Genomic DNA, 144179 nt, shown 5'->3' on the forward strand with positions numbered 1-144179 from the left:
AGAAAAGCTTGATATTTATCTCTAACTTTGAAAGAAAGCTTAGCGAAACTCCTGAAGCAATGGAAACTGGTAGGGTAATCATGCAATAAGCAGGATAGGGGTGGGGACTAGCATATCTATCCAATACTTTACAATATAAATTTTATGAGAAAGAAAACTTAACATAAAGCTGTGCAGAATGCTGGATTCAAACACTTGACAAATTTACTCAACATTCTCTAGACTTGAGCATTATCTGGGAATACCACAGAGGTGATAATCCAGTTAGTAGAAATCCTACAGTTGAAGGGACCATGGCAAATGTTTAAAGCAAAAGAAAATGTATGCATCAGACTTCATAACAATGATTATAAATGAAACATGCCATATTGTGTACATTTAACCCTGGTTCCTATAATTCATTAATAATGACTGAATCCTCATAGTGCTATTAGTTTTGCTTTCTGATACACAGTGGGGCTAAGCATAGTAGTGTGAGGAGCACCGTGCAAATGTGGCTGAAGACAAATGTTCATTAGCTTTTGCTAGAGGGCACAGCACTGCAGTTACTGTTACTGAAGCATGAGTGCTAGGGCCGCTTGATGTCAAACATCATGCAAGTGCTGATGACAGAAAAATAGATTTTTTTAAAGGGCCATTTCTGGCTATGTGTGTGGTATGCAAATCTATGGTTTGAGCAGATTAAAGCTGTGAAATGGGTTAATAGGTCAGTGGTGAAAATAAGGAGCAGGCAGAGGAAACTTGGAGAGTAAGTAAGGAATGTGCAGGATGGTGGGGGCAGCACCATACCTATATACTTACCCATAATCTAACATTGTACTTCTACAAAGTTAATAAAATTGGATATTCACATCATAATGTATCTGTAACAATAACATAATGGTAGTGTGTGATCAATTGATCAAGTGTGTTGTGCACATACATGTGCAAAGTGGTGAGCTACATATGTGGCAACCCTTTTTTGTGAGACAAGTACCCTTTTCTTTTTTTGTTAAAAAGAGAGAGAGGAATATTGGGGAAGGTATTTTTGAGTAAGAGGGATAGTTTTGTGTGGCAGGTTAGGTAATAGGTATAGACATACATTATGTCAATCATATGTTGCAAAGTTATAAGACAAGGGTATTGTAGTTAAAGTGTAATGGGGTGGTCAGAGTTTTAACCAGGTCCAGAGCAAGGGCAGAGCCTATGGCTGGTTGGGTGCTTCTTCAGGAGGTTTTTGAAGTGAGTGAGATAAGTTGTACAAATAAAAGTTGTGGGATGCTATTACCAATTTTGGAGATATAGTTGGAACATAGAAAGTCTCCAGTTTTATTATTAGAACTGGAGATTTGTAGTAAGGATTTATTTGTGATGCAAAGAAAACAAGAGTTGGTATAAAAAAAGAGAGAGAGTTAGTGTAAAGTTGGATCAGATGTTGGAGAGCTGGAGGGTTCTAGGTGATGTATCAGTTTGTGTGCAATGTTGAGTTGAGTGAAAGTTATATAATGGAATAATTCTAACCAGTTAAGTTGCTTTAAGGCTAGCAATGGTGGATCCTCTGACGGGAGTTGGTAGCAAATTTAGCAATTGTATTGTAGCAGGTTTCAACTCTTACTAGATCTGTTTTGTTTAAGTTGTTGAAAATTGGGGAAATTTACAGAAGGGTAGAAATCAGAAGAGTTCAAGCAATAGCCTATCTTGTATTGTCAGTTAGAAATGGTTTAATTCTGTAAAGTGAGCCTAACTTCATATGCATCTTTTTGATTATCTGAGTTAAGTGTATGTCAAATTTCATTTTGTCTGTGATGACTCCTAGTAATTTTGCTTGAGATACTGTAGCTCTTGTGGTGTTGTTGGAAGAATATACTTGGAACAAAGATGAGGAATTGAGGGGTTTAACCAGGGGAAAAGAACATATTTTTTGTTTTACTTTGTTAAGTATTAGTTTAGAGTCTCTTAACCAAGACTTGACATCAGTGAAGGAGTGTTGTGTGGCTAATTTGAGTTCTTATAGTATGGGAGTTGAGCAGATGAGTGTGGAGTTGTCAGCTTACTGAAAAATGGAGGCAAGATGTGTAGCATTGTGAAGTTTATTTGTAAAAATAGTGTAGAGTAAAGGTCCAAGAATTTAACATTGGGGTACCCCCATGGTGACAGGAAGGAGGGGTGACAGATCTTGTTGCCATATAACAGCCTGCTGATGACTGGTTAGATAGCTGTGAAACCAGGCAAGTGATGAGTGACTGAGTTTCTATGCTGCTAGCTCTGAGAGGAATTTGTGATTGGACATGGTATCGAAGGCTTTTGACAGGTCTAAGAAGATGGGTGAGGCAAGTTTCCCTTCCTTTCTGAATTGCTTTATTGTGTTCATAAAGCTTATGGAGCTGCTGTGGTACTGTGATTTTGGCAAAGCCATGTTGTGCGTTAGACAGAAGATTATGTGAAAGAAGGTAGTCCATTAGCTGGATGTGTTTACATTTTTCTTGGACTTTGAAGAGTGGTGACAAGATAGCTATGGGTTGTAGTTGGAGAGCTCTGTAGATTTCCCTCTTATAGGAAATAACTCACATCATCCCACTGCATAGAGTGTTCCTGTGAAGTTTCAATTATTGTACAATTCATGAGGATGGATATAGGGTAGGTGATGGCATCGGTGGCTAGTTTAAGGAATTTGGTAGGTATTTTATCAGCAGCTAGGGTTGTTGTTTTAAGTTTACTAAGTCATTTCTTAACGGTATTGATTTGGATGGGTTTGCTGGAGAATAAGTTCTCAGTTTTGTTGCATGGGAGTGGGATGGATGGAGGGGTGTTAGTATGGTTTTTAGATAGTGAGAGTTTAGATTTTCTGAAGAAGGTATTAAATTGTGAGACAATGCTATCATTGTTGTTGGAGACAGATGGGATTGGTGCTGTTTGTTGGCCAGGCTGAAGGAGTTTTTTAATGGATGAACAAAATTATTGTGGGTTGTTTTTTTTTGTGTGTGTTTTTGTTTTTGTCTAATTTGATATGTGTTTTTGCTTTGTTTCTAAGCTGTTGGTATTTGACTAGGTTATCTTGGGTTTTGCTAGTGTGCTAGTGTGACCAGACTTTGTCTCAATTTAAGCATGTGTCTCGTGTTTTTTGTTAGCCATAGGGAATAGTTAGATTTCACTCTTATGCTTTGTAAAGGGGATAATTTATTAACAATGTCAATGAAAGTAGAATTAAAAATAGTTTGCATCTCTTTCTAAGGGTAATGTTTTAAGTGGGCTCCAGTTACAGTTTTGAAGGACAGTGTGAAAGGATTGAATGTTAAAGTGTTTCTTGTTGCAGATTTGCCAGTAGTCTATGTTTCTTAGAGAGTGCAAATGTCTATAGAGATACATGGGGTGGTGGTCACTAAGGCTATAAGGGAGACAGCCTCACTGGATGGATGGTGAGATTTTGTTAATTAAGATCCAATCAAGGATAGATTAATTTTTGAAGGTTTTGTCAACTCTGGTTGCTGATTGAATGACCTGGGTAAAGTCGTACTTGTTAATGAACTTAGTGGGGCTGTCAGAGTTACATGTAGACCAATTGGTGTTACAATTTCCCAATACTGTTGTTTCTTGTGGAAAGGTTAAGGATGGGTAGTAGAGAATGTCTTTAATTAGAGTAAGGTTATTACCAGGAGAGATGTATATACTTATAATGGTAATGAATTTTTGGGAGTTTAGTTTGTGTTTGGTGATTAATATTTTAGCTTTGTGGAAATGTAGGCTTTTAGGTTCTGTAAATACTAATTTTAGATTATTTTTGTAGATTGTGGCTACTTCTCCTCAACATCTACTTTTGTCTGTTGTGTCTGTGCATCTTATATCCAGGTGGAGGTATTTCATTACTGTTTACTTGTGGCTTGAGCCAGGTTTCTGTTACATTTATGATGTCAGAGGATTATTGTAAAAGTGTGTCATGTAGTTTGTATGTCTTATTGACTATACTTCTTACATCCATGTTAAGGATCAGTAAGTTGGCATTTGTGGGGGGTTATGTTTGCTGCTCTGATGGCTAGAGAGGTTGGGGAGTTTGTGATGTATTACTGGCTAGTGTTGGTGCCAAGGTTTGGGTGCATGTCTTTAATAAGTTTGATACAAAATTTGTGAGTGAGTTTAGGAATTTAGGAGTCATTGTGTTGTATTTGAGAGAGATGTGAGTTGTGGAGTATGTAATAGAATACCTGTATGTGAATAGTTGTATGTAGGTAGTATTAAATATGTCTGGTGCTATCATAATATCAGTGGGTGTTGTTTTAGTGCTAGAGGGGAAGGAATGTTATGTGGAGAGTAGCTGCTGGATAGCTGACTGTGATAAGATGTTAGGTGATAAGCTAGCGAGAGGAGTGTGAGTGTGTTTAAAAGAATCATTTTTAGATCCATAGAATATTGGGTATGTACTGTTAAATATTAGATTTTGCGTGGGAAGAATGAGGTGTGGAGGAATATGGAATGGTAGTAGCTAATGTAGTAGATAACTATAGGAAGCTGCATGTAGTATTAGTAGACAAATCAGAAATAGGGAGGATGGAGGTGCGGAGAATTAGTGGAGAATGGATGAATAAGTATGGATGTAGTTAGGGCATGTAATATGTTGGAGTAGTTTAGATTGGATGATTTGGACTATTGGGAGTGGCTTGTTTGGGGTAAATCTAAATTAAATGGGGGTGGATGGGAATTTGTGGTAGGGTGGGGGACTGGAGTGAACCTGAGCATAGCGAAGGCAAACAGACCTGGATGGACGCAGATCATGATAGGCTTCAGAAAAATAAACTATCTGTGAGGACATAGGTAAAGCCTTGTTAGTGCTGCGGCTGCAGCAGGGTACAGAAGTAAAGGTTACTTTTTATTAGAAATTAAGAAGACAGAGTGGGACAGAAAGTTGTAAGAAATACAGGCTTTGTGGTATAAGAGTAGAAGACAAGTTGGACAGAAGTAAGATTAAATTAAAATGTTTTGATCTTGGGCTGCTTGGGTGAGAATTTTCATGCTGACTATACTATATGTAGAATTAAGATTTCTCTTATTTTTACAAAGGTGGATGTGTAGATTAATCAACCTTGTATTAAGCTATAAACAAGTGTTTTGGTAAAGTACATAGGCTTGATAAATACAAAATGACGAAAACCATGAAAAAATGTTGAGTTCATTGAATCTGGAAGGAAAATAACTTGCTTTTTCTATTAGCAAATATTTTCAGTGGGAGTCAAGAAGTCTTCAGCTTAAAGCAATTGCAAATTCTGTTGTTAGGAAAACTTACAAAGATTACTTCATGCATCTATAGAGATGTAAATGTTTGTTTTCTTTCATTTCTAACAACTTTTACATGGAGATTTGCAGATGTGGGCAGTTTATCTTGAGAGTTCTGAGCATTCTTTGCTGAGGGATATTGCAAAATTTAAAGGTACAATGGCAAGAAATGCAGTGAAAAATAAAGTTAGGAATGGTAAGAAGTAAATAAGAGCTATCAGCCTCCCTAGCAGCATGACTACTTTGATGCATTTAATAGAACACTGTAAAATTTAGTTTATTTTAAAAAGAACCAGGGTTTTTCTTTTTTTCTTAGAGCTAAATGCTAATGTTTTATGAAAGCAAACAAGCTGTTTTTCACATCTGAGAGGGGAATATTCATAAGAAAATAAGAAATACCAATCTGTGTAACTGGGTAACATACACTTTATCATGGCCAACATTATTTTAGGTTATGCAATGACTGTGTGTGCAATTGTTAATTTGGGGCAATTGTTCCTATCTGGAGCGTTACATTTTTTAAGGATGTGCATAGTTTGTTTGTCGACTATAAGTTAACAGGAGATGAGGTTGTTCTGAAAAATGTATTTAGTTTCTTTGTTACAATGTTTTCATTAAAACAAAAAGTCTTAAAAATGCACATAGTTACAAATGTAAATGAAAAGAAACAACTGCATGAAAAGCCTGAAAAACATCAGTGTGGCCATTTAAGACAAACAATGGAAATACACATTCAAAAACGTATGCATGTTAGATGAAAACAGCAACTTTTTCATAATAGCAATGCTATCCATATTATCTTGAAACATAAATGTCCTTACAAGCATACATAGAAAGGAAAGAGTATTGAGTTATAATAAGAAATGCAGACTGCAAATAGCAATACTGCCGGAAAAAAGTGAGCATGATAATTTGACAAAGAAAGGATTTCAGAATGGATATTAAATAGAATATTAAGGAAAAAGGAAAAAAGGTGCAATAATACTGATTGCTAGAAGTGTTTCCATAGTAACAGAAGAAGAAGGCAATGATAATAATGGTAGATTTGTGGTAATAAAGGCCTACTGGCAAGGAGGGAAGGATAATGCTGTCATATGTTGATACGCTACCTAAAACTGCTATTACAGAGCTTAATAAACTTTTGGGAGAAATAAAAAACTTTTAACAGGGAATATTACTTATAGGTGAGGACTGAAACTTGACTTACAATAGGGAGGATGTATCAGGGGACCCAGAAGGGCAAATATAACAAAATAGGGTAAATGTATAAAGACATGTATGAACATATTTGGTACAGAAGATAGGAATCCAGTAGTAAGAACTCAGAGAGAATTTACAAATTGTTTTCCAAGTACAATAACTAGGCTAGACTGGATAGAAATTACATTTCACATGTGCATGCGCATCTGACTGAATGCTTCAACACCCATTCAATAACTGTTTCCGATCATGCACTTATAAAAACTAAGATACAAATGTAGGGTAATGAAGTAAAAATGAGACACTGGTATTTTCCCATCAACTTGTTAAAAAGGGAGGGATTTAAATAATGGGTATTAAAAATTATTCATGAGTTATTAAAGAAGTTAAAAGACAGAACCTAATTCAGAAGTGATAGCTAGTGAGTGGGATAAATAAAAAAGAGTTTAAAATAGGGTTGAAATAAAACAAAAGATATGGTTAAAAGGTAATATGAATTATTTAGAGGAGCTTACAAAGGTGACAGTGTTGCTGAATAAGGAAGCTCACATAAATTGAAGAGGTGTAACTGCAGCATGCTAAAGAGAACACAAGATTAGTATTTGGATAATATGCAAGAGTGTAAAAAGATTGCTATTAAGCATGTGTTTTTGATAAGAACTTCAGAGCACAAAAACTTTCAGCACAATGACTTAGGAAATGGAAAGTGGAAAGGGTCATTCCAAAATTTAAGGAGCCTATAAAAAGAAAAATAACCAGAGATCCATTAGAGATATTTCAGAAATTTTATGAAAATGTGTATAAAGCAGAACAATATGAAAATCAAGAAAGAGCACAAATGGAAATATTTATGGAATACTTAATTATGCCATGGTTAGATCTAGATGAGTCTCAACAACTAATATTTAAGGAAGGAGATAATGAGATAAAATTGTGACATAAAATCAATCTCCAGTAAAGTATTCAGGAACAGATGATATTCCTATGGAAGTTTGGAAATTAGAAGGGAAAAAAAGTGAAAAAGATCTGGAATATTTTGTTTAACAATGTTTTTAAAAGGAGGGGAAGCACCAACACCTTGGAAAACAGCTCTGTTGGCTGTATTATCCATAGATATTAAAGACCTATCTGACCCTGCTTTATATTTCAATTATAAACCATGATTATAAAGTGTTTATATCTATACTAGGTAAATGAATAGCAGAGATGTTGCCAAAACTGATAGATATGGATCAATGTGGTTTTGTGGAGGGGAGTGCAAATATTAGACAACATTAATTGAGCAATGATGATCTAGAGGGAAGCAAAATGTAAGAAAATACCATTGATACTGGTGAGTCTTGATGCAGGAAAAGCATTCAACAGAGTAAGCTGGGATTTTATGAGAGGAGCAAGGAAGCATTTGCACTCTCTGATACAACAATTAGGTTAACCAGGAGCATATATGAAAGCTTGGAGGCAAGAATTTAAGTGAGATGGTTCCATTCTGATGTGTTGTGTTAGAAAAAAGCAACAGATAGGGTTGTCCTCTTTCCACATTTGTAATTTGCTTTATATTTAGAGCCTTTGTCAAAGAAAACAAGGGACTCAGAAATTCAAGGATATATTTGGTATGGTAATCAAGAAAAGTTTGCTTTATTTGAAGATGATGATATGTCGTACCTGATAATTCTAGAAAAGGACATTTCAGTGTTGTGGGACATTTTAGACAGTATCAAGCCTTTTCAGGATATAAAATTAAGCAATAGCTGTAGCTGTAAATTATAGACAAACTGGTTCAGCAATACTCATATTTATGGGGACATGGTAAGGTGAAATATTTATGACTATGGATTAAAAAGGCTTCTGTTATGGCAGCTAAGGATATGCTTGAAGAAACTACACAGAAACTATTACAAAAACTGAGAAACTGGAAGAGATTGTTTGTGGATATGGATAGTAAGATGCAAGCAATGAAAATGTTTTTAGTCCCTTTATTTTTATATGCAGGTCAGGCATATTTTTATCAACCAGAGAAGATGTTGTGGGCAATAATTAAAAACAAAGAGTTGAAGAAAATTTTCTGGGAGGGGAATGAGGGCAAGAGTTATGTGTGATAAGCTGATCCTTCCAATAGAACAATGTGGTTTAGGATTATCTGATTTGAAGGGATATTTTAGAGCTACATAGTTAAGGTTCGTATATATAACACGTTCAAAAGGCTATAGCTCAAAGGGGAAAGAGATGATGGTAATGAAACAGGTGGAAGTTCAAGAAATAAGGAAAGAGTGTGATTCTAGATGCAGATATTTAAGGAGAATAGTAACAACCATATAGGATATTATATTCCTAAAGTAACTAAATGTATTCTATGAGCTAAGCCAGCAAATAATACAGAAAGGAGTTTTTTTTTTCAATAGGGATGACTGCAAGTAGAAGTACTTGAAAATAAGCAAAAAGGCAATGAGATTTACTGGAACAAAGTGGCAAAAAATCAAGGCATTAGGAGCAAATAACTAGAGAATGAAAGGCAATAAAGTTGGATGGGACCAGGAGGACATTTTAACTACAAGCTAGAGAATGTTCCCCTTCACGAGGGACTGCTAGCAGAGTATAGGCAGAGAGAAAGGGATAGGGGAATCCTAACTGAAAGACCTGACCTGGTAGAGTTTTTATTTTAATCTAGAACAGAAGCTGATGTTAAAAAAGGATAAGGAGTAGGGCATATATAGAATTGAAGGATAACTATAAGAATCAGTCAGAGATTGTTGTGAAGAGAGACTGGAAAATCAGTTTTGAAGGATACAACAGAAAGGCATGTGCATTGCTCTCAAGTATACAACAAAGTCCAGAAGATATAGTTTTTTTTTTGCTTTGGAAGTGTTTGCATTGGCATATTTATACCCAATGCAGACTTTAAGATGTTTTCCTCAGGTAGATAGCAAATGTTGGAGGTGCGATAGGTAAAAAGTGATAACTGCGAACAAAGATTTTGTGAGTGTAATGAGTTGACAGATTTAAAAAATTCCCAACAGAACACTCTGTCAGAAGTATTGGATAAGCAAATGGCTGTAATTAAGAAAATTATTCTTCTGAGCTGGGACACAGGATCTGAATTTCTTAAACATGGTAAGGTCTTGTGAAGTGTAACTTTGATGGCTGCCAAAAAGCAATTACTGTAAAAGGGAAATTAAGGTCTAAACCAACTGTATTTGAAGTATTGAATGTTGTAAAAGAGATAAAAGAACTGGAAGCGGGATCCTTAGAATAAAGCAAGGAGCAAATTAAGCATAAATAAAGGTAAATTGTGAGGACAATACATGCAGAACAGTGTTCAGGAGGAGGAGGAGTGACATTAAAGGAAAAGTATGAATTCAGCAAATTATGTAATGTTGGACTGATGATAGTAATAAAGAAAGAAAAGATGTGTGAAGTATAAAGTATGTAAAAGGAAAATGTTAATATGGTCTGTTTTCTTTTCTTTTAATGTATGTTTGCCTATGTCAGATAACTTAATAAAGTTGTTAAAAAAGGAAAAACAAAAGTTACAAGCTTTAGTGATAAGATTAGTAAAATAAGAAGGCTTTGCCCAACAAAGACTTTTCTGTTCACTTTGGTAGAAAAAACTGTCAAGTAATTTGTCACTCCAATTGACTTTTATAGGGAACACTGCAAGTGTTCCTGGCAATTAGAATGCATGGAATGTGTGCTAAGCTTTGAGAAGGTGGCTGGTATGGGATTAATACCAAAATAACCTAGGTTACTGCAAGGGCGATCCATATATGGACATCTTCCTTGACACTTATGATAATTTGTAAATAAAGCTAGCACGATAACAGTTTTCACAGCATAATTCATCATGGTAATTACATAACAGATATTACCTCACAATGTCAAAGAACCAGTAGTAAATGTTTTTGCTACAATGAAAGACAGAAAAGGAAAGAATGGAAAATATATTTAATAGTAAAATTTATTCTCAATTAAGAAAGACAGAAAAGGAAAAAAAGGGAAATGTATGTCTAGTATGAAGTCATCTCTTAAGGTGTGTACATAAGAGTATGAAATTGACCTTTGTTTTACAGTAATTGCTATCATGTAGCTTTAAATCAGTCTCATATACATTATTTTATCAGGTAGGATTTTAACCTTTTTCTGGAGACATAAAGTTTACTCAGACTTTTCATATCTGCTGGCAAGTAATTACAGGTGGCTGGTGTCAGTTTGCAGAATGCTTTTTCAGTGTAGGGGACATATAGCATTGAAAACAGGTACAAAGATGAAAAACCACTGCTTGATCGTAAAAACGGCTCAATTTAATAAATCCATGGACAACAATTATAAAATCAAAGACTAAGCACGTTCACCTCCTTAAACAAGAGGCATAATCAGAGTCAAATGAATCTTAAAGCTGTAGCATTTAAATAGTAAAATGGGAAGTCCATAACATACATAATTTCCTGCCATCCAATCAATGAATGTACCTAATAAAAATTAATTAATAAAACATGCTACTAAAAGAAAAACCACCATGAATTAATTAAACAGATATTAAAATGTAATAATCAACTGTTCATTTATACAATACAAAACAACGTTTAAATAAAACAAACATACTTATTACTAATAATGCCTCAAATTTGTTTTGCCCTTCTTTTTAAAACACTAACAATTGAAATGTTATCATTAGTCCCTGGTTTCTCTTTTGCATTAAGCCTCAAGTGCCATTATGTTTCTTTATTAAGCAAAAACAGTTCATAGTCACCCCCTCTCATCCCAACAGTTATTTTATCTATAACAAAAAATATGAACTTTTTAAAAACTGTACATTTTCTAGTATGCATATATAATGCACTACTTAGCTTGCCCTTTCTTATATCCCTGTTGTGTTCCAGAATTCTGTCATGTAAATGTCTTACAGTCTTACCAACATAAAATGCTGGACAAGAAACATATGTGGGACTATAAACACCATCTTTTGTATTGCAGTTGCAGTGGCCTGGGCATTGTAACAGCCTGTTATGTGCTTCAGTCTCTACATAGGGGGCCATCATTGATAAATCTGCAACTGCTGCATGTCCCACATTTACTCACCACCGGGATGTAAGTTTTACCAAATCTTTCCTTGTCTCTCTCCACTATTTTTTGAATGTTTCTGCCCCTGCTATATACAATTTTGGGTTTTGCCCCTAATTTACTCTTTAAATCATTATCAAGAACATTGTCCCATATTCCACATATCCTCCTTGCCAAATGTGGGGCTTCAGGATTGCATTGTAAGACCATAACTTTGTTTTTTAAACTATTTGGCTGGCTCTGCATTGTAGCTGACCAATGCTGATATTGATAGCAACATATTTTTCCAAGTCACTGAATATCTTGTTACAATTCCCAATCTCCTCCTAGAACAACAAATCATTGGTCCTACTATAATTTAATACTTTAATGTCCTGCTGTAATTTTGTAAGTTTGCATTCATTGTCCCACTTTAATATATGCATAATCTCTAGCCCAGTTCTATCAAACAAATTTAGTTCTTTGTACATATTGAAATCTTTTATTGTACCCACCAGGAATGTCCAGAGGCAGAGTCCTTTTGGGACTTGCTTTAAACTTATATTATAGTTTTTTGGATAACATTCTTATTTTGTGGACAGGTAGTTCTGATGAGGTGATTGAGTTCATTAATTTTTTGAATGGCACCACCCAGTTTCTAAAATTCACATATAAAATCCATAGCAATGAAATTGATTTTTTGGATATTCTTTTGATTAAGGATGCAGACACAGGTGAACTTTCTTCCAGTATATTTAGGAAGAAGACATATACTAACATGCTTCTCCATTTTAATAGTAGCCACCCTTACCATCAACGATGGAGTGTTATAAAAGGTCAGATGATTAGACTGTCCAGGCTGGTCAGCAATGATGAAAAATTCTTGGAAGAAATGTATGTACTCATTGAAATGATTAAGGATAGGGGTTATCCTATTCAACTTTTATTGTCAGTAAAAAAAAGTGATCAAAAAATCATACAACTAGTTTAACCCTATATTGAGAGGGGTTACTATTGCTACAATGCAGATCCAACCAGACAGTTTCAAAAATGAAGTTATGGTCTTATAATACAATCATGAAAATTCACAGTTGGCAAGGAAAATAAGTAGAATATGGGACAATGTCCTTGATAATGATTTAAAGCGTAAATTAAGGGCAAAACTCAAAATTGTATATAGCAGGGGCAGAAACATTGAAGCACATAACAGGGTGTTACAATGCACAGGCCCCTGCAACTGCAATACAAAAGGTGTTGTTTATATTGCCACATGAATTTCTTATATGGCATTTGATGCCAGTAAGACTGTGAGACTTTTACATGACAGAATTCTGGAACGCAACAGGGATATAAGAAAGGGCAAACTAAGTAGTGCATTATATATGTATATTAGAGAATGTACAGTTTTTAAAAAGTTCATATTTTTTGTTATAGACAAAATAACTGTTGGGATGAGAGGGGGTGACTATGAACTGGTTTTGCTTAATAAAGAAACAGAATGGCAATTGAGGCTTAATGCAAAAGAGAATCTAGGGATTAATGATAACATTTCAATTGTTTTTTGTTTTAAAAAGAAGGGCAAAACAAATCTGAGGCATTAGTAATGAGTATTTTTTTGTGTTTTTTTATTTAAGTTTTGTATTGTATAAATGAACAGTTGATTATTATATTTTTAATTTCTGTTTAATTCATGGTGGTTTCTATTTTAGTAATTAATTTTTATTAGGTACAAACATTGATTGGATGGCAGGAAATTACATATGTTATGGACTTCCCATTTTACTATTTAAATGCTACAGCTTTAAGATTCATTTAACTCTGATTATGCCTCTTGTTTAAGGATGAGAAAGTGCTTAGTCTTTGATTTTATAATTATTGTCCATGGATTTATTAAATTGAGCAGTAAAAACCAGGCTCTCTCACCACGAAACAGTTGGAAGCAGCTGGAGTATTCAACAAACAGCCCAATGTCACCAAGATAAAATTGAGTAGATCAGCATCAATTTTCAATATAAACTTGACCGTAGACCAGGATAGATTCAGCAAAAAAGAACATTTATTTAGATGTGAGCGCTTTCGCGTAGCAACTACTACGCTTCATCAGACAATACATTAACATTTAAAACTTCAGTTTATATAATAAAGAATAGTAAAAAGGCACCAAAATTAAAATAAGTAATTAGTTAATTAGAACAATTAATCAATTAGACAGAATAACATGATCAGACATTTCCAGAAGACCTTAGATTTAAGCAGTATCGTTCAAAGTCAGACAGTACTGTGTCATTTGTTATTTCCTTAATAATATGGACGTATATAAACGCAATTAAGACAAAATGCTTATCAAAAAAATAGATAAATAAAGAAATAAATAAATAAGGCATTATATGTTCTGTGCGAAGATGTATGATATTTATTAATAAAATTCTGTGATTTATAAAATTTTAGGTAAAAATGCAGATGTTTTATAATAATAAATGTAGATGCATGTATATATGTATAAATATGTATAAATGTAAATATGAATATAAATGTAAATAAATAAATAAATGAATGAATAAATAAACACATATATAAATAGGAAGGTATATAAATAGGTATATATATAAATATGTGAATAGATACTGGTCGATTCATATGTTGTTTACAATTATACATGCTTTATAATATCAAACTAATATGATATGAGATATATGGTATATGAATGTCTCTATCTAACTATAAAAATACATCATATGAAGGCATTTGAAATATAAACTAGTTAAGTACGTGACCAGGAGCACAAGAATAAAATGTAATCTAAACTAATTAAATAGAAAAAATAATAATAAAATATATGTTTATAAAATGTATTTGAGATGTATTTAAGAATACATTTAAAATTGCATTTAAAATTATAGACTCACCATAAAAAATGCATGTGTGAGCTTATACCATATGAAATGGAATGTTAGAAATAAATTAGTTATAAATAAATAAAAATGAATATTAATGATGCAAAAATGTACAGTTGTTTAACTTTAAACATATGTGTTAATTGTGTTTATATATAGAACACACTTAAATAATAAAAGAATACTAGATTAAGGAAATGGAATAATATTTAAACCGTATCTAGCTTCCAAAGCAGGCTTGATAGAAATATGGCTGTTGATACCAGGGGGTATATGAGCAGCCAATCTCAGAATCCATTTCAGTTCTTTATTATTTAGAAGCAGCATGTTATCACCACCTCTTTTATTATTTACAATTATTTCTAAGACTCTAAAGTCAAAATGGTGTGAAGGATGTTCTAGTATATGTTTCACCAAGGCATTCAATTCATTTTTCTCTGTATATCATATAAGTGGCCATATATCCTATCCTTCAAACATCTTTTAGTAAGTCCGACATAGAAGGCTTGGCATTTCTTGCATGTCGCAAGATAAATAAGGTTCTTTGTGCAGCAATTGGCCAAAACCTTGGTCGAAAGATGTAATTCATAGTAGGGTGGTGAAATTCAGGCATATTAGAAATGAACTTGCACCTATTGCAGTTGTGGCAAGGAAAAGTACCAGTCTTATGACTAATAAATAATGCTACTGGGTGGATATAGCAATTGTCATTGCACAATAGCCGTTTAAGATTCAGGCTATTTCTGAACATGAAATGGGGTTTTACCCCCATGATTTGCCTGACAAATGGATCCATAATTAGGACCTTCCAATTATTGTAAAAATCTTTTAATATCATTTGTAATACTTGTATAGTTTAGGGTTACAGCTACAAATTTTGTCTGTCTATTTATATCTACCCTTTTCTGGTGCTAACAGGTTTGTTTTCTAACTGTGTATTACCTATAATGCTGTTTTTAATATTACTAACCAGACTTGGATCATATCCTCTTTCTTTAAAAAGTAGTTCTAAGCGATCTGCTTCAGAATGTAGTTTAGGAATGTCCTTACAAAGCCTGGTCAATCTAATAAATTTACTTTTGATGATACCAGAAAAAATGTATCTAGGATGCATGCTATCAAAGGTGAGAAGGGTATTCCTCCAAGTTGGTTTCCTATAGAGTGTTGATGTGATAAGGCCATGTTCTGTAATGCTTAATGTTACGTCTAAAAAATTAATTAAATCATGAGAACATTCCATGGTGAACTGAAGGAAGGTAGATGTGGTTTCTAAATATGCTAAAAAGTCCTTGAAATCATTCTCAGTGCCTTCCCAAACGATAAAAATGTCATCCACAAAGCGTTTATAAACCTTTATCTTAGAAAACAAGGGGTGGGTAAACAGGCATCTCCGCTCCCAATCTAAAACAACCAAGTTAGAATAGGTGTTGGCGCAAGGGGTCCCCATTGCCACCCCCCATTTCTGTAGATAATAATTATTCAAAAACATAAATGCATTATTATTCAGAACTAAATCCAGTAATTGGCCTATTAGCAACTGTCTATCATTTGTAAATGATGTTTCTTCTAATAATATTTGTCTCACCGCTTCAATACCTAAATCATTGGGGATAGATGTAAAAAGGTTTTTCACATCTAAGGTAATTAAAAGGTATTCATGTTCATGTGGAGCTAGGTGCATCTCGATAAATAATCAAGTAATTGGTATGTATCCTTTAAAATAGTAGTAAAAGAATCTACTACAGGTCTGAGTAGAAATTCTATGAAAGAAGAAATGTTAGCAGTGACCCAATTGTCCCCCGAAACAATGGGTCTAAGTGGAATGGGATATTGGTTCTTGTGGATTTTCGGTAATCCCTTAATGATAGGTACAGTGGGATTACCTATGACCAAGTAATTATACATTTCTTCACTGATTTGTCTACAAATGAGCAGATCATATAATACATCATGTACATTTTTAATTATCCTGTTGACATCATATAACTTCATTCTAGCATATGTTGTGTCATCATTAAGCATTAAATGCATATTCATATTATAGTCAATGGTGTTTAAAATGACTACCCCACCCCCTTTGTCAGCGGGTTTGATAGTAATTTCATTGCAATTGCTTAAATATTTTAAAGAAGTGAATTCTTCTAAAGTAAGATGATAAAAACTAGGTTTCACCTTAGTAGAAAATAATTTATAAAAATCATGTTCACACAGATTTAAAAAACATTCAATATTATAAGAAAGTGGAGGCATAAAAGTACTTTTGCGTTTAGAAACAGTATTCACATTGACACTAGTAGAGTCAGCTTTGTCTTTAAAAAACACCTTCAAAGCTACCAGTCTGCAAAATAATCTAAGGTCAATTAGCACCTGACTCAAAGAGTCAGGGCAAGCTGGAATAAAATTAAGTCCCCGATTCAATAGAGAAATGTCCGCATCAGAAAAAGAAATGTCAGAATAATTATATAATAGTTCAGTCACATTCTTGTTCTTCTTATTGGCTGGTAATTTTCTTTTGAAGGTTTCCTTTTTCTTGGGCCCTGGCTCATAGAGCGTCCCCTGTGATAAAGTTGTTGTTTCACGGGGTAAGGTAAAAAAGTGGAAGGAGAAGGGCCTGAGGTATTAACAGAATGTGAGTCCTTCGGTCTAGCTCCTAAATTACTAGATGGATGTTGCAATGCTAGTTGATTAGGAGGGGGCGTGTCAGACACAGCGGAGAGAGTAGTGTTACCTCCCTCCAAAGATGTAGCAGGTAAAAGTTCATTAGTAAATTGAAAATCATTCACGTTGCTAATGGAACTAACTGTATTAGTTGGAGGTAATAAATGATTCATGTTCTCATTTGTGCTACTTACATTCTGAGCAGCATTATTGCCTTTCGGCCATACAAATATTTGCCGAGATCTGAAATCTTGAAAATCTCTTTGTAGCTTGCGTAATTTCGTTGCCTTTAGCCTTTCACTAAAGGTATTCACCTGAAGGCAAATGTTACGCATTCTCCTAATACAATACTCCGTTTTAAAACGGTTACTTAAATCTTTAAAGCCAAGGTCAACTTTGTTACGTAATTCAGTCTCTATTGGACTAAAGTATTCAAGCAAAAGCTTAATGTACCTGTATCCGAGATCGATATTAAGGTCCTGCCATTTTTTAAGAAGTACCGGATGTGCCTCTCCATACGATGGCATACAGAGGACTCGCATCCCCCTTGGCACAACAGAGTAGTGTAGACATGCTTCCAGGTGCTGCCTTTGCCAGGCGTATCTCTGTAGCCTGTACATGTCATCCTCGAGCTCCTTGGATGCTGTGTTAAAATCGGTGATGTTAAAGCCCTCTTCATTGACTGGAACAACATTGTCAGTATGTGATAGATCCAGAGCCAATAAAGGGTTTGCCTGTTGGTGTAAAAGATCCACCAAAATCGCTGACGTCCCTGGAGAATAGTCCAATTCGATGTTAACATTTTCCATCGTGTGCAGCCGGTGAAAATAATCAAGAAAGAAATTGTATAATAAAAAACTTTTCACCTGTAGCTGAAGAGAGTGCCTGTAATAACAAGGCAGGTAAAGCAGTAAAACCAGGCTCTCTCACCACGAAACAGTTGGAAGCAGCTGGAGTATTCAACAAACAGCCCAATGTCACCAAGATAAAATTGAGTAGATCAGCATCAATTTTCAATATAAACTTGACCGTAGACCAGGACAGATTCAGCAAAAAAGAACATTTATTTAGATGTGAGCGCTTTCGCGTAGCAACTACAACGCTTCATCAGACAATACATTAACATTTAAAACTTCAGTTTATATAATAAAGAATAGTAAAAAGGTGCCAAAATTAAAATAAGTAATTAGTTCATTAGAACAATTAATCAATTAGACAGAATAACATGATCAGACATTTCCAGAAGACCTTAGATTTAAGCAGTATCGTTCAAAGTCAGACAGTACTGTGTCATTTGTTATTTCCTTAATAATATGGACGTATATAAACGCAATTAAGACAAAATGCTTATCAAATAAATAGATAAATAAAGAAATAAATAAATAAGGCATTATATGTTCTGTGCGAAGATGTATGATATTTATTAATAAAATTCTGTGATTTATAAAATTTTAGGTAAAAATGCAGATGTTTTATAATAATAAACGCGTAGATGCGCATGTATATATGTATAAATATGTATAAATGTAAATATGAATATAAATGTAAATAAATAAATAAATGAATGAATAAATAAACACATATATAAATAGGAAGGTATATAAATAGGTATATATATAAATATGTGAATAGATACTGGTCGATTCATATGTTGTTTACAATTATACATGCTTTATAATATCAAACTAATATGATATGAGATATATGGTATATGAATGTCTCTATCTAACTATAAAACAACATCATATGAAGGCATTTGAAATATAAACTAGTTAAGTACGTGACCAGGAGCACAAGAATAAAATGTAATCTAAACTAATTAAATAGAAAAAATAATAATAAAATATATGTTTATAAAATGTATTTGAGATGTATTTAAGAATACATTTAAAATTGCATTTAAAATTATAGACTCACCATAAAAAATGCATGTGTGAGCTTATACCATATGAAATGGAATGTTAGAAATAAATTAGTTATAAATAAATAAAAATGAATATTAATGATGCAAAAATGTACAGTTGTTTAACTTTAAACATATGTGTTAATTGTGTTTATATATAGAACACACTTAAATAATAAAAGAATACTAGATTAAGGAAATGGAATAATATTTAAACCGTATCTAGCTTCCAAAGCAGGCTTGATAGAAATATGGCTGTTGATACCAGGGGGTATATGAGCAGCCAATCTCAGAATCCATTTCAGTTCTTTATTATTTAGAAGCAGCATGTTATCACCACCTCTTTTATTATTTACAATTATTTCTAAGACTCTAAAGTCAAAATGGTGTGAAGGATGTTCTAGTATATGTTTCACCAAGGCATTCAATTCATTTTTTCTCTGTATATCATATAAGTGGCCATATATCCTATCCTTCAAACATCTTTTAGTAAGTCCGACATAGAAGGCTTGGCATTTCTTGCATGTCGCAAGATAAATAAGGTTCTTTGTGCAGCAATTGGCCAAAAACCTTGGTCGAAAGATGTAATTCATAGTAGGGTGGTGAAATTCAGGCATATTAGAAATGAACTTGCACCTATTGCAGTTGTGGCAAGGAAAAGTACCAGTCTTATGACTAATAAATAATGCTACTGGGTGGATATAGCAATTGTCATTGCACAATAGCCGTTTAAGATTCAGGCTATTTCTGAACATGAAATGGGGTTTTACCCCCATGATTTGCCTGACAAATGGATCCATAATTAGGACCTTCCAATTATTGTAAAAAATCTTTTTAATATCATTAGTAATACTTGTATAGTTTAGGGTTACAGCTACAAATTTTGTCTGTCTATTTATATCTACCCTTTTTCTGGTGCTAACAGGTTTGTTTTCTAACTGTGTATTACCTATAATGCTGTTTTTAATATTACTAACCAGACTTGGATCATATCCTCTTTCTTTAAAAAGTAGTTCTAAGCGATCTGCTTCAGAATGTAGTTTAGGAATGTCCTTACAAAGCCTGGTCAATCTAATAAATTTACTTTTGATGATACCAGAAAAAATGTATCTAGGATGCATGCTATCAAAGGTGAGAAGGGTATTCCTCCAAGTTGGTTTCCTATAGAGTGTTGATGTGATAAGGCCATGTTCTGTAATGCTTAATGTTACGTCTAAAAAATTAATTAAATCATGAGAACATTCCATGGTGAACTGAAGGAAGGTAGATGTGGTTTCTAAATATGCTAAAAAGTCCTTGAAATCATTCTCAGTGCCTTCCCAAACGATAAAAATGTCATCCACAAAGCGTTTATAAACCTTTATCTTAGAAAACAAGGGGTGGGTAAACAGGCATCTCCGCTCCCAATCTAAAACAACCAAGTTAGAATAGGTGTTGGCGCAAGGGGTCCCCATTGCCACCCCCCATTTCTGTAGATAATAATTATTCAAAAACATAAATGCATTATTATTCAGAACTAAATCCAGTAATTGGCCTATTAGCAACTGTCTATCATTTGTAAATGATGTTTCTTCTAATAATATTTGTCTCACCGCTTCAATACCTAAATCATTGGGGATAGATGTAAAAAGGTTTTTCACATCTAAGGTAATTAAAAGGTATTCATGTTCATGTGGAGCTAGGTGCATCTCGATAAATAATCAAGTAATTGGTATGTATCCTTTAAAATAGTAGTAAAAGAATCTACTACAGGTCTGAGTAGAAATTCTATGAAAGAAGAAATGTTAGCAGTGACCCAATTGTCCCCCGAAACAATGGGTCTAAGTGGAATGGGATATTGGTTCTTGTGGATTTTCGGTAATCCCTTAATGATAGGTACAGTGGGATTACCTATGACCAAGTAATTATACATTTCTTCACTGATTTGTCTACAAATGAGCAGATCATATAATACATCATGTACATTTTTAATTATCCTGTTGACATCATATAACTTCATTCTAGCATATGTTGTGTCATCATTAAGCATTAAATGCATATTCATATTATAGTCAATGGTGTTTAAAATGACTACCCCACCCCCTTTGTCAGCGGGTTTGATAGTAATTTCATTGCAATTGCTTAAATATTTTAAAGAAGTGAATTCTTCTAAAGTAAGATGATAAAAACTAGGTTTCACCTTAGTAGAAAATAATTTATAAAAATCATGTTCACACAGATTTAAAAAACATTCAATATTATAAGAAAGTGGAGGCATAAAAGTACTTTTGCGTTTAGAAACAGTATTCACATTGACACTAGTAGAGTCAGCTTTGTCTTTAAAAAACACCTTCAAAGCTACCAGTCTGCAAAATAATCTAAGGTCAATTAGCACCTGACTCAAAGAGTCAGGGCAAGCTGGAATAAAATTAAGTCCCCGATTCAATAGAGAAATGTCCGCATCAGAAAAAGAAATGTCAGAATAATTATATAATAGTTCAGTCACATTCTTGTTCTTCTTATTGGCTGGTAATTTTCTTTTGAAGGTTTCCTTTTTCTTGGGCCCTGGCTCATAGAGCGTCCCCTGTGATAAAGTTGTTGTTTCACGGGGTAAGGTAAAAAAGTGGAAGGAGAAGGGCCTGAGGTATTAACAGAATGTGAGTCCTTCGGTCTAGCTCCTAAATTACTAGATGGATGTTGCAATGCTAGTTGATTAGGAGGGGGCGTGTCAGACACAGCGGAGAGAGTAGTGTTACCTCCCTCCAAAGATGTAGCAGGTAAAAGTTCATTAGTAAATTGAAAATCATTCACGTTGCTAATGGAACTAACTGTATTAGTTGGAGGTAATAAATGATTCATGTTCTCATTTGTGCTACTTACATTCTGAGCAGCATTATTGCCTTTCGGCCATACAAATATTTGCCGAGATCTGAAATCTTGAAAATCTCTTTGTAGCTTGCGTAATTTCGTTGCCTTTAGCCTTTCACTAAAGGTATTCACCTGAAGGCAAATGTTACGCATTCTCCTAATACAATACTCCGTTTTAAAATGGTTACTTAAATCTTTAAAGCCAAGGTCAACTTTGTTACGTAATTCAGTCTCTATTGGACTAAAGTATTCAAGCAAAAGCTTAATGTACCTGTATCCGAGATCGATATTAAGGTCCTGCCATTTTTTAAGAAGTACCGGATGTGCCTCTCCATACGATGGCATACAGAGGACTCGCATCCCCCTTGGCACAACAGAGTAGTGTAGACATGCTTCCAGGTGCTGCCTTTGCCAGGCGTATCTCTGTAGCCTGTACATGTCATCCTCGAGCTCCTTGGATGCTGTGTTAAAATCGGTGATGTTAAAGCCCTCTTCATTGACTGGAACAACATTGTCAGTATGTGATAGATCCAGAGCCAATAAAGGGTTTGCCTGTTGGTGTAAAAGATCCACCAAAATCGCTGACGCGTCCCTGGAGAATAGTCCAATTCGATGTTAACATTTTCCATCGTGTGCAGCCGGTGAAAATAATCAAGAAAGAAATTGTATAATAAAAAACTTTTCACCTGTAGCTGAAGAGAGTGCCTGTAATAACAAGGCAGGTAAAGCAGTAAAAACCAGGCTCTCTCACCACGAAACAGTTGGAAGCAGCTGGAGTATTCAACAAACAGCCCAATGTCACCAAGATAAAATTGAGTAGATCAGCATCAATTTTCAATATAAACTTGACCGTAGACCAGGACAGATTCAGCAAAAAAGAACATTTATTTAGATGTGAGCGCTTTCGCGTAGCAACTACAACGCTTCATCAGACAATACATTAACATTTAAAACTTCAGTTTATATAATAAAGAATAGTAAAAAGGTGCCAAAATTAAAATAAGTAATTAGTTCATTAGAACAATTAATCAATTAGACAGAATAACATGATCAGACATTTCCAGAAGACCTTAGATTTAAGCAGTATCGTTCAAAGTCAGACAGTACTGTGTCATTTGTTATTTCCTTAATAATATGGACGTATATAAACGCAATTAAGACAAAATGCTTATCAAATAAATAGATAAATAAAGAAATAAATAAATAAGGCATTATATGTTCTGTGCGAAGATGTATGATATTTATTAATAAAATTCTGTGATTTATAAAATTTTAGGTAAAAATGCAGATGTTTTATAATAATAAACGCCAGATGCATGTATATATGTATAAATATGTATAAATGTAAATATGAATATAAATGTAAATAAATAAATAAATGAATGAATAAATGAACACATATATAAATAGGAAGGTATATAAATAGGTATATATATAAATATGTGAATAGATACTGGTCGATTCATATGTTGTTTACAATTATACATGCTTTATAATATCAAACTAATATGATATGAGATATATGGTATATGAATGTCTCTATCTAACTATAAAACAACATCATATGAAGGCATTTGAAATATAAACTAGTTAAGTACGTGACCAGGAGCACAAGAATAAAATGTAATCTAAACTAATTAAATAGAAAAAATAATAATAAAATATATGTTTATAAAATGTATTTGAGATGTATTTAAGAATACATTTAAAATTGCATTTAAAATTATAGACTCACCATAAAAAATGCATGTGTGAGCATGTGTGTATTTTATTATACAATTTATTAAATTGAGCTGTTTTTTTTTTTTTTTTTTTTACGATCGAGCGGTGGTTTTTCATCTTTGTACCAGTTTTCTTTTGGGTTGGTGTGTTGGAGTTGTTTTTGTTCTAATATACAGCATTGCTTGTTCAGTTGCATTGTATCATTACTTCTGAAATTGTACCTAGTTTTTTTTTTTTCATCATAATGAGAATTTTTTTGGGGGGGGGGGTGGCAGCTGATTTGGATCAATAATTTGTAAGTAAGTGAATTTCAAAGAAGGCTTGATCTAGCCATGATTGAAAGACAGTTGGCAGTGACGTTCATTATGATTGCCAAGATTGAAGAACCAAAAAATGATATTCTTAATGGCTTGAAATATGGAAGTATGTGAGTTGAAATAAACACAGTGATAGATAATCCATATTATAGAATATAGATTAGCTGATTTACAGCAATAGCATTTTTAGAATCAGTGGCATTGAGATGGATTGCATCATAGGGGACCTGAACCTGGTTTTGAACTTCATTTGAATAGAGTTCAGTGTATTAACAGAAGGTTAAATTTTGATCTAAGGTGAAATATGTCTGTGAAGTGGTGTATAGAATTTTGTCATCAGTAGGGTCTTTAATAGTTAAAGGAAGTGCATTAAAACAATAAAAAAGAGATGGGACCAAAGCAAAAAATAGGTTAAGTGGTTTTGTTCTATTTAATTAAGAACTTCCTCAGAACAAACAACAACATACATTTGCCCCATTTTTATATACTCCCACTATGATATCATTTCTGGTTTGAAACATCAATTACAGTGTTAATTAAAATAAAAAATGTCACAATCACTTCAGAATATAAAACACTTCTTTTACAACAACTATATATATATATATATATATATATATATATATATATATATATATATAAAACATGTACCACAAATAAATATCAATAGTAAAAAATATACTGTTTAAAAGTTAACATACTTTAAATAACTTCAGATAAAAATGTTATCATTCAGACGTGGAATAAAATCTGCCCTCAGAAATATTTGTCATTTCAGCTCTAAAAAATCCAAATAATTGTAAATGGACCCTACAAATCTAGCCTTATTTACTACTTCAACTACAAAAAAGAAAAACATCCTAAGATCCCTACATTGTGACACATGCTTGACTAATGCATTGGAACAATCCTTTTTTTTAATGGCCAAGAGATGCTCTCTTACCCTTTCTGTTAACCTTCAAATAGTTTTCCAAATATTAAAATGGTCACAATTATAACAAATAGCTAAATATGTAAGTCCATAATTTTGGTAGTTATACCTGCCTTTAGAGAATAATAAAAAAATCTAAATGTTTAAAATAATAGCTGTGTGTTGCCATCAAAAACCTATACTGTAAACAATTTTGACAGTGGAATGTACCCAAGTTCTTATTTTCACTTTTGTTGTAAGTCATAGCTACTTTAAAATCCTAGACGTTTTGTAGATAAAGTTGGGTTTAACACCCAAAATGTCACTTAAATCTTGATTCCTCATAAGAATTTTCCAATTATTGTCTATAACTTTCTTAATCTGTAGCCTACGTGTACTCATAGGGAGGGGAAAAGAATACTTTAACATTTCTGTTTGATCCCACCCTTTACTTTGTTCTTGTTTATTAGAGGAAAAGACAGCCTTAATGATAGGTGGAAACTTACTATCTTTCTGTGTTCTCACATAATCTAAAATATTGGTTAAGACTTCTAACGGGTACTCACATTCTTAAAAAAAGTTGTTTCAAAATATTAACCTCTTTGAAAAAGTTATTATCATCACTGGTCATTCTACTTATTCTTATAATGTGCCCCTTGAAAATATTTAGCTTCATAAACTATCATAATGTAATTATTTGTAAAAAATATTTTCTATGAATAGTACTAATGAATCTTTTTCCTTCAACATCCATTTGGATTTCAACATTCAAGAAATATGCCTTAAATCCTTTACTGACTTCTCTAAATTTAAGCCAGGGCACAGTATTATTAATTTGGGAAAAAATCATATAAACTTGATCTCTATTACCAGCCCAAATAAATAACAAATAATCAATATATATTTTATATAATCTTATATATTTAAAATAAGACATTTTCAGAATTTTTTGTGCCCAGCAACACATCACTAAATTGGCAAAATCTGGCGCTACATGAGCTCCCATTGCTACTTCTCCAATTTGCTGGTAAATTCCCTCACCAAACGTAAAAAGAAATATTACTTAATGCTAATTTCATTAATTGACAAACAACAAAAATAACTTGCCTTAACAAATATCCAAACTTACGTAAATATAATCTCATATACTCAAGCCATTCAGCTTGTTTGATAGACGTGTATAATGACCAAACATCAAAAGTACACACTAATGTCTCATCTCCTTGAAAGCTATACTTTTTAAGTTCATCAACGAATATTCAGGTGTCTTTTAAGTACCAAGTACTTGCCTAGACTATTGGATTCAAAATTTCTTCTAAATACATGGAAATCTTAGTTGTTTTATTGAAACTGGCCAACACTATAGGTCTAAATGGAGAGTGAGCAGAATTCTTATATATTTTAGGAATTCCAAATAAAATTCCTAACTGAGGCTGCTCAACCATTAAAAACTCAAATAAATCTATTGGAATGTACTGCAACAAATCAAATAATACTAAAGCCACGTCCTGAAAGCTATTCCTAACAAAATCCTTAGAAACTGTGTTATACTAAGATGAATCAGCTAGCATTAAAGTGATTGTCTCATTATAATCAGAAGTTTCCATAATTACTATCCCATGTCCTTTATCAGCCTGCATATATCTGAAATGGGAATAACTTTTTAGTTCTCTCAACACATTAGCTTGTGTCTGAATAAGGTTGTGAAATCTCTTATTGGTATTAAAATTATTATTCCTGTCCTTATATTTATAATTATATCTCATTTCTTTTTCTAACTCTCTAAACAAGTCATAAAGTTCACTTTCACAAACTGAAGAAAAAAAGTTAAGTGTATTAGTCAAGGGGGGATTAACAATACTATTTTTTTTCTAAAAACTTTCTTCCCTTTGTCAGGTATACCATGAAAGATATATTTTAATTTCAATTTCCTAACAAATAATTTGAAGTCTAAAATAGTATTGGTGACATTAGCTTTAAAATCTGGCAGAAAAGTGAAACCTTTCTTTAAAATGTCTAACTCTGCAGCTCTAAAAACTTTGTTACTTAAATTAAATACAATTGGTTTGGCTATTAATGACCCTTGTTCTTGGCCTTCTTTTTCATTACTACTGCAAACCTTTCCTGATTGGGTGGGGAACTGCTTAGCCCTATGGCTTGCAAAGAAAAAGGGGAGGCTTCTTCACTACAATTGCTAGACTCACTGCATAAAATATTTCTAACACTAAAGCCACTAGCAGTATCAAAAACTCCCATACCACTTGCTTCAGGGAAAGAGTCCAACCTGTTAAGATGGTTTTCTCCATTATTGTGGTCTTTAAAATTCTTATTATTATTGGAACCATTTACAAAAGGTTTTCCCTTATTAATTACAAAGGCTTGTCCCTGTTGGTAAGATGAAATATCCCTAATTAACTTTTTCTTTTTCTCAATCACAATACTTTCAACATGACTTTGAACTTTATTGTCTAAATTACAAAACAGGTGTTGAACCAAATGCAATGAAGAATGTCCATTAATTCAAGTTTCTTAATATCCTCTTTAAATACTATGATTTTTTCATTGTTCCAGTTAATAAGCAATTTCAGCTCTTCCAAACCAGTCTTATTATATAGGTCTCTTATTTTAACAAACAAACAAATCATCATTGTATTTAATGCCATTTGGGAACGCATAAACCTTTAAACCTAAGGGCACAATTTCCAATTCAAAGCATCTGCTCAAATAATGATTTTTGAGTATTAAATACTTATATTTCAGCACGTTTTTCTCCCAAGCAAAAAAAGACATTTTGAAGTCAGGTATGCCTCTATTGTTGGTAGACACATACCTAGTAAGTTGAGTGGTACTGTTCACTTCTGAAAATGGATTATTGTTGTCAGCTTCCAAAAAAATCCATGATTTGAAAGGAAGTGCATCACCTGTTCTTTTCTTTATTCCCAGAAGCATAACTGTAGACATTTGTAAGCTGGTGTCCATTTTTTTTGCAGGTAGCCAGTTCAATAATGAAGCAAAGACATCCCACAACTTGGTATTTAACCTTTTAGAAGTATATGCCTTAGTTATTACAGTGTCATTTGTGTGCATGATACATGAGACATTTAGCAGATTTTGAAGCAGCCAATTCAGAAGTGAAGCTGGTTCAATGAACACCCTGTGTTGGTACCAAGAACCAGGGACTCATCCCCTCAATTCTTAAATAAAGAGCAAAAAAAATCATTCCACTGTATTAAGCCAATCACTACATTGCAGTGATTGGTTTATTTCAGATCTATACCTCCCCGTTCTCCCAGTAAAGAAAATGGTTTGTTCCTTCAACTGATACAACAACTAGGTGGCCAGCTGTACAACACCCATCACTCTTTCTCCTCCTTAGCCATTCACATGCTGTTTCTGTGCCCTGAACCAGACCGTCCTCCATTTTATTAAAAACAATTAATAATTTATTCTTCTTATAAACTGTAGTAAACTGCTTGTGACAAATATAGCAAACAGTTGTGACAATTTATATCTTGCCTGCACAGAGCTCTTGAGTCCTCATGTTTTACTTTAAAAAAAATGTCTTCTAGTAAACTGTAGCAACTGTTTGCTATAAATGTAGCAAACAGTAGTTGCAGTTTATACACTGCCTGCACAGAGTGCTAAGTGCTCATGTTTTACATAAAAATAAAAAAAAAATCAAATCTTCTTATAAACTGTAGAAAACTGTTTGCTATAAATGTAACAGTTGTTACAATTTATATCCTGCCTGCACAGAGTGCTATAGCACTCATATTTTTGATTACTTTTAAACTGAAGCAAACTGCTTTCTACCATGTAGCAAGCAGTTCCTATAGTTTAGACTACACACAGACAGGTACATCACAAAGGTTTGACCACAAATGAAATACAGGTTTTTAAAAACCAGCATTACATTAGTAATCTGGATCATCAGAACCCACTTCTCAGCACTTTGCAACCAGGGCAGCTGCACCTCACTCCACTCTAGCTAAGCTACTACCATTGATAAACAGTGGACGTAATGGCCATCCTAAAAAAGAACGGCCATCCTAGAAAAGAACCTTGGAACACTGATTTGTATATAGTGTTTGCATTTGCAAGTCAACTGTGTGGCATGATGAATAAGGGGTTTATCTCACAAGCACAAAGCACGGGGTTTTATCCTCCCCTTTTCTAGAAGGCTATTAAGGACCTTAGCAGTCATTAGCCTAATAACATAGGTTGCTAGTAAGTACAAGGTCAATGGCCCTTGTCAGGCATTTTAAGCCTAGCAAGTTCTCTTTTTGTGCTTGAAATAACCTGTCCCATTTGGTTACAGATTGGCCTTATCCATCCTATGGTTAATAATTATATATTACCCATAATGAAAATAAATTGGATCATACCACAAATAATATGAGGGGATCCATGCATGTGATAATGCATTTGTGAGCTGCCTCTGTCGATTAGTAGTACAGGAGGCAGTCCTGGGATAAATTTTCTTTTCCCATCCATAGATCTAAGTTGTACTTGAAAATGGACAGGGGTAAACTTTGTTTTCTGTGGATAGAGAGTCTGTTCCACAGCAGCAGTATCCTCTGTGAGATATAGCCGTCCCTCCAAACCATTCCACTGATGTTGCAGAAGAGGTTTTAGATAGCTAGGCTGAGTATTTTTGATGGCGTTTGACTTGGTAATGCACAGTGAATCCATCAGTAATGGGTTGAAGATTGCCTTGTATGACAGACAAAGGTCACCTCTTAGAAGTCTGTAGGATACCAAGCATTGTGACAGGGCTTTGAGTTGATCCATGTAGAACATGTTGTTTAGGCCTTGTATCCTTTTAGTAACACATCTCTGTGGGTATTCCAGTTGTTACGTGTCTGGACAGATACATGCTAAAGGGGGAATTATATTTAAAGAGTGGCCTAATGAGTGCTGAGTAAAGGGGGGAAATGGCATCCCTAGATCAAGACACAATCACTTTGTTTATAAGCAATACAATGTAGAAGGAATTTCTTACATTAATAGACAAATGCTGGCCAAAAGTTAGATCACTGTCTACGTAATTTCCCAAATACCAAACAACGGGGTCATGTCCTAATGGTGTATTATCAAAGTGGTAGCTCCTTGGGATAGATGACTTCCCAAAGGATACAATAATGCATTTATTGGCATTTAGTTTCAGTCCATGATTTTGGCACTGGTTATTTATTTGATACAAACCTTCCTATAGGATGGCTAAGTCATTTGGTGATTCAGTGACTGCTCCTAGCTTGCAATCATTTGCAAACGTAATCAGCCAGAGCCCTTCAATGTTTGCTTTTACTTCAGAAAAGTAGTTGTCAGTCAAGAGAGGTCCCAGCACAGAACCTGGGGGACTCCACTGTTGACTAGTGTCTTTGTGGAAGTAACCTCCCCTAATTTGATTATCTACATCCTATTTGTGAGCCACCTGGCAATACAGTGGGTGACATAGGGGGTTATCCCCAGTTTATTTAACTGTTTTACTATGCTTGAGTGGAGAAATGTGTCAGGATCTTTGGCCATGTTGAGGTATGCGGTGTGGACCAGTTTGCCTTCAGCCATTGCTTCGGTGACTTTTTCAAAAAAATCCACCACATTGAGTAAGGATGACCTGCCCTTGATAAATCCAAACTGAGATGGGCCCAGTGTTAGGATATTCTCTATGTCCTGATTGATTAATTTCTTGATAAGTCTTTTGATGGCTTTGCATATGAGGCTGGTCACACTTATTTGTCTGCAATTGCCAAGGTCTGCATAAGGTCCTACATTATACAGGGGAATGACAGTAGCTGTTCTTCATTCATTTAGTACAAAACCTCTACAGAGGCTGAGATTGAAAAGTCTTGCTGGTTTTGACTAAATTGTGCTTAGTGCTATTTAAGATGCATCCAGAGAAATTTTAAGGACATTTCAATGCAACATTTTAACTTTTGATAGCACTTTTAGGACTTTGTCTTGTTTGATATCTGGAATTGAGTCAGTTTCAGATATATCTTGATGGACAAACTTAAGATAGAAAAGGGTAAAGGAACCGCTAATTATTTTGGCCAGTAGGTTTGCTATAATTTGAGCCTCACTGTAGGTAACATATGTTACAATCAACTCAGTGCATTGCTGCTTTGTGCTTTTGAGATTAGAAACATAGCTAAAAAATGCCTTGTGATTCTCTTTGGCTTGGAAATCTATTTTAGACTTAAACTTGGCTTTGGTGGATTTTATTAAGCTCCTGATTTGTGTGTTTATTTCAGTGAAAAGGGCTCCAACATTATGGGAATAACTCTTCTTACTTTTGGTCAAAATTATCTTCCTTTTATTATAAAACATGTCGATATTATGTTTCTAGCATGTAGGTTTGTTTCTGGGTTTGCCCTTCACTTGTTCCTATGGAGTACAGCCACATCTATGCAGCTGTTTGCATACTGGTATAATGTGGTGGTGTACATTAATGTGTATTCAGAGGAGTTAAATGGGTTTGGTTGGGATATGAAGCTTGCCAGTGTATGACTTAGGAGTAGATAAATTGTCGTAAAGAAATTCCTAAACACACCCTGAGTGGAAGGGATGTCTGGTTTCAGTTTTATTTTGAAAGAGACTGCTTTTAAAAAGTGATGAAGATATGCAAAGGATGCTGCAAGATGCTCTCATATTACTAAGGACAAAATCAAAGATGCTATTACCCCTAACGAGCACTCTGACTAATTGTTCCAGGACATGTATATTGATAAATCCCAGGAGTGTCTGTGCTTGTACACTGGTGGTTGTGTATATTTCTGAGACTATAGCTGGATAGTTTAGATAACCTAGCAAAATTACATTGGGTTTAATACTGAGTGATTCTAGATGCTGTAGATAGGTGTTGTGGATTTCTTTTTTCATAGAGGGAGTTCTATAACTAGCTAATATATAGTACATGATGTTCTGATAGTTATTTGGACATGAAGAAGCTCTAGTGCATCACGCTGCTTTACCAGCCTTGATGTTATTCTCTTCTGGATGTAGATTGAGACACCTCCACCTTTTTGTCCTTCTGCGCGGTAGCTAGTCTAAATATGTGGAAGGCATTACAACCCTGTACAGCCAGAGCACTTTCTGCTATTTTAAACCATGTCGCAGTCACTACACTGAACTTAATGTCTTCTTTGGTGAGAAGGGCTTGTAAGGACTGGAGTTTCATGTTCAGGCTGCTAGCATCAATCAGTAACATCCTCATATTTTCCTTTGCTTGTTTTCTTATATCAGTAGGTTTATCTGGTTGGCATTCTCTAAAAAAGGAACTATGAGGGTGGACAATGTTTATGTCAATAATTTAAATCTAGAGGGAAAGAGGCAGGCCATCTTTAGTGAAGCAGAGTAGTCTGTCAATCAGATAGGCTGACAAATATCGGACCCCCTTTGAATGACACTGAAAACTAAGCCAATTATTGAGTTCCATTATTGTTTGCTCGCATTGCTGCTCAGTACTAGGCTCATACCTACCTTGGACACATAGTCTGAGAGCTCTATCATGTGTCCCTTTATATAATCCAGGGAGGTGCACCTCAGGTCATTGACATTGGCATGGACTACAACAGAGTCATACTGCTACTTGTTCAAGGACTTCTGAGCATGTGTGATCTGATGGATCCTGGTACCAGAAAGCAGCTACCTGTCTCTCTTTAAACTATGAACAATCTATGAACCTAAGATCATGAAAGTTCTGTCTAGTAAGTATTTGCTGAATGTGGATATTACCTTTTCAGAGAGTCTGCATTGTGAAAGATTTTGAGGCAGCAGAGGGTGGTCAACCATTTTAAATATGCACTTTAGAATCAGAAAAAAACAACACCAGTATACACATTCTTGTCCATATGGATGAATACTTGGTTGATTAAGAAGAGTGCAGCTGTAGTAATGTTTAATTTGGGACTGAATCCACAATTTTTGTCAGTTAAGATATTCCCAGGGATTCAATAAGCTCTGTGTAGGCTTAGCACAAAGCCTACATGGAGTTCATATGTTTGCATGATGAGCAGCAGTGCTAATTGCATGTGCATGCCACACATCATGCTTACATGGATACAACTGGGGTTTTATGCTGGCCAGGAATCCATGTAAAGCAGCACAAACACATTCAGACATGAAGACATGTTTACCTACTGGCAAACTTATTCTGCAAGATTGCACGGACAGCCACAATGATTACCAGGGTTTAATTTAAGGCAATGAATGCATAAGTGCACTCAGTGCAAACTACAGTACAAATATGTTTTCAGCATACTGAAATAAAGATTTGGTTGTGATCACCAAGAGTACATAGACTTCATTATAAATACACTAATCTGGGGAAGTGTGCGTATTGAAAAATGCCACAGACATGAATTGTAGGAATAAAGAAAGTTGAAGAGGACAATTGAAACATGATAATGTACACCAGATAAGGGCATGGCAATGCACATACACCTCAAAGACAAGACAGTTGTAGCATGAATAGTAATCACATATGTGTATAATACAGTATGTACTGCTGTTTACATCTACCCGTTATGTGTGTTTTCATATCATCATACAGTTATTGTATATTATGTGACTCTTGGACAAGGTCACATATCAGTGGAGATGACTGCTTGAGATATAAGCCACTTGCCATGATCACTGGAGAGGACATTTATCAAGGAAGGTATATACAATGTCTTTCATATGGTTACCAGATAAATTATTACCTGGAATGCAATGTATTACCAAATCCATTTACAGAACACCTGGGTAGTTATATAAGTCCACATTATGTGAAACTGTTCTGTGTAGTGGTGTACTTGCATTTGTTATTGCTTGTCCTATACCGACCATGCTAACAGCTTAAGAGGTATGTATGTGCTACATCGGTTATAGGAGAATTGCAGTCACTGTACTCAAGCCTGACACTGCACACCTGTAGAGTATATATTTCAGTGTTTTTAGGGATATAATCTGCAATGTCAGTAATGGAATGTTTTTCTCTCTCTCCCCCCACCCTTTATCTTCATTTATTTATTAATTTTATTTATTATTATGATTGAATATTAACATATTTTGTTAAGCTAACTACATTTTGGAAAAATGTGATTGGTTATTGTTATGTTTTATTAGGATTTAATAATATATTTTGTTAAACTAACTATATTTTGGAAAATGTGGTTGATTATTGCTATAGTTTATTATGAAGCAATATTTACATATTTGTTAAACTTTTGTTTTGTTGGCCCTGTGGTTTACTTTGTATTGGCATACTGTTACCATACTGACTGTTATGTTACTTAATGTTGTGTTGCACATAATACACATTAATATGTATTTGGATGAATAAATATGATGTTCTATTCTGTTGACACTAATGATGGCTTGGTTATTACTAACCATAACTTATTGTTATACCTCATTTACCACAGGACGTCAAGGTAAGTCAGTTCCAGCTGATCCCCCTGCCTGGCCTCAACAAACAGTGGCACTGACTCCCAGAACATCTGGGAGCCAGACTGGTGATGCCCCCTCTGTTGCCTCTGCACTACTTGCAGCATCGTGTAGTACCACCCCAGGTGATGGGGCCCGGCCCTCTCTAGGAGTGGTGGAGGAAGAGATGTTGTCCCCCATATGGAGCTGCCAGTCTTGGTGTGCAAGATAGTCTAAAGTGGCTAGGTCCACACCTGCGCTGGATTGAGTGCATGCTGGCCACCCTGGTTGGGCAGCCTCAACCTGGTGTCAGCTTCAACACAGCCACCCTCGGGGCAGTGATAGAGCTGTATCAACAGTCCCATGGGTGGGGATGTGAATCACACTGCTGCCTTCTGGATGAACATAGGACTTGGATTCCACAACACTCTCCCTATCCAAGATATTCACCCTGTCATGTGTCACACACCTCTTCTGTCTGCTGTTTTGTTTGTCTTGTCTGTTTGCAAATGCATCCTCATCTACCAAACTTACCTCCCCCACATGTAGCTATGTCCCTTCCCCAACATTCCACTCTCACCTTAAAAAAAGGGCACCTGTCCCAAAAAATATTTTCCCATCCATTGCTCTCCAGTCCGCACACATAGGTTCATAGGTTCATAGGTTCATACTAGGCTATCTGCCCGAGGGCATTTACAAGCCTAGCCCATCGTTTTGTGGCTTACGCCACCCCTTTAGTATGGGGAACTATACCCATTATTTTGCTGTGCCTCTGTCGAGCAGTGACACTGAGGTAATCCCTGGGGTATATCTGCGATCTCCCATCCATTGGTCAAGATTTCTCTTGAACAAGGCCAGCGAGGTGCTCTGCCTCACATGTACCGGGATTTTGTTCCACAGCATAGGGAGTCTTTGGGTGATGAATCTATCCCTCCAGCATGTCCTATTAATAGCCGTGTCAAGGTTTAAGTCTCCCGCCCTTGTGGCTCTGATGGATCTAGATTTTTTGAGGTGAAGCATATTCATCAAATCTGGGTTTGACATGGCCTTGTATGTTAGGCAAAGGTCACCTCTGAGCAAGCGGTAAGCGACTGAATAGAGCTGGAGTTCTTTCAGTCGGGCAGCATAGGACAGATTTTTGAGACCCTTTATCCTTTTGGTGAGGAACTTTTGTGGCCTCTCCAGCTGCTGCAAGTGTCGGGTCAGATACATTCCGAATGGGGCATTGTACTCAATCATTGGTCTGATATCCACTGGAAACATGTAACTTGGTCCATTTCGCTTGACAACACAGTTATGTTGTTCTTATCCCTCTCTCTGGTGTGTGAGAATCCAAATTCATCTACAAATCTGTCAAAGTGCACAGTTGTTACTGTACAAGAAATGGATAGCTATGGTTCTTTTCTTGTCCCTTCCTCCACATCCCACCTTGCCTTTCAATATGTATTTCCCCCAGCTTGCTCCCATTTCACCACTTTCTTATCTCCCCTTTTTCTTTTCTTTCTATTTTTTTAACACAGCATTGCAGCTAAGAAAGGGGCCCTATTTTACATGAAGGCCTTATATACTGCAGAGTGGTTGCATGTCATTGGCTAATGATAGTGTAACTCAGTTATTTTCGCTGTGATTAGCATATCAGAGTCACAGATTGCTTTAGAGGCAATTACCTGCTAATGAGAAGCATGTTAACATCCAAGTAGATGGCTATGGTTCAAACATTCTGAATTATACTTTCTTCACACAGAGCACACCTTTGTAAAACAGTACTAGTAGCACATTTCAACAAAGGAATCCTTCACTCCACCAGGTATGTAACTGTTTTTGTGTATAACAGGAAGCAGATGGGAGGATAGAGGTATAGGGAATAGGGAGTACAGCAGTTAGCCTGTCTTAGACCGTTGGGAATGTTATGTCATTGATAACCTGCTGTCTTACACATACAGGGGATATACAATATATCAGGATTGCATTGTCTTTTGCCATTGTGGCACACTGGTGTTGTTGGACTGTCCCAAAATAGTGGGTGTAATAGCACACTGCTATTTGTCTGGCACTGGTCTTATGACATATTGACTGACCGAAGTTTAATTAGAAAATAAACAAACAGATATCACAAAAAATCAGATATCAGATAAGCGCTTTCATTTGGCGCCTGCCAAACTTTTTCAAACAGTTATCACATCACTTCCTGTAAACTAAATAGTGTTTATCAGTGATGTAAGCAATTAAAAATTCAAACTATTAAAGAAACAGCACGTCACCCTTAAAATGAAACAATTTTCTGTGTATTAAACAAATGGCAAGTTGGTAATAAATAAATATGTGTGTATAGGAAAACAATGTACTATATACACCCGTGTTCAAACCCTTATGTACAAAATGTGTGTATATGAAATTAGTTGGTATAAATCACTTATGTCAAACCAATACATTTGGTAATTTTGATTTTGTTCTTATGCAAGCAAAATTAATGTACATGCGCAAAGTATAACTAAAACAAAACAAAGAAGTACGTATATGAAGTATATGTAACTTTGTTCATAAGCCTTTTTGTCAAACCAAAGCAATCACTAACTCAAATTTCCTTCTATTGCAACAGTTCTTAGTATAAGTGTGAAAAGGCATACAATATATGCTAAATGTTACTTTTACTTTTAAGTTGCGTTTGGTATACTCATCGCTGGAAAGAGTAGTGTTGTTCTTCGTTTGAAATAAGATGAAATAGCAAAACACCAGCATGAGTATGAGATTGGTATAATGGTAATAGTAATAACAGTGTGTGATATAGTTGTTATATAAATAAAACCTAAACATCGTAACCATGGGACTTTTTGTCAACTATTGGTTCTACTGAATATAATGAAAATGATATTTTTGTCACAATTGATGTTAAAGATTTGTATTCCGTTATCCCACACGATACAGGGATTGATTGGTTCAACTTATTTTTGTACGAAAAGGGCTTAATTCAAACCAGAATTAATTTATTTGATCAACTTTTAGATATTATTTTAAGAAACAATTTTATATATTTTAACAATAATATTTATTTACAAAACGAAGGAGTAGCCATGGGGTCCCGGTGCGGAGGCCTTTATGCAAATATAGTAATGCACATATGTGAGAAAAAATACATTTTTAATTCATTATTTTTTAACTATTGCTAAACTTATTTGCGCTTTTTAGACATATTTATTTTATGGTGTGGAAGTCATGAGAAATTAGAAGAGTGTTTAACTTATATTAATTCAACAACTACTTTTTTAAAATTGACAGCGACAACAAATGTTACTTCTATAGCCTATTTAGATGTATTATCAGAAAAAGATATTATAAAAGGAGAGTTTACATCTAAAATATATCGCAAAAAGACTTACAGTAATAGTTTCCTGCATTTTAATAGTTGCCACCCCTATACCCAGAAAAGAGCAGTCTTAAAAGGCCAATTTGTTAGGGCCTCCAGAATGATTAGTAAAAGAGATGATTTTATAGTTGAATGTTTGAATTTATGTGAAATGTTCAGAAATAGAGGATATCCAGATAAATTGATAAACAACATTATGTATGAAGTAGTAACTAAACGAGATAATTTACATTTTACACCTTTACTCAATCAGGCTGTCATGGCTACTTCTAATACACTAGGTACAAACAATATAGGAAATCTAGATAGTGAAATCAACATTCCAGAATATATTGATATCACTCAAAATAGTACTGAAATACCAACTATTACAGAAGTTAAAAGTTTTACTAAGAGCTTTATCACTACTTTTAATTCTGATAGTGGCTTTATAAACAATATTATAAAGAAAAATTGGCAGCTTATTGTGACTGATTCATCATTACATTATCATTTTGATTTTACTCCATCTATAGTATATAAAAAGGGCATGAATTTGAAAAAATATTTGGAACATAAATCAAATACAAAATATGGTAAAACATTTAGATGTGGTAGATGTAAATATTGCTCTTATGTGTTTGAAACAAACGGAGTGATGATAAATGGTATTAAGATTCGTTTAAAGGAAAAAGCTTGTTGCAACAGCGAAAAAGTTGTATATTGTGCTATATGTTGCAATTGTATTACGTTTTATATAGGTAAAACGGAAAGATAATTTAAAGAGCGTATTGGTGAACACATAAGAGCTATACGAGATGGAAACAAATTAAATGCTTTAGCAAAACATATTAGTATAGATACATCTCATAATTTTAAATTTGTGGTTTTGGAAGTCCTAAAAGTAGACATTAGGGGTGGTGCATGGCAACTACTACTAGAAAGGCTTGAACTTGAATGGCAACTAAGACTAAATGCACATAACTGGCCATGTTTGAATAACGCCATATCTATCGCCAGTATTTTAAAGTTAAAATCACTCTCGAGATAAATTCATTATATATTTTATGTACATTTATTGGTCTATTATATATAGACACATTTAATATCATAAATATTAATTCAATAGTCAATTTTAATACTACTAAACTTATTACATATTTTATATCACATATTACATATTATTAGATATATTTATATATAGTATTTTTAGTATATTTTGGTATATTTATTACATATCCATTGCACTATATTTAATTTGCTATATAATAGAATTGTTGTTTTTATGTTCACTATTTACTTGCTTACAAATCAACCCATACAAAATTACACAAATATTAGTTTTATATAGAATATAAATTTACATTTAGATCTACTATGATCTATTATGATTTATTTATAATAACTATACATTATTTATTCATTTATATTTATTATTTATACTGTTAAAAACTAGTTTATTTATGTTGATAATTAATTTTAATACAATACATTTCCATATACACTTTTCATATGGTTACGATGTTTAGGTTTTATTTATATAACAACTATATCGCACACCATTATTACTATTACCATTATACCAATCTCATACTCATGCTGGTGTTTTGCTATTTCATCTTATTTCAGACGAAGAACAACACTACTCTTTCCAGCGATGAGTATACCAAGCGCAACTTAAAAGTAAAAGTAACATTTAGTATATATTGTATGCCTTTTCACACTTATACTAAGAACTGTTGCAATAGAAGGAAATTTGAGTTAGTGATTGCTTTGGTTTGACAAAAAGGCTTATGAACAAAGTTACATATACTTCATATACGTACTTCTTTGTTTTGTTTTAGTTATACTTTGCGCATGTACATTAATTTTGCTTGCATAAGAACAAAATCAAAATTACCAAATGTATTGGTTTGACATAAGTGATTTATACCAACTAATTTCATATACACACATTTTGTACATAAGGGTTTGAACATGGGTGTATATAGTATGTTGTTTTCCTATACACACATATTTATTTATTACCAACTTGCCATTTGTTTAATACACAGAAAATTGTTTAATTTTAAGGGTAACGTGCTGTTTCTTTAATAGTTTGAATTTTTAATTGCTTACATCACTGATAAACACTATTTAGTTTACAGGAAGTGATGTGATAACTGTTTGAAAATGTTTGGCAGGCGCCAAACGAAAGCGGTTATCTGATATCTGATTTTTTGTGATATTTATTTGTTTATTTTCTAATTAAACTTCTGTCGGTCAAGTCCGTGGTTTCTTGTTTTTCTGGTTTTAGTCTGTTGTTCTTATTGTCTTATGACATATTATTGGGTGGCTGGCCTTAGGAGACATACCACAATGGACCGGAGTGTTGGGTGTATGATCTTACAGCAGAATCTCTCATGGCAGACAGGGAACTACCTCAGCAATGATACTATCTTGGTTGTGTTCACATATGTAGTATGTTGTCACACTGTGGGGTATGACACGTGTGAGCAAGCAGTGATTGTGATGGCCATTTTGTTCTTGCTGTATCTGTACATAGTGGACATCCATGTATTTGATCCTTAATGTGTTTCCCTTTTGTGTGTTTCAGGACTAAAGTATCATAGATGGCATGCCCCCTTCTCAGATGCAGAGAATGAAGTAATACTTCAAGGACTATGGCAGCATCATCACATCCTCCTATCCAGGTGGAGGCATAACAGGAAACAGTGGGCTGCATTGTGGGCAGACCTTATTCACGATGTGAATAAGACTGGCCACCAGTACAGGACATATGACCAGGTTTAACACTGCACTACAAACATGGTGAATGCTGCAGGACAAAGAACAGCTGATGTAGTCAGGGAGTGTGCCATCACCGGTGGAGGGCCTGCAGTGGAACCACCACCTACAGCCACTGAGGAATTCCTGGAGAACCTAGGGACTCACAACAGCTCCCAGGCATCCATCACACCATACACTATGGAGGTGGGTGCCACAATTTCCACAGCAGAGAATCATGCAGGGAAGCTTACTGTGATCACCACTGAAATGCTGTAGCAGTCATTCTGTCAGGCTGTACATAGCTTTACGTGGGTGTCAGGTCTATGTGCTGTGGGGGGGGTTAGCTCAGTTGTGCACTCATACTCAGAATGTCAGCAATACATCAAGTAACACAGTAGCTACTGCAGATGTGAGACTTATGCACATATTACCTTGATGTGCTGCAACATGCAGTGGTACTGAAATTACCTCACCTTCACCTTTTTACAGTTCCATCAGGAGTTATCCAAGGCCATGGTGCTGCTCCTGGTAACCTTGATACTGTTTTGTTATGGAACATATACATGCTATTAAAGGCAAGGCCCAGGATAATTCCCTATGTACAGTTAATGGTGTGTGCAACCAGAGTAGAATGTTTGTATGTTCGAGTCTGGAACAGTTTCCTAAGTTTCCTAGAGTGGGTAATCACAGGAGTGTAGTTGAATGAGCAGAAACACTTTTGTAGTTATAGTTCAGAGTGAATAAGCCTCCTGGTGTACATGAGGCAATTAATCTAACATATCTTGTACATACCAAAAGGTCAATGGTACATATCTTTGGCACTGAAACCTGTATTTTTATATATTTGTTAAGATATGTCTACTGGGTTTTATGTAGGTCAATGGTACATATCTTTGGCACTGAAACCTGTATTTTTATATATTTGTTAAGATATGTCTACTGGGTTTTATGTGTTGTTTTAGCAGATATAGTGTCATATTGCATACCTAAAAGGTACACTGTACTGGTCAAGTGTCACCTGATGTACCTGGCATGCTTGTTATAAAGGCCATGAGTTGAATGTGTATTTTGTTGTGAGGAATTCTGTTGTGCATGATAGTGGAGATGAGAAGATGTGAGAGTGGTAATGCAGTTGTTGATCATTAGTATTATGATCCTTTGTGGATTTTATAGACATAATAATGTAGATAAGAATGTATTGCTTTTGTCTTGATTTCTACAGGTGACCAGGGGGGGTTAGGGTCTCTCCCTCACAGAACCTGATGCCAGTGTCTCTTTGGACTCTAAAGATGATGGTGGCCGAAGTGAGGTACAGGTGGGGGTTGTCAGGAGCTGAATCTGTCCCAGAGGTTGACATGCCTTATCTGTCCCCATTTTCGCCACACACAGTCAGTATGTCCACACATACCCAGTTCACATAGGCCTCAAATATGGGACAGTCAGAGGTTGGAGACATTGAACAGGCCAGTGTGGCAACTATTGCATCAGTGAGTGTATACACTGGCCATAACCAGAGAGCTGGTGGGGTCCCACACCGGCAGATTGACAGTGTTGCTCATAGGAGGACTGCTGTCCATTCACCACCTGTTGCAGGTATCACATCATGGGTCACTCAGCACATGTTTCAGGCCATCATGGATGCAGACACAGGCATGTTCTGAATGCAACACCAGACGTATGCTTAGGGTTATGGATGCAGCATGGCCTGACATCTGTGACTGCCTCCACCACATTGGGGACACCATGGATCAGATCACTGATGCAGTGGACAGATGGTGGGCTGAGACAGTGTCTGTCTTGGACCACACATTGTCTGTGCTGGAACGTTTGGTTGGAGTTGGGCGCCGGACCCATGGATGTAGGTCAGCAACCACATCTGCTGATAGTCCATGTGGCCATGCACAGTTACTCTGCCATAGTGGCAGTACATCCCATGCTACAGATGTGATTGTGTTGTCCACGCCATGATGTAGCAAGCCATGGGCATGTGGTCCTGGGTGATCCCATGGGCATATGGTCCCAGCAGACAGCAGTCACCATTAGGTACTAGCACCACATCTGACAGCTGTCCAACATACACATGTGTATTGCTAGCACTGAGCTTGACTGTGTGCATGCATCCATTCACACACTCACACACCACTGTCACATGCAGGTCACCTACAGACACACATGTCACCTTTCCATGTTCCATTTAATCTGTTCCCCTTCCTGACTCAGACACATGCTGTCAACCATTTGGGCCAGCCTAGGCCTCCAGGTTCTCCACACATCACACTTTGCAAGCGATGATACCTGTGCCACATCCCTGTCATCTTAACCATCGATGCAGTGAAATGAAGCTATGTGTCTGATGCATGGGGTGATTATATTACTTGACATAATACTTGTGTAATGCAGTGTTGTTTTGCCATGCCACTAGTAATGGTCACCAACATACACTGTATGCTGGCATGTGTCATGAGTATGCAACATACTTTTATGGACCATATGTTGTATGATGTTGTACTGGTGGTATTGTTACACAATGACAGTTATGTCACAGACCTGTGTATGTTTCTGTTTGAGGAGTCTAAGAGGATAACCTATGAACACCCAGGAGCAGTGAAGCGGCACAGCATGGAATGGCAGCATAGCAGAAATATGACTGCACCAAGGTACAACAGTATATGTGCATGGCTCCATAGGTTCACATCTGTATGACAGTATACCAAGGACCACAAAACCAGGAACAAAAAAAACAAAAACACAAACTCCAAAGTACAGAAGTCTTCTCAGTCGGCCAGTGCTCCACTTTATTGTAAAACAGTAAAAATAAAAAGAAAACTCACATAAAATGAAGCACTTTTCATTTAGCACCTTGGCTAAACTTCATCATATACAATACATTATTAAAAGTACACTCTTTTAAATCACTCCAAATTACAATCAATTAGGCATGTGATCAAAACCAATTAACTTTTAAAATGCTGCAGCCATAGAATAAAAAATCCAAACAACTGTGCAGTACTCAGCTATTCATAAATAGAATAATGAGCTGTATACAAAATACATAAAACCTATAAATATATACATATTGTTTAAAAGTATGTTATATGTAACAGCAATGACAATAATTAAAGTAAATAATGCTCGCGTATAAAAAAGGTAATCCCTATCATAACCCAAGTGACTATAATTGTGGGAATCTAAGTAGCAAACATCTCCTACATGTTTAGTTGTCACCTTTCTAAACTCTTCAGTTTTAAGACACATGCTAAGGAACAAACTTCATTCAGTCCTGGGGTGCAGGAAGCATTTACTCTTAGCTGCCACATTAATTCAAGTTTCTCTAGGAGGAGGGATATGGGCCCACCTTGCATGTCCATGGCCACTTGATCAATGGCCCTAAATTTAAATTTGTGTGATGGACATTCATTACAGTAACGAGCTAGAGTATTTTCCTCTTTGCTCTTACTAATGTTATATATGTGTTCATACACAAGTTCTCTCAGTTTGCGGTCCGTCTTGCCAATGTAAAAGGCTGGGCAGGTTTGGCACTGGGCCACATATATCACAGACCTAGAGTTACAATTAAGTCTGTGTTTGGTGTTAAATTTTAAGCCACCAATTTTAAAACACTGACCAGTCTCCATAAACTTACATTTTTTACAGGATTCACATTTATACATTCCTGGACTTCTACTTATCCATGTCATCCTACCTTCAATTAAACTCTTTAAGTTTCTCCCTTTTCTGTACATAATCACAGGTGAGGGTCCCAGTTTTTGTAGTACAACTTTGTCTGGTTTCAATAAGGCCCAGTTTTTCATTAAGATTTTCCTCACTTCATTTGCCTTAATTGTGTAGATGGTAGTAAAACTGAAAGAAAATTGGGGTTTGCTGTTATGACCATGTCCACTACCTGCTAAATTCAAGGTTGTTTCAATAGAAATTGAAGGTAACACTGGACAATCATTGTAAACATGTCTGTCAACTTGATGTAGAATAGGTGTAAACACTCCTAGTTCATGTTTCAATTGAACTTCAGTGATTACCTCAGTCAAAAGAACTTCAGGATACCCATATGTGCAAACATATGTCTTAACATTGCACATTCTTCTACAAATCTACTTTCTTCATTTGTCATTCTAGCAGCTCGCACCAATTGGCTCTTAAGGACAGATTTATTTTGATGTAAAGGGTGCGAGCTGGAAAAGTGCAAGAAAGTATTGCAGTATGTCTCTTTCTTGTACGTACAAGATGTGTATCTCTGGTTGACTTTATCTTTCTTTAATTCAATGTCCAGGTAGTTCATTTTATCTTCATTAAATGAACTTGTTAATTTCAAAAAACTAGTAGTGTTACTGAAAAAATTAACCATGTCACAAGCTTTTTGGTTGTCACCTTTCAATATTATACAGATGTCATCCAGGAAGCATGTATAAAAGAAAATATTCTTGTTGATGGTATCATTACCCATGATGAATTGGTGTTCCCAGTGTGCCATTACCATGTTAGAAAAACTGGCACCACATGGTGAACCCATGGCAGCCCCAATCTGTTGTAGGTAGTACTCGTTAATCAGAAAAAAAATTGTTTTCTAAAATGATTTCTAATAACACTTCTACTAGTCTGGTCTTCTCAACAGGAGCTTTCTTCTTGGTAGTAAAGTCAATAACCTACTCAATTCCTGTTCTATGTGGTAACGATGTGTACAGATCGCACACATCTACTGTCAAAAAGTTATACTCATCTTTGTATTCAAGTTTATTAACTTCAGCTAAAAAAGACCAAGAGTCCTTGCAAATCTTATTCTCTTGTAAGATATATTTTTTAAGGATAGAGTCCACCATTTTAGCACAGGGGTAAGTAATCGATTGTCTTGCATCAACTAAGGCATGTATGGGTGGGTCTTCCAATGATTTATGGATCTTAGGGATACCAAAGAGAATAGGTGTTTTAGGGCTAATTAATGTTAGATAGTTGAAGGTGTTTAAATCAATTTGTGATTCAATAAATAAGCCATTAATATACGACTTAATGTTGTTATAGGCTACATTTAGTTCATTATGACTCACCTTAATATATGCTTCAGTATAAGTATCTTTTCAATTCTTTCCATAGTCAACTTCAAACATTGCTACCAACACTCCTCCTTTATCAGGCTTCATGATACGTATAGGCATGTTCCTAACATACTGAAGTTCTTCCCATGCTTTTTCTAATACATTGTTCTTGTTAATAACATTGTAATATACACCCCAAAATTTAGACCTAATATCCAACTCACAAATAGTGTTAAACAGTGCCAGCATGGGGTGTAATAGTGGACTAAATGTGCTGGAAATATGAGGGTTGTTACTATTATTCTGAACTCAGTTACTCAGCATAATGGCTAGGTTCAATTTCCTGATATAAAGCTTCAAGTCTAGCAACACTGAACTAAGGTTACTGTGCTTGACAGGAATAAATGTTAAACCTTGGTTTTGTTCACATGCCTAATTGACTGTAATCTGGAATGATTTTAAAAGAGTGTACTTTTAATTATGTATTGTATCTGATGAAGTTTAGCCAAGGTGCTAAACAAAAAGTGCTTCATTTTATGTGAGTTTTCTTTTTATTTTTACTGTTTTACAATAAAGTGGAGTACTGGGCGACTGAGAAGACTTCTGTACTTTGGAGTTTGAGTCTACCAAGGACAATGGAGGAGGTTAGTGCACTCATGCATTTATAATTTGTGATAATTTGCTACAGGGCAAGGTGTGACCTTGCAGGAGTGCATATGCTGCCTATCTGTAGGGACTATAGCAAATGGATGACTCACTGTAAGGACATTAACCTACTATGTGATGTTAGTACTACATGCTTGTGGGAGACATTTGTCTAGCAAACATAAACTTACCCATAAAATAGACCCTGCCTAATGGTAAACAGTGGACCTCAGTGCACCTAAGCTCATGCTGTGTGATTGGCTTGGTGGCCATCATCTCTACACATGGCATCTGCCTGAGTCCCTCTTGGACTGGGACAATATGTGCTGGACCTGTACCAAGGGATATACAGATGTCTCTGACTGTGAGGGCTGTATGGTCATTATGCTAGTTAAGTTCACATGCACAATATCTCCATAACACATACACTGCTGTGACAGCCTCACACACAAATATGGCCACATTCAGGCTAGTACCACTTCCACTCACTGCACACAGTACATGTCAAGGCACACACATACTGCAAGTTGGCTATATGTAGATTAGAATACTTACCTATGTACTGGTACACACAACAGATCACATTACCTAATGCACTCAACACAATTCATGTCTGCTAGTACTATCAGTTTAGAACATATAATGCTTGTTGATATAGCAAGACTTGTTGTAGTTAGTCAATTGGGGGGGGGGGGTCACATCACCCACTACAAATAAAATGATGCAAAGCACTAATTATGCTTACTTTACAAAAGTTATCATATGTATACCATATGGATATACACATGCACCATCTTGGACAGAGTGAGATTAAAACCCCTACCTTTCTAGGCTTATACACTAAAAATCGCAGTATCTATCCCACGCACCATGGCTTACATCTGATGCTACATTGTCAACTGTAGTCTTAAGGTAGCTGACATCATCAGGTATTGTAGAATAGGGCAGTGTATAAGCCAGCAGCAAGTTACAGGGCCAAAAAGCGCATAACAATTGCAGATGGATAGCCCATGAGAGCATGGCAGTTGTTCTGCAGGGGTATATATATATATATATACATGCACACACACACACACATGTACACCAAGACGTTTGGCATAAGATAAGAACCCTACTTATCTAGTATTCCACACTATGGATCACAGTATTTATCACACATGCCACAGCTTAAGTTTTGTTACTACACTCTCAGCTGATAGTCTTAAGGTGGCTGACATCATCAGACCTTGTAGAATAGGGCAGCTTGGAAGCTAGCAGCAAGTTACAGGCCCAAAAAGTGCATAACCACTGCTGCTAGATAGCCCATTAGGGCATGCCTGTTGTTTTGTAGGGGTATATACATACACAAATGCACACCAAGTGGGCTGCAGTGAGATCAGGATCAGTACCTGTCTAGGCTTATACACTATAGATCACAGTATTTATTGCATGTGCCACAGGTTAAGTCTGTTGTATATTTGATTGCAGACACAGTACATGTGCATTACACAAACTAGACTTGTGTTGAACAGCATCTATGGCTTGCAGAGTGATATTGGTTCATAATGTTATCTGCATCTAGTATGCTAGTAGCGAGATAACTGATGTTATCCTAGCTATGTGTGTACAGTTACCAGTATAGCCATATGTGGCTAGTTGCAGTTAGATAGATGACACTGTGGGCATGGACAATGTGACCTGTCCATATGTGCATTGACAAAATATACATTACTCCACCTGCTCACCTGTGTCTGTCTACGTGGTAACATCTAGCAGGCAAAGGGGTCTGTATGTAAGTGGACTATGTACTGTTATGCCCTTACTTTGGATCCTTTGAGCAACATTATGACTTTGTAATAGTACAGTTTACTCACCATTATTAGGGTATGTCGGACAATGTAGACATCTGCACACATATCTCTGTATATAACAAGGATGTATATATAAATGTAGCTGTGTGTGTGTGTGTGTGTGTGTGTGTGTGTGTGTGTGTGTGTGTGTGTGTGTGTGTGATATGTATATATGTTCCGTAGATATATGGGGGAGTCTATGTATAATTTTAATATATATAGCTATATATATCAGTATAAATCTATGTGACACTACATAGCGATAGATATAATATGCATGTGAGAGTGAGATACTGACAGATGGATATGTATACATATATGTCTGTATGTATAAACATTCATACATAACAGGTCATTTCAATGAAGGTCCAATAGAATTGCACTCATTTTAATAAGTGTACGGGCATGCCAGTGGGACCATCAGTACTTATAATGTGATTCCAGGCCACACCCACCTGTATTCCAGTCCGGGATTATGCATGTTACAGACATTAAAATCCTCCCCTGTTTCTGCAGTACTGCAGTTCACTTAAAATGTCCACAGCATTCCCCAGCTGTTTGCTGTACTAAATATGTGATTGAAGTTGGTAATGTTACACCACCAACAGTCTGTATACCTCTCAACTGTCCTAATTTTAACATATTGTCCAGAGTTTTTGCCTCATATGTTTGATCGGTTCCTCACACATTTCTGGTCTTCTGGTGCTTTATTGAATGTTGACATCAATACATTCTACTAACTACAGACAAATAATTGTTTGTCAGACTTTCTATCCAGCAGAAAATATGTACTACTGCAACACCTTTATTTCCAGCAACTGTCTAGGTTTATGTGACCAACATTTAAACTCAGTCTCTATGTTTAGGCCTTTGTCTCCCCAATCTTTCTGGCTTTGTCCAGATTTCTTGCACTAAGAGGCTGGCAAGTACAACAGTTCTGTGAAAACTCCAACATACTACTACCTCACATGCAAAAGATGTGAGTAATTCCAGATTAGAAACATCACTACCATCATCCATGCTAGCTTCCCTAGTCCACTGAGCCACACAGGTAGCTAGACAGAGACGGGTCATCCTTCACATAACCAACAGTATACATATGTACATTGTTATCCTGCCTAAAGAGAGACATACAATGTGTGAGTGCTATTTGTGTTATAGCCCTGAGATTGCCTGGTCCACTGCTGTACCATAGCTGATTTTCTGTTAAAGCGGTTATATGGGTAAACTGCCATGTTGGGGGTGGGGGCAAAACAGCACATGATCAGTTAGTCCAAATATCATGGGTGCCTACTGTTTAACATCTCCCTTGCCCTATGTCATGAATATTCCAACCATAAGGTCTAGTGAAAATTAAGGAACACATACTAATGCACTGGGTATCAGTTGTTCCATGTGGATGTTAACTCTGACCAAATAACCCACTATATTTGTTTGCATAACAGCAGCAGATCCATACATATGATACATTATTGTATTAATCCTTTCAAGTAGCGTGTAGGTTAGAGACTTACCTTGATAATGAAGTAGTTGACAGAACTGTAGTTCAGGTCTGACTCTGTGGGATGCAAGTGGTACACAGCCAATACATGGATAGGTGCAGGTTGTGTGGGTTACCTTGAATCAGCTATTTTAATATATGTATGTGAGTAGGGGTAATGTTTCAGTCCCTGGGGCCCTAGGCTGTCAGTGAATGTGTAATGTGCTTTCTCTTAGCCAATGCCAGGCCTTACTGGGCATGCCTATGTCTGCCTACAGAGACATCATCAGGGGTTCCTCTTCCAAGTCCTCCTGTGAGAGTGGCTGTGGTGACCTAGGCACTGGTGGGGGTTATGTATCCCTTCCCTATTTTGATCCTGCTGCAGCTGCTTTCACAGGATCATATTGTGTAGCATGGCACATACTGTGAACTTTAGTGCACATGTGGCTGGAGAGTACTGCAGGGCTCCACCAGATGTATCAAGGCACCAGAACCATGACTTCAGCAACCCAAACACATACTCTGTGATGTTCCTAGTTTCTGTGTGTGCCTCATTATGGCATTCTTCCAATGGGTGTGTGTGCATTTCTGAAGAGTGTCATTATCCAAGGTTCCAATGCATAGCCAGAATCCCCCACTAAATGGCTGTGTGGGATGTCCCCCTCAGCAAGCATATGGTACAACTGTGTTGAGTGCCCAGTATGGGAGTAGTGACAGCTGCCACGGCCGCCAGCACAAACATTCATGAGAATGCCCTGGGCATTGCACATGACCTGGTAGTTGATGAAGTGGTACCCCTTGTGGTTGATGTCTGTTCTATCCTCCTCTCCAGGTTGTGCCTTGATGTGTACATGAGTGAAATCTATTGCACCCAGTACTTCAGGGTAGTGTGTTACATGGTAGAAGTGTTGCATATTGATGACTCTCACCTCATGGGTGAGGGAAAATATATGTGCTCACTGGCATGTTATAGCATGGCATCCATGCACTGGTGGAGTACCGTGGATGCTAATCCCTGTGAGGACCCCATCATGTCTCCAGTTGGTCTTTGGAAGGTACCTGTAGCTATTAACCTAAGGGCTACACATACCTTTGTCTCCACTGGGATGGGTTCCCCTCTGTTGGCTCTGGGCCTGACTTGATGGTGGCAGATCTCAGTGAGTTCTTGTAGTATGTCCCTGTCCACCCTATAGCACTGTACAATCTTCAGCTCATCTAGCTCCTGAAAGGTTACTCTGGGCCTGAACACTCTTCTCCTTCTCTGCCTAGACCTAGTTTCAGCAGCAGCAGCAGCATTGACTTCAGCATCAATCACTTACAAATGTAGCAGAACTGCAGCATCCTCTAGCATTCTTTTAGTTAAAATTTCCAATTATGTACTCCAATGGTGCAGTGTATGGGGAGAAATCAGATTGTAGGATGTATGCATACTTTATAGTGTTCTACTGTAGGTGCTGCCTGCGTGATTGGCTACCTATGATGCACTGCACCTCCTAATATATCAGTGACATCATTTAGTGGACCTAGTTTAAGTTAAGCAATGATCAACATTAATTAATGCATCACTGGCCTTTTTGATACTCTGAGCACTGCTGAGCATGGCACAAATGCACACCACATAGGTAAACAATGCTTATCAGTTAGTGGATACACACACCCCTAGACTCCCATGCTCAGCACAGTGATGTGCCTTGTAAACACACGGAAACACACACCCCATAGGTAAACAATGTTTAGCAGTCAGTGCACATCCCACTCAGACTTGAACACTCAGCATAGAGGCGCGTTGCATAAACAGGAGCAGCTATGCTCCAATCAGCTCAGAAAATATTAGACACATCCTCTTCTGATGTCAGCTAAGTCTTCTGTGGACACCGACACCATTCTCTGCCTACACAGACGAGATCTGTGGACATGATTTCCCCATTATGCTATTAAGTTACTCCAGCTCATTTGCACAAGGATCTGTGCTCACAACCTGGATACTACACATTTTCAAGCCCTTCCATTGTAGATACTGCACTCAGGGTCCTGTAATACATTTCTGTCTCATGATATTAATATTTGATTTTTCCATGTTTTTTTATAAAGCAAGTTTGTGCACTCCAGCGCACCATGAAAACATGCCAAGATTATTAAAAAAAATTGTTTTAACATATTTACTGTAACTTTTGGAACACACAGAGGATAGATTTGCTCATATCTGTGTGTGCTATGCCATTTCATAGGTTCATAGGTTCATAGGTTCGTACTAGGCTATCAGCCCTAGGGCCTATACAAGCCTAGCCATAACAATTCCATGGCTATTTCTTCCCACACTATTTACTTCCCTGGACCCCTGTCTAGCAGGGCGACTGATGTGATCCCCGGGGTGAATTTCCTTTCTCCCATCTGATCGTCAAGGTTCCTTTTGAAGAGGGCCAAAGAGGCACTCTGCTTGACATGTATGGGCAACCTATTCCAGAGTCTGGGGAGTCTCTAGGTCAGAAATCTATCCCTCCAGCATGTTTTGTTTATTGTGATGACAAGGTTTAGATCCCTGGAGCATGTGGCCCTGAGGGATTGGGATTTCTTTAAGTGTAGCATGTCCAACAGCTCTGGGTTTGACATAGCCTTGTATGTTAAGCAGAGATCACCTCTGAGTAGACAATATGCGACAGAGTATAGCTGGAGTTTTTTAAGGCGGGCAGCGTAGGGCATCTGCTTTAGGCCTGTGATTCTTTTAGTGAGGTATTTCTGCGGCCTTTCCAGTTGTTGCAGATGTCTTGAGAGGTACATATCAAACGGGGCTTTGTATTCTATAATGGGTCTAATGAGGGATGAGTACAGTGGGACAATGACCTCCTTTTTTCTGGATGAAAAGCCCTTAGTGATGAGGTGTGCCACAAAGAACGATTTCCTGACTGTTGTGGCGATGTGGTTATAGAAGGTGAGACCACTGTCCACCTGTGTCCCTAAGTCTCTTATCACACATTCGGTGTTTAGTGTACTGCCACCTAAATGGTAACTCATGGATACATGTTTTTTCTTAAAGGGGATAACTATACATTTCTTGGCATTGAGCTTGAACCCATGGCTCTGGCACCAAGCATCTGTTTCTGTAATGCCCTTTTATTGAGTATCCACATCATTTGGGGATTCAATAATAAAAAATTTGTTAGCCAGAGTCCCTTAGTGTTGGCCTGTATTTCAGAGAAGTAGATGCCAAACAAGAGCGGTCCCAGGACTGAACCCTGAGGTACTCCACTTGTCACTTGTTTGGAGCTGGATTTGGAGTCGGCTACATTTACAGTGTGGGTTCTCTCAGTAAGCCAGTTAGCAACCCATTGGGTGATGTAGGGATTAATGCCCAGCTTAGTAAGTTTATCTATGATTCCAGAGTGGGAGGTGGTGTCAAAGGCCTTGGCAAGATCTAGATAGGCTGAGTGAACCACCTTACCCTGGTCCATGGCTCTGGAGACTAATTCGAAGAAGTCAGTCGGTTCAGGAGACAAGATCGGCCCTTCACGAACCAAACTCTATCTACCAACATTTTATAGCCCCTTTTATCTGTCTGCCATCCTGTAGATGGAATTTTTTGTGTACAGTACAGACACTGACACGGGGTTTGCAGGGCTACCTATCTGCTTAATGGATAGCTATACCTGCCTCATTTGCATGAGATTCACCTGCTTATGAGGTGATTTTCATGCCATGGAAGTTTCCGTGTTGGCTCTCTCGTACTCACCGTTCAGCAGCGCTTAGTGAATCTAAAAATGTTCATGGCCATGTAAGCAGTGCTGTGCAATGCCTACATAAAAAAAATGTGTAGGCTTTATTAAATTCCCCCCATAGTTTTCTCTGACCATATAGTTACTTTTACAACTAGACAGAAAAATAATGTATTTACTTTAAATCTTTTCATGTAATAAAATTATATATTTTAGATGATGGGTGAGAAAGTGTTGTGTGACATTAAAATAAGATTTAAATAGATAGTACATCTGAAATACAACAAAGGGATGGGCTGAAATGTGCATTTACAAGAGATGTATTTCCTAAATTATGGGCATTTAGAATAAAGTTGCAAATAGGAAAGATCATTGTTAAGTTTATGAACTTTTCTGGTAACATTTTATAATATTTTCCTAAACTGGGGTATAAAATTAAAAAGTTAATTATTAATTTTGTAATTTGTTTTCATTATTTCATTATATTGCATTATGGTAAATGTGGACACATATTAAGTTGTTTACAAATAAATGAAGAGAGATGTTGATATAGTTTATGCAAATTGTTTAATATAGTCAAAACAGCATATTATAGTGACTGCATCATATATACAGATTGTCATGTATAATATGTGACTACATTTTTTATAAACATTGATCTTAAGTTCAACAAAACAATATGTTTGTTGGAAAAGGAGAGTTATATGGAATACACAAACTCAAGAACCATAAAGTTACAGCTAGGAAGAAAAGAGACAACAATGGAAAATGATAGTTATTATTACATAAACAAACTATAATAGAGAATATAAAAAAATGATAAACTATCCCCTGGATTTAAAAAACTCTGTGTAGGCATAGTGTAGAGCCTACATGGAAGGTACAATGTCTGTGTATGGAGTTGCCCCTTGGTAGCGCACTATGCATATTAATGATGGCACGTTGCTGATGGAGAGCCATGGAACACGGTTATTGAATCAGTGTGGGAGTGTGTTACTAACTGTGTCTGCAGATGAGCAACACACCCCCTGCACTGTCAAAGTGCATGATATCAATGCATGTATAACTATTATTTATTTATTTATTTATTTTTGTGAAGTTTGCGCAGAGCGGCTCTCAGCAATTAACATGTGCCAAACATCTAAAAATAGAAACCAGATGCATTTAATTATGAATTCAAAGGTCAAGTTTAAGCATAGCTGAGTGGGTTTGCTCAGCATGGTGCAATTATCAGCAATGCTTAAACATAGCTGAAAGATATATAACAATATGTAAAAGTATAACAGCTTTTTACATATCCATATAGCCTAGTGGATACAGTTATGGCCTCATGTGCAGTAGGTGTGCGGTTTGAACACATGGAAGGGAAATTAAGCAATTATTTTTGCAATATAAATGATGTCAATTATTTATAAATCATGATCTGCTGTGCTCAGCTAAGCTCTGCTAAGCCTTGCTGAGCCATGGTATGCACTGCTTGAACAATCTCTGTTTAAGTACCACTTGACAGTGCTTGACTGTGCTTAGCTGGATTGTGTATTGCTAAGTATTGCCAGTTTAAGCATTGATCAGTTGAGCTGAGCTGGTTTGTGCACTGCTAAGCAACATGCCATTTTTAAATATTGCCCAATGGAATGTAAGGGTGGGAAAAAGGGCTATATTAATCCCAATAGGCAGGAATACACCATAATCTGTTGGACTTCTGTCTCTGGAGGATACAGTGGTAGGTGTTGGAGATGGTCCATGCTTTCAGGCACAGCGGTGGGGCATTGAGGAGTCCAGGGTCATGGTCAGACTCTTAGTGAAAAACATGAAGACTGGCTCAACAGGGAGGTTACCAGGGCTCAGATTACAAAGCAGAGGCCTGGGACCAGCTGGCAAGGGACCTCACTAGTGAAACTGATATCGTCTGCACAGGCGAGCAGTGTCATCACCACCATGATGACCTGAAAAGAAAGAAGGGGGCTCTCTTGGATGCTTGGGTTCAAGAATTCCAGGTGGGCAATATTCCACATGTGTGTATGTATGTTTACCTATCTTTCACCAATATTTAATCTTGAATGTCTGCTAAACTGGGGGTCTATATTAGATCATCGAAACGGCTGAATTTTTAATGATCTAATATTGAACCCAATATCTCGAATACTGAAAACAGCAAAGCTGCACAAAACCAAATTCTTTCCTAGGGAAATAATTTGGTTGGCTATTGTTGTGGCTTTGCTGTTTTCAGCGATGCAGTGGAAAGTCAGGCTTAAGGTAAGTGTGTGATTGTGATGGACGTTAGGGTTAGGGGCAGGTTAAGTGAGTTAGGATTAGGGCGCAGGTGAGGTGAGTGTGCGATAGTGACAGAATTTGGGGTTAGGGGTGGGTTAAGTGAGTTAGGGTTAGGGAGTGGGTGAGGTGAGTGTGCGATAGTGATGGACCTTTGGGTTAGGGTCTGGGTTAAGGTAAGTGGATAGATAGTGGTGTATGTGCAGTGTAGTGTAGGGTTAGATGTAGCTTTTAAGTGTATGTGTGTGGATTGCTGCTTTTTCGTGTGCTTGTGGTGTGTGTGTGTTTCTCGGAACAGCAAATTTTTTCCCTGGGAAAAAATTTGCTGTTTTTGGGGTTTCAATATTGTTGGGGTTCGGGTTTTGCAGTTTGACATTACGGCATTCGATAATAAGCCATTTTGATGATGTAATATAAACCCACTAAAATGGTATGCATAATGGTGTGCTTCTCTCCGATTAGATGCAGAGGTGAGAACTCACAATGTTGAGGCCATACATCTCAACCATACTGAATTTCTCGGTAAATTCTGGTTTTGAGAGCAAAATATTGGGGTGCCATGAATTCCCAGATGGCCCCTTTAATTTCCGAATTTCCTGGGGTTTTTTTGTTTTCTTTTTTTAAATTTCATATTTCACATTTCACGGGCACGGCGTGACCAACAATGTCAGTTTCTGCAGGCCGGTCTGTGTTCAAGCAATGCACAGCACATCTTTTTTCCCTGGCTCCTCCTCCAAGTAAAAAAAGTGTAAATGTTTCTTTAACAGCTGCAGGGCAGGCATTACTGTACTATGCTGCCATTTGTGTGTGATTACATTTTAGAAAAACAAGCTTTTACTTAACGGCAGGCACTTTTACTTAACAGCTGCAGCCTGCACTGTTGAAATGGCAGAAGAAACTGTGTGCTTAACTTATTAACTTAACTTGTGTGAAAGGCTCTTTTACTTAACAGCTGCAGTCTGCACTTTTGAAATGGCAGGAGAAACTGTGTGCACTTATGAAACAGCAAGAGAAACTGTGTGCTTAACTTATTAAATTAACGTGTGTGAGAGGCACTTTTACTTAACAGCTGCATTGAAACAGCAGGAGAAACTATGTGCTTAACTTATTAGTTTAACATATGTGAGAGGCACTTTTATTTAACAGCTGCATTGAAACGGCAGGAGAAACTGCGTGCTTAACTTAATGTGTGTGATTACTTTTAACTGTGGTTCAGGAGAAACATCTTTCTTCCTCGGCACCTCCTTCAGGTAAAAAATGTAAACACTTCTTTAACGGCTGTAGCCAGTGCAGGCATTACAGTACTATGTTGGCATTTGTGTGTGATTACATTTTAGAGTAACACACTTTTGCTTAATGGCAGGCACTTTTACTTAACAGCTGCAGCCTGCACTTTTGAAATGGCAGGAGAAACGATGTGGACTTCTGAAATGGCAGGAGAAACTGTGTGCACTTTTGAAATGGTAAGAGAAAGTGTGTGTTTAGTGTGGTTAACTTATTAACTTAACGTGTGAGAGGCACTTTTACTTAACAGTTGCAGTCAGCACTTTTGGAATGGCAGGAGAAACTGTGTGCACTTTTTGAAATGGCTGGAGAAACTGTGTGCTTAACCTATTAACTTAACGTGTGTGACAGGCACTTTTACTTAACAGCTGCTTTGAAACAGCAGGAGAAACTGTGTGCTTAACTTAACGTGTGTGGTTACTTTTAGCAGTGCTTCAGGTGAAACATCTTTCTTCCCTGGCTCCTCCTTCAGGTAAAAAATGTAAATACTTCTTTAATGGCTGCAGCCAGGGCAGGCATTTGTGTACTATGTTGGCATTTGTGTGTGATTACATTTTAGAGAAACAAACTTTTACTTAATGTCAGGCAAGTTTACTTAACAGCTGCAGCCTGCACTTTTGAAATGGAAGAAGAAATGGTGTGCACTTTTGAAACAGCAGGAGAAACTGTGTGCTTAGTGTGCTTAATTTATTATTAACTTAATGTGTGTGAGAGGCACTTTTACTTAACAGCTGCAGTCTGCACTTTTGAAACAGCAGGAGAAACTGTGTGCTTAACTTATTAAATTAACATGTGTGATTAATTGTATTACGTTGGCATTTGTGTGTGATAACATTTTAGAGAAACAAACTTTTACTTAACAGCAGGCATTTTTACTTAACAGCTGCAGCCTGCATTTTTTAAATGGCAGGAGACACTGTGTGCTTAACTTAATGCATGTGATTACTTTTAACTGTGCTTGTGCTTAACCTTTTGGCTCTGCAAGCATTACTTAGCAGGAGAGACTGTGTTGTGTGTGTGCTGTGTGTGTGTGTGTGTGTGTGTGTGTGTGTGTGTGTGTGTGTGTGTGTGTGTGTGTGTGTGCGTGTGCGTGCGTGTGTGTGTCTGTGTGTGTGTGTGTGTGTGTGTGTGTGTGTGTGTGTGTGTGTGTGTGTGTGTGCGTGTGTGCGTGTGTGTGCGTGTGTGTTTGTGCATGTGTGCGCATGTGTGTGTGTGTGTGTGTCTGGAATGTTTGGCTCATACTTTTGGTCTGTTCCTCTTAAAATTTTTGGTTTTCTGGCAAATCAGTGAGAACTGAAATCACTAAGTAATGATAGCCATTTAAGTCTCAGTCTTCCTATCTTTCAGGAAATGCATGATAACACAAAACATTTTATTCTAGCTACTTTTCTAAGATTATACAAACGATGTTTGAAATTTGTCCCTGGTTTTGGGCTTTTGTCCCCCACCCAATAATTTTTTTTTTCCAGATTTCTTGTGCTGTATAGTTCTTCAGAAGGAGAGAAGTTTTAGTGCTGCTTATGTCAAGTATGTTTGTGTTGTTAGTACCACAACAGGTAGATTACTTGCTTTTGATGCAGAAGGCTGTGGGCACTACTCACACAGTACATAGCTGGATTGCTGATACTGTACTGTGTTGCACTTATAAAGGGGGTGGATGCTGCAGTCCTGAGAATATCCTCTTTGCCAGAGATGCCTAGTAACTATGAACCTGTTAGCAGTTTGCCATCCATTCCCTATTGCAATATTACTAGTTTATCATTTATTTAATGTAAAATTTATTGGAAAGGCTCTCCCAGACTCTACTACACTTTGCTGTGAGGAAAAGGTTGGTTTGCTTTTTATTTGTTGTATTTTGTATTAGTTTATTGCCTTTTTATATTTTGAGTGCTGGGATTTGTTTTCTTTACCTTGTGTTTTGCTTGTGTTCTGCTTTTAACTGCATATTAAAATTTCAAAAGACCCCACAGCTCTACCTCTTGTGAGTTAGGCAGAACTTTTTCCCCACCACTCCACCCTGTCACTGTTGTGTTCATAAATACCACTGTCTTTCTAGTTGCCTGCCTCTTATGTTAATTTGACCATATATCTCATTTCCTCTCTGCTTTCACTGGCTTGTGTAAGCACAAAATTATCATTTTTTTGAAATCACTCCCCTTCAACTATTTAAATTTATTGGCCATTCTACTGTATTCCATAGTACAGGGATAGAAAAGTGATCACCCCCTATCAATCTATCTTGCCGTTTTAAAAATAGTGACTCTCCACTAAAACTTAACTTTTTAGACAGGTAAAACTTAAGTTACCTACTTTTACATCTAATTTCTCTAGTGCACACTGCAGTGTTTAGGATAAACATTTTTTTTCCATCTTACCTTTAAGACTCCCTGTGACTAGTACTTGCTCTAATACCTGCTGGAAAGCACTAGGAAGCCTAAGACTGATACAAGCATTCAACTTTCCTTATTAATAAGCCTATAATTGCAAAATATCTTGCTAAGGGAAGCGAAAACAGCTCCTGTACATTATTAAAAAAAAGCACCAAACCAGGCATGTCCAAGGGTACGCTTCCAGTGATTTACCCTGTCCACCTGGTGAATCTGGGCATATTGGGGCAATGCAGCAATTGCCTCATGTACACAGACAACCCTCTCCTCCTACCACCCAACACTACAGCCTGTGAGAGATGCACTTACATAGCCAAACTGGAAGCAGAGCTCTCTCCACCCAAGATTGTGCTAGACAGTCAAGAGGAGAAGGTTAACACCCGCACTACACCTCAAGCAATACATAGCCCTTCTAAACTCACACCACCAACACCCACACATGGCAACACTAAATCCACATATGCAGAGGCCCTTAACTGTAACCTGCCCAAGCAACAAGGACCTCCAAAGCTAAAATGCAAACAAACACCAATCACAACCAAAGTGTCACATAGCTCACAACACCAGTGTGCCACCCAGCAATAGCCCCTAAGGCAAGACAATTGACCGAACACTTTAGTCATAGATCACTCTATAGTCAGGCGCACTGATGTCCCACTCACCAGGCTGAACAAGGAGAAAATTACAGTGAGCTGCCTATCAGGTGCCAGGATACACCACATAACTCATGCACTCAAGTCACTCCACAACAAGTACAACTATGACTGTCATTGTCCCTGCTGGAGTGAATGACTTGAGATGTACCTCCCTGGACTACATGAAAAAGGACATGGAGGAGCTCTCGGATCATGTGGCCCAGGCAGGTATGACCCTAGCCCAAAGTAGCATCCTGCCTTCACCCAGAATGATACCACAATATAAGGACAAAATGATTGACTTCAACAATTGGCTAAGCTTCTGGTGTCATTCAAAGGGGATCCAGTATCCGTCTGCCTGGGACGACATGATCGACAGACCATGATGCTTTGCCAGAGATGGTCTGCACCTGTCGCCCCTGGGATTCAGGTTACTGGCAAAGGCTCTATAGTGACTTTTTTAGGCAAAGTTCAAAGGACAAAACCACCACCATAACAGGTACAAGCATGCAAAATCTGAAGGTAATGCTACTCAATGCTAGAAGTCTAAACCTCAAAATGCACTCTCTCTCGAGGCACTCCTAAAAATGGAGAACATCGATATCTGTGCAGTAACTGAGACCTGGTTCAAGGCTCCAGAGTGCACCCCTGCAATACCAGGCTACAACTCTTACAACACTTTTTGGCCACCAAACCAGGATCGAAACACTAAAGGTGGAGGAGTGTCCATAGTCACCAAGGATATTCACACCACCAGGTTAGTTGCCCAACACAATGCGTCTGAAATTCTCCAGGTGCAACTAACACTAGGTAAGACTGCAATCCAAATTGTAGCTGGCTACAGATCCCCCACCATGCCCCAAGATTCTCACTACACCTTTCTAAACATACTGGAAAATATTAATATACAACCAAACAACCTAATACTGGGTGATGTCAACTACCCTGCCATTAACTGGGAAAACTACTCATGTACCAACTCCTTTGCCCAATGGTTCTTGGAATTCATAAATTCCAATGCCCTAGATCAACTAATCCATAGTCCTACCAGGGGCTCCAATATCCTAGACCTGGTCATTACCAAGATGGGAAATCGATGCTCCACACCTATGGTCACCCCCTCGTTGGTCAGATCAGACCATAAGCTAATCACCCTTAACATCCACATCCCACCCCCACAACCCAGTAAGGAAACCTCCATAAAACCTTCTCCAAAGCCAACTTCATGCTACTCAAATCAGAAGTTACAAACTTCATGACACCCATGCAGATGGGAACTGAAAGTTCGACTGCTGAGTCTAAGGCACTGTACGAGCACATCCACTCATGCATGAATTGTGCCATCCCAAATAGAACCAAAATGCTCTCCTCCAAAAAAAGGAAGCCAATCTGGTGGTCCCCAGCCATAAACAAACTTTACAACAAAAGGAAGAAACTGTTGCAGAAAAGAGGAAAATCCCAGGATGCAAAAAACTCCCTTATCAGCCTCAGTAAAAAGCTGAAATCCCTCACAAAATCCTCCAAAGCTAGTTATAAAAATAAAATTGCCAAAGATTCCAAAGACAACCACAAGGCATTTTATAACTATGTCAAGAATCTAAATGGTAATGCTCAGATCTGCTCTGAGCTACAACAGAATGGCATTAAATATACTGATCCCAAGGATATTGTCAATATCCTGGCAGATCTATTCAGTGCCAACTTCACCCCCCTCTCACCCCCTAAATGGCCCATCTCAATACCAGAAGATTGCCAAATTCCGGTAATAACGGCCACACAGGTAAAAAACGCACTCTCCAAAGCTAAGAATACAGCATCCATGGGACCAGATGACATCCTGGGCTGTGTACTACATGAACTACAAAATAAACTGGCACCTCACCTAAGTGTCATGTTTAATCATACCCTCACCTCAGGCTTCATGCCACTGAGTGGCGCACAGCTACAGTTATCCCACTCCACAAGGGGGGATCCACCTTTGATTCTGGGAATTAACGCCCCATCAGTCTGATGAGCCTGATCTGCAAGGCCATGGAATGTATTATCATGGAACTTATAAACAAAGACATTGGCAACCTTAAAACAGTGGACCCCACCCAGTTTGGGTTTGTGAAGGGCCGATCTTGTCTCCTGAACCTTACTGACTTCTTCGAATCAGTCTCCAGAGCCATGGATGAGGGTAAGGCAGTCCACACAGCCTATCTGGCCCTCGCCAAGGCTTTTGACACCATCCCCCACTCTGGAATCATAGATAAACTTACTAAGCTTGGCATTAATCCCTACATCACTCGATGGGTTGCCAACTGGCTTACTGACAGAACCTGCACTGTAAAAATAGCTGACTCCAAATCCAGCTCCAGACAAGTGACAAGTGGAGTACCTCAGGGTTCAGTCCTGGGACCGCTCTTGTTTGGCATCTACTTCTCTGAAGTACAGGCCAACACTAAGGGACTCTGGCTAACAAAGTTCACAGATGACTGCAAACTGGGAGCCATTATTGAATCCCCAAATGATGTGGATACTCCACAAAAGGGCCTTAAAGAAACAGATGCTTGGTGCCAGAGCCATGGGCTCAAGCTCAATGCCAAGAAATGTATAGTTATCCCCTTTGGGAAAAAACATGTACCCGTAAATTACCACATAGGTGGCAGTACACTAAACACCAAAAGTGTGATAAGAGACTTAGGGACACAGGTGGACAGTGGTCTCACCTTCAATAACCACATCGCCACAACAGTCAGGAAACCCTTCTATGTGGCACACCTCATCACTAAGGGCTTTTCATCCAGAAAAAAGGAGGTCATTGTCCCACTGTACTCATCCCTCATTAGACCCATTATAGAATACAATGCCCCATTTGGTATGTACCTCTCAAGATATCTGCAACAACTTGAAAGGCTGCAGAAATCCCTCACTAAAAGAGTCACAGGCCTAAATCAGATGCCATATGCTGACCACCTTAAAAAACTCCAGCTATACTCTGCCGCATATCATCTAATCTGAGGCAATCTCTGCTTAACATACAAGGCCATGTCAAACCCAAAGCTGTTGGACATGCTACACTTAAAGAAATCCCAATCCTTCAGAGCCACACGCTCCAGGGATCTAAACCTTGTCATCACAATAAACAAAACATGCTGGAGGGATAGGTTTCTGACCCAGAGACTCCCCAGACTCTGGAATAGACTGCCCATGCATGTCAAGCAGAGCAACTCTTTGGCCTTCTTTAAAAGGAACCTTAATGATTGGATGGGAGAAAGGAAATTCACCCCAGGGATCATGTCAGTCAGCCTGCTAGACAAGAGTCCAGGGAAGTAAATAGTTTGAGAAGAAATAGCCATGGAATTGTTATGGCTAGGCTTCTATAGGCCGTAGGGCCGATAGCCTGGTACCAACCTATGAACATAGGCAATTTATTCCTCAAGGGCAGCATGCACTTGTATTTGTAGATAAAACAATGAAATAGTAAGTTGCTTTCTAGCAGCAAACTCATCATGCAGCAAACTCATCATTAGTTACAGAGCTTACAGATAGATCTATTTAATGTGGAATTATTTAGATGACATTTACTGCTGCAGAGATTGTGTATATTTATTGATACTGGTGGACTGTAGAAGTTTGTGTAGACTTTTATGATGGAAATGTTTTGAACTGGGCAGATTTGTCATTACTGGTTCATGGATTTTGTTTCATTGCTTACTGGAAAAATGTTCAAAACAATAAATATAAAACACACTCTAATAAGTGTGGTGTATTATACAAGGAATGTAATTTGATACAATCAAGAAGGTGTATCAAAGAACACATGTATGTTTCATGTGCAAGGGGTCTATAATTTGAAAACAGACCACAGGTTATTTTTATCCACCACTGGCCAGATTCATTTTCATTCAATATGGGTTTCAGTGCTGTTTCAATGAGTATGAGTTTCAAGAGCAGAGAAGTTTAAATTCTAAGTATGTCTATTTTCATTGTAAAACTGTATTGCTTTGTTTATCAGATATCACTTATTAGTGTTTGTGCTAGAAAATGTAAAATAAAAGTTTTAAATGAAATCAAAATAATCATTGCAGAAGTAAAGTGGCACACACATTACAGTGTTTATGGTAAATGGGGTGAAATAGCCAAGTTATGAGACACTGGAATGGCTGCAGGGGGGAGGTCTGTGTATGGGGGGTTCCCGTTTGACCATGATTTTATGAGGGGAGAAAGGTAGCAAACTCAAAGACAGCCCCAGGTGGCACAAAATCGACCTATGCCACTGATCAGTAGGCCATGGAGAATGACTTTTGGAGGTCCTAGCAAACTATAATATTCTTTTGCTAAGATTAAAATATTGCCTACCATTAAACGCCCTACTTTTACCACAAAACCCACATACTGCAAGTCACCAAAAACAAAATCATAAGGTTCCTCTTCTCCCTTCCCAGTGAACACCATTGCTACACATTAAAAAAATGGTTACCATTTACTACAGGGTCTGGGATGAGGCCATATTTTGGTTGTCTGTTCTTCAGTTTACATTTGAAAGTTGGAACCCCACAATTCCATTAAAGTGGGTAGGGTTACATAACCCTGGCCAGGTTGTGCTGTGAGTGCGGTGAGTACAGCTATATTATGCTATATATAGTGAAATAAGACAGAAAAAGAGTACAGTATGAACCATTTATGTACAAAACATTTGTAGTGCAATAACTGTTGAATTACAACTGCATAATGCCAACTATTATGCAAGAAAAACTCAAAACTATTCCATAACTGTATGAAGGTATCTGTAAAAAAACTGTTGTGTAATACTTGTGGAATTAGAGCTGATATTTCAACCCAGTAACAATATATTGTGCACACCAGCATTTTATTTAGTAATGTATAGGTTACCTAGTATCTCTGTCATGATTGCATTACTGCATGTGTGTTCAACTGTCACTGCAGTGTACTATAACACTGTAGTACCCTTCCAGGTCATATTTTGTTTCCAGGTGACCTCTAGGTAAATATCAGTAAGGCAGATTTCAGCAGTGACTCAGTAGCTCAGATTGTTAAATGCTGTGTATGAAGTACATTTTTCCACACACAGGCCATGGTTTGAATCCAGTGCTATGTACTTATAAATATTACTGAATCATATATGTTATGATGACAGGTATTCTCTCCACAGGGACTACTGGTACATGGGTGAGGTAGCCTATATTGTGTGTAAATAATTATTTATTCAGATTTCACAGACTGTTAAAATCATTGCCTTGAATGTGCTATTAATGCATAAAATAAAGGAAATATGTGCAATAATAACAAAGTATATTAACATAAAAGAAATAAAATGGGTACTCTCAGCATGACTGTATGCCTGTTGTGTCTTGGAAAGGTTGCTGCAGTCAATTGCTACATGTGATGCACATGTCCCCTGCAGGCACTGCTATTTGGTTCTACCCCCATGCCTGATAGAAATATTATGGTATCAGTGATGTATTGATTATGGATATCATTCTCTCCACAGGAACTGCAGGTAAATGGATGAGATAGCTCATATTATTGTGTAAATAATTGTTTGTTCATATGTCATAGACTGTTTAAATCATTGCCACCAATGTGTCATTCATGCATAAAATAAAGGCAATACATGAAATAACAGTAAAATATAATAAAATAAAAATAAATAAATAAAATGTGTACTCTTGATGTGGCTATATGCCTGCTGTGTCTTGAAAAGTTTGCTGCTGTCAATTAATACATGTGATGCACATGTCCCCTGCAGTCACTGTTATTGTTTTCTATCCCTATTCCTGCCAAGCAAGGCATAGCAGTTGTGTACTCTCTTTACTGTACACATGGATGTCTGTCAAGTGTCATAATGTCATGGAATGTAATTACTGTTGGGTAATCCATCTATCACAGATGTATCATTGACATGGTGATATGTCAATAGCAAAGTGACAGTACATCAGCCCACAGTACACCATGGTAGTTATATAGGTCCACCTGATGTGCAAGTGTTCTTTGTAGTTGTGTACTTGCATGTTTTACTGCTTGGCCCATAGTGTCCTATGCAGATAGTTTGAGAGGTATGTACATGCTACAGCAGCTATAGGACACATTTACACATAAAGAAAGGACAGATGTGTAGAGTAGATAGCATTACTGTTGTCAACTACATAGCCCATGATGGTATTAAATTATTGTATTTCTTTCTCTCTCCCCACCCCTTATCTTCATAAATTTATTATTAATATATATTGGTTATGGTTTACTATTAACATATGTTGTTCCATAAACTTTATTTTGGGGTATGTGTTTTATGAATACTATGTATTACTATGATTGCTTATTAACATAACTTGTTGAATTACCTATTCTGTTGGCCTTATGCTGTAACTGTTACTGGCTTGCTGTTAACATACTGACTGTTCTGCTATTTATTGTTGTGTTTCACATATGCATAGAAATGTAATGCGTTTATTTTCAATGTTCTGGCATGCTGTTATTACTAACAATGGTTTTGTTCATAACGCAGCTATATTTATTAGTTTACCTTCATAACCACAGCAAATCAGGGTAGATCGGTTCCTGGTGATCCACCTACTCTACCTCAGCTGACCATGGCACTGAGTCCCAGAACATCTGAGACTCAAGCTGGTGGTGCCCCCTCCGCTGTCCTTGCAACACCTTTGGGTGGAACCGGTTCAGGGGAATGGGTCCGTCCCCCCTGGAAGTGGGGGTGAAGGGGGTGTTGTCACCTAGGATCAGCTACCGGCTATAGTGTGCAGGATTGTTCATAGGAGAATAAACAGCACCTGCACTAGATTGAGGGCAGACTAGACAATCTGGTGGGGCCTGGTGGCCCTTGCACTAAGCTTCCAGCTCAGCCACCTTTGGGGCAGTGAAGGAACAGTGCTGAATGCCCATGGTTGGGGATCACAGTAATGCTGCTGCAATCTGGAGGCACATGCACCTCAGATTCCACAACACCCTCCCTGTCTAAGGAGTTTACCCTCTCATGTGTCACACACCGCCCCTGTTAGCTGTCTTGTCTGTATTGTCTCTCTGCAAATGCAACCTCTCATATCCAACTTATCCTCCACATGTATTTACATCCCTCCCCCAACATTCCATTTTCTCCTTAAAAAAAAGTGGTCACCTGTCCCACAAAAAAAAATAAAAATATATATATATCCCACCATACATAGCTCTCCATTTGCACATGTGTCCACTGGACACAACTAATTATGCATTTAATTAATTAACACATGTATGTTGTCCTCATCCCTCTCTTTGGGGTGTGAGGCTCCAAATTCATGTGCAAATTCTGTAAAACAGCAGTAAAAGTCCAGAGGTTGGTAAAATACTCTCTGCCCAAACAATCCAAATAAAATCCCAATAGAGAGTATATTGTGGCTAAAGGTACTTTAATACACACTAAAACAATAAAACAGGTAAGCACTTTCATAGTCGATTTTCACAACTGCTTCTTCAGACCTAGGTCTAAAAAAGCAGTTGTGAAAATTGACTGTGAAAGTGCTTACCTGTTTTATTGCTTTATGTCTATTAGAGTACTTTTAGCTGTGATATACTCTTTTTACAAATTCTGTAAATCCTACACAACTGTTGCTGTACAAGAAATGGAAAGCTATGGTCTTTTCCTACACCTTTCCTGCACAACCCTACCTGCCTTTCATTATGTTTTCCCTCTGCTTGCCCCCATTTCAAAACTGTCCTCCCCCATTTTTCTTTTCTTTATTAATTTTTAGTTCAGGTTTGTATGGAGCTAAGCGGCACATCACGCAAACCTGCGCAAACCCACTTAACAGTGCTTAAAAGTGCCTAAATGGTCTTATGTGTTTCTCACTGTTTTAGGCATATCAGAAAAATAATCACCCCTACCACATCTCAGACCCAGGCCCTTATCAACTACAGCATTGTGCATTAACCCACTAGGCCACTCAGCTCTGAATTAAAACAGGTGTTTCCAGCTAAATGCACTGATTGCCACTGACAGACTGCAAGTACATATAATGGGAAATGAGTGGATACCCAGGACTGTGATGCAAACACTACACCAGTGCACAACCAAATTAATAATAATGAATGTATGTCATGCCTGGGATAGCAGGCATACCTGTCAACTGTACAGACTGTTGCAGAATGTCCAGAGTTTTGCCCCCTATTTTTGGCCTAGTTTCAGAACGTTGTATTTTTCTGGCAAAGTCTTGGGAAGTCATCAAAGATTGAGGTTACAACATCATGAAAGACATTTGAGTCTCACACTTCATACCCTACAGAAAACACACACTAATGCAACACCTGCTATTCTATCAACATTCTACATTTGTAAGAGCAATATGTAAAGAATGTCCCTATTTTTGGGCCTTTATCCCACTTTTGTATGGCTTTGTCCAGATTTCTTTCTCTAAGAGTTTTAAAGGTATGGTAACAGTTAATTGTTACTCTTGATCAGCAGCATATTTAAACACACCTGCTAAGGTAGCAATGGCAAAGTACATGTGTGCAACTGGGAACTGCTGCACAACTGCCTTTGGAAGCCATGCACATACTGATGGATGCAGATGTGTGTCACAGACTGTATGTATGCACATATATCTTGCAAATGCACCTGCTACAGCACTGACTCAGTAGCTCAGTCTGTTAAATACCTTGCTTGTGGTATGTTTTGTCACCCACAGTCCTGGGTTTGAATCCAGTGTGTTGCACATCAGTTACATTCTTGTGAACACAGCAAGTAATGACTGAGTCATGCAATTTTAACCCATACAGATTGCTGCTACTGCATTAACTGCTACATATGTTTTAAGTCAAAGACCTGTAGGCAGGGATACATTGCTTCTGGATAAATGTCTGTAGCTAAACTGTATGCTGCTAACTACTTTCTGATTAGCACAGTTACATAACAGATGTACCCTGTGCACATGCCTAGACTGGTCTGTAATGGGTACCCTTATCCTGACTCTGCTGTGATGACACACCTGACACTGTTGCTTCAGTTACAAGTACAGCTTGCTGTTCTCTAAAAATGTAATGCTCCCCCATGTGTCCTAGGCTGCAGCAGCAGCTGCAGCCTGGAACACATGCAGCTGTATGTTAAGCTAGCTGCTACAGACCTACCATACTTCACAATCCCTAGAACAAGGGATCCAGACACAAACATACATAAAGGGTGGGGGGGGCAAAGATCCAGTGATGGGGACATGTTTCACAGTTTGCCCCTACAAAGCTAGTGAGCTGCTAGGATCATATCTACTGCATCAGCATGCATAGTCTGAGGGTATAATGTCTCACATTCACATCTCTCCCTCTCCTTACTGACCTCAACCCACAATGTTTATCACTGAACTGCCAGATAATCACAATGTCATGGGGCAATGGCCAAACATATCATACAAAACTGGACATACCTCAGAAATCTCAACAGCGGACAGTATTTGTACCTACCCTCTGTGATGCTGTTATCTACACACCACAGTAATGTCCACACCAAAGTCTAAGAAAGGGGCCAAGGCCTACATGAAGGCCTGAATTATCACACTGTGTTGCCATGATATTGGCTAATGAAACTGCAACGCAGCTGTTTTGGATGCAATCAGCAAGTCTGAGGTACAGATTGGTGCACAATCACCTGTTAATGAGTACCTATAAAAGGCAATCAGCTGCCTATGGGGAACTGGTCTGTATGTGGTTTTGCTCACACAGATAATAGTTTTGCAAGCTATTTTCTGATAAGCACTTTAAAAAAATGAGTACTGCACTTTACCAGGTATGTAATAGATGTCCCCATATAATGGGATGCAGATGGAAGGCTGGAGGTATGGGGAATAAGGATTACAATAGTATGCCTGTCATACATCTATGGTATTGACATGTTGGCGATATTCTGCTGTCCCACAGCTACAGGCATGCCTCACAACTATTCCTGCTCTGTCAAATCCCAGCTCTGATCCTGCCACTCCCTCCTACAGTGGTTGGCTGTTGTAGGAAAGCTAGTGGAATCTGCATTACACATAGTGACATTACATAAGCGTGTACACTCCTGTAACATCAAATGATGTACTGTCATTCATAACCTCTCAGTCTGTCAATGCCACACATAAATAGTGCTGTCATTCTACAGGTGTCCCCGATTGTCCCTGATGTACCCTGGTTAGGTCACTGTTTTGCTTGTCATTCACCCCTCTTTGGTTGAGAGCTACCTGTCAACCTCCTACAGCAGGGATTCAGTCATAGCTATAAGTAATTTATAATTTATTTATTTATTTATTTTACATTTCTTTACTGGGAAAGTCTGACTGGACACAGGTCCTTTTTCAGCGGAGGCCCGGGAAGAAAAGCTCTTCATTTACTTAATAAATCATAGAAAAATGTATAATAATAATTTGACACAATCCAGAATTAATTCAAAGGAATAGCAAGTAATACAAAAATAATAGCAAGTAGTACAAAATATTTCAAGAGAGTACAATGCCAATACAAGGAGAGTGAAAGATTGTAATTACATGAAGAGGTAGTAGTACATTTGCAATCACTATGTCATGGATAACATTTCATATACTGGAAAATAACTGTAAGGTTATAATAATTCTATACTATATTGATATGTGATGTAAGCAGGCAGTGGAAATAGAGAGTGTGTGTAAAACACAGTTGGAAATGGAGAAAATGCATTAATGATTGCACAGGAGAGATGATTGCACCCTTATATAATACAGTAGCCAGTTCCAGTTTTAGAGGCCTGGTGAAGACATTCAAGAGGGGTTGTTAGCTACTGAGGAAATGAAACTGGGCTTTTCTTTAGGTTTAAAGGGACAGAACCAGGAATTTGATAGGTATGTTTTTAGTAGCTTTTTGAATTGTGGGATGGAGCAGTTGGAAATAATATAGCATTGGAGTTTATTCCATAATTTGGAAATGTAGTCTAAAAATAATGATTTACAAGCTGCGTTGTTTGCTTTGGATACATGTAGGAGGGATTTATTGGAAGACTGGAGATGTGTAGAGGAGTTATATGTCTGTAAGAGGTTATGGAGAGCAGGAGTTTTACCTGGGTGATGGATGATTTTGTGAGTGAAAGTAAGTTGATTAGAGTGCCTTAATTGTGGAAGTTCAAGCCAGTTTAGTTGTCTAAGTGATGTGCAGTGACGAGATCTATATGAAGCACCAGTTGCAAATTTAGCTATCTTATTGTAGCAAGATTCAAGTTTGGCGAGGTCAGTTTTATGGAGGTTGGTTAGTACTGGGGAAACATATAAGACAGTAGATAGGAGGTGTGTTTGGGCAATAATGGATCTAGAATTCTTGGTTAGGAATTTATTGTTCCTATACAGGAGACCGAGTTTTTTGTGGACTTTTCTAATGGTTTGGGCAATATGTATATCAAACTTCAAATTGTTGTCTATTTCAACACCTAGCAGTTTTGTGTGGGTTGGGGGGTAATGATAGTTTTGTTTTTGGATAAGTTGTTGTTGGAAGGTTGGGAGAGGGGTTTGTCTTTGGAGGAGGGGGTTTTGCCTTGATGAAAGAGAAGAAGTTTTGTTTTGTTTGGTTTAAGGATGAGGTGGGAGTTAGTGAGCCAATTTTCAGCCAATAGGAAAGATTCCTGGGTGTGTTTTTGGAGTGTTTGAAGAGAGGATGTTAAGTATATAAGAGTTGAAATGTCAGCATATTGGACTATGGTGGCATGAGATGTGGAGTTATGGAGTTGATTGGTAAAGCTAGAGAAAAGTAGGGGCCTCAGGATGGAACCTTGGGGAACTCCTGTGGTAAATGGAAGAAAGGGGGATAGTTGTTGCTGCCATAGGACAGTTTGTTGATGTCCTGCAAGGTAATTTTGGAACCAGGAGATGGATGAGGTACAGAGGTTTAGGAAGGAGAGAATGTTGATTGATTTTGGGTGATTAACCATATCGAAGGCCTTGGATAGGTCTAAGAAAATAGCAGATACATATTGCCCATTATTCCTATAATCGTTGACTGTGTTTGTAAAGGACATCAGGGCTGTGGTAGTGCTATGAAAGTGGTGAAGCCATGCTTTGTATCTGTTAGCAATTTTTCTCTGTGAAGATAACCATGAGTTGGGTATGGATGACTCTTTCAAGAATTTAAGACAAAGGGGATAAGATGGAAATGGGGTGGTAGTTAGTTAACTCAGTGGCGTCACCTCCTTTGTGTAGGAGAAAATATGAGACATTTTCCAAATAGTGAGGATCAGGATCTTAGTGACTGATCTATTTATGAGAATGGCTACTGGGTTGGCTATTCCTTCTGCTGCAATTTGAAGAAATTCTGCAGGGAGGTTATCAGCTGCTAGGATAGTTGGTTTAAGTCATTTGAATAGTTTTTTTGATTGTGTTTACAGAGATTGGTTGGAATGAAAACTGGTTGATGGAGTTTTGGGTATGGGTGGTATTTTTGTTTTTGACAGGGGTAGAGTTATTGGTAGAGGACTGAGAGTTTGTGAGAGCTTGGATTGACTCTGTTAAGTAGGTATTAAACTGGGTTGCTACGTTGTCTGTGATGTTGAGAGATGACAGAGTGGGACTAGCTGCTTTACCTGGGTGTAGTGTGTTACTAACTGCAGCCCAGAATTTTTGTGGATTGTTTTGGTGTTTTATTTGAATATTTGGTAGTATTTGGTTTTATCCCATTTCTCTAGTTGTTTGGCTTTGTTTTATAATTCAAGGTATATTTGCTTTGTTAAGTGGGATCTATTTTTATGAAATTGTACCCATGCCTTATCCCGGGCCTTAAGTAGAAATCTGCATTCTTTACTTAGCCAGAGAGTATAGTTTGATTTAACTCAAATGGTTCTTGGTGGTGTGTGGTGGTTAAGTATGTTTAAGAAGGTGGAGTTGAAGGAGTTAACTGCGTCATCTAATGGTAGCTGTCTGAGGGTTTCCCAGTTGCAGCTTTTTAGGGAGGAAATGAAATTGCTGCCATTGAAATTCCTTTTATCTCTGATTTGATGTTAGGTGGCCTGGTGGATTTGATGGGTTTTAGCACAAAGGAGAAAGGTTGGCTGGTGGTCACTTAGGTTGTTAGAGAGAAACCCTGAGTGGGACATTAGAGTTGGGTTGTTGACTAAAGTCCAGTCCAATATGGATTGTGGACCGGAAGCTTTATCTGTCCTAGTAGGAGATGTGATTAGTTGGGTAAACTCATATAGGTTAATATGTGATGTTGGGTTAGAGGAGGAACATGTTAGCCAGTCAATGTTGAAATCACCTACAAAGATGGCTTCTTGAGGAAGGGAATTAGATGCCCACTGTAGTATGCATTCAAGTGTGGGAATATATCCTCCAAGAATGTTTATACTTTTATTGGGGTTGATTTTTAGCCCATCAAGTATTCTTTCTGCATTTTCTAAGTCAGGGAGTTTTATTTATTAGAAATCAAGTGATAGATGATTTTTAAATTGGGTTGCTACACTTCCTTCTTTCTTGGTTAACCTGTCTTTACATAGTATGCTGTAAGCTGGTGCTGTGATTTCATTACTGTTAATGATAGGTTTTAGCCAAGTTTCTGTTAATATTCTGATGTCAGGGGAATAGAGGAAGAACATGGCATGTAGGTCATGGACTTTGTTAGTGATACTCCTTGTATTAATATTAAGGAAGAGCAGGGGGACACAAGTCCAACCTAAGTGATAGGGATACATATTGGCCATACAACATAAAACTATGACTTCACTAACAGATATTACTGTAGCATATGTGTTTTCTGAGGGGTCTGGTGTGTGACAGCCAGATTCCCTAGTGTCCATCAACAACCATCAATGACTAGCCAACCATTTCTCAGACATCCACCAAAAGGAACACATTCATGAGGCACACATTCACAGTCTGCAAGCATCTGTGTAGTGGGGAGGTGGGATGCCTACAGGGAACATATACTACAGTAGGTTTGCATTGCTGTCTGTTGTTGTGGCACACTGCTGTTGCTGGACTGTCGCCATATAGTTGCTGTGATATCACATAGCTATTTGAACAACACTGGCTGTATGACATATTACTGGGATCTTCACCGTAGGGGACTCACCACAGTAGACTGCAATGATGGGTGTAGAGACATACAGCAGAATCTGTCACGGCACACAGGGACATACCCAGTATTGCTACTATCCTGGTGATAGCCACACATGTAGTGTTCTGATACACTGTAGGGTATGACGTGTGAGGTAGCAGTGGATAGTGCAGGCCGTATTAGTTGTGCAGGATCTGTACATAGTGGATGTCCATATATCTGGTCCTGTAATGTGTCCCCCTCTTGTATCACAGGAGTCATCACCCATTCACAGCTGCTGAGAATGCTGTTATCCTGGATGGCCTCAGAATGCATCATCACATTCTCCTGTCAAGGGGTCCACAGCATTGCAACCAGCAGTCAGCATTGGGGGGGGTGACCTTGTCCGGGTGGTTAACCAAAGTGGACATCAGGACAGGACCTACAAGCAGGTCTAACACAGGGCAACAAATATGCTCAATGCCGCACGTCAAAAGGCAGCTGCTGTGGCCAGGGATCATGTTGCCACTGATGGAGGGCCTGCAACAGAAAAACCACTCAGCCACAGATGAAGTCCTGGCAAACCTAGAATCAATCACCAGCTTCCAGGCATCCATCACCCCATACATTCTGGAGGTGGGTGCCACAGTATCCACATCAAAGGAGCATCCAGGTAAACATACTTTGTTCACCAGTGTAATATTGTATCGGGTAGTGTGACAGGCTCTGCATACCAGTACATGGGTGTCAAATCTATCTGCATTGGGAGGGTATGTTTTAATACACAGTTGTGCACACATATTCAGAATATCAACAATGTAGGCAGTATTACATTAAGTACTGCACATGTGGATATATGCACATATTACTAACAGTGCAACATGTAGTATTGCTGACAATCCCTGTCCTTCTCATTTCCATAAGTACATCAGATGTGGTCGGACTCTGTGATCCTGTACCTGGTAAGTGTGATACCATTGTTTTACAGCCTATATATATATATATATATATATATATATATATATATATATATATATATATATATATCATATGAACATTAAGGACTGCCATTTAGCCCAAGGCACAACTGTTATCCTTAGCCAGAGTGGAATAGTTCTATGTTCCATATCAGAGCAGTTGACTACAGTGCATACAATGGATAATCACAGCTGTGTATTTCTCCAAATACTAACACTTTTGCAGTTATAGTCATAAAGACATTTTCAGCCTGCTATACAGGAAGCAATGACTCCAGGATTCTTGTTCACTCACTATAGGGAGATAGTACAAAACTGTGGCAGTGATACTATGGCAGGCATATAATTCTCAGGATGTGTACTGGGTATTATGTGTAGTTCTGTCACATACACTGTCATTTTGCATACTCCATAGGTGTAGCATACTGCCAACATTCACTGGATGTAGCTGAAGTTGTTGTTGTTGTTGTTTGTCTTTTGGCTTTTCCCAGTTAGGGGTCGCCACAGTGGAACTCCGGACCGCTAATGATTGGCAGTTGGTTTTTATGGTGTCGAGTTGCCAGCCCAATGCCCAACCTTCAATGAAGGCATGCCCATTCAATGCATGTCTTTCAAACGCCCACTCAACCATGGGGAGGACATGCAGACTCCACACAGAAGGCACTCCCAACCCAAGCCGAAAATCAAACGGGAGAACCTCTTGCTGTGAGGCAACAACGCTACCGCTGCACCACCACAGAAGTACTGGATGTAGATGAAGTGCATGTTAGAAATGGCCTATCTTGTCTGTGTATGTTGTGTGTTTGTATGTTGTGCATGAGGTCAGTGATGAGAAGTGTGACTGGTAATGCAGTTGTCGGTCCTCATCTCTATAAGTCTGTGTGGATTACTATACATAATAGTGCAGGTAATAATGTACTGATTTTGTCTTCCTCCACAGAGGTAAATGGGGAGGTTGGAGTCTGTCCCCCTCACAATCTGATGTCAGTTTCCCATTGGGATCTGATGATGATGATGATGGTGACCATAGTGAGGCACAGATGGGCTTGTCAGGTGCTGAATCTGTCCCAGAGGATGACATCCCTCTTCTGCCCCCATTTTCCCTGCACACAGTCAGTATGCCCACAAATGCCCAGTCCCCAGAGGCCACAGATATTGGGCAGTTAGATGGTGTCAACATTGAACAGGACAGTATCACAACTATGGCATCAATGAGTGTAGACATTGGCCATAGCCAGACAGCTGGCAAGGTCCCACACAGGTAGATTGACATGGGCAGTCAGAGGGGGACTGCTGTCCATCCAGATCCTGTCACAGGTGTCACATCACAGGTCAATAGCTGCATGTTTTGGGCTGTCATGGAGGCAAAGGCACGTACCGAACGCAACACCAGCCGGATGCTCAGGGTCATACATGCACCACAGTCTGACATCCATGACTGCCTCCAATGCATTGGTGATGCCATGGATCATTTCACTGGGTCTATATCATGAAATCAAACTTCCAAAATGTCGAACACCATAAGTTTGAACATGGAAGATCGAAATGTGATAACATCAAAACTTCAGAAAAGCAAATTTTTTCCCAGGTATAAAATTCACTGTTTCAAAAAACACACACAGCACAAGCACACCAACAACCTTATAAACCTAAACTACACCTTACATACACAACTATCTATACACTAACCTTAACCCAAACCCTAACCCTAAGGTCTGTCACTATCGCACACTTACCTTATCCACACCCTAACCCTAAAATCCATCACTATCGCACACTTACCTTACCCGCACCCTAACCCTAAGGTCCGTCACTATCGCACACTTAACTTACCCGCACCCTAACCCTAAAGTCCATCACTATCACACACTTACCTTTACCCGTACCCTAACCCTAAAGTCCGTCACTATCTCACACTTACCTTATCCGCACCCTAACCCCAATGTCCGTCACAATCACACACTTACCTTAACCTGTTCTGTAACTTTTGCACCACAGTGGAGAAAATGTCGAAGCCGCAGAAATGGCCAACCAAATTCTTTCCCTGGTAAAGAATTCGGATTTCAGCGGCTTCGACATTTTTAACTTTATAACTTCCAATTTCGACCTTCTGGTGTTCGAACTTCTGGAAGTTCAATTTCGTGATTAGGAACCCATTTCACTGATGGAAGATTGAAATGTGATAACATCAAAACTTCAGAACAGCAAATTTTTTCCCAGGTATAAAATTCACTGTTCCAAAAAACACACACACACACAACACAAGCACACCAAAAACCTTATAAACCTAAACTACACCTTACATACACAACTATCTATACACTAACCTTAACCCAAACCCTAAACCTAAGGTCTGTCACTATCACACACTTACCTTATCCAATGTGGGCTCAGACAGTGTCTGTGTTTGCTTGCACATTATCTGTGCTGGAACATCTGGTTGGGGTAGGGCATCAGGCATGTGTACGTAGGTCAACAACACCATATGCTGAGAGACCACATGTCTGTGCACACCTACGTTCCTGAAGTGGCACTACCTACAGTGCTAAAGAGGGAAGTGTGCTGTCCACACGATGATGTGCCAGGCCATGGGCATGTAATCTTGGGTGGTCCTGTGGTGGACACGGGCCCAGCAAACAGCAGTCACCATCAGTTACTAGCACCCCATCTGACCTTGGGCGTGTTGGTGCCAGTGCAACTCCTGAAAGAGCAAATTCCAGTGTTTGTGGCTGGAAATGGTGAACTGTACAGTCTGCCATGTGTGGTTCACAGCTATTCAACATACACTCATGTAGGGCAAGCACTGGGGTTGTGTACATGCACATCTTCAAATAACACTGTCACATGCAGGTCACCCACAGAGACACATGGCATCTCTCCACAGGACACGTGACCAGCACTGCTTCCTGACTCACACACATGCTGCCAACTGTATGGCACAGCCTAGGCCTCTGGCACCCCAACACCACAACCTGTACATGTGATGATACCTGTGCCACATCCCTGCCATCCATGCCTTCGATATAGGGACATGCAAATTTGTGTCTGATGCACAGGGTTACTATATTACTGTCAATGTAGTTGCGTAGTGCAGCATTGTTATGCCATTGCAGGTGTTGTGGACCAACACAGGTACAGTGTGCTGGCATGTGTCATGACTACAAAGCAAACCTTGTGTATCTTAGGGTGCATGGTGTTAGACTGGTGGTAGTTTGACAGAATGATAGGTGTATCATGGGCCTGTGTGTGTCTGTTCCAGGGGTTGGAGTGGTTATTGTATGGAAATATGATGGCAGTACAGCAGCACAGGATGGTATGGCAGCACAGAAGAAATATGATGTCAACAAAGTATGTCAGTATTTGTACATATTTCCCTAGCTGCATATGTGTAGAAGGTTGTGTGAGGGCAATGGGAGCATCTGCCAGAATTATGCATTCATACTTTGTGAGAAGGTCTGCTACCCTTTATACATATCACTTGGGTTTTCTGACCATACAAACCTAGATGTTGGCAGACATCAGTGATGTCTATATAGGACTAGGAGCTTGTCAAAGGGCTGTAAAATGTATAACCATTGCACAGAAATAGCCCATTTTGGCATGGTCTTTGTGCTGCAGATGCATACACACACACACACACACACACACACACACACGTACACACAGAGTTGGCTGTTGTGACATTAGAACTCCTACCTATTTAGTAGTACACACTACAGCTTGTAGTACTTAGATAGCAATAGCAGGCTTTATAAAGGAGGCCAATGTAGAGGCCATCAGTTTGTCACAGGGCCTTATAATGTATAACCATTGCTCAGATATAGGCATGTATGTACTGCTGCAAGGGGAAATATTTTAACACAGACACACACACAGAGTTGGTTGTTGTGAGATTGGAACCCCTACCTATATAGGTAGTACACACTACAGCTTGAAGTACTTATCACATGGGCTATGGAGAATACTTGAAAGGTGACTGTCAGCCAATATGGTTAAGGTGGATGACAGCAGGGTTTGTAAAGGAGGCCACTGTTGAGGAAAGTAGCTAGTCAAAGGGCCATAAAATGAATCACCATTGCACAAACATAAGCCAGATGGGCATGTCTTTACTGCTACAGGGAATATATCTGTACACACACAGCCAGAAAGAGAGTTACCTGTTGTGAGATTAGTACCCTACCTATTTATTTGCACACTCTGCAGCTCACAGTACTTATTGCATGCATCAGAGGTTGTCTATTGCATTTGTGGATGTAGCCACAGTATTTGTGGCCTATGCAAAGTGGCCTTGTATTACACAGCATGTGTGGCCTACAGAGTGCACCAGCATGCTGTTGTTATTGTCTCTAGTGTCATAAAAGTGGGATACTGGTTAATACCCCTGCTATGTGTTAACAGTTTCCAGTATGGCCATGTCTGGCTGATTGCAGTTTGGTAGGAGGACAGTTGGCCATGGACAATATGGCCCCTTCCAAGGCCTGCGTTACAACCAGTTCACATTATACCACCTGCTCACCATTGTCTGTCTACAGAGTGACATTCCAGAGGCAAAGGGTTCTGTGGGTGCGTGGATTTTGTCCTTTTGCGGCCTTGATCTGTTACTATCAGACAACTGTTGTGATATGTAGGTACAGATAACTCCAGCAGAGCATTCTGCATTTAAGTGGGGACATTTCCACACCCTGCCACACCCCGTGTGTGTGTGTGTGTGTGTGTGTGTGTGTGTGTGTGTGTGTGTGTGTGTGTGTGTGTGTGTGTGTGTGTGTGTGTGTGTAAAACAGTGATGTCATCTTAACTCCTGCTGTGTGTGCACATTATGTAAGCGTGTTATGTATATATGTGTGGAGAGTCTATATTAGTCCACACATTATTTAGCTCTCTCTCTCTCTCTCTAAATATATATATATATATATATATATATATATATATATATATATATATATATATATATATATATATATTTATAGGGAGAGAGAGCGAGAGAGAAGGAGAGAGAGAGAGAGATGCAGCTATACACACACACACACACACACACACACATACACACACACACACACACACACACACACACACACACACACACACACATATATATATATATATATATATATATATGGGTCCCCTTCAGTAGATCGAACATATAACAAGTTTGAATCTCATATGAGCAAGACCATATGTTCAAACTTGTAAATGTTTGATCGTACTGAATGGAGATCTCCGTACAGTGTCCCTTTTCTGCAATGTAGTGCAATCTCGGAGTTGGTATATTTAAGGGGGGTTTGGGGGTGCAGTGGGGCGTAGCCCCCCCACTACAGATGTTTCATTTTGTTTTTTATTGTTTTTTATTTTTATTTTCAGTGTTCGAACTATTACAAGTTCAAACATATGGTCTCAGCCATATGTGGTTCGAACTTGTAATATGTTCGATCTACTGAAGTAGATCCATATATACATATATGTGTGTGTGTGTATATACATATCTTGTTAACACACACAGACACACAGACACACACACAGATATATATATATATATATATATATATATATATATATATATATATATATATGTGTGTGTGTGTGTGTGTGTGTATGTGTGTGTGTGTGTGCCACATACTGATAGCTAGGGTAATCATGTGTGACAGGTATAAGGGCGAGAAATACATAGCTGTCTGCATGTACAGAAATATTTCAACATAACTGCTGTTTGGGCAGAAGAGGCAAGAGACATGCGGCCAAGTTAACTAAGTGTAGGATCATGCCCAGTGTGACTGTCAGTACTTGCAAGGTGACTCCAGGCCAGACCTAGTTGTACTACAGTCCAGTATTTTGTGTGCTGCAGACTACTGGCTGCTGCACCTGTTTCCACACTCCAGCACCTCCCTGATATTATGTCCGTGTCAATCCCCAGCTGTTCGCTGAATGTAATATGTGACTCATACCTATCAACTCTATAGTTGTGCACAGAATGTGCAGATATTTGCCTCATATCTTTGGTCCGTGTTACATAACATTGTGTTTTTCTGGGACACTAGTGGCAAATCATTAAAGAGTGACACTGGGAAATAATGACAGACATTTGGGATTCACACTACAGACACTTCAGGAGATTCATGGTAATGCAATACCTTTTAGTCTATCAATTCCTTACATTTGTAAGTGCAATATTTACCACTTGCTTCTATTTGTTGGCCTTCCCACTTATATTCATGGCTTTGGCTAGATTTGTTGCTGTAAGAGATTGAGAGTTCTGATGTGCTGGCGTACATGTTTTAACACCACATACAGTGTGACAGTTTGCATACCTCTCCCTGTACATTTTTTGCAGAATGTCCGGCCTATTGCCCCATACGTCTGCTCTGTTCCTCATACAGTTGTGGTTGTCTGGTACTATACTGTAAAATGCAGGCAATGAAGTGTTATAACTACTGAGACATTTAAGTGATGGCCTTTACATCCTGCAGCTAATCTGACCTGGTGCAACCTGATGTTATAATAGTCAACTTCAGACCATGTGTAATGTCTGCCTGTATGTTTGGCTCTCTGTCCCCCCATTTTCTATGGCTTTGTCCAGTTATCTTTCAGTCACAGATCATGGTGTTAAGACTCTGGGACTCCTACCATATGAGTAACCCACATGCAAAAGTTGTAGATGCTGCCAGCATCAAACCATCAACACCATCACCCATGCTAATGTCCCTAGCCAAGTGAGCCACACCAAAATACATACACACAACACAAGCACACCCAACAAACATCAATCCACACACATACACCTAAACTTTTACACTAAACTATATATACACCACTAACTATCCACTTACCTTAACCCATACCCTAACCCTAAGGTCCGTCACTATCACACAGTCACCTCACCCGCGCCCTAACCCTAACTCAACTACCCCGCCCTAACCCTCACGTCTACACAATCGCACACTTACCTGACCTGCACCCTAACCCTAACTCACCTAACCCGTAACTTTCCACCATAGTGCTGAAAATACCGAAGCAACAGAAATGGACAACCAAATTCTTTCCCTAGGAAAAAATTTGGTTTTCTCTTTCTTTGAAATTTTCAGCATTCGCTGAAAATGGGTCGATATTAGAACACTCAAAATTTTGAAAGTTCGGTGTTCTAATATAGACCCCATACTGTGAACATCTGGGCACATACGGCTGGAGAGTAATGAAGGGCTCCACCAGATGTATCAAGACACCAGAACCGTGACTTGAGCAGCCCAAACACATGCTCTAGGATGTTTCTTGTTTATGCGTGTGCCTCATTATTGCATTCTTTGGTAGATGTGTGTGTGTGTGTGTGTGTGTGTGTGTGTGTGTGTGTGTGTGTGTGTGTGTGTGTGTGTGTGTGTGTGTGTGTGTGTGTGCGCATTTCTGATGAGTATCATCATCCATGGTTCTAGTGCGTAACCAGCATCCCCAGTTGATGGTCATATTGGATGTCCCCCATGGAAAACATCTGGTACAACTGTGATGCATGCCAGATATGGGAGTCATGATAACTGCCAGGGCTGCCAGCACACACATTCATGATAATAACCTGGGCATTTCACATGACCTGGCAGTTGATGGAGTGATACCACTTGCGGTTGACATAGAATCTACCCTCCTCACTGGGCAGTGCTTTGATGTGGACATGAGTGCAGTCTATGGCACCCAGTACTTCAGGGTAGTGTGCTATATGGTAGAAGAGGTGCATACTTCTGGCCCTATCCTCAGGGATGTGGGGTAAATAAATGTGCTCACTGATATGTGTTTGCTTGGCATCCAGGAACTGGTGGAGTACCCTGGATGCTGATGCCTGTGAGACTTCCTTTGTGTCCCAAGTTGGTCTTTAAAAAGTACCTGCAGCTAGTATCCTAAGGTCTACACATACCTTTGTTTCCACTGGGATGGGGTCCCCTCAGTTAGCTCTGGGACTGAACTGAGGTTGGCAGAGCTTGGTGAGTTCTTGTAGTATATCCCTTTCCACCCTGTAGTGCTCTACAATCTCCAGCTGATGTAGCTCCTGAAAAGTTACCCTGGGCCTGAACACTCTTCTCCATCTCAGTCTAAGCCTACTGTCAGCAGCAGCATCAACACTGACCTCAGCATCTAGCAGATACAGATGTAGCAGAGCTGCAGCAGCCCTTAGCATTCTCTCAGTTAAAATTCCCAAATCTGTACTCCAATGGTGCAGAGTATGGGGGAAATCAGATTGTAGGGTGTATGCATACTTTATAGTGCTCTGCTGCAGATGCAGCCTATGTGATTGGCTAACTATGGTGCATTCCACCTGCAAGTACATCAGTGAGGAGTTGTAATGGCCCGGTTTAGGTGGAACAGAGGTCATCAATAATTTATATATGATTGGCTTTCTCAGCCAATTTTTTTTCTTTTTTTGACAGCCTTGCTTGCTAAGTACTGCAGGGCAGCACAGAGACCCACACCGTAGGTATAAACAATGCTCAGCATTCAATAGACCCACCCCCATGAACAGGCATGCTCAGCATAGCTCAAACCAGCTTAAACACACACCCCAAGGCTAAACAAAGCTTAGCAGGCACTGGACATACCCCCTTGCTCAGCTCAGTGAGGCTGTGCTCAAACAGGTGCCACTGAGCTCCAATGTGCTTTAGGAAATTGAGATACAGCCCCTTTTTATGTCAGCTACCTCTTCTGTGGACACCAACACGGTTCTGGGGCTAAATGGGTTTCACCTGCGGGCAGTGGTACCCATTTTTGCTTCAGTAATCCCAACTCATTTGCATACAGATCTGTGCACACAACCTGGATACTACTCTATTCCAGACCCTGTCTCCTTAGTGACCACAGACATCTACCATTGTACCTACTCCATGCAAGGCCCTATAATGCATTATTGTAACATTTTATTTTTTCCTTTTTTTCGCTTTTAAATTTTTTATTTTTTTTTCTGCATAATGGCGTGCTTGTTCACTGCTGCACACTGCACAAACATAATATGGCTATTAAAAAAAATATTTTAAATATTTTGTCATTGCATTTTGGACACAGGGTCTATGACAAATCTTCGAACACTCAACATTTCAAATGTTACATGGGCAAGACCAAACGTTCAACAATTTAAGTGTTCAAAGATTGACTTTCAACAGCGCCGTACGGTGCAGATAGGGAGAATTTCCCTTTTTTGCATTGAAGTGTGGTCTCAGAGTTGGTATATATAAGTAGGGAAGGTGTGGGGGGCACTGTTAAAGTGTATTTTTTTTCTTTTTTTTTTTTATTTGATGTTCGAACATCTAAATGTCAAACATTTGGTTTCGACCATGTAATGTTCAACATTTTGGATGTTTGAATGTTTAACACAGACCCTGGACACGCAAGACATAGTTTTGCACATATCTGTGTCTGCTTTGCTATTTATGACCTTCTAACAAGCCTTTTACAGCCCCTGTTCACTTTTTAATTTCATGTACATGGAAATTCTCCAGGTATACTTCTGACACTAACACAAGATCTTCAAGAGTGTCTATCTGCTTGCTGGATCACTCTACACCCTCATTTGCATGCAATTCATCTGCTTATGAGGTGATTTGCATGCCACAGACACTTCTGTGTTGGCATGCTTGTGCATGCCCCTCAGCCCTGTTTACTGGCTTGCATGGCTGCTTACTTATGTGTAAGCTCAGTGCCACTTTGCCTACATAGAAAATTAATCCATGTAGGCTTTATTGAATTCCCCTCTATATGTAAAGAGAACACTAAATTGTATAGAACTATTCTCAGAGTTATATATTTATTGTTATAATACATGAAATTATTAGATTTACTAATTATACACTGTTACATACTGGATACTAAAATGGTATATTTGACAGTATAGAAGAGATACAGCAATGTTAATATAAAATAGTAGGATAACTATAATCAATTCCGAGTGGGTGGGGCAAAACATATATGTCATAATTTCATTGATATAGGTAAATGAGAGTGTTGAATAAAATGCATCTGCTTCTCGATATTATTTTTTTATTGTTTCAATACAATTGTAATTATTTATCGAGATAGTGGTATGTTTTAACTAGCACTGTTATCTTAGCATTAAATATATTAGAATATTTACAGTCTCTAAACATAAATACATAATTGCTTAAATATAAGTTGCAGTAACAAATGTAAGGATTAGGTGCAGGTTAGTCTGAGTATGTAGTTAATCTGTTATCTTAGATAGATTATGAATTTTGTATCCATAGATGGATGGGATATAAATATGTTAAGTTTAGTTTAGGTTAGTTTTCTTTAATGTTAATTTTTTTTTTGGTATTAATAGATTAGATTTAAGAAAACAAGATAAAGTAATAATACTTCAAATTAATAATAACTCTGCAATAAACATAAAAATAAAACATGAGTGTTTAAAAGTTAATAATGTTAATGGATTAAATAGTGGCTAAAAAGAAGAGGATTGTTAAACACATCTAATAAAAGAAAATACACATTTATCAAATAGTTTAAGATATGAAATTCTTATATCATAAACATTTGAAAAAAAAAGTAGAGGGTTTGCTATAATTTGGAAAAAATCACAAGTTATGCAAAAGATATTACATCTGTTTTGAGGTCCTAAAGTAATGTTTTCAGCTGTGGTTGTTTTTTATAAGGATAGGATTTATACATCAGCTAACTTCTACTGGATTTCTGGTTTAGGTGTAGGAATGGATAGGAATCATCTGAAAAATACTGCAAATCTTGTGGAAAGGTTGCCTTATTATGACAGGAGTTACCATTTGTATTTTAGTAAAAGAAAAGACTCGAGTTCTGTAAGAATTTTCAGATTATTGGCATCAGATATAGTTTTAAATAAATGGGTGATTAATAGTTATCTAAAGGATTAAGCTGAAACTCCAAGAAATGATTCCCACTTTTATGCTCATAATTCATATGTGCATGGAATTCAATTACATATTGAATGAATATATATGTTATTAGATATGAATAATAAAACAAATGCATTTAAACTATTCCATGTTGACTATCAGACCATAATGCCATATGTATAAATTTAAAAATGGAAGCCAGAAATTTTGAATTGATAAATAGTATATCAGGTTATAGGACAGAATTGAAACATTTTAAAATGTATCTTTTAGAGCAAATTGAACATTTTCCTTTGTTTAATGATACTGAGAGAGTTAAGACAATTATTTTATGGAATGTTCTAAAAGTTCCCATTAGGGAAAATGGGAAATTCTCATATAGTAACAATAAAGAAAGGGATAAAGAAATATGTAATATTAAAGAATAATTACATAAAGCTAGAATGGAGCAGCAAAATAAAAAACAAGAAGCAGCAGAAGAAGGCTTTGACTATACAATATCAAAATGTTTTTTATGAGAAAGTTGAAATTGCATTGAAAAAAAATCAAGTACATTGTTATGCAATGTCTCCAAAAAGGAATGTATTAGCTAACAGAAGTAAATTAATGAACAAAAATTTCATATAAGTAATATAGTAAATAATATAGAAAATTAAATAAATAAAAAATACATCAGATATTTGTGAAATGCTTTCTGTATTTAAGATATATTGTAAAGATCCAAATAATACCATAAGTACATATAAAGATGAAAAGGTTTTAAACAATAAACATTAATATTTGATAAGTATATCAAAAATATGTATGAAAGAGATTAAAGAAGCAATTTCAAAAAGCAAAACTGGTAAAGCTCCAGGATTAAATTATTTATCCGCCGAAATGTATAAAATATTGCCATCTAAAATAATCATATTATTATGAAAATCATTTAAATTAATTTGAAATTTTAAAATAATCACTACTTCATAGAAATTTGCTATAATTTCTCCTACTATTAAACTGGGAAAAAAGCAAAGAATTAGATGTGTCATATTGATGAAGTTCATTATTAAATGCTGATGATAAATTATTCACAACAATATTATCTACTAGATAAAGATTGTTGAGACAGTTATTAATAAGGATCAAACATGATTTATTATAAATAGATTATCTTATGATTACATTAGATGAGTAATTACAGTTATATACTTAGCTAAGAATTGGAGGAAAAGCTGTCATTAACTAGCTTAGACACAGAAAAGGTGTTTGATTCTGTAGATTAGAATTTTTTATTTAAGGCTCTAACAGTTTTTGGCTTTCCTGAAAACATTATTGAATTAATAAGAAATATGTATAAGTTCCAAAGCTTTTCTTAAAATTGGTATGTTTATTTCGCAAGATTTCAAGATTAATAAAGGAACAAGACAGGGTTGTCCATTATCTCCTTTGTTATTTGTTCTAGTAATAGAATAGTGATAGAATAACTTGCTAATAGCATCAGGATAAATAAAAATATAGAACATTTTGATATAGGTTCATAGGTGTTTACTAGGTTAACGACTACAAGGGCCTTTTTAAGCCTAGCCATGAATCTCAAATCTCTGACAAGTACTGATACCCTTGAAAGTGTAAGCATGGGCCTGGGAGATGAACCATTTACAAGTTACCTGTTTGCATCAGAGACATGGGTGCAATACCAGGAATGCATTTCTGGTTTCCTATCCAGTTGTCCAAGTTGCACTTGAATTGGATTAGGAAGAAACTCTGCTTCACATGGATGGGGAGCCTGCCTGTTCCATAGATGGGGTAGTCTCTGGGATACTATCTCTCCAGTAGGTCCTATTTATATCACAGGCAAGGTTTAAGTCTTTAGAATGGTTCATTCTGGTACTGTTTGTTTTGTGGATATGCATGAGGTCCATCAAGAGTGGAGTCTGACAATGTCCTGTATGCCAGGCATAGATCTCCCCTCAAAAGCCTGTAGAAGACAGAATAAAGGGATAGAGCCTTGAGATGGCATGCATAGGACATATTAATTACTCCATGTATTCTTTTAATGAGGAACCTCTGTGGACATTCCAGTTGTTGGATATGCCTAGTTAGGTACATAACAAAGGGGCATTGTACTGAATGATAGGTCTGATGAATGCTGAATACAGTGGAACAATGATTTCCTTGGACTTAGATGTCATGCTTTTGTTTATAAGTTGTGCAACATAGAATGATTTCCTCACCACTGTAGACAGGTAATGATCAAAGGCTAGATTACTATCTATGTGTGTCCCTAAGTCCCTGACTACTGGGTCAAATCTAAGGGGTGTGTTGTCAATATGATAGTTACCAGGGATGGATGACTTCCCAAAAACTACTATTATGCATTTCTTGGCATTAAACTTTAGTCCATGACTCTGACACCAGTTGTTTGTCTGTATCAGCCTCTCCTGGAGAGCATTTGTGTCAGTGTGAGATTCAATGACAGCTCCTGATTTGCAATCATCTGCAAATGTAGTCAGCCAGAGACCAGTGACATTGACTTCTGAGAAGTAAATGCCAAAAAGGAGCAGTGCAAGAACTGATCCCTGAGGAACTCCACTTGTGGCTGGCCTCTTTGTAGAGGTGGACTCCCCAGTTCTTACTTCCTGGATCCTGTCTGTGAGCCAGTTGACTATCCACTGGGTGACATACAGGTCTGTACCTAATCTCTTGAGGTTGTCAACAATACCTGTGTGGGGTATTGTGTCAAATGTCTTGGCCAGGTCAAGGTAGGCACTGTGAATGATTTTGACCTCATCCATTGCTTGGGTGACCTTCTCAAAGAAGTCCACCAGGTTGGGTAGGCATGATCTGCCCTTGACGAAACCAAACTGGGTTGGATCCAGTGTCTGGAGGTTTACTATATCTCTATTAACAATCCCCATGATAATTCTTTCCATGGCTTTACCTTTAAGACTAGTGAGACTTATGGATCTGTAGATTCCAGGATTGGTAGATGGCCCATCTTTGTGCAGAGGGATGACTGTTGCCTTTCTCCATTTATGAGGCATGAAGCCTGTTTGGAGACTGCAGTTAAATAGTAATTCCAAAAGCTGTGATTGGTCATGTTTCATGCTGTTAAGAAGGCATCCCAGGACACTGTCTGTGCCCATTGATGCAGCTGTCATGGCTTCAGAGAGAGCATTAAGGACCTGTTCCCTAGTAATAGTAGGCGGATTTATATTTGATGATATTTCCTGAGGGAAGGTTGAGGGGGAAAGAAGGGTAAAGTTAGAGCTCAATTTATAAGCCAGGAGGTTTGTTATATCTTCTGGCTCAGTATAGGTGGCTCCATTTACAATGAGCTCTGCACACAATTGGGTATTGCCTTTGAGGTTGCGGACATAGCTAAAGAATACTTTGTGGTTGTCTTTGGCCTGGGAGGCCAAAATTACCTCAAAGTTAGCTTTGGTAGACTTTATTTGTCTTCTGAGTTGTTTGTTCAGTTTAATGATAGTGCATTTATCCTGTTGGGTGCTGCACCTCCTGATTTTTGCCATGATTTTCTTCCTCCTGTTATACATCTGATTGATTTTGTGACTCTACCAGGGTGGCGTGTTTTTGAGTTAGTTCTGTACTTCTTCCTTTTGGGTACAACTGCCTCTATGCAGCTATTAACATGCTTATACAGGGTTTCTGTCAACAGCTATGCAGAGGCAGAAAGTGTTCTCAGGGTTTATAGGGGCTTGAAACTTTGCCAGGTTCTCACTTAATAGCAGGAGGTTAGCCTTAGAATAGTTCCTGAATATCCCCAGTTTAGCTGGGGGTCCATATTTTATTTTTACTTCAAAGAATACCATTGTGTAGTCTGACCTTACCAGGGAAGGCATTACAGTAGGTGGTGTGCAGCACCCTCCCATATTAGTGAGGTCCAGTATGGTTGATCCCCTTGTTGGTGTATTGACTATCTGCTCCAGGGAGTTTGTGTTTACAAAATCCAGGAATCTCTGTGTATGTATGTATGTATGTATGTATGTTTGATGTTGTATAGGATTCCCAGTTTATAGTGGGGTAATTAAAGTCACCCATGAATATGGTATTGGGTTGGATGGTTAGTGTTTCTAATAAGTTTAAATACATAGTATGGGTTTCCTGGGTCATAGAGGGAGACCTATAGCTTGCAAGGAAGTGGCATTGGATTTTACCTATGGTGATTTGAATATGGAGCAGTTCAAGTGCATTGTCCTGGTTGACCATTTCCATACAAATTAAAATTTTTAATCTAAGATTCAATTATTTGTGGGTGACATTCTATTATCATTAGAATGCATTAATATTTTAACTGATGAACTTAATACAGATATTGAACTGTTTAAGGTAATTTCCACAATGAAACAGGTTTTGATATTAATGGAAATTTTCCAGTGCAAGATACAATTATTTGCAGAAGACATTCCATTATCATTCAGAGACATTAATAATTCAATTGATGAACTTAATAAAATGATTGAACAGTTTTAGTTTCCACAATAAATTTAATCACAGCAAAACTAAGATCATCTTAATAAACCAATGAGTAAATCTTATTTGTAAGAATAAATATAAATTAGAAAGGGAGAAAAGGAAATTACGTATTTATGAATAATAATGCATTTAGATGTTAGTCAAATTCTTAATATTAATTTTTCTAAAAATATTCATGAAATAATCAGCCAAATGACAGCATAAGCAGCTGAACTGTATGCTAATCAACCAATCCAGCATGGAGAAGCTATTCAATAAGATACAAACCAACCATGTAGACTCTGTTCTGATTTTCCCTGCAAACTCCAAAACCTATTGGAATACAGCCACAAAAAGGAGTCTACACTGAAAGAATGTTAGGGGCTGCTGCTCATTTAATTTGTTTATATGTGCAACAGACTGATGTCTATGCTGCTACTGTTGCCAACAGACCTAGGCCAAGAAGAAGAGTTTTCAGGCCCTGTTTAACTTATTGCAACCTACATGATTTGGAAAGTGTAGAGCGCTACAGGATGGATAGAGACACACTACAGGAACTCTGCAACCTCTGTTGTCCCCAACTCAGGGCCAGGGCCAACCAAGGGGAACCTATCCCAGTGGTGACAAAGGTATGTTTAGCACTTAGAATCATAGCTACAGGTACCATTCAGAGACCAACAGGAGGAATTCTGGGGGTGTCACAGGCATTAGCATCCAGTATCCTCCATCATTTCCTGAATGCTATGCTCCACATGCAAATGACCAAATATATTTTCCCATACTCTAAAGAAGAGGGCCACAAATATGTAGGAGTTCTACCATGTAGCACACTACCCTGAAGTACTGGGTTCCATAGATTGCATACATATAGAAATGAAGGCACCGCCTGGGGAACAGGGTAGGCTCTACATAAACAGAAAGAGCTTCCACTCTGTTAACTGCAAAGTCATGTGTAATACCAAGGGAATCATCCTGAATGTGTGTGCTGGCAGCCCTGGCAGTTACTATGACTCAGCATGCATGTTGATGTCAATCCCATGGAGTTCTACTTTTAAATTATTTTATAACGATGGAAAACAAGACATATCCCAGTACTTCTGTTAGAGAGACATGTGGGGGGAATGAATCAGTGCTGGGGGGAACACGTATCATAGAAAACCTGGAATGGTCTGCCCAGTAGATAATTGCAGAAACATTTGACCAAACTTTCTGGGAATGTTAGTTTTGAACCAAGCAGTTGAAATTCTGAATACGCTTTTTAAGGCTAAGAAGACACCTCTTGTCATAAACCCCTTCTCTGTGTTATAAGTGAATGCATTAACTACTTTGTAAATGGCTATAAGTATGTTACAGCCCTTATTGAATTAATGATAAATATTAGAAATAAATAATTTAATTTACTATGTTCTCTGTAACCTGCAAGTGTATTGCTTTTTCCATACATGTAGCCAGGTGAGAAAGAATAGCTATAAGTCTGTAATCCTGAATGATTTTCAGTGTTGGTATGATCAGTGAAGGTTTGAACTGACTTGGGCTTGCACATGTGGTAAGCAAAGAAGTAACAGTACATGTTGGTGAATGGCTAGGATGTGACTGGGTAATTTAAGAAAAAGTAAGGTAGAAATACTACTTGAAGTTTGTATTTGTCTGATTTAATCAAAAATATTTTGTGTTTTTGCATATATTTTTCAAATGTGGAAGGGTGATCCAGTGAAAGTGGAGCTTAAAAGTGCCAGACATGCCACATAGCTGATGTGAGATCTAATGCCATAATTTGTTTAAAATTGTTGACTATTGCTTTAATTCATAATACGCTCATGTCTGCTGACCTGTTGGGCAAACTGGCTATCAACCAGGTTTACTGTTGTGGTATCTTCTATGGTTTTTGGTCCCTGTTTAGTGATGGCCTTGGCTTTCAGGTCAGAGGCAATTTTTCCAGAAGGATGTTGGATGGCATATTATGGGTTTCTGTGCCTTTCTTATGTAGCTAACCTTGGTGATATTCATCTGTTTCCTGATTTCCTTTCCATAAGAACAAAAGTCATGAAAGATAGCTGTATTTTGGTTCACTTCCATTTTTTCCTGGAGTTAGTACCTGTCCATTTAACAGGATTTAAGATTTTGGTGAGTTGTGGGTAGCTACTGTCTTTTATTCTTCTGTGTCTCAGCAGGAAGCACCTGTGATTAATCAGGACTAATATGGCCAGAATAAATTTAAGGTTGTCTGTGTTTCTGATTTCTGACAAATGGAGGTCCATGTTAGAAGACCATGAGTATAAGAGCAGTTTTGTTTCCATCCCTTCTTGAAACTGGCCTTCCTATACATAGTTAAAGGAGCTTTCTGGGACTTAAATGACCATTGAACTATGACTTGGCAGTGATCTCTTAAGATGTTAGGTAGTACCTTCATTTTTTACAGCTATAAGGCCTATTCATGATTAGCAGCTTTGTACACTCTTTGCTGTGTTACCAGAATTATGTGTCATTTCCTCTTTTACCAGCTGGGACAGATTACCATAAGAAGGACATTTTCCTAGGCTTTTAATGTTATTCTCCCATTACAGTCTGTATAAGAATTCTCCGAGGAATACAAAATGATAGCTATTGAGTCCACAAAGGAAAGCCTGAATGACTATTTTTTTCTAGTATGGTGATCGAAGAAAGGAGACGTATATAGTAACTCCTATATTTAGATAATGTGGCTATCTGTTAGTAACTGGACAAGAAGCCGCTTAGAGATATCACCTGTGAGAGATTTATTTATTTATTTACTTTTGAAGAGGTGAGCCTCTTATTTATTTATAATCGATAGCACAACTATACATTCCATTTTTGGCCCAGGATTACTCAGATATTATATATACAACATACATGTCAACTTATACATGTATATAGGTTTCTTTCTTTCTAATTTTGTCTAAGTTTCTCACATGTAACCTATATGTACTTGCATATTCATGTCATTTTGTTTCCTCTTAGGTTATCTACTTAAAGGGGTATCTATGATTAATTAAGTTTTAAATATTATCTTTTTATGTTTTTTACTTACAGATATGTGTCAATTTGTATAATGCTGTAGTGGAGCTTTTCTCCGCGGGCCCCTACTGAAAATGGACATATATCCAGTTAGACTAGCCTGGTCAACAAATGTAAAATAAATAAATATATAAAATAAAAATACAACATAATGTAACTGCTTGCCTAAGAGCTTGTCTTTTTGTTTCATTTTAATTCTGCTGTATTCATTTTACTTTGTTCATGAGTTGCTTGCAAAATGTGCTGAGCCTCCAAGTGGTCATTTTTTATCAGTGCTCTACCCAGTAAACTAACTAATTAACTAGTTAACTAATTAAGTAACTAAATAATACATTTAATGGGGTTCCCATTCTTGTACAGTGTCAAATTACAAACGCACAAACACACACACACACACACACACACACACACACACACACACACACACACACACACACACACACACACACATAGATGCAAAGTCATCTGCTTAGATAAATTTCAGAATCATAGAAGTGAAAGTTTAATATTAGGTGTCATTTGGGACTTGAATCCAAAAATTAATATTATCCTTTTACTGATATGATTCTAAAAGAGCCTAATCAGAGGCTTTCTCTTTATTAGTGTGTGTGTATGTAATTTAACCTTAATCTTCACGATAGGTTGAATCCTAGATGAAAGAATGAAGCTCTTCAGGGAAAATATAACATCTATCTGGCCAGAGGTTTTTGTGTGTCTAGTGGGAGTGACACCACCATAGGACAGTCCATAGGTATTCAGTATGATTCTCAAATGACAGCAAACGCTATGTTTAAATAATGTAATTTTAATTCAGAATACTGTCAAGAAAGATGGTTTCACATATTATCCCTTAGTTGCTAAGCAAATCTTTGCATGTTAATCACACTCTGTCAAAATGCACTTCTGAGTGGTGGTATCCCACAAGCCTACTGGAAGTTGGCGGAGGGTCTACGCTGTTAGGTACACAGATGTTATGCTAATTAACTGGCTAGATATTTTTGGGCTACTTTTGCTTACTTTTCAAGATTTTTTTTCTAGTTTTACTTACTTTTCAAAAGCATAGTCCAGATTTGTGATGTCTGAATAAGTTGACAAGTATGGGTAATTGTATTGCTACAAGGAACAGCCAGCAGCCAGCTTAGTAATATATACTAGAATAGATGCTGAATTGGATTTCCTATGAATAATAACATCCCAAGAAATTTGGACATGAAATATCAGAACCAAAACAGCCTAAAATAATAAAATTGCAATGACGAGTAATTGGGAAAAATACAGAACAATAGAATATCAGCATTTTTGTAGAGAGATTCACCAAAAAGCAGCACTGCTTTAAGGATGATTATGGCTCTATACCATATCCCTCACCATCCTCACTTTTGTTCTGGCATACCTCTTTCCATCCCTAAGATATAGTTTATCAAGCAGTAGCATTTCCAATAACACATAAGGTTATACCCTTTACTAATTCCATGCAGCCAGACGCTGGAATTCCTTTCTATTATCTCTTAGGGAGTATACAAACCTCCTTAATTTAATACACTGCTAAGGTAACACCTTTTTTCCAACTGGATATACCACTGTCTGTCCCTGTTATTTTTTTCCTTACTTATCTCCCAGAAATGCTCATCTTCCTGCTACTCTTCTTTACATTGTTTTCTAGACTCATCTGTCTAGTCCTTCATCACTTACCTGTCTATTTTCATTACCACTCATCCTAAACAAACCCCGGGATTCATGAAGCTCAGCGCAAGGCTGGCGTTAGGCTTGCGCTGACCGTGTGGTGTGAAGATGGCGCAGTAGCGCCAAATGCATATTAATGAAAGCGCACTGCCACCACAGCCACGTGCATAGGAAAGGAGCGTGTGTGCATAGGGCGTGTCGAAGTGCCGCACAGAGGCGTGTAAATGTCAGCTGTCGACGTGCAACCTAAAATGCTTGCATATAACAATTTGTAAGCAATAGTAATCACATCTGTCAGTGTCCGTGGATACTGAAACGTATGCAAAGCATGCAAGACAGTTCCTGCGAACACAAAATGAAGAAGCAAACACAAATGCACGGTAGGGAATAACGGGTCCCTATCCTGCGAACAAATGACATTGAAAACCATGTGCCCGTAGTCCAACACAGTGCAGATAGTTATACCAAGTGGAAGTGAAACGCATCATATGTTAATGCACTGCCAATAGGTACGTCCAGCCTAATGGTCAGGGTCACCAGCTGATCCATATTGTGAGGGAGAGTACACAGCTGGGCATATGTGTCCATAACAAAAAACATGATAAATGTACATATCTAGCGACCGTATGACTGAATTATATCCCACAATGCATGTAATAGTCACATACAATAGGTATGTCCGTATTTCACATACCAAATGTGACAGGAAATAGAATAAGCATGTAAACAAAACAGAAGGAGCATATCAATTGCTACAACAATAAGGCAACATGTAGGCTGAAAGGAACAGTATCATCCGTACCATTGACGGGTACGTGTTTTCCAGTACATTCGGATATGTGCCCAGAATATATCCCATCCTGGACATAGAAAAAGGTGGCATATACCAATGATTAGAACAGTCGGCCAAAATCCGCACATCAGCGGTTCAAGCCGAACTTGTCCGGATGTGTCACAGTTGAACGGGTATTACCCGGGTATACCAACCATGTCATGAAAGTTAAGTATGGGCGTGTACCTATGTGCATGAGGTATAGCATGTGGAAAGTCAAACATGGCAGGGTAGTCCACACAACCATACAGGTACCTGACCTATGTAGGGTATGCGATGTGTGACCTTGACCGTGTCATGGGCCATCAACCAAAGCAATGATGCTGGAGTGTCAGGAATATGTGTGTGGGGGGGATGGGTAATGGTATAATCCTCCAAGGCGACACTGTGTCATATGCAGAATAGGTGAACCGGAGGTGTATGAGGGAGCACCGGGTGAAGCAGAAAGAAACACAAAAACATGTATACACATCTGCAATACAACCAGACAGGCCATACTGTAGAACACAATCCCACAAATGTATGAATATTAAAATGTGGGATACAAATGTATAGACATGTCACCGGCACATACCCACAGATTGGTCCTGATGGAACTGGCCATATCAAATGCAACACACCTGGATGCATAATGGACTACCCAGCATCCCCTCCACAGCACACAACCCGCTTCCATACCTGAACGTCCACCAAATCCAGCCATACTTGGCCTACTGGTTTGGTGCAGCCACATCTACACATAGTGACCACTACACATATGTAGTAGGTAGTGTCAACCTAGGCAGTTTCAGGATTGCAAACTATGTATCCCTTGCATGTAAAACCCCCAGCACATTTTCATAATGCCAGAAGAATGTTCGGTATTTGTCTTGTTTTGGTCTTGTTCAACTTTTGGGATATCCCTCATGGGATAAGTAACCTGTGTAAACATTAGAATGGGTATGAAGACACGAAGTCCAGTCCTGTAGATATCTGGACACAAGTTGGAATGTGCAGTAGTGGTGCACGAGACTGTTCAGTCCCAGATGGTCATGCAGAACCTACTACCCAGGATCAAACACCTGCCCGTGACGCACGTGTCCCGACACGAATAAGCGAGAGAATATATTGCACACATTCGCATAGTGGCACATGATATTTGGGTGATGAAGGCACTGACATAAACAGGATACCCCCTGATCCACTGTGTGAGGGACAATTAATGTGTGTGTAGGTGTGACCTGACCAACAATGATACAATGCCAAATGTCCTGTGACTGTAGGAAATAACTATGTACTATACTGCATGTAACAGTTGCCTAAAGCGGTCATGTCAGGATAGAATAAACGTAATTCATAGAAGAAACAGGCAAACAACAAAAGTGCCAAATGTACAAGGCTCACAGCTAGGAAACAAATGAATGTTCTAAACCTGCACTGACCGTGGCTATGTGTTGGCCCAAACAATCTGTTGTCCACAGTAGGGTTACCATCTGTCCCGCTTTGCGAGGGACAGTCCCTCTTTGGACAGTTGTGCCCTGAAAAAATACATTACAAATGGCAAATGTCCTGGGATTGTAGGACATAATTATGTCCCATATGTTATAGTTGCAGAAAATAATTATTTCAGTATCTAAAATACCTAAATATTACAAGAAACAGAATAAGCAACTAAACCACTACAACAATAGGCTTTTATGTAGGCAAATAAGTAAAGTTCTATCCTTTGTACTGACCGTGGTTATGTGTCGGCTTGTAAAATCTGTTGTGTGTTCCAAAAAATGTCCTATCTTGGCAATTTGAAAAGGTGGCAACCCTAGTCCCCAGAATACATCCCAACCTGTACATATGACAATGTCAACGCTACCAATGGTTAGAGCATTCACACAATAACTGGCCAGGCTCTTAACCACTCACAAAGCCAGTGACCTTTGGGGGAAAGGTGTTGAATGAGAATGACTACTTACAACAATGAAGAGTAATAGATGCATTTAACCGCAGAAAATTAGTAGTATTACGAATCTGTCAACACATTCCAAGTTAATAGTACTAATATTGTAGAAGTGTCCGTGATTGCCCCTGAGTTGTCATAGCCTTGTCCCTGTAACTGTAGAAATGAGTCCCTGAGTATCACAGAGGTCCGTACACATAAGTACACCAACCAACTGTCACATCTGTTGACAGGACTATTGCATACCTGTAGTGAATTTATAACAGATGTCCAGAATAACATTCGTTGTATCTATAAATGAATGAAATAGTCAAATGGGAAGGGAAACACATGGAAACCACCCCCCCAACCTGCATTATGTAGTGGAACCACTCCCCGCCCTAAATTATGTGGCGCCGACTCAATAATGTGGCCAGAGGTGCCCAAACACCTGCGTCTGTAAACACAGGTAGATGTTAAAATCTGGACTAACTACATATGCTATGTCTGATCTTTGAACAGCGCCAGGGCAGTTCTAGTCACCAGTCGGCCGAGCCTAAACCTGGACCAGCACATGAACACCCTGACAATCAAACACGCGTATGTGCGAGGACTATAAGCGTAGGAGTTCTAAATATCCTTGGAGTGAGTAGACTTGCAGCACGGGTCCAGAGCAGTAGGAAACAGGGAATGTCCTAATTGTAGTACTGTGGTCTTCCCAGCAGGGGAATGGATGCCTGCTGTGTAAGAGAAGCGGTGAGGCGTATGTCAGAGTAGCTATGAAACATGCGTATACATATAAATGAGCCAGAACACCAATAGTATAGTGGTTATAGCATCCGCCCAACATAAAGGCATTCCTGGGTTCAAGTACGACTATAGCACATATTAATTGTGTAATGAATGCCTCTGTGCTGTAAAGCCAACATTTATACACATAAAGGTGACCACGTTCGCATGGGTCCGTTAACCGGTTTCCATCAAAATGGTACTTTCATAAGGAATAAGGCACATGTAATCCCAAAGAAGTGCCTGTAAACATATGTAACTCAGAATAAGTAGATGCAAGTGCACCTGCGTGGGTGTACGCAGCTATTAGCATAGCAAATGTATGTTGTCTTGTACAGCTGTAACTTTTATATATATAGATAGATAGATGTGTGTACAGATAAATATCCACAGACATAACAGAAATATGCAATTATATATCTACATATTTATCTATATATACACATATATATAAATATAGATATACATATCTATATATATATATATATATATATATATATATATATATATACATATATATATATATATATATATACATACATATATATATATACATACATATATATATATATATATATATATATATATATATATATATATATATATATATATATATATAAAATATATATATATATAGATAGATATAGATATATGTAAGGAACGCTGAAAGACGAAAGCAAACATAAGGGTTGTGAAGGGAATCCAGAGCAAGTAAGGAATTATGAAGTGCTCGCAGCGTATGTCACATAAAGCTGCACAAGTGTGAGTAGAGCACCACTCTTCACACCAGAGGCAGGGTTATATGGCCATAACATCGCTGAAGTGCTACATCAACATTGTAAACAGACGGAATGTAGTACATGTTGCGACCACCTACACTTGTATCCCGCAAATTGTTCGTAATCCATAACACCAGGAAAGGCACGTATGTGCAAATATGAATGGATGGTGAGCCTGTGAATACATGAGGTGGTACAAAATGTGTGTAGGGCCCCAACAATCATGAGAAGGCAATGCGTAAAGGTGTATCATGGCTGTGATATCAGGTGTATAATGGCTGTTATGCATGGAAACTCAACACGGGTGTGCAGGAGAAACTATGGATATGCAATTATGGACACAGGAGTGCTAGGTTGCGCCGGGTGCAATGGAGTGGCCCGTGGAGGTCAGCTAGTACGTAGGTGCAATTCCCAAATAGAGCATCGTTTGCATGGAGACATGCATGAATGGGCGTATCATTGTCGGACGTTGTGCATCAGGGCTGGCAGCCGGGCACGTAAAACCTATATGCCACCCATGAGCGGAACGGAGTTCTACTGTGCCAACCCCAAACCGGGAAAAGCAGAAAGACACAACTACATGAAGACATCAATATGGTGACGTACAGTCACAGTAACACAAATATTCATCCTATCAACAGTAATAATATGAATGTGCACAGAAACAAACACAGTAGCAGGAATAATAGGCTGCACATACGAGTAATAGGTCGAATGACACTGTATCACATCCCAGTTAGCAGTGGCACCCCAGACATGAAAAACGTGCAACATCTGTCCGCTGTATAACGTGCAATATACTGATCACAAGTTCACCGGAGTGAAGTGTCGGAGTCATAATGACGAAGGTAATAGTATGCTGTTGAAGCAGAGATAAAACCCAATATGCATGTGTAAGTGTCCATGTCCGGGAAATGTATAGGTTAACGGACACACAGATGTATATATAGATAAAAACATATATATACATATATCTATATTAATTTACATACACATATATATTCATACGGATATATATATATACACACACAAGGATATACTACGGATATATATAGATAGATATATATACACAAACAACAGGTACTGATATATACACATACACACAAAACAAAATATATATGTCAGTGTAGATATACACATGTACATAAATAGGTTACTTCACAGCAATTAGGGGTAACATATTTACTGCCCAGGCATATGTGACTGGGAGGTCCAATAAATAAATGTTGTACCCCCCCACATCACCCAGCTAGGCCAGACAGACATACAGACAGGAAATACAGATCAATACACTGTCGCTGTCCAAAACACCAGTAGGAAAGTACCAGTGGGAGAGTTCTGCAAGGTCTACACTTTAAACATGGATAACGGTGTCCCTTGTGGGACCCCAAAAATTCAGGGTACGTGTGAATCTGCTGACATTAATACGAGCAGGATGTAGGTGTACATGGAACAGTAGGTTGTGCAAGTGTGATAATACATGGATTGACAAAACGTACGACATGTGTCCCGAGACGGGGAGAGTGGGCAATGTGTAGGGGTGTGCTCATACCCCAGCTGTGCTCGCAGTAAGTATTTGTCACGACTGCTGTAGAGGGGTGCCAGGTAGGTGGACCATGGGTATGCATTAATGGGCTTAAGTGTGCAGGTGCTGGTTGGCAGAGATGTAGTAGGCCCGCCCAGTGGAAGTCATTAATATTCCTATGTGGGCATAGCATACGCCTACACCTCCCAAACCTGAAGAGCACATCTACCGGATAGTCTGTAAACCATCGGGGGAAGACATAGAGACCAAATCAGTGCTGTGTACCCGATTAGCATGGACGTCCATAGTTATGTATCAGAATGTAACAAAGTCCAACTAAACACTTCCAGAACTAGTGATATTAGGTGAACAGGTGGCAGAATACAGGTAATGACAGATGACAACATGTATGAGTCATAAACAGCATGTACCTCGACAAATGTGAATAAATACATATGCTCTGTGACTGTGAATGTGTCTGGTTAATAGAACCAATCGTCTAAATGTGTCCCCCAGGGTGTTATGCATTGTCCCTGATACAGTGTTCATTCACACCCATTGGTATGTGAGTTCTGCTACTGACGGAAAGTGTGTAATTTGCTGACCACCTTAGGTAGATGATAGCATAATAGAAGAGGTTCAACACCCGTACGCCTGTGAGGGACACACCCGTCTGGGCAGTTGTGTCCTGCAAAATGACAGTTATGGCACATGGCCTGTGAGTTCGGGAATGGAGGCTATATAGTGTGTGTAGTGGTGTCAGACATCAATTTGTTGTATCAGTAACAGCTACATGTAATAGGAAACAGTATTATCAATTATAATGCTACATGAATAACCTTAATGTATGCAAACCGTGGAAGTCGTCCGTTTACTACTGGCTGTGGGTATGTGTTGCCTTGACACATGTGATAGCTCTACATATAGGGTCTATAGGACCGCCACCATTCTGAATGGCCAAAGTGGAACCTGTTCTGTAGAAATGTCCGATGTACCAGGGCAGAACATAACTACAGCCATGCATAGTACAGAAATATACATATCAGAACAAATCAAAGCGTAGTCTAGCAGCAGTAAAGTTGCTTATGCTACTACATATGACATATTGACGTGTCAGGTATACAAGACCTGTAACAAGCAACCAGTACAGACATGTACAACATGAGAATGTCCCCTAATCAGGACAGTTGCAATGGCTAGAGTATTGTCCATATCACTCAACTGTCCCTGAATGTCAGGTATGTCCCTGAGTTTGACTGAAAGTTTAACTCTGTCCCTCTTAATCCCTCCTAAAATTAGTGGCTGTTGAAGGAAAGGTGGTGAATTACACTTACTGACTAATGACAATAAGTAAGAGTTATAAACAACTGCTACTTCAGAATATGTGTATTAAGTCATATGCTCTGATTCTGTCAATGTTTCAAGTTAATAGCACCAGTGGCGGCTGGTGACTTCAAATCAAAGGGGGGCTGCAGGAGACAGCTGAATGGGTGGGGTCAATGGGAAGGGGTGCAGCCAACTAGAAAGGGGAGGAGCTATGCTCAAAACCACATAAACTAAATATACTGCCCTGGGTGCCAAACCGTCATTATGAGAGTCCAATCAAGACAAAATAAAGTGTAGAAGAATAAAAATATTTCAATGCATTGGCTGCATGACAGTTTAATATCTAGATGGAAACAAAAAAGGTTGTGAGGCATGAAAAACTAAATTACTTTTTTTTAAATACATTAATGGAATGCCAGTCAAAATCAAGTATAAGAAAAACAAGCAGCACTCAACTCAAACCACTTCTTGCACTGCAGTTCTAATCATAATTTATATTCAGCTTTATTAAAGTACCAAGTAACATGCTGAAAGTAGAAATCTCTGATGCCCCCACTTGTAAAAATGTTCCTTATCCAAAAAAAGACCTGCTGCCTGACATCTACTTGTTTCATGGGGAAAACATGATCAAAGTAAAAAATGAAAAGCAAACAAGAAATAAGCTCAAGATACATTGCTTAAAAGGATTACTGTACAGGTTATGGACCACACTAAAAGGATTACTGTACAGGTTATGGACCACATGACTGGCATTCTGTTTATGGGTAAAGCCTGCAGAGATGACTGGAAGTCTCCAAGTGTAATGAGACTCTTAAAATAATGTAATCCTGTCCTTTATTACAAATACTGGCATATGCATTTCAATACCCAAGGCTTATACATTATCTAGTTAAGTATTCTCTACATGGCAACAGAAAGGCTTTCAATGTTGGCAATTCTTTAACAGTATGCTTATTAAAGCTTACTTGCATCTTGCAATCTCAGCCAAGCTTACCTAATGGTCATTAAAGTATTGCTACTTAAACACAGAGCAACAGGCACTTTGAGTAATAAGCATAAATCAACAGTACAAAAAATATGACAGAAACCAGACCATTCTGTGAAAATCAAGTACAGATGAAAAGCCACTCTAGTACTTGTGTCTACCTTGGATGGGGGGATACTCTGCACATTTACACTGCATAACTATTCCTTGCCTTGCTTTGACACATCCAGATTCACTACATGGGGGAGTGTTGTGCAACAAGTATGTCACAATGTGAAATGTCTCTGGCTGACTTGTGATGGCCCTGACATATTTGTCATACCTCTCAACCTCAGAGCAAGAAATCTGGACAGAGCCATACAAAGAAATGGGACAAAGGCCCAAAAATAAGGACAATTTTTAAAATATTGCTCTTATAAACTTAGAAAGATAACAGAGGTCTTCCATTAGTATGAATTTTCTGAATGGTATGAAATCTGAAACTCAAATGTCTGTCATTATTTTCTAACTTCAGTCTTTAATGATTTGTCACTAATTTGCCAAAAAAAACACAATTTTATGAAAAATGGACCAAAAATGTGATGTAAAAATATAAAATAGCAACACAATACAGCTGGGAACCTGTCAAAGAAGGGATTCTTTAATATTAGTACTGCTAACTTGAGCAGCTGACAAAATAAAAGATGCTACATGCATTTCTGAAATAAAAGTAATCTGATTATTACAGTTATTTCTTAATTATAAACCCTCCATGTTTTCTTCCAAAATTGCTATTTTGCAGAGGGATCATTAGGGGAAGAGCAACATTTTGAGCCAAAATCAGGGACAGTTGAGAGGTTTGGCTATGCCTAATTCTATAAAGCAATTTATTTGCATGTACCTCTCAACCTGTTAATGCAATAAATCTGGACAAGGCCAAATATATTGGGGGAACATATAAACAGTACTAAAAATTGCTCTTGTATAAACTGAGACAGTTGATAGAGCAGGTCTTACTTTAGCATGCATTTTTCTGAAGGTTATGAAGTCTGAAACTCAGTGTGTCATTATTTAGTGACTTAATTCCTAAATGATTTGCCGGAAAACCACAAATTTTATGAGGAACAAACCAAAAATAAGAAGCAAAAAATCTATTCATTCTTTGAAAATCTGGACAGTTGGGAGGTATGGTTCAGCTGGGGCTGCCTAGGTTTGCCGCCCTTCCCCCTCACAAAACCATGGTCGAATGGAGCCTCCCCCTGCAGCCATTCCAATGATCCATTACTTGGCTATTTCACTCCATTTACCATAAACACTAATGTGCATACTGATTTACTTCTATGATGATTTGAACTTCATCTGAAAGTTTTATTTTGCATTTTCAGCACAAACACTAAGACATCTGCTAAACAAACTTGGCATTAAAACTTCTCTGCCGTTGAAACTCACATTCATTGAAACAACATTGAAACCCACATTCAAAGAAAATACATTTTACCCGTAGCAGATAAAGATTAATGATTTTCAAATCATAGGCCCCTTGCATATGAAACAAACATGTGCTTTTTGATGCACCTTCCTATTGCTTTGAACATTTTTCCAGTAAACAATTAAACAAAATGCATGCACCAATGACAAAACTGCCCAATTCAGAACATTTCCATCATAAAAATCTACTCAAACTTCTACAGTCCACTATTATCATTAAATATGCAAAGTTCTATAGTCCACCATTATTAGTAAATATGCACAATCTCTGAAGTAGTAAAAAAGTCATCTAAATAATTCCATGTTAAATAAATCTGTAATGAAGAGAATGCTGCTAGCAATCACCTTTATATTTCATGGTTTCATCGAAAAATAAAGTGTCTGATGCCCCTGAGGAATAAATTGCCTAAATTACATTAAAGATAAGCTAGTAATATTGCAATAGGAAATGGATGGCAAACTGATAACAGGCTCATAGTTAGTATCTTAACTTCCAGTACGGCAGCATTCACTCCTTATGGGAGTAGAACCAACAACCTTCTGCATCAAAAGCAAGTACACAACCTGTTGCGCTATTAGCAATGCAAACTTACTTAGCATAATCAGCACTAAACATCTCTTCCCCTGCAGCTCTCAGCTCCTTGTAAAATCTACTCAATACTCAACTGCATCTCAACTTCGCAGCATAAGAAATCTGGAAAAAGCCAAATTTATTGGGGTGGGTCAAAAGGGCAAAAAACAGGGACACATTAAACATTGCTTGTATAATCTTGGGAAGCTGCTAGAATAAAATGCTGTGTTACCACCATACATTTTACTGCCAAGGTCCCTGTGCAAAAGAGTCAGAACAACATACCACTATGCCAAATCACCTGCTTTGTGAAAGAAAAATGCTGTGTTACCACCATACATTTTACTGCCAAGGTCCCCGTGCAAAACAGTCAGAGCAATATACCACTATGCCAAATCAGCTGCTTTGTGAAAGAGAGGAAGACTGAAACTTAAATGGCTATCATTTAATGAATTCAGTTCTCACCATAGCTGTCAACCTCTTAGCACAAAACACCTGGACAAACCCAGTAATGAGGGAATACAGCCCTCAAACATATTCAGTGAATTCAGTTATTGCCATAGCTGTCAACCTCAGCACAAAAAACCTGGACAAAGCCAATAATAGGGTAATACAGTCCCAAAAATAAGGACAAATTTCAAATAGTCATCTTATAAACTTAGAAAATTGCTATAATAAAAGGTTGTGTTACTATATATTTATCGCTAGAATAAAAAGTTGTTTTACTATGTATTTTCTGAAGAATATGAAGTCTGAAATTCAAATGCCTGTCAATTTTACTTCTGACGGAACAAAAACAATTTTCAGCAGAGGCCCAGGGAGAAATACTGTAGACACATGTCTTTGTAAAATGGCAGGGCACCAGAGCAAATCCACACAACCACAGGGATAAGATGCAGACTCCACACAGAAGGCACCCCAGCCAAGAATCAAACCAGAAAACCTATAGCTGTGAGGCAACAATACTGCCACTGCACCATCAAATATGTAAAGAATTAAACATTCAGAAACCTGAAGTCTGAAATTCAAATGCCTGTCAATTTTATTTAACATTTGTTAATCAGGACAGTCTGACTTGGAACAAAAAAACAATTTTCAGCAGAGGCCCAGGAAGAAATAATGCAGACATGTCTTTGTAACAAGGGAGGACACAAAAGCAAACCCACACAAACACAGGGAGAAGATACAGACCCCACAAAGACGGCACCCCAGCTAAGAATCAACCCTGAGAACCTGAAGCTGTGAGGCAACAATGCTACCACTGCACCATCAAATATCAAGCATTGCAACATTTACAAACCACAGATATTATGAGGAACAGATCAGATCAAATATGAGGCAAAAATCTGCAATTTTTTTTAAAAATGGTGGTGGGTAGGGAATTCAGGTCTTTAACACCTGCATACAAGGTACAGGGTTCAAGCCTGAGGTATTCCCTACCACACCACCATGAGTCTAACCACCAGTATATTGCACCTGGGGTATTTTCACACACACACAACCAGTATATTGCATCTGGGGCATTTTCACACACACACACAACCAGTATATTGCACCTGGGGCATTTTTCACACACACACAACCAGTATATTGCACCTGGAGCATTTTCACACACATACAACCAGTATATTGCACCTGGGGCATTTTCACACACACACAGACACACACACACACACACACACACACACACACACACACACACACACACAACCAGTATATTGCACCTGGGGCATTTTCACACACACAGTATATTGCACCTGGTGCATTTTCACACACACAGTATATTGCATCTGGGACATTTTCACACACACAGTATATTGCACCTGAGGCATTTTCACACACACACAATCAGTATATTGCACCTGGGGCATTTTCACACACACACACACACACACACACACACACACACACACACACATACACACACAGTATATTGCACCTGGGGCATTTTCACACACACAGTATATTGCACCTGGGGCATTTTCACACACACACAACCAGTATATTGCACCTGGGGCATTTTCACGCACACACACACACACACACACACACACACACACACACACACACAAAATCAGTATATTGCACCTGGGGCATTTTCACATACACACACACACATACACAACCAGTATATTGCACCTGGGGCATGTGCATTTTCACACACACACACACACACACACACACACACACACACACACACACACACACACACACACACAACCAGTATATTGCACCTGGGGCATGTGCATTTTCACACACACACACACACACACACACACACACACACACACACACACACACACACAACCAGTATATTGCACATGGGGCATTTTCACACACACACAACCAGTATATTGCACCTGGGGCATTTTCACACACACACAACCAGTATATTGCACCTGGGGCATTTTCACACACACACACACACACACACACACACACACACACACACCTTGTAGTAAACTCCGTTCTTCATGTTTCCCAGTCAGGACTGCTGCTGAGACAATCTGCGCATGCTCCAGACTGTCTCAGCAGCAGTCCGGACTAGTGCGCATGCGGGATTTTTAAATTTTTTTTTTCTTTTTATTTCGTTATTTTTTCTTTATTTTACAGTTGAGGGGGCTGCAGTTCAGCAGTCCAATAGCATGAGCCACCCCTGCATAGCACTACTTTTGTAAAAGTGTCCCTGATTTTTCTTGACCTTTCCCTTATTCTGTAGAAATGTGTCCCCAATTCGTGGAGAGTTCTGGTATTGTCACATGAGATATTCGTGATGAGGGACTGTCCCATGCAAAGTGGGAAAGGTGTCACTCCTACAGTCTCCCGTCGTGCAATCTGAAAGGTGGACAACATGCAGAAGGTATGCGGTAGCATGACTCGGTGGACAGCTGCGTTAACAAACTCAAGTCACATGTCAGCATTGCAGAGTATCGGTTCCCATGTATCAGGCAGATGGGAGCAGATCGTATGAGGAACACTCATATAATATGATTACGTTACTGGACAGGCCGCCGAGACTGTACAGTCGAATGTCTGCCATCGCAAAATGGTTACACATACCCGATACTGTAGTCATGTAGTCCAATGTAATACGCATCACAAGGGATCACACACATCCAGCGTGAGTGACAAATGTAAGCGGAAATGTCGGTGAGCGAGCAGCTATAAGCGTGTTTGTCTATCAGTATGCCAGTAGTGCACTGTCAAAGAAATGTGGAGTCTAAACATGTATAAGGTGCTGTGACCAGAGGTCAGCAGTGCTTAACACTGTGCAAACCCACGCCCAACTGCTCCCACCTGCTGGAATGTGCCTTACTCAGTCTGTATCCAAAGGCGTCGGCCTGTCCGCAAACAAAGAACCGCCCTATACACGTGATGGTAGAAGTATCCTGCGCACATAGCTCATGTGAATTAACAATAGACCATGGCATATGTACAGAAAATAGACCACACACACACCATACAGTGCAGGCATCCAACAGTATAGCAATGTACTGGCAGATATGTCCGGACCACTGGTGTATGCATGCCTGGTCATCCTGTGTTTCAGTGTGTGAGCATGCCCAGTATGACTGTTATGCATGTTGTCGACCGACATTACCATCATACCGTCGTGTGTGAGCATGCCAAGTATGGTCAACTGTATTGCATGTGTCACATGTCCAGATAGTTAGTACTGTGTTGCTGACCCCTCCATTCAACACAGACAGGTGTCATGCTGTGTCTGCAGGGTAGCTAATGGTCATGTGGCATTGACAGTTTCTACATGTCTGCATAGCGTGGGGGGACATCCAACCACAACCACAGTCCTACACAGCACCGTGGGTGGCGCACATGACTCTCACATGTGTAGGTTTGACGGGGGCACAGCCAACAGTTGTACACATCTGCCACTACTGTACTGGTATGCCGGGTACTCCATGTCAGTGTGTGGACCTACCTAAATTGCTGGTTGGAGGGATACCAGGGTACGTCAGTTCCCAGCTTTAATTACCAGCACAGTGGTGTTGGACGTCCTAGCTTACACAACCTACATCAAACTGTCTGGCTTGCTGTCGTCTGTGTGTGTCTTAGGGGGTTGGGGTCATTCATTGGGTATATCCATAGGCCATCGTATATCATTTGTCTGTATTGGTCCACATCTGTCCAGCTGCATGGAATGTGTGTGGGTTGTACGGACACACATAATGGTCAGCCCATAATCTGCAGTGGGTTAGGACACCCTGTGTACTACAGGCTACCATTGTGACCCCCGTATGTGCTACAGAGGTCATGGAGCCACTATGGATGTTTACTGTCTGCTGCCCTAACATTTGACCACCACAGTCACTTGTATGCTCACATACATACCATAGCAATGGGTAACTACACATTCTAATACAACTGCCACTTGTTAGGTCAATAGACATACCCTGGGTGTGTTCCGGATTTGGGGACAGTGCTGGAGTGCTGCCTATGTCGGATGCACATAGTGCACCTCCTATACATGGCCGAGCACAGGTACTGTCATGTTTGGCATCCATTGTACTGTGTGCGGGTCAGAGAGGAGAAATCTGTGGGTACCTACTGTGTCAGTGCATATGCCTTGTGTTGCCTCTTTGCCAAAGGCAGGTCATACTGTGCACGGGCTTTCACCCACTGTGCCCTGCTCAGGTAGTTCCTTCACCAAGTCACACTGTGCCTGTACAGGCCTTGACAGTGGTGTCGGGCTGTGTGGCCCTGCCCCATGCTGTTCCTGCTGCAACTGTTACTGCAGGATAAGATTGTGTAGCATAGCAAGTACCATAACAACTTGTATGCATGTAGCTTGTGAATACTGCAGAGCTCCAACGGATGTGTCCGGATACCAGAACTGTGAACTGAGCATCCCAAACACATGCACAAGTATATGTCTTGCCTGTGTATCCGCCTCAGTATGGTGTGAGTGTTCAGGTGTGTGTGCAATGCTGATGGGTGTCATCAGCCACGACACCAGTGTTTACCCAGCATTCCCCACTAGGAGACTATAGGGGATGTCCATATTGGCATTGGCGTGCTACAGCCATGTCCGAAGCCATATATCGGACACAACATAGCTTCCAGGGCAGACAGCACACACATTCAATCTCATGCCCTGGCCATCGCATATGGCTTAGCTGTTGGAGGGTATGCCCCTGCAGTGACTGTAAGCCCTACCCCACTCACCGGGTGGTGCTGCAATGTGTATGTGTGTGCAGGCTATAGCACCCAGTACCCCAGGGTAGTCATCCATGTGGTTGAACAGATGCATATTGCTGGTCTACTAATCACGTGTGTTGAGGACATGTACGTGCTCACTAGCATGTATTGACATGGCATCTGTGAACTGGTGCAATACTCTGGATGCAGATTTCTGTGAGATACCCATGATATCCCCAGTTGTGCTGTGTGAGGTACCTGTGGCTAGTACAGCTGGGCCAACACATACCATGGTATCCAGTGTGATGTGTTTCCCTCAACCTGTTTGATGTATCAGGTGTGGCAGGCACAGGTCAACAAGCTGCTGTAGGAGGTCTCTGTCCACCCCATAGTGCTCCAACTTCCCCAGCCCATGTAGACCCTGGTAAGTCACCCTCGGTCTATAAAGTCTTATGTCATCCCAGTAAGGGTTGTTCGGCAGCATACACATCCGCACTGCCCCAGCCTCCTGCACATGTTGGTATATGTTGCCTGCTGCAGCCCGTGTCATTTGGTTGGACTGTGTCATGAAATGTCCCTGCAGGTATACACCGGTGGTGTAGAGTGTGGACAAAACATGTGTGTATGCTGCTTGCTCGCATTAACGTACTGTTCATGTGCGGGCTGGCCATGTCATCTGCTGATTGTGCTGATCAACACCTGTTTGTGCAGCCTGTACACCCTGACTACCCCACCACTGCTGTCATCCCTCCCAATGTCACCAGGCAGGTATAGACACACCCCTAGCTTAGGTGTGCTAAGGCAGGAGCACTCCTGAGGCACAGTACTGCAATGTACGTACAGTATGCCTGACCCCCCCTCCCATGCTGTCAACTATATTTGAGACCTGCACCTGGCTGACTACACACATACACTCCAGGGACCAGCAGCACACCCTGGTGATAAATGTGATACACTATAGTCAACCTCATCTGCATAGTATAGTCTTCTAATGAATAGTTATATGACCCATACCGAACCTCCAAATTAATAACCACTGCTCAGTGTCGCTCAGATCCATACACAACTGGCAACAGGTGCCTTACTATCACCATATTTGATGTCCCATGGTCTTCCCAGCAACAAAATAACCGGTGTCTACACGACTACAACCCGTGGCCCTGCACACTACAGATGATGTGCATTACCACCACGCCATGACAGATATACATAGATCCCAGGTTATCACGTACAGATCATCCGGCACAAACATTCAATAGTGCTGATGTCCCCAGACATATATGTTCACATCTATGTCCACCTCTACATCTACATATATCATATATATTATTTGTATACATATATACATGGACATATATATATAGGTTCATAGGTTCATAGGTTCGCACTAGGCTATCTGCCCTAGGGCATTTATAAGCCTAGCCAGAGTGTATGTGGCTTACACCACCCCTTAGGATGAGAATACTACGCCCTTTTAGGGTTTAGTTTACTATGCCTCTGTCTAGTAGTGACACAGAGATGACCCCCATGGTAAACCTACGATCTCCCATCCACTCGTCGAGATTTCTCTTGAATAGAGTCAGTGAGGGGCTCTGCCTAACATGGACTGGGATTCTGTTCCAGAGTGTAGGGAGCCTCTGGGTTATGAATCTGTCCCTCCAGCACATTCTATTTATTTCTGTGTTGAGGTTTAAGTCACTTGTTCTTGTGGCTCTGATGGATTTGGATTTTCTGAGGTGGAGCATGTCCATTAATTCCGGATTGGACATGGCCTTGTACGTCAGGCACAGATCACCTCTGAGTAGGCGGTATGTGACTGAATAGAGCTGGAGTTTTTTCAGTCGGGCAGCATATGACATATGTTTAAGACCCTTTATCCTCTTGGAGAGGAACTTTTGGGGTCTTTCCAACTGCTGCAGGTGTCGGGTGAGATACATCCCAAATGGGGCATTGTTCTCAATCATTGGCCTGATAAGAGAAGAGTACAGGGGCACAATGACCTCTCTTGATCTAGATGTGAAACCCTTCATGATAAGGTGGGCAATATAGAAGGTCTTCCTAACCACTTTGGCAATGTGAGTGTCAAATGAGAGGTTACTGTCAACCTGGGTCCCTAGGTCCCTGATTACCTCTTCCGTACTTAATGGATTACCGCCTATGTGGTAATTTGTCGGTACCTTGTTTTTCCCAAAGGGTATGACTATACATTTTTGGCTCAGCTTAACGCCATCGCTCTGGCACCACTTATCCGCTTGTATGAGGCAGCACTGAATGATGTTTGTGACCACTGGAGTATCAATTATGGCGCCCAGTTTGCAGTCATCTGCGAACTTTGTCAGCCACAATCCCCCTATGTTTGCCTGTACCTCAGAAAAATAAATGCCGAACAAGAGGGGTCCCAGGACTGAGCCCTGTGGGACACCGCTTGTGACTGGCTTAGAGTCTGACATAGCTCCAGCAACTCTGACCCTGTGGGTTCTGACATTGAGCCAGTTTGCAACCCATCTTGTGACATATGGGTTTACATTTAAGCTGGTGAGTTTGTCTATGATGCCCGAGTGGGGTATTGTGTCAAAGGCTTTTGCAAGGTCAAGGTAGGTTGTGTGAACTGCCTTACCCTCATCAATGGCCTTAGTGACTGTTTCAAAAAAGTCGACCAAGTTTAAAAGGCAGGATCTGCCCTTGACAAAGCCAAATTGGGTAGGATCCAATGTCTGTAGGTCCCCAATGTCTTTGTTTATGAGTTCCATAATGATCCTCTCCATAGCTTTGCAGACCAGGCTCATCAAGCTTATGGGCGGTAATTTCAGGGTCCGTAAAAGCACCGCCTTTGTGAAGTGGGACCACTGTTGCCGTGACGCCACTCTTTGGGCACGATCCTGTGGTAAGGCTAAGATTAAACAGCAGCCTTATGTGTGGGTTTAGCTCCTCTTGGAGTTCACGTAGCACACAGCCGGGGACACCATCCGGTCCCACTGATGCTGTGTTTTTAGCTTTAGAGAGGGCGGCTCTCACCTGGGCATCTGAGATGTTAGGGAGGCTACACTCTGCTGGGATAGTTATTTCTCCTTTGGGGAGGGAGGAGAAATTTGCACTGAACCTGTCTGCCAGAATGTTGGCAATGTCAGTGGGTTCAGTGTATTTTGTGTCATTTTGGACTAACTCTGAGCATATCTGGGAGTTTCCACCCAGGTTTCTAACATAGCTAAAGAAGGCCTTGTGATTGTCTTTTGTGTCATTTGATTTTTCTCTCAAAGTTGGCCTTGGATGATTTTATGAGTGATCGTAGTTTTTTGCTAGTACTGATCAGAGATGCCTTCCCTTTTAGGGATTTTGCTCTGTCGTGAAGTAGCTTCCTCCTTCTGTTGTAAAGTTTGTTTATGGCTGGGGTCCACCAGACCGGTCGCCTGCCTTTGGGGGAATGGGTCTTGGTTTTATTTGGGATTGCATGATCCATGCATTCTTGAAGGTGCCCATAGAAGGCATTTGCAAAGGATTCAGCAGTGTGGGTTGTGGTTTCCACTGGCCCAGGGGCCTTGAAAGATACCACTTCAGTCTTAAGAAGTGTGAAGTTTGCTTTTGAGAAGTTCTTCACTGTGGTCTTTTGTGCAGGGGGTGGAGGCGGGATGTGGATTTCCAGTGAGATTAATTTATGGTCTGATCTTACCAAAGAGGGATGTACTTCCGGTGTGGAGCATTTTGTCCCCATGTTTGTGATGATCAGGTCTAGTATATTGTCTCCTCTTGTGGGAATGGTGACTAGTTGTTCCATTGCATTTGAGTTTATGAATTCTAAGAACCTTTGGGCTAGGGTGTTGGGGCTTGAGTAATGTTCCCAGTCTATGTTTGGGTAGTTGAAGTCTCCCAAAATGATGGTATTTGGAGAGACATTCATACTCTCCAGTGTCTTCAGGAAGGCTGTGTGGGGTTCCTGAGTTTGAGAGGGTGGTCTGTAGCACGCTATAAACTGTAAGGCAGTTTTGCCTATGGTTAGTTGCACCTGGATAGTCTCTGATGCTTTGTGCATTGCCACTAACCTGGAGGTGTGGGTATCTTTGATGAAAATGGATACTCCCCCTCCTTTTGTGGTTCTGTCCAAGTTTTGGGGCCGAAAAGCATGATATGAGGTAAAACCTGATAGTGCTGGGGTGCTCTCAGGAGCCTTGAACCAGGTTTCAGTCACTGCACAGACATCGATGTTCTCCATACTGAGGAGGGCTTTGAGGGCGTGCATCTTCAGGTTTAGACTTCTGGCATTGAGCAGCATTACCCTTAGTTTTTTTCCACTTGTGTTTTCTAGGGAGGTAGGTTTGTCATTTGAGCCTTGCCTAAAAAAGGCACTATGGGGGTGGCAAGAGCCTTTGCCAATATCCGGAAGCCCAGGGGTGACAGGTGCAAACCATCCCTTGCGAAGCAGTGTGGATTGTCAAGCATGTCATCCCAAGCAGACAGACACTGGATCCCCTTAGAATGACACCAGTAATTAAGCCAATTGTTAAAACTGATCATTTTGTCTTTGTACTGTGGCATCATTCTTGGTGAGGGTAAGATGCTGCTCAGGGTCAGGGTCATACCGGCCTGGGCTACATAATCAGAGAGCTCCTCTATGTCTCTTTTCATGTAGTCCAGGGAGGTACGTCTCATATATTTATACATACACACATATACTTGTACACACATATGTAGATATGGCATTTATATCACAACAGCGGAACACATGACAGCAATGCATTAGACAGGAATGAAAAGGAAACTACATGTGCCACCTGCATCATATAGTGTTGTTACTATCAAGGCATGTGTGTTATGTTGCGTCACATGGGTCAGACCGTATCAAGGGTAAGAGTAGGGCTGTTACTCATCAGACGTATTGGCGAATGTATGTGTTGACAACCCAGTGTCTTGGCAGAATATGTGGGCTGTGGACACTATATAGGTCAGCAACAAAACACACTGAACACATCCCGCAGCTAGCCACCCACAGATACCAACACATACGGTATAACTGCCAATCACACACACCTGCCATGCCTTGGAATCAAGCACCTACCTGTCTAGTCTACCACACTACAGCATTATGCAGTAACAGAACGTGCTACTGAGTTCCAGCATCACCGCACTCCCACAGGCATACATCTAGGTGGATGACATCATCCGCAAAGGCAAAGACGCTGATAGGGAATGTATGGGGAGTGAGCCATCCAAAAGCATTACTCTGTCCCCAGGCAGCTGGAAACACCCACACAGGCACACACTTGACAGGGCTGGGAGTCGAACATACACCTAACTACCTTATCACACTACAGCATTAAGCAGTTACAGAATGCGCTATCAAGATTACTGGAACACAGCACTCCCAGAGGGATACTTCTGAGTGGATGACATCATCCACAAAAGCAAAGACACCGATAGGGAATGTATGTGGAGTGAGCCATCTAAAAGCATTACTCTGTCCCCAGGCAGCTGGAAACACACACACAGACACACACTTGGCAGGGCTGGGAGTCGAACATACACCTAACTACCTTATCACACTACATCATTACGCAGTTACAGAACGCGCTATCGAGATTACTGATACACAGCACTCCCAGAGGCATACTTCTAGGTGGATGACATCATCCACAAAGGCAAAGACGCCAATAGGGAATGTATGTGGAGTCAGCCATCTAAAAGCATTACTCTGTCCCCAGGCAGCTGGAAACACACACACAGGCACACACTTGGCAGGGCTGAGAGTCGAACATACACCTAATTACCTTATCACACTACAGCATTACGCAGTTACAGAATGCACTACCGAGATTACTGGAACACAGCACTCACAGAGGCATACTTCTAAGTGGATGACATCATCCGCAAAGGCAAAGACGCCGATAGGGAATGTATAGAGAGTGAGCAGTCTAAAAGCATATTACTGTCCCAAGGTAGACGTAGACAAACACATGACAATGGTGTGAGTGGGACAACGGCCTGTCTACGAAGCACTATTACAACACACTACATAGATACGAGATGCGCCACAGACAGTACACCCTTCAAGATAGTCAACCAGTGTGTTCAATGTAGGCATCCATCCTGACATGGGGTATGGACATCTGTTGCCTGGATGACCACCATCGCTATACAGGATGTCAATGGCCATGCCCATACACAGAGGCACATCACCGACACAAGGTGTCACTGGGCATGCTCACACACTTAGTATCACACGTCCGTTTGGAATGTATTGTGTGTCCATCTACACAACGGCATACTGGGCATGCTCACACACTTAATAGAAGCGAAGGGTTATCTTGCATGCACACGGATTCTAAACATGGAAGGGCACAGTTTGGAATGTACTGTGTGTCCATCTACACAACGGCGTACTGGGCATGCTCACACACTTAGCAGTAGCAAATGGTTGTCTTGCATGCACACAGATTCTAAACACGGAAGGCACAGTATGGTGTTACTGTCCCCACATACATGAAGGCCACTCACATGTACTGACCAGTACACACTCAAGAGCCATCACAGATGTCTCAGGTGCAGATCACAGAGGTAAACGCTGCATTCTACTATGTAGCCCACAGACATCACCATGTCCTTGGACCAGCAACACACATCCATACATTAACACAACACCATGTGACTCATGACCAGTGGACTGTACATAGGTCTACAGCAACTGTGCAGACTACACATGTACCACTGTACATAACCAGGTCGGCTCTACACATAACAGGGGCCCTGGGTCTTACACAGCTATGACAGATGACTGTCGCTGTACACCAAAGAACACACATGTTTGGATATGACATACATGTAATCGCAGTGGATATGTCCATGGACCACACACACACATACACACAACACATATGTACATAGCATAGCTTTTGCTGTCCTCCATGCAGACAAGTGGCTACAGCAATCACACGCATGCACATGGAAGGTAGTTCCATGGCCGTTGAATGCTAACAGTACATGAGGTAGCAATGTTGACCGAGGAAACATTCCCTCTGTACTAGTTACCCATGACACCCATCATATCATACAACAGTCCATGTGTTGTGTATGTCATCACACATGTCCACCATTTGCAATGCATACAAACATGGCTACATGACAGGCATGTAGGACCAACACACATGTACATGTAGTGGTGTGCATGCAGCTGCCATGCATGTGCAGTAGCTGATGTATGCAATTCATCTGTGCCTAACTACAGCATGCAGTTGCAATGCAGCCCCATCATTGACACCTGTATATGGTGAAATACTGACATTACGGTTGGATGTACATCAGGTATGGATGGATGTGTGTACATAAAGTGGTGATCCACCTTTGCAGATGGATGTTTGCCGGGGACAGCTCACAGGTGTGTCACAAGCCATCCTACCATTACATGTGCAAACAGTACGCTATGTTACTGTTACTTGACGGTGAAGACATAAAACCTGCACAGCGGTCGGATGTTACTGACTGTAACACTTACATCCTCCTGTGTGCATATAGCAGCATAATTGCTGAAGGTAGCGTTGGTACACATAATGCGGCCAATACTGCTGCATGTCTGTCAGACATATCATCATATAGCAGGTGTATCATTCACAGTACTGCCATGTGTGTTTGCTTGTGTGACCATATATGCCACATATGATGGGGAATACATCCCAATTGTTACACAACCCTGTACACTGTTGTAGAGATCTGTACATACTGCAGTGTGGAAAGCATGATGTAGGCAGGGGTGGTGTGTGTATCACACACATGTCAGCTATCCGTATGTGAATGACATTTGTGGACTCCACAGTGTGTGTCTGTGTGTGTGTATGTATGTATGGCTGTCTGGTTCATGGAGTGAGGGTGTATGCTACCATACAGAACAGATAGGATCCCTAACCCCTCATGGTGATGCAGTCTACTACCCTGTTGATGCCATCGGTCTCAGCCTTACTGGCTACCTGTATATGTTTATTCTCTGCGTTGCATCGTGTGGGTGCACAGTACTGTGAGGGTGATTACCACATAGGCAGGGGTCCTCACCTCAACACTATCGAGTGTGCATTATAGTGTTGTTGACCCCGTGGGTGTGGGCATGTTACTGTGTGTTTCTGTGTATGTCTGTGTGTGTTCTCATCCTGTAATGTGACAGGGTATTACTGCTACACAGTGAGGCCTCATGCTATCAAGTGGCCTCTAACATTATCATCGGCTAGACCGCTGTGTAAACCCCCCGCACCATGTCAACATACCTGTGATGTGACCTGGTATGGATGTCACGTCTCTAGCCACTGTAGCCTATTAAACAGCCCACATGCTTCTGAATGAGTAGATGTGTGGACATCTGTGGTATGGTAGCCTTTCTAACAGTCAGGTTGAGGCTACGTATAGCATGCTGGTATTGCCATATATGCCTATGAGTACTCTACATTTACACATGGGAAACTGCAAACACTGCTACTTGTTGGCACATGCAAGTACACCATAAGGAGGGAATCAGGGCATCATTACCAGCATGCTGTTACTGTTGTTACCAAGACACATACTGTGAACATATAACAATGCATTATAAACCTGTACTACATGGTATGTCTGGTGCGTGTCAACAGTACACAACTAATGTAATATACACCTCTCTCACTATTCTGTTCACCCTGTGCATCAGACCATTTGAGCATGTCCCTGCACCGATGGTGTGGATGACAGGGATGTGGCACAGGCATCATCATATGCACAGGTTGATAATGTTTGCCAGGGGCACAGGCTGCACTAGTGGATGACATCATGTGTGTGGGTAAGGGCCGGTGATCTGATTGGACATGTGTGGTCATTATGCATGTGGGTGTTTTGGTGCCCTACAGATGTTTTTGCTGTGTGTGTGTATGATTTCACACAGTTCTGCCTTTTGCCAGGCCTATATGGGGGTATTATTGACAGTTCCAGATTGTACAAACCAGGATGTACAGCTCACTGTGTCCGGCCACGGCCACGTGACCTGTGCCTGCCAGGGATTGCATGGGCACTACCAAGCGGAGGTACAGATTGGCTACTGTCCGATGACACATGTCCACTGGAACTGTGTCCCCACTGGGAACATCCAGAGCCACGTCCATGTGGCCTGATGTGTCCTGGTGTGGACAGCGCAGCACCAGCTGCACTGCTACCGGCACTATGGGAGCGGGCATGTGAGGTGGCTCGTTCATGTTGATCTGCACCAGGTGGTGTAGCTGATCTATGTCCACATGGCCTATGTCTCACTCCTACCAGATGTTCCAGCACAGACAGCTCACGCTCATGGATTGCCATGCCACGGTCAAGGATTCTGACCATGTCACCCAATTGCCTGTCCAAAACATCAGCAATCTGCTGTTGAGCATTTGCCAATGCCTGGATGTTGTCATTTAGAGTACGGATAGCAGCCCTCTGAAGCCTCTGCCCTTCTCTATTCTGCCATTCAGCACGTGCCTGTGCCACGATTACAGTCTAGAACATGCGTCTGGTGACACCAGCTGCTGCGTTCTGTCCTGCAGGTGCATGTCTGCCAGAGGTCCTCCTACGAGCAGCACTGGCCACATGCCTGTGTGGCACATCTGCAGTCATTACACTGACTGGAGACACACCTTCTGTAGCCACCACATGTTTCTGTTCCAAGCTAACACTCGCTGACTGTCCTTCCTCTATGGCCACTGGTGATGGGGTATGTGTTGGCATGAGAACTGTGTGTGGGGAAGAGGGGGACATAGCTGGGATGGAAACCATTGGCACAGATTCAGCCCCTGACAACCCTGCCTGTACCTCATGCATATGTTCATCACTGCTAATGTCTGTGGGGACACTAACATCAGACGGACTGCAGGAGGGTAACTCACCTACATCACCTGTGAATGCAAAGAAAGACTCTACATTACAATAGACACACACACACAGACACACACACACAGACACACACACACACAGACACATACACACAGACACACACATGCACACAGACACACCATGCATGTGATTTGACAGACGGCATGCAGCATGCATGTGATACAGCAGACGGCATGCAGCTCAGACATTAATAGTAGTAGTTAGCATACCTCTCTGGATTGCACACAACAGCAAGCAGGTGTCATATCAGTAGCCATGCAGTTCACAATCATGGTAGTAAGCATGCATTCCTGTGATACACCATGCGGACCAGCACAGGTTAACAGTACACATGGCTGAAGTGACCTTGACATGTAATCTGCTGATGTGTGCATTGACATGCATACATAACCAACAAAACGAAACGGACAAGCCGCAAACTCAAAATAATGAACTTGACACAGCAAGATGAACACAGGATACAATAGAGGCAGGTGTAGCTTTAGCGCTTTCTTTCACTTTAATTAAAAAAACTATTAGGGGCAGATCAATATCCAGGGCTAAATGAAGTAATTAATATAAAATGTTTTTTGACTTACAGGTAAAATAACATGAATGATTAGAAACATAAGTGACAATGATGTGTATAGACGTATGTTTATTACTTGTATTTAATTTTTCTATCTTTACAAGTAAGCTTATATTAGTTTATTTAGTCATGGATTAATGTTTTTAAGTTCAAAAACATCACGATAAGTGTTAGTATTATAGTACTATAGGGCTTTACAATTTCAACAAGCATGTATAATGTTGATTAGATATAGTTCATGATTACATGAATTGACTAAGAGGTTTTAATAGTTTGAATTTTCATCTATACAAATATAAAATTAGTTTAGATTTTCTAAACAATAAGAATATTTTTAATGTTAATAAGTTATTTTGTAAACTTTAAGATAGTATATTGCAACATATATACACATGCATTTATGTATATACACACACATATGTGTGTGTATATGTGTATACTTTTTTTCATATATGAGTTTTTATACATCTTTTTTATATGTTTGTATTAAGTATATATGTAATTATTATGGAAACTTCATGACATCATATCCTGTTGAAAGGTTTATAAGACATGTGTTGGGGAGGGCACATGTTTTGTTTCTGAAGAAGTTCACGTTTTTTTAATTAAAGTGAAAGAAAGCGCTAAAGCTACACCTGCCTCTATTGTATCCTGTGTTCATCTTGCTGTGTCAAGTTCATTATTTTGACATGCATACATGTCTGACACAATGGTGTCCTGACACATGTACAGCGTTGTAATGGGTATCACATTGCAGTGTTGTCTGTATGCCCTACAGATAGAATGCATGTTTAACAAATGTGCATGAGCATGGAAGGGTAGTGTGAGGCGTCTACATTGCTATACAGTGTGAAGTACAGACACTGTGCCATTGTATGGTATCATGAGGCATCTATATTGCTATACAGTGTGTAATATGCACACATTGCATAGCCATAACTGCGTGCATACACATGACATAACTGTGGATTGTGACCCACGTTGCTGAGGTGTATACACACCAAACCATGCTGTGTCATGTGACAGGTCACTGGAACACCTATGGATGACACCCCTGCACAACTACTACAGAGTCTTAGCTGTCTGGCAACCATGTCCACACATGGCAGACTTGTCAATACACCATGTCCCACATGACATTGATGTACCACACAGATGAGGTGCAAAGCTGACGGTGATATCCTACAGCAGCAAGGGAAATGTACGGTATCTGTGGCTTGATATGGTGTCAATGTCTGTGGAAGCTGTACAGGTGACTACTGTCATGCTATGACACAGTCGTGATGTTCAACACATCTTATATGGTCGACTTACATGACACCTCCACTAGCTGTACACAGGCTTTTAGGATGTCCAGTATACCACATCAACTATATAATCAGTCAACAAAGGCTATAGTTGGCCCATGTGTGGACAATGTGCAACAGGGTTTATACACATCACATCTACTGTGTGGCTACATGTCTCTGGCCATCCTTCATGGCCATGTGTGAATATGTGTTGGCCAAATGTTTGTGATGGCCATCTATCTCACATGTCTGTGTAGTCCCATATGACATACACCCATAAATGTCAGATATGTCACCGTCCACAGGGCTATGCAGACAATGGGTTGTATGTTTGGTATGTGGGGTATGTATTATAGGATAGTGTGACAATATTGCAGCCAGAACACTACATGTCTGGGACATGTCAGATGGCACATCACGATGTGTGCACCCATTGCAGGGGCATATAACACAATGATGACTCCTGTGGGCTGCCCATATCCCAGCTCACTGTGTGGTACTGTTTGCGTACCACACATGTGTTGTTTCAATGTATAGCACATATGCCTACATTGAACAACACCTCCACCGTTGTATGCACAGCTGTCCACACATGTAGCAATGACAGATACTGTAGTTTCATGTCAGTGTTTCATTTCGTTTGTATATATTGCACATGGGTAGCCAGTGTGAATGATGGGAGATGCAACCTGTATATTGTGACTGGACCATACATCATGTGTACATGTGTTAACTGGCCACATGGCGAATAGATATATGCATTAACATACCTGATACTGATGACAATCTCACCTGCAATGGACTGATGTCTGTGCGGCACGCCAGAGGTACCTGTATAGGGGTGACACAGCAGTTTGAACATTATCCGTGACGGTATGACAGCCTCAGGGTGCACTGTGAATGTTAACACATTTGCCTGTACAATAGCATATAGTATGCACATGTGTGCATACACAGGGTAGCATACTGTAGTATGCAGCATGTGTGTAAACATACCTTGCATATGATGTTACATTACATATTGTACAGTGACACATGCAACTAAATGGGATATAATAGTCATATGTGCAGTAGTGACTTACCAGGCAACTCCAGGCTCATTGGTTGGGAGACACCCACCTCCACGATGGCAGCTAGTGTTTGTGGATGCTGTTCTGAGGGTGTCCCCAGGCTGGCTAGTAGCTCCTCAGTGTGTGTGAGTGGGGGCTGGGTTGGTGGTCCACCACCTGTTTCACCTTGTTCCCTGGCAATTGCAGTGGCACGCTGTTTCGCATGTCGTATCAAGTCCATGCAGTGTCTGCGCACCTGCTGGTAGGTGCTGTTATGGCCACCCACATCATTAACCCTCCTGCGAAGGTCCTGCCACAGGTCGTCATGCTCCTGGGCATGCTGTGGCACATGGCTGAACAACACCTCGTAGTTCTCATGGAGGTATGGGATGAAGACATCATCCTCCTGGTGGCTGTACACTGGCAGGCATGAACGAGGCATTATCTGGAAGACATAATGATGGTGACAGGTCACAGTATCACAGAGATGTACAGAGATACAGCTGCACATACATTTGTATTAAATCTAGTACATCTGCAAATCATCATGACACCGACACGACTGACATGTTTGTGTCACACATGTAACACCCGTTATGCATTGGATATCATCACCATATATGTGTGTCACCTCATTACATTGTTCATACTCCATGTGAATGCTGTCTTGATGTGGGCATGTCTGTTTGCCTGTACTGGTGTTCTTACCTATCAGCACATGCCTGGATGTGTCCACAGTGATGCTGTTGACCTTGATGCTGTGTATATGTCACATATCAACACATATACTGCCTTAATGGACATGAGCAGTGACAATGCACACATACGCATGGAACCTTTACATGCATGTGTTTTGCCATATACATCTACACAGCAGTTCAACATCCTGCCACAGATCGCCTGTGTTGCACATGTGATAGACATGGGACAATGGCTAACCAGACGTCATTCGCAGGGATGGTTATCAACTATAGCATGTATGGGCAAGGTTTTCTAGCTGTATCCGACAGCCATTTTGCCACCGAGAGGTGCATCAGTGCCACATTACTGATCCAGACAGTTAATAATACATCTACCATGCGGTCATCACACCATTTATGACAGAGATGACGTGCAGCTTTGATGGACAGGGTTGCATGGTATGGCTGGAGTATGTAACATGTATGGCACAGGGATCTGTCCATCATGTGGTGATCCTTGTAGTAGGACGGTGGCTGTCCATGACGTATGTCTTTCAGATCAGGATATGTATGTGTAGCATGTCCAACATCACAGTGTAGCACATGTCTTTATGCAAGGTAGCCAGCATGCTGCATAGTGGAGGTGAGGATTGTGAAGGCTGGTATCGCCCATCCACGTATGGCCAATACCCCTTAAAGGTGATATGTGATCCGATATTGGTCACTTGAGTGCTGAGTATGCCTGTCCAATGATCTCCATGCTCATGGATGGCACCCTGTCATGACATGGGTGCCTCGTATGACTACCTAATAAGCCTGGAGATGTTACTAACTTAGGGTGGGGAACTGCACAGCACCATCCCTTACACAGTGTCCATAACGTTGACCGCTGCATAGGTGCTAGTTAATGGCTACAGGGTTATTCACCTAGCAGTGACAATACTATTATCAGCTGTCAGATTGTGCACATATGTCACACACCTCACCCACAAAGCCCATTCTGTATGTTATCCACAACACTGAGACAGCTATTGCTCCTAGGTCATGGCCATTCACATCCTTACATACACAGATGCCTCCCATTTGTCTGTGTGGTATGGGCTACAATGAGGGGGGAGTACAAAACATTAACCCTGTTTTACTGTAGCTGCCACTGGTGTAATATGCACATGTCACTCTGACACCTTTTGTAGTATTGATTCTGTCAACAGACCACTGGTAGAACACTCCTGTGACATACGAAGGTACATCTAGTATACTCAGTGTAGCTGGAACACAGTATGGGTGATGATGTCCTATGACCTGTCACAGGTATGCTATACAGTGTGAAATCATCCGTACTGTCATCTACTTCTGTACTGCTAACATCTACATTGATAAAGGTTCATAGACTTGCAGACCATACTCAGCAGGGTAATAGTGCAGTGCCTCCAATTATGACTGTCATCTCCACTTGTGGGTTGCAGTGGGTTGATATTATCCAACACCCTATCTGTATTGCATATTCATGCTCAGCACTTGTTCAGAACTTGTGAGCATTTCATGAGCTACTAATTACTATAGCACCCATTCCAACTCATTTCTTACAAGTACACTGTCTGTCCTTACATTTCCAGCTTGCTTACAGTACAACAGCTGTTGTACACACGTAACTCACATATCTTGTGAGACATGGTTGAATATACAGGCATGTCCACCTGTCACGTACCAGTGCTTTTGCCTGTCTATATGATGAATATGGCAAACATGTGGCAATAGAGCAATTGTCTCATGTACACAGTCAATGTTCATCTCCCAACGTTCGACACTACAGCCTGTGGGAGATGCACATATGTAGCCATGCTGGGGGTAATGCTCTCACCAACCCAGACTGTACCTGACATTCATATGGGGACGTGTAACATTTGCAACACACCCCACTCATCACATAGTCTCACAAGATCTCCACTGGGGGTAATGCTCTCACCAACCCAGACTGTACCTGACATTCATGTGGGGACGTGTAACATTTGCAACACACCCCACTCATCACATAGTCTCACAAGATCTCCACCACCACAGGCCACACATAGTATGAGTACGACATTTGCAGAACCTCTCCATACTCTGTGTAGGCACCAGAGGCAGACCCCATCACCAAACACAACAACAATTACTTATAGCCCACAGACTCATGTGTGCCCATCAAATACAGCTAATAGGGTGTTATAACATACCCAACACACGAGTCATAGGTGACTCTGTAGGCGGTCACACTGATGTCCCACTCAGCAGGCTACACAAGGCGACAGTCGCTTACATCTAGCTGTCGGGTAACTGGTTTTGCAACATAACCTATGCACCCATGCCACACCTCATCAGGTACAATTTGACTGTCATTCTCCATGTTAGTGTGACTGCCCTGAGATGTAACTTCCCAGACTACATGTGCAGGGACATGCAATAGCTCTCCGGTCTTGTAGCCCAGAAGGTATCGGCTAAGCCCTGGGGAGCATTCTGCATTCATCCAGACTAGATACCACTGTACAACAACTGACTGTTTCACTTCAACAGTTGCCTATGCTTCTGCTGTCATTCCACAGGCATCCAGTATCTGTCCGCTTTGAATGACATGGTCAACAAAACACAATGCTTTGACACAGATGACCTGCACCTGTCAGCCCTGGGAGTACAGATAACATGTAAGGCTCTTGCTGCTCCTATACTGCCTGTCTTGCACAGTTTCCAATAACATTCACCACCAGAATGGGAACAGGCAAGCAAAACATGGGGTCATGTGACAAAATGTTTGACATCATCTCTGACGCACGCAGGCATGGCACTCCTTATAATGGACCACTTCAATATCTCTGCAGTGACTGGGACCTGCCTCTAGGCTCCGCAGAGCACACCTGCACTGACAGGTTATACGCAGACCACACCTTTCAGTCATGTAACCTGGACCGGAACACCCACGGCTGAGGTGTGTCCATATTTCACTATGTTGTACACACCTCCTGGCTGGTTACTTAGCACAATGCATCAGAGGTGATCCACATGCAACTAACTGTGGCCAGAACTGCTATACACATTGTAACATGCTACGGATTCAACAACATACCCCACGGTTACCGACCTTCATTTCTTGGTGTACGGGACAGTAGGGTTCAGACAGGTACTACTGATGTGTGACTGACACTACCCCACACTTAACTGGGATAGCTACTCATGTACCGACACATTAGGCCAACGCTGTCCAGGATTCATAACCTCCACTCGGCTGGATCAACCCATACACACCACCACCAAGACCAACAATATCCTAGACATGGACATTACCAACATGTCACTGGTGTTCCACACCTGTGGTTATCCCCTCGTTGGTAGTTTCCGAACACATGCTAATCACCCTTGTTATCCACATCCCGGCACCACACCCTTCATGGCATACACATTACAAGATTAGTACGATGCCTACTACAGACGTCTTATGACAGCAGTAGTAAACGTCATGACACCCGTGCAGATGGACAATGCACATACAAACGCTGAAACATACCCCAGTGAACTTCATTAGCAATTACATGACTGCATGGATCATGCTATTCCAAACAGAGCCATGATGGTACCCACCAGATAACGGACGCCACTCTGGGGGTCCAGTTCCATCGACATAATGTACAACAAAAGGTGGAGGCTGTTGAAAAATGGAGTACAATCCCATGGGTGGGGTAGCTCACTGGTCAGCCTCAGTAGGTCTCCGGGATCCCTTATCACATCCTCCAAACCTAGCTACATAAACATTACTGTGACACATTCCAGGGTGTACCACAAAGCATTATAGAGGTATGTCAGTAGTCAATGGCAATACCCACATCTGCTCTGACATATGATGGTTACTCAGGAACATTACAGAACCGAGTGATGTTGGCAACATCCTGGTGGATGGATTCAATGCTATCTTTACACCCTCTCACTCCCTACAGGGCAATAATCCATGCAGGAACATTGCGCGGTCCCTGTGGTCACAACTACACTGTTCCAACCTGCACTCTCTAAGGCCTGGAACACAGACTCCATGTGACCATCCAACATCCCAGGCTGTGATTTACAAAAACCTCAGAATGACATGTCTCCCCACTTGGCCACCAGATTCACTAATAGCCTTGTATCAGACATTGTGACCCCTGAATGGCACACAGCAACAGTTATCACACTCCACACAGGTGGCGCCACAATGAATCAGTGGGACTATTGCCCCATATGCCTGACTGGACTGTTCTGCAAGGCTATGGGGCACATCATCATGGAAGTCATTCACAGAGACATTGGTGGGCTCCAGACCTTTGATGCCACCCAGGTTGGACTTGTTAGGGCCAGACCATGGCTCCTACTCCTGGTGGACTCCTTTGATACAGTCACCAGGGTAGTTGATGATGGTAAGGTGGTCCACACAGCCTACATTGTCCTCTCATTGGCTTTCAGCACCGTTCTCCATTCTAGTATTGACAACATACACATCCACCTGCACATCGACCCCTACGTCTCAGGATGTTATGCAAAGTGTCTCATGGACAGGACCCACACAATGAGGGTAGCATACCGTAGTACCTACTGTATTTCAGTTACACTTGGCATACCACAGTCCTCAGTCATAGAGCCCCTCATGTTCGGTATATGCTTCCGTGAGGTACAGGCTAGCACAGAGGGACTTTCCCTGACTAGGTTTCCAGACAACTGCATACAAGGCACCATGACTGATCCACCAGCTGATACAGACTCCCTCCATAAGGGTGTCACTGTGACGGATACCTGATGTCGATAACATGGCCTCAAGCTGCATGACACATGGTGCATGAACATCCTCTTTGGATTACACCAATCACCCACTGACTATCACATAGGTGGTAGTCCCCTACATACATGTGACATTATACGGGATCTTAGTACACACGTATGTAGCACCCACTCCTTTGATAACTATATTGCCAATGTGGCGTGGATATCCTTCTACGTGGTCACCCTTATCTGTACTGGGATTGTAGTTGGGACAAAGGCACCCATTGTACCTCTAAACTCCTGAAGTATACACACATTCAAGGGTACAACACCCCATTTAGGGTGTACCTTACAGAACAGCAACAGCTTTACATACCACAACATTAACACACCATGAGGATTATTGAGCTCCGAAGCTTGACGTATGCGGCAGTACTATGGACACCACGACTGTACACATTTGCATACTGCATACTCAGGAGTGACCTCTGCTGAACATACAGGGCCCATGTCCACAACAATATTCATGGATATACTCCACATAAGCAACATAAGCAAAAGCCACTGAGAGCAACATGCTCATGGATATGTGCACAAACGCAACAATGAGTGGGATGTTCTTGAGGGTTACATTCCCAAACCAGACACTCACCATGCTTTGGAACATGATTCCTTTGTACATCACGCAGGGATACTCAGTAGCACTGTTTATGAGATACCTCACTTGGTGGATGGGAGACACACATGTATGCCAGGGATCACTGCAGTGGCTGTACTGTGCAGAGGTGCAGGTAACACATGGCTCTGCTGTTCACAGACAGGACTCTACCCTAGAGAGGTGCTGCCGGTGTAAACACTGTAGTTGGGCTTACACATAGACTTGCCAGACAGCATAGTACCTCACTATGAACCTGTGAAGCTATTACATGTCCTTTTTGCATGGTTAATTGAGTAGCTCTTCCATTTAGATTAGCTATCATGCTGTTACAGTGTCCCATGACTACAAGCCATATGTATCCTGATATTGTGTATTGTACATGCCAATAGACGATACCTTTTGTTTGCATGATATAACTGTTATGCTGTGTAGACTATCTGACATATCTACCTACAATACTGTACATTACACATATTTTACATATTATCCCATAATGCAAATCATACTTGCACAGCAGGACCACCTTAGGCTTGTTGTCGTTATATGCCCATACACATGCCTACTGTGACAGTATATCAACATATACTATCCCCTGCTATGGCACGTACTTGTTGGACATACCCTACCACTGACAGCGGGTGGTGTGGAATTGTTCTGTTTAAAGCCCTCATGTAGCATCCCTTGTGGTGTCTGTGATGTTTACCTTGTGGCCCATAGCAGGACACACAATTTCTACAAGCGTTACTATGCTCAGCAAGACATCACTACATAATACCTTTTCCCACTTTATGCATTGCGGACACTTTTAATTAATACAAAACAGGCTATACATACACTAACATACTGAGTGTTCTACATACCTTGTTAGCGTTCCGAACTTTCGTAAATATCACTCTTACACCTTTACTGTTTAAACGGTTCTATGGTATGAGCATACAGTTTGAATGTCTGGCAAGTCATCCTTATATACGTCAATACCTGTAACATGTGGTTTCCTGCTGCCAATTGGTGTTCCTGAGTAAATTATTACATGCACATCAGCTGTGCAGCTACTCCATTCGCCAATTACGTGGCAACAGTGAGGTATAATTGAATTCTCCACTTGGGCGTTGCCCTTTTGCCCTACCTTCGGGGAAATGGCCTGTATGTGTTTTGTTGTGTGGAATTGCAACTGCTATTTGTAGAGACACGGATATTTTGGATTCCTGTCCCCTGTGGATTGTGTGTGACGGCTAGAGTATGTGGTTCTACATGTGAGTGTACCTGTCATCTCAACCATCTGATAAGGGACTATTGCAATCAAAACCTGTAACATCGCCGTCTGTTCCATTATACAACAGCTATGATTTCACATGGCACCTTTACAAATGTGTTTCTCACAAGGTATGTTAACGCTTCTGCAGATGTAATTGAGTGAGTGGATGTTTGTGATGTTATTACAGTCTGTATTGCTATTGTTTCGTGTGTGGGAGATGTAGGTGGGTGTACATAGCATATACAGGTTTGTGGGGACTGCATTTCTACTTATTCCATATATGTGTGTGGGCTCCTTCCCTAATTGAAGACCTATCAGTTAGTAGACTGAAACTATGGTTGTTACCGGCTTATACATTGGGCCGTTGTTAATTGGTTTCTGTACAGTATGCAGGTAAGGTTGATACTTCCAAACCTCTGGAAATACAGTGATATGTAAAGGAATGTTACTAAATGACAGCTGTCCCATGTATTTCTGTCACAGACATTTGCACTCATTGCAGTTGCGTTGGTGACTGAACCTCTTTGGCATGGGTTGCCACCTTTTCAAATGGCTATAGTGGGATATTTGCAGGACACACATCGGTGTTTACAGGCCGACACATACCCACAGTCAGTACACAGGATAGCACATACTTTTATCCTGAATACATACTTATTTTTGTAGCACTTTAGCTACTTATCATGTTTCATGTAACTTTTACGTTTTTTAGATACAGGCATAACTATTTAATGCAACTATTACATAATGTATGGGACATAATTATGTCCTACAATCTCGGACATTTGCCTTTTTAATATTTTTTGTCAGGACACAACTGCCCAGGGAGAGGTTGTCCCTCTTAAAGTGGGACAGGTGGTAGCCGTATGCCTACGGCCAGCTATGACCACACCTACCGTAATGATCTACCTCTGAGTTAGCGCTAACAGACGCATGATGCAAACACACACACACACATTACAGTCCCATGGAAATGCACACGGCACCCTCAACACACACATACACAGACTACAGCCATCAGAAACACAGCTGAACACAGTATCTATGTAGACCGCAACACCGGCAGCAATAACTAAATGTCCCTTAATATCGTAATAATATTACTCGCGGTTCTAGTGTTCCGGTACTGTATTCTTTCGGTCTTTCAGCCTCGTGATTATGCATGCTGGTATGTGACACTTTCCATAGTTGGCAGTATCCTATTTATTTGTACCTCCATGGTTGTGTACATGTCATTGACCTATCTACATATTTGCAGATATAGGTGAATCCGTATATATCAACATATATCTGTCTATCACCCTTTCTATCTCTATTATGTATATGTATATATATATATATATATATATATATATATATATATATATATATATATATATATATGACAGAGAGAGTGACAGGCAGAATACACCTTTCATTGTGTACATGTCGGTGTATACTGTTACCTGGACTCCGCACGTTTGTGTTTGAATCTGTCATATTACACACCTGCCGTTGGTACATCTTGGGTAGCTTAGTGTTAGGTGATTGTGTACATGATTGCGTGTTCTACTCCTGGCAGTGGTCATTTTACCCTTCAGAGCAGGCACTATTAGTACAGGGGTGAATAATGCTGGTTTCACCTGTTCTGGACATCACTGACCGTGATCTGTGCGATATTCAGAGAAGCTTAGCCCTGTTTCGCGCATATCTGTATAGTCATATTTAAACAACGCTTACCAGCACTGGGCAACGCATATTCCCGCTAACATGTGCTAAACATGATTTGATGACCTACATCCAACATGCATTATTCCTGCCTTCGGGATTACGTTACATCCCTTGCAGGACGTGGGACCGGGAACATGCACGACAGTCACTGCATTTACCACTTGGGCATCTGGGATTTGTACACATGTTATGGCATTTTGTATGTGGACTGTACTATGGCTGTTACTCCATACTGCGGTCAAATGGGTAACTCAGTTAGTTTACATATGGATGAGACCTATTAATGGTATGTCCAAGTGATGTTTAATGGATGTGCTTCAGCATTGGGTATGTATGTCACAGTGAGCCACACACTATAATGTGCTACACCTTCACACAACCATAGGTGGAGCATGCTGGGATGACAGATACCTGTCATGGGTACACCCCATGCTTTGCCACTACATCCATGATTGCATTATATGGAGCCCCTCATTAACGCACCAGGGAATCCATGCAGAGTGTGTGGGGAACAGTGATTACACACATGGATCCCGCAATTGGCTCTGCTCCACTGAGCGACAGTTGGTTACTCGATGTGATGGCGACAACAGACACTGTTTGCCTTGATTGATGAATGGCCTCTGACAATTGGGCGTGTACCTACCGATGTACCTAGGAATCTATACACACAGTACCAACATATGCTGATAGGTGCGTGTACTGTTCAGGTGTTGACATTCCTTGTTCCAATAGCTGTTGTGTGTACAATGGTTGAGGGCTGCCTTTGTAGGATTCTCACAATAGGCCACCTATACATTACACTTTACAGGTGGTCATGTGTGTGTGCCATCCATTTTACTGTGTGTGCAGGTGGAGAGGTGTGTCAGTCCATAGGGGCCTACACTGTCAGAGTATGTGCTATACGTTCCCTCTTTGCCAAGGCATAGGCATATTGGACATGCCTCCGTCTGCCTACTGGGGCTGGCACAGGGTGTTCGTGGTCTGAATCCCTCTGTGCCTGTGATGGCCTTGGCAATTGCGGTGGGCTGTGAGGGCCTTCACCATTTTGTCCCTGCTGCAGCTGTTTCTGCAGGATCATATTATGTAGCATGGCGCATACTATGAGGATGTGGGCACACATGCCTTGAGAGTACTGCAAGCTCCACCAGATATGTACAAGCAACGGAACCGTGATTTCAGCATCCCGAACACACACTCTATGATGATTCTGGTTTGTGCGTGTGCCTCATTATGGCGTTCTTGCATGGGTGTGTGTGCATTTCTGATGGGAGACATCATCCACGGCTCCAGTGCATAGCCAGCATCCCCCACAAGGTGGCCATGTCTGATGCCCCCCATGACAAATACCTGATACAGCTGTGAGGCATGCCAGATGTGGGAGTCATGGTAGCTCCCAGGGCTGCCAGCACACACTTCCATGATAATGCCCTGGGCATTGGACACAACCTGGCAGTTGATGGAGTGGTATCCCTTGTGGTTTATGTAGCGTCTACCATGCTCACTGGGTGGTGACTTGATATGTATGTGCATGGTCTATCGCACCCAGTACCTCCGGCTAGTGTGCCACATGGTGGAAGAGACGCATATTGCTGGCCAACTCCTCCTGAGTTTGGTGGAAGTATATATGCTCATTGGCATGTGATAACATGGCATCCAGGAACTGGTGTAGTACCCTGGATGCTGATGCCTGTGAGATCCGCATTATATCTCCAGTTGGCCTTTGAAAGGTACCTGTGGCTAGTATTCGCAAGCTTACACATACCTTTGTGTCCACTGGGATGGGTTCCCCTCTGTTGTTTCTGGATCTCAGGTGTGGCCGGCATAGCTCAACTATTTGCTGTAAGATGTCTCTGCCCACCCTGTAATGGCCTACTATCTCCAGATCATGTAGCCCCTGGTAGGTTACCCTTGGTCTGAACACTCTTCTCCTCCTCCGGGGCCTGTGGGAGTTGTCAGCATCATCCTCCACAACACCGTCAGTCTCTAACACATGGTGATGAATCACATCTATGGCAGCTCCCAACATGTACATTGTAAAAGTTCCCCGTATGTTTACACCTATGGTGCAGTGTTTGGGAATACACAGGTGTGTATGGGGTGCTTTCACGCTTTATACTATTGTGCTGTGAACACCGATGATGTCATAGGGTGTGTATGTATGATCGTAGCTACAGGGTATCTTATGTGTTTTACGACAGGAACTGCTATTGTGGTGCCCTTGGTGTTGAATTACATTTGGCTGCCATGGATTACCTCTTGCCCTTCCCTTTACATTTCTTCACATTTCACCTCCCATTTTCTGGCATGCATCCAGCAGCCTGCTTTCATTTGTACTTTCCTACACCTGGCTTATCTTGCGTAATGTGTTCTATGGCCGGTCTACTGCAGGTTTGCTTTGCTCTGCTATGACAGTTCTCTTTTCTTTGCAATCCGACACCTCCCCTATCCTGTTTTGCAGCTTTCTGCGAGCAGACTTGTCAGCTGCCGTTGATTGCCTGCTGTGAGTTAATAGGTGTTAATTGCTCAGTTGTACTCCAATTACCCTACTGCGGCATTTCCTTATTTTCTTCCCCTGACCTTCCTGTTTGAGCTATGGTGCGCGGCATGTGCATCCACTTACTGGGTTTCGGGCACGTTTTCCTCCCCATATGCATGCACTTTCGGGCACCATATGTGCTCTCAGCTAAACAATGCTATACCTACCTACCCACCCCTGTCCTGCGGCTTTGCTTAGCAATGGCCAGGCCGGATTTGCATTGCTCCAATGTGCTGACAGCTACGGTGACACACCCCACTGCTGATGTCATGTATACCTCTAAGCCACTCCTCAGTGTTGTAGCGCTGCACCGTATGGTACATCCTTAGTCAGGTGGGACGTTTGCGATTCACTATTACCTGCCTCATTTGCATGGCTTTGACTACTAATTCCTAGTTACCACACCGAACACTGTCACAGACCCTTAGCAACCCTTGCAGCTTGGTTGTGGTGTCCATGCATACCATTGAGTATTATGGTGAAATCATGATTTGTATTAAATTGCGATTTTATGACATTTGTATATATTTTCTTTGTGTTCTCGTTTGCGCACACATGCCCTGCGGTTGTCCTTTGTGTTACTGTGGAGATGACTTTAAATGTTGTTTTTTAGGTGTTGTGCATCTTTTCTTATGCCATTGGCTGTATATTTAGCCATTGGCATATGTTAACTTTGTAATACATGTGTCTGGTCCACTTTCATAGCTCCGATATTCTGTTTGGAAAAATGTAAACCATGTTTTTTGGTTTACATTTCTGTGGGCTTACGCTATGCCTGCACCACTTCATGAATAGCTGTGTACCTTCAGTTGCATGGTGCGGCACTGCGCATGGGGCGATTAGCATACCTAAGCCGAGGGCTGCGCAGATCTGGCGTATGCCGGTAGTGCTCTTGGAACTGGATCGTACCTGAATCGCTCGGCGGCCATGTTTGGCATTAATATCGCCTATGCTACACCTGCACCTGGTGCAAGCTTCATGAATCCCGGGAAAAGTCTTTTCATTATTTGTGGAAATTTATAAACAAACTACTTCACATTTGTATTACCAGCTTTAATTATTTGTCATCTTATTGTAAGTTCTCTTCATATTACTCTTTTTACTTAATATATTCCCTGATTTTTTTCCAAAGCCTAAACTGAAAAGGGGTATTGCCCAGTCAGACTTTTCTGGTAAATAAATGCAACAAACCTACATTACAGTTTCATTACCATTTAGCTCCCCTCCTCAACTCCATAGCTCTGAGTTATGATGGGAAAAATGCGTCAAAAGAGACCGTGGGTAGGAGAGCAAATTTAAGAGGTCAGATGAATTAGTATTAGCATAGAGCTCTAAACAAGCAAGTCCTTGAGAGTGTGGACATTGTCACTGGTTAGACAGGAGTGGACTCCAGTTCAGCAGACATCACCGTAATGGAACATAAAAATATAGTAACAATAGCAGGAGACTGTAGGATGCCTAGGTATATACACCTTTAAGATTCATTTTAGAATACAAGAATTAGAACTGTTACATAGTTAGCAAAACTCTGTGTTCTCTAAATTGTGCATTTTCCTTCTTTTGTCCTTCCAGTACTTTTTTATATTGAATTTTAAATATATCTCGACTGAAACTACTCTTAAGAAAGAAAACTCTAAGTAAATAATAGCACAGTTATATTTCATTCGGCCTTAATAGAACAGTATGACAACTTGATGAATGTTCCTTTTGTTTATAATTTACAGGACCTCATTTAACCTATTAACTTTTTTCAAGTACTGGTTCTCAGGCGTAAAGTGCATTTGTGTTTAAATTACTTCAAGATCAACAGCAGGCAACGTCTCTAACAGTCAACAAATATGAAGTAACTGTTAATTGCAAAAATATAATTAATTTGCCTTCCTTTTATATATTATTTAACTGTTAACTTAGATGACTGTGAAGTTATCATAGGAAAAGTAATGTAATAAAAAATGGAAGACATCCAAGTGCAAACTGAAGTTGCTGTAAAAGCAGTAAAATTTATTTGACATATATTATTAAGATAATTAAAGTAGAGATACTGTTCAGTGTTCTATGAATATTTCACTTTTCACTTTGTTTTAGCCTTCAGTTTATTTTGTTCCTTTTGTAGGAACTTGTTTGACACTTTTTTCAGTAAAAGAAAAATGATGTAGCACAGAATAGCTTTGAGCTGTATTTGTGTACCAGCTCAAAGTACTGCTTGGCTTGCTAACTTTGAAAACACATTATATTCTTACATCTTACATTTTATTGATAGAATGACAAACACTTGCAGTTTCAAGGATTTTATTACCTCCTTCAAACCCAAAGACTAAACTGTTCTTTTTGAACTGCAAAGTTCCCAAGAAGGTAATCACATCAAATTGTTTTTATTAGTTGTGTAAAGAAATTTAAGGCTGATTATTGTTAAATGAAAATTAAATGCTTCAGCAGGTAGTGACGGTATGAAAGGTATCTTATCTTGAATTAATCAGCCACTGTAATGCACATTTTTAAAGTGAAAACTATTACTTCCTCCAAAGTTTAGTTTTGTATAAGTATGGAATAAAATACAAATACATAGTGGTGTAGCTTACTTCTAAACTATATTATCGATTACACCTGTAACTTGAGAGAACACTGTTTGGTGTTTATTTATACAGAAATATAGTAATTTGGTATTGTTTTGATTTTGGCTAGGAAAGCATTTAAGTAATTAATAAATTAAGTAAGCAAGGATTCCTGTTTTTGATACAAAATAGGAAGTCTCAGAGGATGAATAATGAAAAAGATTTCTTTTTTGCAGACTGAGTGGTGCATCATAAACATTATAATTCATCGTACAATTTTGAAATTGGATAAGCAGTGCTAAATATGCAATGGAAGTCGTTCAATACTGAAATGTAACCTAGTATATCCAAACTGTTGCATGGCGATGTTTTTGAAAATTATAGTTTCATTTCATAAGGAATATACATCTATTCTCTTTTCTAGCCACTTTATAATATTTGAGCTAGTATTCATAGTCAGTTTCCATATTATACTATGAGGTCTTGCTAAAGTGAAAACTTACAGATAGGAATGATTCATAGACAGATAGGAATGATTCACAGACAGATAGGAATGATTCATAGACTTCAGTAGCATTACATAACGATGAGGAAAAAGGAGCAGAATCAGCTAATGTAGATTGGCATATAACGACAAGCAAATGGTGAAGCACAGTCTAATGAGTGAATAATGAGATGCAAATTGGGGACACGATTCACAGTTACCAAGTAAGAAGTTATGGAGTCTGTTGTGTTTGAGCTTAAAAGCAAAAAAAATGATGCCCTAAACTTTAGAGGTTCATCTGGTGATAATGCTGGAATCAGTAATGTCTTTAAGGCAGCAGCAGTTATTATACATAAATACCGCTACTGAATTTTTGTCACTATTTCCTGGGTCTAGGCTGCAATATAAACACAGGGTAATATCACATCAAATAGGGAACCAGCAGCTTCAGAATCATCTTTATGTGAACCACGGCATTATATAGTCAGCTCTGTTGCATTTAGGGATAAAGCTTTAACTATGGTATGGCTGACCTAGATTCATGCAGTGGTTTGGGCATCTGAGAAATTAATGGACTGATTGGGCTTTTCAGGCAGGAACAAAAGGAGTCAAAGGATCCTTGCCTCACTCAGATCTCTCACCCCATGGAGAAAAAAATAGTCAATTATATACAGGCAGAGGAGCCATCAGGTTAGATTCTATGGGGATGTTATTCTGGAATTAGCTGATCTGTATGGCTCACAGACTAGATCTGGAACAATGTAAGGTCTTCCCTACATGTATAGCTGTTACCACTCTAGCCACAAGTAGCTTTCAGAGACAACCAAGGGGCACATTGAGTATTTCACACACATGACATCAACCAGTAGAATGCTCAAGGTATTCCTCAATTAATCGCTGTTATATGTGGGTGAGCACATCTGCTTCCCTAATATGGCAGAGAAGAAAGTCTCTGGTGACATCACCCATTTCTTGTAGATGTTGGAAACCATAGACTGCAGCCTTGTGGCATTAAAAGTCTACAGACAATGTTATCCTGACAGGAAGTACTGCCATTATAGCACCACTTCCATATTGATACCTCATAGTGAAGTGCAGGCACACTTTTACACCCATCTTCAGCAACAGACATTATGTATGCATCTCTCGCACTTTCTTTTTTTTAATTTCTCCAAGTCTTTCTGTTTTTTAATACCATGATGGGAATGGACCCCATTTCTAAGTCAAAGTATGATTAAAGTTCACGAAATTTGTATTGTTTTAATCTTTAGTGTTAGTCAGAAGTGCTCTCTGCAGCACCAGTAATGTGCCCAGTATTGACTGCTTCTGCAATTCATATGGAGTTACACGTATCGGTAACATATCTAAGTACATTCTTTTTTATAAGACTCGTTGCTCCTGCTACTATGGGAATTGTCTGGGTATCCTTCTTCCACACTGCCCTAGTTTCTGCCTGCAAATCCTGGTACCTTATGACTTTGTGTCTCTCTGTACATAAGACACTGTAGTCACTGGGTGTAGCAATTTCAATGATCAATGCTACTTTTGTCTTCTTCTCATAGACCACTATATTTGGTTTTCTAACATCTATTTTTGAATTGTTAGTAAAGGGTGTTCCTATGTGATATAAACTTCATGATTCCTATAATACCTTTTAGCTCATGTTTACAGTGTTTTTCAGAGCCTTGCTACATTTTTATGCCTTTCAGTATACAGTCTTTCTGATGTTAGTATATCACAACCAGCAACAAGATATGCGACTGTTTCCAATTCTATTTTACAAAACCTACATTTGTCTGTTTCTCCACATGTTCAATGGACTTTGTAAACCAATGTCCACAAGTTTTGGCTGCCAATATTAACCTTTCGTCTTTTGGATTAAACTCACCTCTCCTTAATCATTCCTGCATTCAGTCCTGATCAACATGATGTTGGTCCAAGAGTTTTCTATACTTGCAACTGTAATTATACATTTTCCACATTTCTTGCCTTCTCATTTGATCCTTCACTTTATATTCTTTCTTTTGTTTTTTTGGCACATTCTGTTGCTGCCTGATTTTATCTACTTCTGGTTTGATTTCCATTCCCATTTGGGTTTATATTAAATGAACAAACATTTAAAAGGTCAAATACAGTATTATCGACACCTTTTAAGAGAACGTTCAGTTTAGCCAAAGCTCCTAATGTCTAAATTCGGAGTTTCAAAAAGTTATAGTTAGCCAACTCTCAGGAAACTCCTAGCTGACGTCAAGGCGTTCACGCTGTGAATAGTTGTATGATAGCCTTGTAAATATAACTAATTCTTTAAGTACTGTGTTTTATAAACAGTACGAACAAATAACATACTCAAATTCTAAAGTGTTCTACAACTCAGACATTTCAAAGAAGTAAATGTGCAAATCGTAGTGTTTTATCACCTGTCAGTGTTATATAAAACACAGCCAGTTGCTGCAGAAGTTGTGATGCACATGCACTATTCAAGTTGGCCATTATCAGAAATTTACCTTTTCCCCAACGTAGATCTCGGAGTATTGGTATATTTAGTTTGGGGGGTGTGGGGGGCATAGCCCCTAATGTTGGTGAGTGTGGGGGCGAAGCCCCCCACTTGATTAAGGTATTGAAGATGTGTTTGTGTATGGCTCCATGATATATGGCACTAGGGTAATGGTGTTGGCCAAACAATATTGTTTGAATACATGATTTTCGACTATGTGAGTGTTCGCATAAATGAACATTCACTTAACAGGTGTTGATAATATTGTATTCTAACTTTAAAGCATTCGTTCATTTAATATAGAACCTCCCACTTAACACTGTATGCTTCTGCTAAACTAAGCAGAGAAGTCATCTTAGACTTATTCTCCTCATGTTTTAAAACTTTTACTATGTTTGAGTCTTGTGAGGTCAATAGATATATATATATATATATATGCAGTCCTATGATTGCAGATCTATACATGTGATCAGTTTGAAGGAGCCCGATAACTCCTTCAGCATGGGGAATATATAATTTTGGTATGCAGTAATTTTTATAAATCATTTGATAAGTATGAAGCATTCTTCTTGTTTTCCTGTCAAAACCAATCCGATACCTTTTGGGGCCAGTCAATCATGCCAAAATTGTAAGTTAAGGCAGGAAGAGCAAATTGGATTACAGCCTGGAATTTGTTCCTAGATGTAAGCACTGTTTTCAGTATTAATTTTAGTCTTCTAAAACATTCCTTACTAAGTTTTATTTGCATTTGTTCATTTTTTATTGTTGGTCCTTTATCAGTTCCCAAATATTTATAAAATCCCTCTTCCTAAAGTACTTTTATATGGCATTCTTGTCCCAGGCTGATGTTTTCTTGGTGCTGCAGCTTTCCTACTTTAAAGGCTGCTTTTGCACACTTATCAAGACCAAATGACATTCTCATACCATCTGAAAAAGTTTTGACCACTTGCATTTGTGTTTTTAGTTCCTCATCTGATGAACTATACCGTTTTAATTTGTCCACAAAAAGAAGATGATGACTTTGTTGTTTTCTAGGAACTAAATTGTAGCCATGACCTAATCTGTTAAGTAAACAGCTTAATGGGTTAAGGGCAAGACAAAAGAGCAGTGGTGACAAAGAGCCACCCTAGAATATCCCCCTTTGGAGTTTTATTCCTGGAATAATAATTTGTCCTTTATCATGGTTTAACTGCAAAGTGGTCTGCCACTGTTTCAAGGTCACTGTAATGTAATCAATCAGTGTAGGGTATATCTTATACATTTTTAAGCACTTAAGCACTTGTTTATCACATTGGATACTGTTAAATTCTTTTTTGTAGTCTATCTATGCCATACTTAGATTCTTCCCCTCTTTTACAGTACTCTGTTATGACTTTATTTAACAAATGAGCCTTTGTTCCATACGACTTTCTTTTGTTACCCTTTTGTTCTATATCTATGACTGAGTTTTCTTCTAAATGACTATCAGCATCAATTCCCAGTATATAGTTTACACATCATTGGAAGGCAAGTTATTGGTCTATAGTTTTTAGGATAGCTTGCAGGTTTACTCTTAAGCAAAAGTATTGTTTTCCCTGTTGTTAACCAGGTTGGTGTCTGTTTGGAGTGTACATAAAAATAGTTCTTACTCGCAGCTAAATTTTCATGTACGGATGTTAATAGTTTTAGCCAAAAGTTAAGCACTGTATCTGAGCCTGAGGTTTTCCGGTTAGGAGCTTTTCTTGACTTTGTTTATTTCACCGGCTGTTGCTTAATCCCATGTCATATCCTGTACATTTGAATTTCTTATTCTTTCTTTTACATCTATCCATTCAGCATCTATGTTATGTTCCACAGGATCCTTGTATACGGTTTACCTTCATAACATCACAGTCCAGTTTGTCTACTCTGAAAATGGTGAGATGAAAATATCGTAAGAAGCACGAAGTCCCATAGCAAGGTCTTTCCTCTTTGGGAAAGTAACCACTTTGCCACCAATGAAAAAAAACAACTGTAAAAAATTACAACCACTGAAGTGGGGGGCTTCACCCCCACACCCCCCATACTTAAATAGACCAACTCTGAGATCACACTACAGAGGAGTAAGGGCAAAGTTCACCATGGTGGCCAAGTGATTACTTTCCCGGAGATGAAAGACGATGTTCCAGGACTTCATGCTTCTGCAGTTATGATGTTTTTATCTCACTGTTTTCAGCGTCAACAAACCGGGCTGCAAAGTTATGAAGGGGAATCTTACAGATATTTCTCCAAAATGTATCTTTATCGGTGGTGCTTCAAATCCTTTTGCTTTGTTTCCTAATTCTCTATAAAACTTTTTTGGGTCATCAATTAATTGCCTTTTTTGTACGTTTCCTTTATATTTATCTGCATATTTTCCAAGTTTTTCTGCCTGTGCTGCTATTTTTAGTTTATTTGTGATAGTGCGCAATAGATACTAATCTGATCTGATACTGCTCATTGCTTTTATCACGTCTGCCTTTCTGAGTATTTTTGCTGATCTGTTCCCTCTTCTGCACTCTTCTGACAGTGGCAGCTTTTGTCTTAATTTCTTTATAGTTTTCTGTATTCAATACTTCCTTGATGGCATTTGATTTCTTCCCTTCCTTTCCCTTACTGCCCTGTGTTTTTGTGGTAAGACTTTATCTGTTACTAATTTAACAGCACAGTAATATATCCTGTTTACTTCTGATGTATCTCATGATTTTTTAATGAAAGTTCTAATTACTGTGAACAAACAGTGAAGGAGTTACGATACACAGCCAAGCAAAAATTAAACTATCATACTTTTACTAATAGGTTAGCTCTTTCACGATTCACTTCATCGCTTCATCAGACCATTGTTTGTTCACTGGGATGTTTTGGTTTGGTGTTCCATTTATTCAGAGTTGGACAGTTTGATTAGTCCTAATTGCTGTGTACATTTGTTTTACCAAACTTCTAACTTTTTGGGTTTTATTGATTTTCTGTAGTTTATTTCTTTCTTTGATCTTAATGTGTCTGTCCATCTCTAGTAAATCAAGGAACTTTTCTCTTAGAACATTTTCTTCTAAACTGAGGTCACATTCTTTGTTCTCCATTTCCTAAGGATGTTCTACAGAAAGTTTCAGAGTACCTTCTTGTGCCACATTCTCTTCAGTTTTATCCTGTGCCATCTGTTGCCCCTTTATATGAGCACTCACTTGCCTATCTCTCCTCAACATTGACTGTGTCAGAGTTGCCACAGTTTCCTGTTCCTTCCCTTGCTGTGCAACTCCAACTGAACATTTGTACTGTTTCCTATGGAAGGGTCCAAAGTATCTTCATATAGCAAATGATCAGATGTTTCCCACTCCACTGGTTTCTTCTTAATTTGGGGAGGCATTGCTTTATCCTACTGTGGTGTTTTTAGAGTTAGATTTTCTAATCCTTCTCTTCACAGGTAATCAATAACCTCAGTTTCTGTTTCTTTAACTTCTTTAACTTCTCCATTACTAATTCTTATTTCTATTTTACCTCTTTGTTTTCTAAGTTTTTGCATTGTAAAAAATGTATATACGTGGATGCCTTTGCCTGTATTTCTCTTCAAATTTCATTGGCACTTTTCTTTTTGTACTGATTAGTTTTGCTTTCTCCTTTGCATAACTATTGCACCTTATTACATCTGTTTTTGTTTCCCATGTCCATATTTCTTCTTCAGGTATCTCTCAGTCTTCCTGTTTCTCCTTACCTAGGGATCATTCCATCATAGGTTCATAGGTTCATAGGTGCTTACTTGGCTATTGACCACAAGGGCCTGTTTAAGCCTAGCCATGCAACCCAAATCTCTGACAAATTCTACTACCCTTGATAAGTGTGATATAACCTCTATTAGACTTTCTAAACTAAATCATTCACTTTGCAGCTATTCAACGACTTTAGCTTCTATGTTTTTTAACTTCTACTTTGCTAACCTTCTGTTCTACCTTCCCTCTTTGTGATCTTATTTTTTGTGTTGTGAAATTTTCCATATCTGGATGCCTTTGCCTGTATTTCTCTTCAGATATCTTTGGGGCTGCTTTTTTGTATTAATTAATTTGGCTTTCTTCTTTGTGTAAATATTGCACAATATCAGATCTCTCTTTTTTGCCCATGTCCATATTTCTTTTTAATACCTTTCAAAAATATCTTGATTTTGTTCTTTTCATTCTTGTACTTCCTTGTGGCTTCCTTTTCCAAACAGCCCAAGGTTTCTTGGTCTATATAATGTTTTTCATAAATCTGCTGTATTAATGAACACAAATTTGCATTTGAAGCTTTTGACAGTTTTTCTTGCACAAGCATTTTTTCTTTACCACGATTTTTCTATTAATCTTTCTGTATATCTTCTCTCTGGAAATTCCAGGCTTTTTGCATAATGGTAACAATACATAAT

Source organism: Protopterus annectens, chromosome 1.part2 (assembly GCF_019279795.1).
Source record: "Protopterus annectens isolate FY-2018-M chromosome 1.part2, PAN1.0, whole genome shotgun sequence".
In the NCBI taxonomy this organism is placed as follows: Eukaryota; Metazoa; Chordata; order Ceratodontiformes; family Protopteridae; genus Protopterus; species Protopterus annectens.